Source organism: Ictalurus punctatus, chromosome 12 (genome assembly GCF_001660625.3).
Source record: "Ictalurus punctatus breed USDA103 chromosome 12, Coco_2.0, whole genome shotgun sequence".
In the NCBI taxonomy this organism is placed as follows: Eukaryota; Metazoa; Chordata; class Actinopteri; order Siluriformes; family Ictaluridae; genus Ictalurus; species Ictalurus punctatus.
In genome coordinates, this window is record NC_030427.2 from 28,801,053 (window position 1) to 28,934,119 (window position 133,067).

A 133,067-nucleotide genomic window follows, 5' to 3' on the forward strand; every position below is an offset into this window, starting at 1 on the left:
GCAATCAAACTGGAACCGTGCTCGTAAAGGCTAGTCTCGTGTTCCAGTCAAACAAAACCAACGCTGATGAGATCAAAGGGCTGTTTATGAACGCGACCGCTGCCGATAAGGAAATAAACGGCCTTAAAGTCAACCCTAATTTCACACAAGGTAAGCATTAAGCTTCATTATGTCCTGAGTATTAATATATTTATAAAAAGCATTATTATTTGTGGAGCTTCCAGTAAAGCATTAGTCAGGAATCTATCACTCTGGTCTTAAAATATCACATTATGAAAACATTTCTGATTTTAGACAGTTAAGATGAAGCACCTCAGGAAATCTTGTTTAAAATCTGTTTGATTCTCTTTTGGCTGATTCTCGCCATAGGATAAGTTGCTAGACACTTAAGAAGATAGATACGTGGTACACACTGTCACGTGAAGACCCTTTTATTATACTGTACAGGGAACTGAAGCGCTATATCGGGTAGGCATTCACACCTTCAGTTAGACAGGAAGGGAGACTACACTCCCGTATTTCTCCACCTGAACGCCTTCTGCGAATAAAATTCATCTACTGTGAAGATCCTGTCCTCCAGAAGCATCCTTCCACCCTTTGCATCTGACTGATGTCACACATCATAGCAGAGATACGAAGCAGAGATAAGGCGGATGCAAGTGCAGGATAACAGTTGTTTATTTAAAGAGACAGGCAGGCAGACAAATCCAAAACGTGATCCAAAACGTAATTCATAAACAGGCAAGAGGTCAGGCGATTGGCAAACAGGTATACACGGGGCTAGGCAGGAATCTAGGTCGATAACCAAAACAAGAAACAAACTATGACGATGAACTGGAAGCGGATATCCAGCGCGAACTGACTATGACTATGACTATGACTATGACACGGACTACACTAACGCTAAACATTCACTTCTTATTACTTACTACTTAATCTTCCGCGTTGTGTGCTGGGAAGCGCGCGGTATATATGTGGACATGATTACCCTCACAACTGCTAACAGCTGAGGGTAATCCGGACACACGTGACTTCCCAGCCAATGACGGAACAGGGAGGAGACATGACAAACATAAACAAAATCCACGTGTCCCAATGTCACTAAGGTCGACAGCGGAAAAGCAGGTGCTCGCGCATTTGCGCTTAAAGCAGACTGCTTCAAGGGGGAATTGTGACAGAACCCCCCCCAAGGGCACTCCTCCCGGAGTGCCATGAGTCATCCCACTTCATTGGCGACCCTGGCCCCCTGGGCTCAATGTCCCGAGCAGAGTCATGAAACTGCACGGTGTTCTTAGCAGCGTAGGGAAGCAGAGCGATGACCTCAGCTGGACAGGGGGGCTGAGCGATGAGCTCGGCTGGGCATGAGGGCAGAGCGACGACCTCGGCTGGGCATGAGGGTAGAACGATGTCCTCGGCGGAGCAGGGAAACAGAGCACTGTACTCGGCGGAGCAGGGAAACATAGCACTGTACTTGGTGGAGCAGGGAAGCAGAGCGACGTCCTCGGCGGAGCAGGAAGGCAGAGCGTTGTACTCGGCAGAGCAGGGAAGCAGGGCGACGTCCTCATCGGCGCCTGAAAGCGGAGCGACGTCCCCAGCTGAACTGGAAGGCAGAGCGAAGTCCCCTGTAAGGCCAGGAAGAGGAGCGTGGGTCTCTGTGCGGCCAGGGAGAGGAGCGTGGGTCTCCGTGCGGCCAGGGAGAGGAGCGTGGGTCTCCTCGAAGCAGAAGAGGGGAACGCTATCTGCCATGGAGCAGGAAGGCTGAGCGACGTCCACAGCTGAACAGGGAGGCTGAGCGACGTCCACAGCTGAACAGGAAGGCTGAGCGATGTCCACAGCTGAACAGGGAGACTGAGGCTCTGAGGTCACTAGGTGAACCTTGGGCATGGGCGGAGCTTGGCTGGCCGTGTCAGCAGACTGTGGCGTGGGCGGAGCTTGGCTAGGCGTGTCAGCAGACTGGGGCGCGAGCGGAGCTTGGCTGGGCGTGTCAGCAGACTGGGGCGCGAGCAGAGCTTGGCTGTGCGTGTCCACAGACTGGGGCGCGAGCAGAGCTTGGCTGGGCGTGTCAGCAGACTGTGGCGTGAGCGGAACTTGGCTGTGCGTGTCAGTGGGCTGAACTTGGGTGACCGGGTCGGTAGACTTGGGTGTGAGCAGCATTTGGTCATTAGGCTGAGATATTAGCAGAGCTTGGGAAACTGGATCAGCAGGCTTGAACGTGAGCTCAGGGACGTGAAGCTTGGCTTGTGCGTCAGAGCCTGGAGGCTTGGCTTGGGCATCAGAGCCTGGAGGCTTGGCTTGGGCGTCAGAGCCTGGAGGCTTGGCTTGGACATAAGAGACTGGAGGCTTGGCTTGGAGCTCAGGGACTGGAGGCTTGGCTTGGAGCTCAGGGACTGGAGGCTTGGCTTGGAGCTCAGGGACTGGAGGCTGGACCTGGAGCTCAGGGACTGGAGGCTGGACCTGGAGCTCAGGGACTGGAGGCTGGACCTGGAGCTCAGGGGCTGGCGGCTGGACCTGGAGCTGAGGGGCTGGCGGCTGGACCTGGAGCTCAGAGACGTGAGACTTGACTTGGATCTCAGGGACGTGAGACTTGACTTGGACTTGGACCTTTTGTTGGAGCTCGGCGGGTGACCCCACCTCGTGGGGCTGAGGTTCGAGCTCTGAGGTCACCCTGTCGGTCCCGGGCTGGGTCTCTGCACGGGCTCTCCGGTGGAGTTTCTTATGTTCCCGCCAGCTGTTCTTGAAGCATTCCTGAGAGCAGAAGAAAGCTTCCTGGAGGCCCAGCTTCCTGCAAGTGGGACATTGAAGCTGAGTCTCTCTCCTGCAGCCCTCGGTCATACATCTCGGGGATTTCGCCCCCGTGTTGGCCGGAAACTGAAGTGGATCGCTGGTTGCTGCCCTGTCCATCTCCTCATAATAGAGGTTGAATGGTGGGTCCACCTGGGGCTGTCCATTGACTCTCCACCCCAGTAAATCAAGACCACGAAGTTGTCCAGGCTGTGAAAACTCCATAAACAGCTCTGTAAACTGAGTGACATCATGGAGGGCTGGCGACCCAGCACTCACCAGCTGCTCCGCCCAGTCACGGGCCGGGCCGCAAAACCTGGACACCAGGAACCCGATCCACTCTCTCTTAGTAGGCTTGGGAACCGCCAAGCTGCAGAAATACTCCTGGCAGCTGAAGAGAAACTCCAGCGGGTAGCTCCCCAATCCCGCTGTCTCTGGCGGCAATTCAATGGCGTACCTTCTCTCTAGTCCTCCTGCTGCATCCATGTTAAGGCGGAAGATTCTGTCACACATCGTAGCAGAGATACGAAGCAGAGATAAGGCGGATGCAAGTGCAGGATAACAGTTGTTTATTTAAAGAGACAGGCAGGCAGACAAATCCAAAACGTCATCCAAAACGTAATTCATAAACAGGCAAGAGGTCAGGCGATTGGCAAACAGGTATACACGGGGCTAGGCAGGAATCTAGGTCGATAACCAAAACAAGAAACAAACTATGACGATGAACTGGAAGCGGATATCCAGCGCGAACTGACTATGACTATGACTATGACTATGACACGGACTACACTAATGCTAAACATTCACTTCTTATTACTTACTACTTAATCTTCCGCGTTGTGTGCTGGGAAGCGCGCGGTATATATGCGGACATGATTACAATCGCGACTGCTAACAGCTGAGGTTAATCCGGACAAACGTGACTTCCCAGCCAATGACGGAACAGGGAGGAGACATGACAAACATAAACAAAACCCACGTGTCCCAATGTCACTAAGGTCGACAGCGGAAAAGCAGGTGTTCGCGCATTTGTGCTTAAAGCACACTGCTTCAAGGGGGAATTGTGACAACTGAAGTTTTATTCTGCTGTAAAAGACAACAACATGATACTTTGATCAATCCAAAGATGATAAAATCCTGTCGTAGGTAAAAAAAAAAAAAAAAAAATTAAATCAGACCTGCTGTGCGATTTATCTCATGAAGAATTTGCTAGCGTTGTAACGAGTTGAAATTTACAGTTAGTCGATTTGTATATGAGTCATTTTACTCTGTAAAACCGGATAAGTTCATTTAACTCAAAACATTTGAGGAAACTAATTACCTCAAAATTTTATAGTTGATAAATCAATTCCTTTAAGCCAAACACACTTCAATAGAGTTAACTGAGTTACATTTTTGCTATATTTAAGTGTATTTGGCTTAAAGGAATTGATTTATTAACTATAAAATTTTGAGGTAATTAGTTTCCTCAAGTGCGCACGGTGGCTTAGTGGTCAGCACGTTTGCCTCACACCTCCAGGGTCCGGGGTTCAAGTCCCACCTGTGTGTTTGTATGTTCTCCCCATGCTGCGGGGGTTTCCTCTGGGTACTCCGGTTTCCTCCCCCAGTACAAAGACATGCATGGTAGGCTGGTAGGCATGGTAGGCTGATTGGCGTGTCTAAAGTGTCCGTAGTGTATGAATGGGTGTGTGAGTGTGTGTGTGATTGTGCCTTGTGATGGATCGGCACCCTGTCCAGGGTGTACCCCGCCTTGTGCCCCATGCTCCCTTGGATAGGCTCCAGGTTCCCGTGACCCTGAAAAGGAGTAAGCGGTAGAAGATGGATGGATAGTTTCCTCAAATGTTTTGAGTTAAATGAACTTATTCGGTTTTACAGTGTTTAAGTGTGGTTATAGTTTGGTATGTATTGGAGCCGGAACTTTCTGAACTTTCTTTTTTTTAAAAAAAAACTATTATTATTATATTATTATTATTATTATTATTATTATTATTATTAATAAAAATGTCTTTACATTCCAGTTGGCATTACGTGTAGGCATAATAACTCTAATAATGCTGGATTGTTCTTTCCACCACTGGAACAACGTTAGAAAATGGTGGACCCTCTGACTATGCTCCACAGACTCCACGATGAGAACCACGCCTCTAAAGCAAGAAGATGATTAGACAGTAATTTAAAAAAAAAAGAAATAATTAAGAACGAGAAGATCCTCTGTGTCTCTTTGTATCATCGGAGGTTTCTGATCGTTTTCCTGCTTGTTCTCTGAAAGTTTCAGTGAAATCTGAGGAGGCTCCGAATGCTTTAGTGACTTACGAGCTCACCATGGACATCACCAACCGCATCTACAACAGCTCTCTACTCAAGTCCAACTCTTCTGATTATGCGATCTTGTACAAACAAGTTACTGACATGGTGAGGTTTTAATTTCTCCCATTTCTCTCACAAAATATGATGCTTAATGATGTACACCCATGCCTTGAAGATTATGACCAAATCCAGTTGCTTTCGTCTGCAATTATTCAACATTCCTACAAAACTCTCTAAATTTGACTCTGTCCTTCTTCCAGCTCAACTCCATCTACGGCTGTGCCACGTGTAAAACACACGTGTTTTATGGCAATGTGTCAGCGATGACCTTCAGGTACAATTCTTAACATGGTTTTAGTTCCTCGTGCTGTAATAGTATTTATTTTAAAATTAGCGACTAAACACAAAGCATTAGCTAAGTGATTCTAGTCAACATTCTAACAACCAATGATTATTTCTCTTTCCGTTTCTTTAGCAATCAAACTGGAACCGTGCTCGTAAAGGCTAGTCTCGTGTTCCAGTCAAACAAAACCAACGCTGATGAGATCAAAGGGCTGTTTATGAACGCGACCGCTGCCGATAAGGAAATAAACGGCCTTAAAGTCAACCCTAATTTCACACAAGGTAAGCATTAAGCTTCATTATGTCCTGAGTATTAATATATTTATAAAAAGCATTATTATTTGTGGAGCTTCCAGTAAAGCATTAGTCAGGAATCTATCACTCTGGTCTTAAAATATCACATTATGAAAACATTTCTGATTTTAGACAGTTAAGATGAAGCACCTCAGGAAATCTTGTTTAAAATCTGTTTGATTCTCTTTTGGCTGATTCTCACCATAGGATAAGTTGCTAGACACTTAAGAAGATAGATACGTGGTACACACTGTCACGTGAAGACCCTTTTATTATACTGTACAGGGAACTGAAGCGCTATATCGGGTAGGCATTCACACCTTCAGTTAGACAGGAAGGGAGACTACACTCCCGTATTTCTCCACCTGAACTCCTTCTGCGAATAAAATTCATCTACTGTGAAGATCCTGTCCTCCAGAAGCATCCTTCCACCCTTTGCATCTGACTGATGTCACACATCATAGCAGAGATACGAAGCAGAGATAAGGCGGATGCAAGTGCAGGATAACAGTTGTTTATTTAAAGAGACAGGCAGGCAGACAAATCCAAAACGTGATCCAAAACGTAATTCATAAACAGGCAAGAGGTCAGGCGATTGGCAAACAGGTATACACGGGGCTAGGCAGGAATCTAGGTCGATAACCAAAACAAGAAACAAACTATGACGATGAACTGGAAGCGGATATCCAGCGCGAACTGACTATGACTATGACTATGACTATGACACGGACTACACTAACGCTAAACATTCACTTCTTATTACTTACTACTTAATCTTCCGCGTTGTGTGCTGGGAAGCGCGCGGTATATATGTGGACATGATTACCCTCACAACTGCTAACAATTGAGGGTAATCTGGACACACGTGACTTCCCAGCCAATGACGGAACAGGGAGGAGACATGACAAACATAAACAAAATCCACGTGTCCCAATGTCACTAAGGTCGACAGCGGAAAAGCAGGTGCTCGCGCATTTGCGCTTAAAGCAGACTGCTTCAAGGGGGAATCGTGACAGAACCCCCCCCCCCAAGGGCACTCCTCCCGGAGTGCCATGAGTCATCCCACTTCATTGGCGACCCCGGCCCCCTGGGCTGAATGTCCCGAGCAGAGTCATGAAACTGCACGGTGTTCTTAGCAGCGTAGGGAAGCAGAGCGATGACCTCAGCTGGACAGGGAGGCTGAGCGACGACCTCAGCTGGACAGGGGGGCTGAGCGACGACCTCGGCTGGGCATGAGGGCAGAGCGACGACCTCGGCTGGGCATGAGGGTAGAGCGATGTCCTCGGCGGAGCAGGGAAACAGAGCACTGTACTCGGCGGAGCAGGGAAACAGAGCACTGTACTTGGTAGAGCAAGGAAGCAGGGCGACGTCCTCGTCAGAACATGAAGGCAGAGCGACGTCCTCGGCGGAGCAGGAAGGCAGAGCGTTGTACTCGGCGGAGCAGGGAAGCAGGGCGACGTCCTCATCGGCGCCTGAAAGCGGAGCGACGTCCCCAGCTGAACTGGAAGGCAGAGCGAAGTCCCCTGTAAGGCCAGGAAGAGGAGCGTGGGTCTCTGTGCGGCCAGGGAGAGGAGCGTGGGTCTCCGTGCGGCCAGGGAGAGAAGCGTGGGTCTCCGTGCGGCCAGGGAGAGGAGCGTGGGTCTCCTCGAAGCAGAAGAGGGGAATGCTATCTGCCATGGAGCAGGAAGGCTGAGCGACGTCCACAGCTGAACAGGGAGGCTGAGCGACGTCCACAGCTGAACAGGAAGGCTGAGCGATGTCCACAGCTGAACAGGGAGACTGAGGCTCTGAGGTCACTAGGTGAACCTTGGGCATGGGCGGAGCTTGGCTGGCCGTGTCAGCAGACTGTGGCGTGGGCGGAGCTTGGCTAGGCGTGTCAGCAGACTGGGGCGCGAGCGGAGCTTGGCTGGGCATGTCAGCAGACTGGGGCGCGAGCGGAGCTTGGCTGTGCGTGTCCGCAGACTGGGGCGCGAGCAGAGCTTGGCTGGGCGTGTCAGCAGACTGTGGCGTGAGCGGAACTTGGCTGGGCCTGTCGGCAGAACGGCGCGTGAGCAGAACTTGGCTGTGCGTGTCAGTGGGCTGAACTTGGGTGACCGGGTCGGTAGACTTGGGCGTGAGCAGCATTTGGTCATTAGGCTGAGATATTAGCAGAGCTTGGGAAACTGGATCAGCAGGCTTGAACGTGAGCTCAGGGACGTGAAGCTTGGCTTGTGCGTCAGAGCCTGGAGGCTTGGCTTGGGCATCAGAGCCTGGAGGCTTGGCTTGGGCGTCAGAGCCTGGAGGCTTGGCTTGGACATAAGAGACTGGAGGCTTGGCTTGGACCTCAGGGAGGTGAGACTTGACTTGGACTTGGATCTCAGGGACTTGAGGCTTGACTTGGATCTAAGGGGCTTGAGGCTTGGCTTGGAGCTCAGGGACTGGAGGCTTGGCTTGGAGCTCAGGGACTGGAGGCTTGGCTTGGAGCTCAGGGACTGGAGGCTTGGCTTGGAGCTCAGGGACTGGAGGCTGGACCTGGAGCTCAGGGACTGGAGGCTGGACCTGGAGCTCAGGGACTGGAGGCTGGACCTGTAGCTCAGGGGCTGGCGGCTGGACCTGGAGCTGAGGGGCTGGCGGCTGGACCTGGAGCTCAGGGACGTGAGACTTGACTTGGATCTCAGGGACGTGAGACTTGACTTGGATCTCAGGGACGTGAGACTTGACTTGGATCTCAGGGACATGAGACTTGACTTGGATCTCAGGGACGTGCGACTTGACTTGGACTTGGACCTTTTGTTGGAGCTCGGCGGGTGAGCCCACCTCGTGGGGCTGAGGTTCGAGCTCTGAGGTCACCCTGTCGGTCCCGGGCTGGGTCTCTGCACGGGCTCTCCGGTGGAGTTTCTTATGTTCCTGCCAGCTGCTCTTGAAGCATTCCTGAGAGCAGAAGAAAGCTTCCTGGAGGCCCAGCTTCCTGCAAGTGGGACATTGAAGCTGAGTCTCTCTCCCGCAGCCCTCGGTCATACATCTCGGGGATTTCGCCCCCGTGTTGGCCGGAAACTGAAGCGGATCGCCGGTTGCTGCCCTGTCCATCTCCTCATAATAGAGGTTGAATGGTGGGTCCACCTGGGGCTGTCCATTGACTCTCCACCCCAGTAAATCAAGACCACGAAGTTGTCCAGGCTGTGAAAACTCCTCCATAAACAGCTCTGTAAACTGAGTGACATCATGGAGCGCTGGCGACCCAGCACTCACCAGCTGCTCCGCCCAGTCACGGGCCGGGCCGCAAAACCTGGACACCAGGAACCCGATCCACTCTCTCTTAGTAGGCTTGGGAACCGCCAAGCTGCAGAAATACTCCTGGCAGCTGAAGAGAAACTCCAGCGGGTAGCTCCCCAATCCCGCTGTCTCTGGCGGCAATTCAATGGCGTACCTTCTCTCTAGTCCTCCTGCTGCATCCATGTTAAGGCGGAAGATTCTGTCACACATCGTAGCAGAGATACGAAGCAGAGATAAGGCGGATGCAAGTGCAGGATAACAGTTGCTTATTTAAAGAGACAGGCAGGCAGACAAATCCAAAACGTGATCCAAAACGTAATTCATAAACAGGCAAGAGGTCAGGCGATTGGCAAACAGGTATACACGGGGCTAGGCAGGAATCTAGGTCGATAACCAAAACAAGAAACAAACTATGACGATGAACTGGAAGCGGATATCCAGCGCGAACTGACTATGACTATGACTATGACTGACACGAACTACACTAACGCTAAACATTCACTTCGTATTACTTACTACTTAATCTTCCGCGTTGTGTGCTGGAAAGCGCGTGGTATATATGCGGACATGATTACCCTCGCAACTGCTAACAGCTGAGGTTAATCCGGACACACGTGACTTCCCAGCCAATGACGGAACAGGGAGGAGACATGACAAACATAAACAAAACCCACGTGTCCCAATGTCACTAAGGTCGACAGCGGAAAAGCAGGTGTTCGCGCATTTGCGCTTAAAGCACACTGCTTCAAGGGGGAATTGTGACAACTGAAGTTTTATTCTGCTGTAAAAGACAACAACATGATACTTTGATCAATCCAAAGATGATAAAATCCTGTCGTAGGTAAAAAAAAAAAAAAAAAATTAAATCAGACCTGCTGTGCGATTTATCTCATGAAGAATTTGCTAGCGTTGTAACGAGTTGAAATTTACAGTTAGTCGATTTGTATATGAGTCATTTTACTCTGTTAAACCGGATAAGTTCATTTAACTCAAAACATTTGTGGAAACTAATTACCTCACAATTTTATAGTTGATAAATCAATTCCTTTAAGCCAAACACACTTCAATAGAGTTAACTGAGTTACATTTTTGCTATATTTAAGTGTATTTGGCTTAAAGGAATTGATTGCGCACGGTGGCTTAGTGGTCAGCACGTTTGCCTCACACCTCCAGGGTCCGGGGTTCAAATCCCACCTGTGTGTTTGTATGTTCTCCCCATGCTGTGGGGGTTTCCTCCAGGTACTCCGGTTTCCTCCCCCAGTACAAAGACATGCATGGTAGGCTGATTGGCGTGTCTAAAGTGTCTGTAGTGTATGAATGGGTGTGTGAGTGTGTTTGTGATTGTGCCCTGTGATGGATCGGCACCCTGTCCAGGGTGTATCCCGCCTTGTGCCCTGTGCTCCCTGGGATAGTCTCCAGGTTCCCTGTGACCCTGAAAAGGAATAAGTGGTAGAAGATGGATGGATAGTTTCCTCAAATGTTTTGAGTTAAATGAACTTATCCGGTTTTACAGTGTTTAAGTGTGGTTGTAGTTTGGTATGTATTGGAGCCGGAACTTTCTGAACTTCCTTTTTTTAAAAAAAACTATTACTATTATTATTATTATTATTATTATTATTATTATTATTATTATTATTAAAAATGTCTTTACATTCCAGTTGGCATTACATGTAGGCATAATAACTCTAATAATGCTGGATTGTTCTTTCCACCACTGGAACAACGTTAGAAAATGGTGGACCCTCTGACTATGCTCCACAGACTCCACGATGAGAACCACGCCTCTAAAGCAAGAAGATGATTAGACAGTAATTTAAAAAAAAAAAGAAATAATTAAGAACGAGAAGATCCTCTGTGTCTCTTTGTATCATCGGAGGTTTCTGATCGTTTTCCTGCTTGTTCTCTGAAAGTTTCAGTGAAATCTGAGGAGGCTCCGAATGCTTTAGTGACTTACGAGCTCACCATGGACATCACCAACCGCATCTACAACAGCTCTCTACTCAAGTCCAACTCTTCTGATTATGCGATCTTGTACAAACAAGTTACTGACATGGTGAGGTTTTAATTTCTCCCATTTCTCTCACAAAATATGATGCTTAATGATGTACACCCATGCCTTGAAGATTATGACCAAATCCAGTTGCTTTCGTCTGCAATTATTCAACATTCCTACAAAACTCTCTAAATTTGACTCTGTCCTTCTTCCAGCTCAACTCCATCTACGGCTGTGCCACGTGTAAAACACACGTGTTTTATGTCAATGTGTCAGCGATGACCTTCAGGTACAATTCTTAACATGGTTTTAGTTCCTCGTGCTGTAATAGTATTTATTTTAAAATTAGCGACTAAACACAAAGCATTAGCTAAGTGATTCTAGTCAACATTCTAACAACCAATGATTATTTCTCTTTCCGTTTCTTTAGCAATCAAACTGGAACCGTGCTCGTAAAGGCTAGTCTCGTGTTCCAGTCAAACAAAACCAACGCTGATGAGATCAAAGGGCTGTTTATGAACGCGACCGCTGCCGATAAGGAAATAAACGGCCTTAAAGTCAACCCTAATTTCACACAAGGTAAGCGTGAGTGCTGACTTATGGAAAGTAGAGCAAAATGTAACTTTGTTTAATTGAACATACTGAGAAGTACTAATGCTGATGTTTTCACACAGTCATAGCACCACCGTCCACCCCTGCACCAACTGTCTCCAGCACTTCCCATACAACCAAGTCTCCACTTCTTGCAACTACACACTACAACACCGCCTCGTCCTTTAATCAAAGTCCCATTGCTCTGACGTCAATTCTCCGCTATACTGTTTCGTTCTGCCTGCTTTACTTCCTCAGCTATTCTTTTTAATTGTGTAAACCTGCCACTAGGGGCAGTGCAACATCTTTATATAATGAAATACGTTAATCTACAGGGTGTACCAACAATCTCCTTACATAGTGGACTATGTTCACCAGCATCACGTCGGTTGTGTCTTTATGAGTGGATGTTGGTGAATGTCCACTTCTCGGTCTGCAACACTTATATATATATATATATATATATATATATATATATATATATATATATATATATATATATATATATATATATATGAAATAAATGCTAAGTATGAAAATTTTGGAAGACATTTTGCTAAAAAATGGTTAATTCCTCCTGTGTATGGAGACTTTTGGGACATCCTGTGTAATATAAATAAATCTGAAATAGTTATTATCTTTTCCCTGTGGGGGTTTCTTCTGGGTTCTCCAGAGTTCTTCCTCCCAATTAACAATGACAACAAAAAAAACATGCCGGCAGATTACCCCTACGTTTGAACAAGTGTGTGAAAAAATGTGTGTGTGCAGGGTGCCATGCGATGGACTGGCTCACTTAACCCCCGGTGTTCCTATGATTGGCTCCGGATACTGAAAATAATTGAATGGATGGATGAAATATTTGTACTATTAACATTATGCTATAATGGTCTAAGTAATGGCAAGTAAATGATTGTTTTCTTTTGTGGTGCTTTACTTTACATATTTTACAAGATTTAAAAAAAAAAATTAAAAATCTCAATCTATTCAAATTTATTCTCTTGTAATGAGAATGTGTTAAAACAATAATGTCACATGACTGAACAAATATTCTTGAATGAAATGTGTAGAAATGATCGATTGAAACACATTTGTCGAAACTTTATGAGCATATAACATAATATCACAAAAATATATATGATATGATATAATATAGTTTTGCGTCTTTACTGCCTTTACATATGTTTTTCCTGTATGCTTCTTGACCAACTTGTCATGTTCCAATTATTATAATACATCCTTTCATACCACAGCACTGTCCAGATGATAGATTATGATCGTTAAGGTGTTAATAAACTTTCTATAACAGCATGTTTGACAATAGTTCTGCTAGATTGTGTCCAGGGTGTTTCCTTTCCTTAGACCTAGTGTTCCTCACAACCATGACCAGGATAAAGTGGATCCTGAAGATGAATGAATGAAAAAGTGAATGAATGGATGAATGAAGAACCCTTAATTATTCAGTGAACTCCTAAATATACCTTTAAAGAACCCTTTTTTCTTACTAATCAATGCGATTACTCTGCAAATGCTCTACTAATATACATAATTATATATTGTAACTTACATTTTAAAAATTCATAATTCAAAAAATCATATGTGCCCAATCCAAAACCATGGGCATTAACATTGAGTTGGTCCTCCTTTGCTGTTATTATGAGCTCCACTCTTCTGGGATGGCGTTCCACTAGATTTTGGAGCATGGCTGTGGAACGTTCTGTCCATTCAGCTACAAGAGCATTAGCGAGGTCAGGCGCTGATGTTGGATGAGGAGGTCTGGGGAGGAGTCGGTGTTCCAGTTCATCCCCAAGGTGTTCAGTGGGGTTGAGGTCAGGGCTCTGTGCAGGACACTCGAGTTCTTCCAGTCCAACCTTCTTAAACCATGTCTTCATGGAGCTCACTTTGTGCACATGAGCATTGTCATGCTGGGACAGGTTTGGGCCTCTTAGTTCCGGTGAAGGGAAATTCATTAATGCTACAGCACACAAAGACATTCTATATAATTATGTGCAACAGTTTGGGGAAGAAACACATGTGGTTGTGATGGGCAGGTGTCCACAAACCTTTGGCCGAATAGCGTAAACTGTTTTCAAAATGTTAAACATCAAATGTAGGATATCTGTACACTGGTAAAAACCTTTGTTCGAGCAGTACCACCAATTCAACGCTCCTGTTCACTGTGATGGTGAGACTGAGACACCATGAGCACGGAAGTTACAACAGGAAAAGCCACAAGAATTGTCTGGTACAGTGGTGCAGCAGTTATAAGTGGTACGGATGATGTTCTCTAAAAATAATAGGTCAGCGATAAAAAAAATAATCAATCAATAATCAACTCTTTCCCTCAAGTGTCTCTACAGACTCGCTACATGATTGTCTCATTCATAGCCAGATAGGTACCTTTACTGACTTCATTCCCACTACGCTATCTGCTGTTTCTGAGATAATTAGTAAATCTAATTCTACTTCCTGTCAGATTGATCCTGCCCCCACCTCCTTACTTATGCTTTGCCTGCCTGTTGTCTCAATGTCTATTTCCCACCTCATCAATAGAATATTTAGTACTGGATTTGTCCCTTCAGAACTCAAAATTGCTGCTCTCGCTCCAGTTTTAAAAAAGCCTAGCTTGGACCCCTCAGATCTTATAAAAACTACCGGTCTATTTCTAATCTACCTTTCTTGGCTAAAGTAATGGAGGAAATGGTTGCTTCTCAGCTTCTTTCCTACTTAAGATCTTACAATCTCTTTGAATGCTTTCAGTCTGGCTTCCGTCCACGTCATAGCACTGAGACTGCGCACTGAGTTTCAAATGATATTCGGACGGCTTCCGACTCAGGTGCCATTACTTTTCTGGTCCTCTTAGACATTAGTTCTGCTTTCTGATAATGGAATTTCTGGCATTGCCTTATCTTGGTTTATTTCTTACCTCTCTGGTCGTCAGCACTTCATTTCCATTCGTCAATTTACCACTCTCAAGGTGTTCCTCAGGTTTCTGTACTTGGTCTGCTGATTTTTATCATCTACATGCTTCTCTTAGGTCACATTATTCACCACCATGGCCTTAATTTCCAATACTACGCTGATGACACTCTACTCTATATTAGCTCATAACACTCTGCTCCTTTCCCCACAAACGCCTTATCTGAATGTATCACGGACATTATTTCCTGGATGACCAGTAACCTTCTCAAACTCAATACTGAAAAAACAGATGTGTTAGTAGTAGCATCTCCACATGTTCTATCTCATCTTCCTGATCAGTTAATTGATATTAATGGTGTCCTGGTCAGACCCTCCAATACTGTCTGCAACCTTGGTATTATCTTTGACTCACACTCTCTTTTAACTCGCACATCTTCTCTCTCACAAAAACAGCCTTTTATCGTCTTTGCAATATTGCTAGACTTAGGGTCATTCTTAAACACCAAATATGCCAAAACCCTCGTCCATGCCTTCATCAGTTCTAGGCTTGAATACTGTAATGCTCGCTTTTCTGGCCTTCCCACTAAAACAATCAATAAATTGAAATACATCCAGAATTCAGCAGCCAGGGTTCTCACTCATTTTAATAAATCATCACATCTCTCCTGTCCTACACAGGTTACACTGGTTACCTGATTCATATCAGATCCAATATAAAGTTCTCCTTATCACTTTAAAAGCCTTACATGGTCTAGCCCCCTCTACCTGTAATTATTATTAAAGATGTGACACACGTGCAAGTCCTGGCCTTCTCCACCTGGAACCACTTGCTGAACCTTCTGCAAATCTTCTGAGGCCTTTGGACTTCATAATAAACTACAAATAAACCTGCATATTTTCATGATCTTCAGTGCTTTAATCAAGTGGTTCTCAAAGTTTGGTCCATGAAGCATAGCAGGAAAGCCATTGTTTTTATTGTTATTTTGTTACTGCACTGGACATATTAACTGTAACACATGTTTGGCGGAAGCATGAGGCTTTATTTGAGCAAATCCAAAAATCCCAATGAGTATCCATTGCGGAGGTCAAAACACGGGAAGGAAGCAACGTCACCACAGTCAAAAACAGACGAAGGTCAAACCAGGAAACAATACACGCTGAACAGGAACTAAAAAAAAAGGCTTCGGCTTAACTATACAAGTGCACGATAAGACTTCACAAAGAGAGAAACAAATCAAGGACTAAACACAGTACAGGTGAACACAATAGGTCAGCAACCAATCACAGGGAAGGAAACAGAAACAAAAAAGGACATAATGTCAAAGCAGCCCTTGCCAGGGTGGGAGTGGCAGTGTGCTGGGAATTCTTGACAGGAGCTCACCATTATCAAAGTTATTATATTTATCGAGGTGTATAGTTATTACACATACATATTAGCCTGTTCCACTGTTCACTTGAATTGAATGAGTTTAATCTGAAGTAGGCTATAAATGATCTCAAATTAGACCTAATGTGTTCTGTTTGTGGAAAGTAGAATAAAAATGCTCTATTTCTAATAACTAGCCAAAATATTATCGTACACACTGAAATAATGAGCCTATTAGTGGAACAGATTAGTGGATTACGTTAGAAGATGGAACTTATTTAACAGTCAAAGGTTGCAAAAAATCATTCAAAAAAGTTTGTTAATCCACTAAGATTCCGTAGTATACTTAATCCACACCGGTTAAAGTTGTTAGGGGAAGTTAAACGCAAAGCTTTTCTGTCCCTCACTAGGCCGAATACAATGTGAACATGTAAATAAATGAATCTTGCTACATTAAGTCCCATTAATTTGGAGATTATACCGGATATACTGGAGTATATTGTGGTTGTACAATCTCTGCCATATTTTATTATACATTTGCTGCAAAATATAAATATAAACATATTTCCAGTAGAACAGATGCTGAAAATTTCTACCATAAATAAAGTGTGCAAGCAGCTTACATAAGATAAGATATAAGATTACATAGATAACCGTGTTTCAAAAAAACAACAATTTGGGATTACAATTCATGAATCCATGTTTAGGGTTTCCTGGTAATATTAACTACCCCTGGCTCGGGTTTGAAGCTTATCACTCGGCCCCATGATAAAAAGCAAGGCTCAGATGACAAATCCACGTCACGTTATTTATCTCAGACACTTCTAGTCACCAATAAGTACACTCTCCACACCTCACACTCTCACTCCTGAAACTATTTTGCCTCCGTATCCGAGATCATTCATATTTCTAAATATCTTCCAGATCAAGGTCTCCATGATGCGATGCACCTGGGTGGCTCTCTGCATCGCCATGTTCGTGATGTCAGGTAAGAAATCTCATTTCATGCTGGAAAATGTTACTGCTCGTTGAAGCTAAGCGTTTCATTAGATCTGGCAACAACTCCTCGATGTTAAAATTTCATTTGTGTGCGATATATCGACTGCACATTTGCGATATTTGTTTGTTTTTATTGGTTTTGGTCTAAGCTTGTAAAACTTACCTCATGAAGAGTTTATTAGAATTATAAGGAAAGCAATTTATGTAAAGAACTGAAGAAACTCCATCAGACGTGATTCTGCAATTGTATTATTTACAATCTAAATGAAGATGATCAAAATAATAAATGACTAATAAAGAGTAAGAGTAACAAATGCCAATAAATCCAATAAAGTATTTTTTTTTCTTTCTTCTTATTCTTCTTCTTCTTCTTTTTTTTTTTTTTTTACAATTTTTTTTATATTGATATTTGATATAGATAATAAATAGAGGTAATATTTAAGAACGAGGACAAGGTCAACCAATCAACATGGGTTCCTTAACATTCTGTGTATTGCACATAAATAGATTGATGTGGAATTGGTGTTTATTATCACATAATGTTTAGAGAAGGTAAGTATTTTAACCCTGTTTTTTTTTTTTACCCTGCAGATTCTCTTAAAGGTATGAGTTTGGGGAAATCCGGGGGAAATAACAAAGCTACGAACCCCTCATTCAAGTACGAGTTCACCATGGACATCACCAACCATATCTACACCGATGCCCTGCTCAACCACAATTCTCCTAAATATGAGCTATTGTCCACACAAGTTACCGGCGTTGTGAGTTTTTCACTTTGGTTTTGCTCTTGATTAGAAAGTCTGAGGACAAAATAGTGCTAATTAGAGTTGGGACCATTAAGAATTTTGGAAATGAAAATAAATAAATAAATAAATAAATAAATAAAAGGCACAGAATCTGGCTCTTTAACATCTTTTCATAATAATAATTGTAAACGCATGTTGGCCACGATAAAAAGGATTGTGCAATATTGAATATAAACTTAGTGCAAGTGATCATCCAGGATAAATACGCAACGTAGTCGACTGTGGCCAATCAAGATCTATCTTACTTGGGAGCAAATGAAAATGTTAAAGGTGAAACATCTCGTATCTATCTTGCAAATCTAAAACTATTGATAAAAACTATTAATACGATCATAATGTGATCTACGCAGGCTTAAAATGGGCCTGCTGAATTGACAACTTTTATTAGTTTCTTGAGATTGAGGGATTACTGTAACAACCAGATAAACCTTATAAAGAACCATATAAAGCCCGAGCATATTCTGGTGAGTCCGTTCTTCTTTTGCAGCTCTACTCCATCTACGGCTGCCCCTCTTGTAACACACACACGTTTTATCAAGGAGTATCAGCGATGACCTTCAGGTACCACTCTAGTTCCTCATGCTGCAGTAGTGTTTATTTTAAGTGAATGTTTAATATTTGTTTTAAAAGGACACAGGTTTTTGTATGCACACCTAAACACAAAGCACTTTCCGTATCTTCAGTAATCAAACTGGAACCGTGCTTGTAAAGGCTACACTCGTGTTCCAGTCAAACCAAATCGACGCTGAGGTGATCAAAGCCCTGTTTATGAATGCGCTTGCTGACAACAGTGTAATAAATGGCCTTGTATTCAACCCTAAATTCACACAAGGTAAGCATGCGTGAAAGCGCATATAATATTTTTTTTGGAGTTTTGATTATCATTAACATATTTTAAAAATACTAACAATAATGCCTCCATACAGCCATATCAAGTTCAACTCCTACACCAACAAGTCCTACCACCGCAACCACCACTACAGCCAGTACTCGTCCTACCACTGCCACCACTCATCCTACTATTACAACCACCACTCATCCCCCCACTAAAACTATCACTCGTCCTACCAATGCCACCCCTCGTCCCACTACTACAACCACCATTCGTCCTACCACTACAACCACCACTACCACAACAACCACCACTCGTCCCACTACAACAACCACCACTCGTCCTAAAACTCATCCTCATGCTAAGCCCCCAACACACCACAATGCCGCCTCTTCTTTCTTTCATCAAAGTCCTATAACTCTGACTTCATTTCTCCGCTTCGGTCTTTCATTTGGCCTCTTTTTCCTCATCAGCTATTCTTTTTAATCTTGTAAACCTGATGTGTCATAATAACCAGGTATAATGTGTGACTGAAATATTACACCCAATTCTTGTCCCACCACTACAACCACCGCTCTTCCTACCACTCCAACCACCACTCATCCCAACTCTAAAACCACTACTTATCCTTTCACAACAACCACAACTAGTCCTATAGCTACAATCACCATTTATACTACCAGTGAAACTACCACTCATCCCATCATTACAACCACCACTCGTCCCACCACTTGTCCCACCGCTCACACCACCACTACAACATCATCCCACCACTAACACCACCACTCTTCCTCCACAACCACCACTCATCCCACCACCTATCCTTCTACTACAACATAAAAATGCCACCTCTTCATCCATTTTCTAATGTATCTGGTATGATGTTTCATTCTGCCGGCTTTTCCTCATCAGCTATTCTTTTTAATTTAACTGCTTAACCAAGTAAAATTATAACCAGGTACAGTGTGTGACTAAAATAATTTTATGGTACATGTTTCATATAGCTAAAATGGAAATAATCATATTGCAAGCCTGTGTGAAACCTACCAGATTGAAGAAACGCCCTTACAGCATGTTTATTTGAAAAATCCTGAGTGTTTTTCTTATATATACTTTTTGTTTGTTTCTTTCTGTATAATCTATTAAAAGCTGTTGTGTTAACTAGTCTTGTCGTCCCTTTATTGCCTATGTGTGCCAACTAAACAGTCAATTTTAACAAATTTTCAAATACATATTTTGACACACCATTTTTCATAAAACGGGTTTCCATGTTTAAGGCCACTGTTGATACACAGCCAATAGTCTATGAAACGCCTACAGCAATCACATGCATGAGTAGTCCATAATTGACCCAATGTCGGTAGATTTGTGGACTTCAACCTACACAGGTCCATGCAAGCTAGGACGCCAATACTAATGTGGGTAATAATAGAATCAATAAATTCATACAACCTTATTCTTCTGGTCATTAACATAGGTTGTGAACATAAGGATGGATCAGGACTATAGATGAGGTTTGACTGTGACCGTAGGTGTGGTTAAGGGATATAGATTGACTGGTAAACAGAGAGCTTCATACGAAAACCGGGTTCCTGCTTCACTTCCACAGACCAGTGAGGTAACTGCAACACGGCTGCTACTAACCGGATCAGTTTTTCAATCTGATGCTCTCTTTTTCCATCACTCATGAGTATGATCCCAAGGTACTTAAACTCCTCCACCAGGAGCATGGTCTCTCCACAATCTTTTCTGAGAAACAACCTCAGATTTGCTGCTGCTGATTTTCAACCCAGCTGATTCACAATTAACAGTGAAATACTGGAGTTCATGCTGGAGGTCCATGTTGGATTGTGCCAAGTGAACATAATCTATATAAATAACAGGGATATTACTTCTAGCCCCAATACTCAACCCCTACCCCCATACTCAACACCTCTTCAACCTTGGCTTCACCGTGATATGCTATCCATGAAAACCACAAACAGGAGAGCAGTCAAGACACAGCCTTGATGGAGACTGAAACCTACCTTAAATGGTTTTGATTTAATGTCAAGAAAGTGGACATTAAGGTCTCATTGCACTAATACAGAGATCGGATTGCACAAGTGGCAAAACCAGATACCCCATTCTCCTGCAGTAGATCCTACAACAAATGTCAGGGCATCAAATCAAATCTAATCTCATCTAATCAATCCTCATGGCCCTGTAATAATCTCCATCCCTGAATTGTCTACATCACTCACCTCTCCAACAATAGCGGTTGTCTGGTGGACATTCTATGGCTGCCGTCGCATCATCCATGTGGATGCTACACAGGTGGATGCTGGTTAAGGAGATTTCCCCCTCATATAATGTAAAGCATTTTGAGTGTCACTTAAAGCACTATATAAAACTAAGGAATTATTATATTAGTTTATTATAAACATAACATGGGTCTTCAAACATATAGCAAACATTTACTAAGCAAATTGTTTTCAGGAAATGTGATTCCTTTCACATTTCATTCTCTGTCTTAAATGAATTTTAATAAGATCCTGATGATCGAAAGAGGCTATGGTCCATCATGAGTAAAAAAACAAAACCCTACAGTTTAACTGTTTTCTTTCTTTGACAGGTTTAGTCACCTATTATAAATCTATTCTATTCACCTTGACTGAAACACTGAAAGTATTCCTTGTAGTAGATAAGCGCCTTAATAAGTCCAGTTGGATGTAGCTGAATGTGTATACACGACAAAAAAAAAAAAAAGAAACGTCCTCTCACGTACGTCTGCTTTTATTTCCAGCAAATTTCTTAACATGTGTAAATATTTGTATTAACATAAAAAGATTCAACGACTGAGACATTTGAGGAACAGAAATGGAATAATGAGTCCCTAAACAAAGCCGGGGGTCGATATCAAAAGGAACAGTCAGTATCTGGTGTGTTCTCCAGCTGCTTTAAGTACTACAGTGCATCTCATCCTCATGGACTGCACCAGATTTGTCAGTTCTTGCTGTGAGACGTTCCCTCACTCTTCCACCAAGGCATGTGCAAGTTCTCCATCACGTCTGGGAAGGGACACATGGTTACACATGGTTTTCCACTGCAAGGATGATCAGATGTCCTTCGTGTCTCCCTGTAGCACTGTACATATACATTCAGCTACAATCAGGGTGTAATCCTCTATGACCTTGAGTTTAAGCACAACATGTTGCATTTTGTATAAGGACTAAGCTGATAATGGATAATGTGTGGATAATGCTTAATGTAAAACAAACTAGCCATGATTCCAGTTAATGAATCAGCGATACAGTAGCATGCTTTTTTTTTTTTTTTTGCTGTTGTTTAGCCCCACCTGTTTCCGTATCTCGGCCTCCTCACAAGGTATATCAGCTGCTTCACACCGAGACCATTTTCCTTTGCTCAGACGTACTCGCAGATTTCGTCGTCTCAGAATATTTCACCTCCACATCCAACACTGACATTGCGTTTCTTCCAGATGGCGGTCTCCAGGATGCGGTCCGCCTGGGCGGCTCTCTGCATCGCCGTGCTAGTGATGTCAGGTAATACAAATACAAAAAGAAATAATAAATAAAGGAATGAATGAAGTAAAATATTTGAAATGAAATAAAAGAGACAAGCTCATTCTGAACTGTGTTAATGATTGATTGTGTAGTGCGTGGGTCGAAACCTTCTCAAAGTTCTGTAATTTAAACATTATTTTTATTTATTATTTTTTTTTACATATGTTTGTTGGTACAGTATATTTGTTCAGTAAAAGTGTTAAAGTCTTTTGAATACAAGCATCTGAATCCAGACCAATCTCATTGTAGTGTTAAAATATTATCCTTATCGTTCAATTTTATACAGTCAAACGTGCAGATAAAATTGTTGTAAGTTGTGATTTATTTCATTTTCTGTATTGTCGGAAACTATTACAGTAATGACTCGATGTACCTGCTGTAGTTTCATTCTAAAGCAAAAAATATTATCAGAATAAATAAAACAGTAGTGTTTGAGAAAGGGATGGTTATTCTCTTCAGATCATTATATGAACATACAGTGGGGGAAATAAGTATTGAACGCGTCAACATTTTGTTTCAGTAAATATATTTCCAATGAAGCTATTCACATGAAATTCTCACCAGACTTTGCTATTAACTCAAGAAATCCACATTTATAAAGAAATCCAAACATTAAAGTCCACAAATAAAGTTATGTGTAATAAAGTGGAATGACACGGGAAAAAAGTATTGAACACACTAACTGAAATGTATTTAATACTTAGTGGAGAAGGCTTTATTTGTAATGACAGCTTGAAGACACTTCCTGTATGAAGAATTTAATGGGCTGCAGTATTCAGGTGTGATTTTGGCCCGTTCTTCTGAACATATCGTCTTTAAATCTTGTTCAGTTGGATTCGAGTGAGGTGATTGGCTGGGCCATTCTAACACCTTGATTTATTTCTCTGAAACCAATTGAGAATTTTCTTTGCTGTGTGCTTTGGATCGTTGTCCTGCTGGAAGCTCCACCCACGTCTCATCTTCATCATCCTGGTGGATGGCAGCAGATTCTTCTCAAGAATCTCCCGGTAAAGGGCTCCATTCATCGTTCCTTCAATTATATGAAGTCTGTCAGTACCATGTGATGAAAAACAGCCCCACACCATGATGCTTCCACCTCCACACTTCACTGTTGGTGTAGTGTTTTTAGGGTGACGTGCAGTGCCATTTCTTCTCCAAACATGGCGTGTAGTATGACAGCCAAAAAGTAAAAAAAAAATTTCCTGTGTCATTCCAGTTCATTTATGGACTTTAATGTTGTGAATTCTTTATATATTTCCGGATTCCTTGAGTTAATACCGATGTCTGGTGAAAATTTCATGTGAATAGCTTCAATACTTTTGACGCACTCAATACTTATTTCCCCACACTGTATATATTTAAGACAGACAATAGAGTTAGTTTTTTCCCCCACTGCAGGCTCTGCTGAAGGTGCTAGTTTGGTGACATTAAAAGCGGCGAACACAGAACCGTCATACTCTTATGACTTAACCATGGACGTCACAAACCGCATCTACAGTGATTCTCTCCTCAACCCTTACTCTGACGACTATAATATGATGTATGAGGAAGTTAGCACTGCGGTGAGTGATTTACCTCACAGCAAAAATTGATAACTTAATTTATTATGAGATTTGCAAAGTCTAAATATCAACTATAAGGCATGCACGTCGTACTGCCGGTCTTTATTATATTCTGATGTCTCGTGTGCTAATTACATTCACCAAATCTTTTCTGGCGTTTTTCCATTTGCATGTTCTGAAATTCTAAATTCATGACTGAGTTCAGATCCGTCCATCGGTGAGAGATCGAAATGAAAGAAATCAGTGAAGAAAATCCAAATATGGACCTTTATTTTGAGACAACTTCCAAAGTTTTCCACCAGTGAGATAGTGTGAGAATTCAAAATAAAGAGGCTAGAAATGTCCGCCAGGTCATTGAGATATACCTGGTTGCTGTAAATCAAAATGGAACAATCTGCCTTGCCTTAGTGTTATACTGTAGGAGAAGAAAGCTTGAAGAATCTCTCAATGTGAACTTGTTCTTTCTTCCCAGCTCTACTCTGTCTACGGCTGCCCCACTTGCGACACACGCACATTTTATCAAGGTGTGACAGCCATGACCTTCAGGTATGACCTTAAATATCAGTTTACTTCCTCATCTAGCAACAGGCTCTATTCTATAAGTACACAGACCTGAACGGTTTATTTCACTCTGACCAGATTAAACTGTTACTGAAAGTGAGAAAGAGTGTAAATTTCCCAACAAACATGAACATCTCCAACATTGAAACAGCCCTAGAGTGGTGTCTGAGTTGCACTTAGCTTGTATCGACACATATTGGCCAGCTCATTCATTACTGGAAAGAGACCACCCCTGAGCAGATCAGATTTTCGTGGTGGTTCTTTCTTTCCGTTACGAGTGTATCGGGTGTAGCTGTACTGGTGTGTTTAAAACACCTCAGTGTCATTTCTGGCTTGAGAAACAGTCCAACAACCAAAAATATTCCGCTTATAGTGGAACTGTGGTCAGAACACGACACCGACGAAAGGTAGACGAGGATTTACACACATCGTGCAGTGAAAAAGATGTGCATTAGTAATTGTACACCTAAGGTAGTGTAGTAAAGTGTGCCTCATACATTCACACTGCCATGCCTTAAAATACCTCTGTACCTGCATATGGGTACAGTGTCAATTACATTTTAAAAATATTTCATTGTGTATATCACAGGTATTAAACACCTAACCTCTTGATCCTCCTTGCAGCCGTAAAGTTCATCTGCAACATTAAATATCACTGGAGTTATTTATTATCTCTCTGGCTCCATGTCTAGTGACAAGGCTGGATCTGTGGTTGTTCAGGCCACCATCATGTTCTACTCAGACCAAACCAATGCCATGGTGATCAAGTACCTATTTCTGCAGGCCGTCAATAGCAGAAATGAAATAAATGGCCTGAGAATCAACCCTGGATTCACACAGGGTAAGAATAAATACTGACTTATTTAAAGTGCAAATAATACAGTAAATAAGCATAATGAAAAATACTAACTGTCTAACTAACTATCCTCTTCTCAGTGTCTTCACAATCCACAAGCGTTTCCCATCCAACCACCACTCCAACCACCACTCCAACCACCACTCCAACCACTACCCCAACCACTACTCCAACCACTACTCCAACCACTACTCGTCTAATAACATGTGACCCATATTTAACTAATCATGATATCATTCAGATAATTATGTCATGTTTTATCACTCCAACCCCTACTCCAACCACTACTCCAACCACTACTCCAACCACTACTCCAACCACTACTCCAACTACTCGTACCACCACTCCTACAACAACTACAACCACTACTCTAGTCTATTAAAACAGGGTGAATCCATTCCTTTAACCGATCTCCTGCCATTACTAAAACTACTTAATCAGATTGTTTAAAAAAGAAAAAGAAAAAAAGAAACAGATTGCATGTAGTTAATCATATGACATGATATTAAATTCATATTAAAACAGACGACACATGAAACCCTTGAAAGGCTCGATTAAAGTATAATATTCTATCTGTAAAGAGCAACCTTTTTTTCACACCTCCTGTGTTCAAACACCATCTGAGTCACCGTCCAATGGGCAATCTGTATTTTCTCTCCCATTACCATGGTAGAAATGGGATTTAGAAATGTTCTGTTTTCTGAAGTCTATACTTCATAGCCTACCCATTAACCTCCTACAACTACCTCACCTCTCAATCACAATACATTTACAGAGTGGGAATGAAATAGTCCCTGCCCACAAGATGTCATGTGACCACATGTCAAAAGGACAATGTTCAAATCACTTTTGTTTGTTCAGAAATGACTTAAATATCTGATAATCACCTGACATCTTAAGAGCATGTGTTTGTTACTCCTTAACAAACTTTTAACATCGATCATTGCTCTTGTATTTCTTATATGATTCAAGAACCTATGTTGTAAACCTGCCTTCACAATTTTTACATCATTCTTCCTCTATTCAGTATCTTTCTTCTTTCTTTTTTCTTTTCATTAATGTCATTTTCAGTTAATCATTAGAGGAATAGATGCAGATTTGTCTACAATGTCTCAATGCCTGTTGTAAACAGCACAAAACTAATAAAATGGGATTATGCAAGCTTGAAATTTTTCCTCCCAGGACGTGTGTGTGTGTGTGTGTGTGTGTGTGTGTGTGTGTTTACATAATTGTTCATCTCCAATACGTAGTTCAGTCTAAGACAAACGATGTAGTATATAAAGGGTTTACTTTACAATTCAATTCAATACAAATATGATTTAAACATTTTACACACAACAAATATTCTTACAAACCACGATACCAACATCTTAATCATTTATAAAGATCTCTGAATTAACACTTCATAGCAAACGCTGTTCTTTAAATAGAGCACATGATGTGTTTATAAAGTTGTCATCAAAGTTCAAAGTCCATCAATGATCGATTCAATTAGCATGAATCAAAATCCAATCCAAACACAGAGCACTTAAAGCAAAATCTAATCCAAGCAAATAACTGTTCAAGCAAAATCCAATCCAAACATTCATAAAATTCTTTTTCATAAAAAGAGATTCATAAAATTTGCAAAAAATTATTGTTTCTGGGTGAAATGGGTTTTTAAAACAGGGGTCTTGCTTATTTAAGAAGTTACTCAATTGTTTCAGATCACATGATTAGACACATGATTAATAATTAATTCATAGTGAAGTACATAGAAGTCAGACATTCAAATGTTTGGGGTTAAGCCTTATGAGCTTGAAATGTTCTACTACTACTACTACTACTACTACTAATAATAATAATAATAATAATAATACCACCACCATTAATACTACTACTACTAACAATAATACCACCACTACTACTACTACTACTACAAATAATAATAATAATAATAATAATAATAATAATAATAATAATAATAATAATAATAATAATAATAATAATAAATAATTGGCCCAATCACTATTGTATTATTGTCTCTTTATAATCAAATGCTTCAGATTTATTCTTACATTTGCAAATTCCACATCATAAAGTCATTATCCTGGAGAGATGTCAGAGCAAATTGCTAATATTACATGGTTTGGTCTAATGATTGTTGTCACTTGGTGAAAAAGTGCTCTGGAAAAAATGTTTGTGAGTTAAAGCACACTTTATGTTCACATATATATATATATCTCTCTATATATATTACATATATATGTCCTAACTATGATACTACATGCATGTAGATCGTTTCCACAGTCACTTATCGGAGCCGCTTTTTTTCTATGGCTTTATTTTAAATGGTGCGTTGATGGAGAGACTTTAATTCTGAAAAGTTCCCTGTATTCAGAGTCAAGGTATGCGCATGCTTAAGTAGATTTTCAAAGCAGACCGTTCAGTTTGTTACACTCGCTCGTGTGCCGTTCATGCCTCTGTGGAATAGAGAGAGAGAAAAACCCCGCTCAGCTGTCTGAGTACTGTTTAATCCTGTAGTTATGCCTGAGGTCTGAATAGTGATGTGCAGAATTTGGGTATGAAATCCTCACTGCACGGGAATATCTCAAGTCTGAATACAGCCCGTAGTGCACTATTTAGATTTATTTATTCATTTGCTATAACACTATTGTTATACTTTATGAAGTGGGCAGATATAGTGAATATGTAGGCATTTGGGGTTTGCTCTGTGGATTTAAGAGGAAATGAAATGAAAGAAATCATTCTTGCATAATGAGAAGCTAAAGATAGTGAAATTTCATGCCACTGAATCCAGGTAAATTTCACAGACAACAAAACATTACACTACATGAATAAATATAAATTCGAATTTTAAAGGAATTTGATAGCCTTCTTATCTCTATCTACGTGCTCGATTTGTCGAGAGTGTTTATTGTAAACAGCACAAGACGAATAAAATGGAATTGAACAAGCCTGAAAAAAACTGTGTTTGTATCATTGCACCATCTACCGTGTTCAACAAAGTCACACCTTTCATGCCTCACGTCCTTTCCCCTTCAGTGAATTGGCTTTTCCACCAGGTGAATTTGATTGGTGTTTGCTCTGACTGCTGTTTTAGCTGGGAAAGCAGAAAAGTGGCATTTTCAGCTGTCTCCTGTATCACTGTAGCAAGAGGTCAAAAATGGTAAATGTGATGGTTAAACAGCACATTATAGAAGAGTGAGCCTAGAGGAAACACACTTGGACAATGCCAAGGGAGAAAAAATAACTAAACAAAGTCATTGGGAGGAACCGGCTCTGAATCCTACTGGACAGAGGCTCCGCTTCAGAACCCTGGCAAAGACCTCTCCTAAAAAAACTAAGAGTTGTGATTCCCTATAATTGGAACAAACCCTATAGACCCCTGTTTATTTTTATTTTATTTTATTTTTTTTTAAAATACGGACCACCATCCCAGCTTGCCAGTTCAAATGTATTTCCCCAGATCTCCATGCAACATTCAACCCCAGCTTCGTCCAGTGCCTTCAACATTTCCAGCAGAATCTCACCCACCCTTGCAGACTTGCTACATGAAGGGACCTCATGCCCTGTGATGGATTGGACATCATTACACCACTACATCATTGTAGTGCCGTATCGTTGTCGCCATCTATTCACCTTGACTGTGACACTGGAAGTGTGAAGTGTTCCTTGTGCTCCATAGACGTAGTAGATAAGTAGCTAATAGGTCCAGTTGAGAGTAGAGGAGTGAATTCATATACATGGTATATATATATTTACATTCACGGTGTAATCCTTCATGGCCTTGAGCTGAACCACTACCATGGAATTATTGGTCTATCTCCCAGGCTCAACTTTATATGCTGAGAAATGCTTCTTCTTTCTAATTAAAATGATATTTTGGTATAATATTTTCACTAAAACACTTCATGACATTTGAATTGGAACGCATAAGGTCCCATAAAATATTGACACAAGCTGATAAGTAGTAGTAGATAATGTTATTTTTACGTTAAACAAACTAGCCATGATTCCAGTTAATGAATCAGCGTTACAGTAGACACAGTCATAGAAATAATTTTTCATTGTTGTGTGTTTTTTTGTTGTTTAGCCCCACCTGTTTCCGTATCTCGGCCTCTTCATAAGGGATATCGGCTGCTTCACATTCAGATCATTTCAATTTGTTAAGCTGCGCTCTCACACACAGAATATTTCACCTCCACATCCAACACCGACGTTGCGTTTGTTCCAGATGGAGGTCTCCAGGATGCGGTCCGCCTGGGCGGCTCTCTGCACCGCCGTGCTAGTGATGTCAGGTAAGATATCCTGTTAGGGTGAAGCGCATGCTGTCGCCTGTGGTAATTGTTACTCTATGTTGTTTTTTGTGTGTAGTTTTGAGTAATATGAGATGGTTCAATACGTCCCGAATGCTCAAACAGCTGGGAATCATGTTATCGTACATTCAATACAGAGTCTCTAATAATAGGAACGTAAAACAAATGATGACTTCATGAATTAAGTTTTCCTCAATTGAAACATTAGATATTTTAATGATCAGTTCTTTTGTTTTTATTTTACATACAGTGGGAAAAATTCTTCTACGTTGCATTCTTTTCTAATTTAAAACATTTATTTATTTATTTATTTTTAGAAATAGTACACAATCTTCAATGCCGAATATTCAAACTATTAACCTTTCTGTGGACACAGACTTTTGGAGCCTATTGTATATCTGTAGGTGTGTTTGTTGAGTTTAATAAAATGCGAATGGAGATTGAAATCACTTTTGTGGTACAGTATCATGTTTTTAAACCATTTACACATGCACATTCCAGTGTTTTGTTAAAATGATGCGGTATCGGCACCATTCGCATTTATTTGATAGAGCCATTTATGATGTTGGTCATAGTCACTCAGTATTTGTGACCTACCTATGAAAACCAACCTGATCTCATGATTCCTTGGAATCACAGACGAAGTTCAGTATCAGAAACTAGACGGTAGCAGGTGTAGGTGATCTGGTTTAAACAAAATTATTATCAGAATAAATAGTAAAGTCATATTTAAGTAAAAGAGAAGGTTATTCCTGTCAGATCATTCTATCAGCACATTATATAACAGGCAATAAAATTCTTTTCCCCCACTGCAGGCTCTGCTGAAGGTGCTAGTTTGGTGACGTTAAAAGCGGCGAACACAGAACCATCATACTCTTATGACTTAACCATGGACGTCACCAACCGCATCTACAGTGATTCTCTCCTCAACCCTAACTCTCACGACTATAATATGATGTTTGGGGAAGTTAGCAGTGCGGTGAGTGATTTACCTCACAGCAAAAATTTATAATTTTATCTATTATGAGATTTTCAAAGTCTAAATATCAACTATAAGGCATGCACGTCGTACTGCCGGTCTTTATTATATTCTGATGTCTCGTGTGCTAATTACATTCACCAAATCTTTTCTGGCGTTTTTCCATTTTGCATGTTCTGAAATTCTAAATTCATGACTGAGTTCAGATCTGTCCATCGGTGAGAGATCGAAATGAAAGAAATCAGTGAAGAAAATCCAAATATGGACCTTTATTTTGAGACAACTTCCAAAGTTTTCCACCAGTGAGATAGTGTGAGAATTCAAAATAAAGAGGCTAGAAATGTCCGCCAGGTCATTGAGATATACCTGGTTGCTGTAAATCAAAATGGAACAATCTGCCTTGCCTTAGTGTTATACTGTAGGAGAAGAAAGCTTGAAGAATCTCTCAATGTGACCTTGTTCTTTCTTTCCCAGCTCTACTCTGTCTACGGCTGCCCCACTTGCGACACACGCACATTTTATCAAGGTGTAACAGCCATGACCTTCAGGTATGACCTTAAATAACAGTTTACTTCCTCATCTAGCAACAGGCTCTATTCTATAAGTACACAGACCTGAACAGTTTATTTCACTCTGACCAGATTAAACTGTTACTGAAAGTGAGAAAGAGTGTAAATTTCCCAACAAACATGAACATCTCCAACATTGAAACAGCCCTAGAGTGGTGTCTGAGTTGCACTTAGCTTGTATCGACACATATTGGCCAGCTCATTCATGACTGGAAAGAGACCACCCCTGAGCAGATCAGATTTTCGTGGTGGTTCTTTCTTTCCGTTACGAGTGTATCGGGTGTAGCTGTACTGGTGTGTTTAAAACACCTCAGTGTCATTTCTGGCTTGAGAAACAGTCCAACAACCAAAAATATTCCGCTTATAGTGGAACTGTGGTCAGAACACGACACCGACGAAAGGTAGACGAGGATTTACACACATCGTGCAGTGAAAAAGATGTGCATTAGTAATTGTACACCTAAGGTAGTGTAGTAAAGTGTGCCTCATACATTCACACTGCCATGCCTTAAAAATACCTCTGTACCTGCATATGGGTACAGTGTCAATTACATTTTAAAAATATTTCATTGTGTATATCACAGGTATTAAACACCTAACCTCTTGATCCTCCTTGCAGCCGTAAAGTTCATCTGCAACATTAAATATCACTGGAGTTATTTATTATCTCTCTGGCTCCATGTCTAGTGACAAGGCTGGATCTGTGGTTGTTCAGGCCACCATCATGTTCTACTCAGACCAAACCAATGCCATGGTGATCAAGTACCTATTTCTGCAGGCCGTCAATAGCAGAAATGAAATAAAAGGCCTGAGAATCAACCCTGGATTCACACAGGGTAAGAATAAATACTGACTTATTTAAAGTGCAAATAATACAGTAAATAAGCATAATGAAAAATACTAACTGTCTAACTAACTATCCTCTTCTCAGTGTCTTCACAATCCACAAGCGTTTCCCATCCAACCACCACTCCAACCACCACTCCAACCACCACTCCAACCACCACTCCAACCACCACTCCAACCACTACTCGTCTAATAACATGTGACCCATATTTAAGCAATCATGATATCATTCAGATAATTATGTCATGTTTTATCACTCCAACCCCTACTCCAACCACTACTCCAACCCCTACTCCAACCACTACTCATCTAATAACATGTGACCCATATTTAAGCAATCATGATATCATTCAGATAATTATGTCATGTTTTATCACTCCAACCCCTACTCCAACCACTACTCCAACCACTACTCCAACCACTACTCCAACCACTACTCCAACTACTATTCTAACTACTCGTACCACCACTCCTACAACAACTACAACCACTACTCTAGTCTATTAAAACAGGGTGAACGCATTCCTTTAACCGATCTCCTGCCATTACTAAAACTACTTAATCAGATTGTTTAAAAAAGAAAAAGAAAAAAAGAAACAGATTGCATGTAGTTAATCATATGACATGATATTAAATTCATATTAAAACAGACGACACATGAAACCCTTGAAAGGCTCGATTAAAGTATAATATTCTATCTGTAAAGAGCAACCTTTTTTCACACCTCCTGTGTTCAAACACCATCTGAGTCACCGTCCAATGGGCAATCTGTATTTTCTCTCCCATTACCATGGTAGAAATGGGATTTAGAAATGTTCTGTTTTCTGAAGTCTATTCTTCATAGCCTACCCATTAACCTCCTACAACTACCTCACCTCTCAATCACAATACATTTACAGAGTGGGAATGAAATAGTCCCTGCCCACAAGATGTCATGTGACCACATGTCAAAAGGACAATGTTAAAATCACTTTTGTTTGTTCAGAAATGACTTAAATATCTGATAATCACCTGACATCTTAAGAGCATGTGTTTGTTACTCCTTAACAAACTTTTAACATCGATCATTGCTCTTGTATTTCTTATATGATTCAAGAACCTATGTTGTAAACCTGCCTTCACAATTTTTACACCATTCTTCCTCTATTCAGTATCTTTCTTCTTTCTTTTTTCTTTTCATTAATGTCATTTTCAGTTAATCATTAGAGGAATAGATGCAGATTTGTCTACAATGTCTCAATGCCTGTTGTAAAAAGCACAAAACTAATAAAATGGGATTATGCAAGCTTGAAATTTTCCTCCCAGGACGTGTGTGTGTGTGTGTGTTTACATAATTGTTCATCTCCAATACGTAGTTCAGTCTAAGACAAACGATGTAGTATATAAAGGGTTTACTTTACAATTCAATTCAATACAAATATGATTTAAACATTTTACACACAACAAATATTCTTACAAACCACGATACCAACATCTTAATCATTTATAAAGATCTCTGAATTAACACTTCATAGCAAACGCTGTTCTTTAAATAGAGCACATGATGTGTTTATAAAGTTGTCATCAAAGTTCAAAGTCCATCAATGATCGATTCAATTAGCATGAATCAAAATCCAATCCAAACACAGAGCACTTAAAGCAAAATCTAATCCAAGCAAATAACTGTTCAAGCAAAATCCAATACAAACACAGAGCAAGTTAAAGCAAAATCTAATCCAAGCAAATAACTGTTCAAGCAAAATCCAATCCAAACACAGAGCAAGTTAAAGCAAAATCTAATCCAAGCAAATAACTGTTCAAGCAAAATCCAATCCAAACAGAGAGCAAGTTAAAGCAAAATCTAATCCAAGCAAATAACTGTTCAAGCAAAATCCAATCCAAACATTCATAAAATTCTTTTTCATAAAAAGAGATTCATAAAATTCGCAAAAAATTATTGTTTCTGGGTGAAATGGGTTTTTAAAACAGGGGTCTTGCTTATTTAAGAAGTTACTCAATTGTTTCAGATCACATGATTAGACACATGATTAATAATTAATTCATAGTGAAGTACATAGAAGTCAGACATTCAAATGTTTGGGGTTAAGCCTTATGAGCTTGAAATGTTCTACTACTACTACTACTACTACTACTACTACTACTGCTAATAATAATAATAATAATACCACCACCATTAATACTACTACTACTACTAATAATACCACCACTACTACTACTACTACTAATACCACTACTACTAGTACTAATAATAATAATACCACCACCATTAATACCACTACTACTACTACTACTACTACTACTACTACTACTACTACAAATAATAATAATAATAATAATAATAATAATAATAATAATAATAATAATAATAATAAATAATTGGCCCAATCACTATTGTATTATTGTCTCTTTATAATCAAATGCTTCAGATTTATTCTTACATTTGCAAATTCCACATCATAAAGTCTTTATCCTGGAGAGATGTCAGAGCAAATTACTAATATTACATGGTTTGGTCTAATCACTGTTGTCACTTGGTGAAAAAGTGCTCTGGAAAAAAATGTTTGTGAGTTAAAGCACACTTTATGTTCACATATATATATATATATATATATATATATATATATATATATATATATATATATATATATATATATATATATATATAACATATATATGTCCTAACTATGATACTACATGCATGTACATCGTTTCCACAGTCACTTATCGGAGCCGCTTTTTTTCTATGGCTTTATTTTAAATGGTGCGTTGATGGAGAGACTTTAATTCTGAAAAGTTCCCTGTATTCAGAGTCAAGGTATGCGCATGCTTAAGTAGATTTTCAAAGCAGACCGTTCAGTTTGTTACACTCGCTCGTGTGCCGTTCATGCCTCTGTGGACTAGAGAGAGAGAAAAACCCCGCTCAGCTGTCTGAGTACTGTTTAATCCTGTAGTTATGTCTGAGGTCTGAATAGTGATGTGCAGAATTTGGGTATGAAATCCTCACTGCACGGGAATATCTCAAGTCTGAATACAGCCCGTAGTGCACTATTTAGATTTATTTATTCATTTGCTATAACACTATTGTTATACTTTATGAAGTGGGCAGATATAGTGAATATGTAGGCATTTGGGGTTTGCTCTGTGGATTTAAGAGGAAATGAAATGAAAGAAATCATTCTTGCATAATGAGAAGCTAAAGATAGTGAAATTTCATGCCACTGAATCCAGGTAAATTTCACAGACAACAAAACATTACACTACATGAATAAATATAAATTCGAATTTTAAAGGAATTTGATAGCCTTCTTATCTCTATCTACGTGCTCGATTTGTCGAGAGTGTTTATTGTAAACAGCACAAGACGAATAAAATGGAATTGAACAAGCCTGAAAAAAACTGTGTTTGTATCATTGCACCATCTACAGTGTTCAACAAAGTCACACCTTTCATGCCTCACGTCCTTTCCCCTTCAGTGAATTGGCTTTTCCACCAGGTGAATTTGATTGGTGTTTGCTCTGACTGCTGTTTTAGCTGGGAAAGCAGAAAAGTGGCATTTTCAGCTGTCTCCTGTATCACTGTAGCAAGAGGTCAAAAATAGTAAATGTGATGGTTAAACAGCACATTATAGAAGAGTGAGCCTAGAGGAAACACACTTGGACAATGCCAAGGGAGAAAAAATAACTAAACAAAGTCATTGGGAGGAACCGGCTCTGAATCCTACTGGACAGAGGCTCCGCTTCAGAACCCTGGCAAAGACCTCTCCTAAAAAAACTAAGAGTTGTGATTCCCTATAATTGGAACAAACCCTATAGACCCCTGTTTATTTTTATTTTATTTTATTATTTTTTTAAAATGCGGACCACCATCCCAGCTTGCCAGTTCAAATGTATTTCCCCAGATCTCCATGCAACATTCAACCCCAGCTTCGTCCAGTGCCTTCAGCATTTCCAGCAGAATCTCACCCACCCTTGCAGACTTGCTACATGAAGGGACCTCATGCCCTGTGATGGATTGGACATCATTACGGCACTACATCATTGTAGTGCCGTATCGTTGTCGCCATCTATTCACCTTGACTGTGACACTGGAAGTGTGAAGTGCTCCTTGTGCTCCATAGACGTAGTAGATAAGTAGCTAATAGGTCCAGTTGAGAGTAGAGGAGTGAATTCATATACATGGTATATATATATTTACATTCACGGTGTAATCCTTCATAGCCTTGAGCTGAACCACTACCATGGAATTATTGGTCTATCTCCCAGGCTCAACTTTATATGCTGAGAAATGCTTCTTCTTTCTAATTAAAATGATATTTTGGTATAATATTTTCACTAAAACACTTCATGACATTTGAATTGGAACGCATAAGGTCCCATAAAATATTGACAAAAGCTGATAAGTAGTAGTAGATAATGTTATTTTTACGTTAAACAAACTAGCCATGATTCCAGTTAATGAATCAGCGTTACAGTAGACACAGTCATAGAAATAATTTTTCATTGTTGTGTGTTTTTTTGTTGTTTAGCCCCACCTGTTTCCGTATCTCGGCCTCTTCATAAGGGATATCGGCTGCTTCACATTCAGATCATTTCAATTTGTTAACTGCGCTCTCACACACAGAATATTTCACCTCCACATCCAACACCGACATTGCGTTTGTTCCAGATGGAGGTCTCCAAGATGCGGTCCGCCTGGGCGGCTCTCTGCACCGCCGTGCTAGTGATGTCAGGTAAGATATCCTGTTAGGGTGAAGCGCATGCTGTTGCCTGTGGTAATTGTTACTCTATGTTGTTTTTTGTGTGTAGTTTTGAGTAATATGAGATGGTTCAATACGTCCCGAATGCTCAAACAGCTGGGAATCATGTTATCGTTCGTGCAATACAGAGTCTCTAATAATAGGAACGTAAAACAAATAATGACTTCATGAATTAAGTTTTCCTCAACTGAAACATTAGATATTTTAATGATCAGTTCTTTTGTTTTTATTTTACATACAGTGGGAAAAATTCTTCTACGTTGCATTCTTTTCTAATTTAAAACATTTATTTATTTATTTATTTTTAGAAATAGTACACAATCTTCAATGCCGAATATTCAAACTGTTAACCTTTCTGTGGACACAGACTTTTGGAGCCTATTGTATATCTGTAGGTGTGTTTGTTGAGTTTAATAAAAGCCTGCGAATGGAGATTGAAATCACTTTTGTGGTACAGTATCATGTTTTTAAACCATTTACACATGCACATTCCAGTGTTTTGTTAAAATGATGCGGTATCGGCACCATTCGCATTTATTTGATAGAGCCATTTATGATGTTGGTCATAGTCACTCAGTATTTGTGACCTACCTATGAAAACCAACCTGATCTCATGATTCCTTGGAATCACAGACGAAGTTCAGTATCAGAAACTAGACGGTAGCAGGTGTAGGTGATCTGGTTTAAACAAAATTATTATCAGAATAAATAGTAAAGTCATATTTAAGTAAAAGAGAAGGTTATTCCTGTCAGATCATTCTATCAGCACATTATATAACAGGCAATAAAATTCTTTTCCCCCACTGCAGGCTCTGCTGAAGGTGCTAGTTTGGTGACGTTAAAAGCGGCGAACACAGAACCGTCATACTCTTATGACTTAACCATGGACGTTACCAACCGCATCTACAGTGATTCTCTCCTCAACCCTAACTCTGACGACTATAATATGATGTTTGGGGAAGTTAGCAGTGCGGTGAGTGATTTACCTCACAGCAAAAATTTATAATTTTATCTATTATGAGATTTGCAAAGTCTAAATATCAACTATAAGGCATGCACGTCGTACTGCCGGTCTTTATTATATTCTGATGTCTCGTGTGCTAATTACATTCACCAAATCTTTTCTGGCGTTTTTCCATTTTGCATGTTCTGAAATTCTAAATTCATGACTGAGTTCAGATCTGTCCATCGGTCAGAGATCGAAATGAAAGAAATCAGTGAAGAAAATCCAAATATGGACCTTTATTTTGAGACAACTTCCAAAGTTTTCCACCAGTGAGATAGTGTGAGAATTCAAAATAAAGAGGCTAGAAATGTCCGCCAGGTCATTGAGATATACCTGGTTGCTGTAAATCAAAATGGAACAATCTGCCTTGCCTTAGTGTTATACTGTATGAAAAGAAAGCTTGAAGAATCTCTCAATGTGACCTTGTTCTTTCTTTCCCAGCTCTACTCTGTCTACGGCTGCCCCACTTGCGACACACGCACATTTTATCAAGGTGTAACAGCCATGACCTTCAGGTATGACCTTAAATAACAGTTTACTTCCTCATCTAGCAACAGGCTCTATTCTATAAGTACACAGACCTGAACGGTTTATTTCACTCTGACCAGATTAAACGGTTACTGAAAGTGAGAAAGAGTGTAAATTTCCCAACAAACATGAACATCTCCAACATTGAAACAGCCCTAGAGTGGCGTCTGAGTTGCACTTAGCTTGTATCGACACATATTGGCCAGCTCATTCATGACTGGAAAGAGACCACCCCTGAGCAGATCAGATTTTCGTGGTGGTTCTTTCTTTCCGTTACGAGTGTATCGGGTGTAGCTGTACTGGTGTGTTTAAAACACCTCAGTGTCATTTCTGGCTTGAGAAACAGTCCAACAACCAAAAATATTCCGCTTATAGTGGAACTGTGGTCAGAACACGACACCGACGAAAGGTAGACGAGGATTTACACACATCGTGCAGTGAAAAAGATGTGCATTAGTAATTGTACACCTAAGGTAGTGTAGTAAAGTGTGCCTCATACATTCACACTGCCATGCCTTAAAATACCTCTGTACCTGCATATGGGTACAGTGTCAATTACATTTTAAAAATATTTCATTGTGTATATCACAGGTATTAAACACCTAACCTCTTGATCCTCCTTGCAGCCGTAAAGTTCATCTGCAACATTAAATATCACTTGAGTTATTTATTATCTCTCTGGCTCCATGTCTAGTGACAAGGCTGGATCTGTGGTTGTTCAGGCCACCATCATGTTCTACTCAGACCAAACCAATGCCATGGTGATCAAGTACCTATTTCTGCAGGCCGTCAATAGCAGAAATGAAATAAATGGCCTGAGAATCAACCCTGGATTCACACAGGGTAAGAATAAATACTGACTTATTTAAAGTGCAAATAATACAGTAAATAAGCATAATGAAAAATACTAACTGTCTAACTAACTATCCTCTTCTCAGTGTCTTCACAATCCACAAGCGTTTCCCATCCAACCACCACTCCAACCACCACTCCAACCACCACTCCAACCACTACCCCAACCACTACTCCAACCACTACTCGTCTAATAACATGTGACCCATATTTAACTAATCATGATATCATTCAGATAATTATGTCATGTTTTATCACTCCAACCCCTACTCCAACCACTACTCCAACCCCTACTCCAACCACTACTCCAACCACTACTCCAACCACTACTCCAACTACTCGTACCACCACTCCTACAACAACTACAACCACTACTCTAGTCTATTAAAACAGGGTGAACCCATTCCTTTAACCGATCTCCTGCCATTACTAAAACTACTTAATCAGATTGTTTAAAAAAGAAAAAGAAAAAAAGAAACAGATTGCATGTAGTTAATCATATGACATGATATTAAATTCATATTAAAACAGACGACACATGAAACCCTTGAAAGGCTCGATTAAAGTATAATATTCTATCTGTAAAGAGCAACCTTTTTTCACACCTCCTGTGTTCAAACACCATCTGAGTCACCGTCCAATGGGCAATCTGTATTTTCTCTCCCATTACCATGGTAGAAATGGGATTTAGAAATGTTCTGTTTTCTGAAGTCTATACTTCATAGCCTACCCATTAACCTCCTACAACTACCTCACCTCTCAATCACAATACATTTACAGAGTGGGAATGAAATAGTCCCTGCCCACAAGATGTCATGTGACCACATGTCAAAAGGACAATGTTCAAATCACTTTTGTTTGTTCAGAAATGACTTAAATATCTGATAATCACCTGACATCTTAAGAGCATGTGTTTGTTACTCCTTAACAAACTTTTAACATCGATCATTGCTCTTGTATTTCTTATATGATTCAAGAACCTATGTTGTAAACCTGCCTTCACAATTTTTACATCATTCTTCCTCTATTCAGTATCTTTCTTCTTTCTTTTTTCTTTTCATTAATGTCATTTTCAGTTAATCATTAGAGGAATAGATGCAGATTTGTCTACAATGTCTCAATGCCTGTTGTAAACAGCACAAAACTAATAAAATGGGATTATACAAGCTTGAAATTTTCCTCTCAGGACGTGTGTGTGTGTGTGTGTGTGTGTGTGTGTGTGTGTGTGTGTGTGTTTACATAATTGTTCATCTCCAATACGTTGTTCAGTCTAAGACAAACGATGTAGTATATAAAGGGTTTACTTTACAATTCAATTCAATACAAATATGATTTAAACATTTTACACACAACAAATATTCTTACAAACCACGATACCAACATCTTAATCATTTATAAAGATCTCTGAATTAACACTTCATAGCAAACGCTGTTCTTTAAATAGAGCACATGATGTGTTTATAAAGTTGTCATCAAAGTTCAAAGTCCATCAATGATCGATTCAATTAGCATGAATCAAAATCCAATCCAAACACAGAGCACTTAAAGCAAAATCTAATCCAAGCAAATAACTGTTCAAGCAAAATCCAATCCAAACATTCATAAAATTCTTTTTCATAAAAAGAGATTCATAAAATTTGCAAAAAATTATTGTTTCTGGGTGAAATGGGTTTTTAAAACAGGGGTCTTGCTTATTTAAGAAGTTACTCAATTGTTTCAGATCACATGATTAGACACATGATTAATAATTAATTCATAGTGAAGTACATAGAAGTCAGACTTTTAAATGTTTGGGGTTAAGCCTTATGAGCTTGAAATGTTCTACAGGGCTGTACAGCTATAGTACTACTACTACTACTACTACTACTAATAATAATAATAATAATAATACCACCACCATTAATACTACTACTACTACTAATAATACCACCACTACTACTACTACTACTACTACTACTACTACTACTACTACTACTACTACTACAAATAATAATAATAATAATAATAATAATAATAATAATAATAATAATAATAATACCACCACCATTAATACTACTACTACTAACAATAATACCACCACTACTACTACTACTACTACTACAAATAATAATAATAATAATAATAATAATAATAATAATAATAATAATAATAATACCACCACCATTAATACTACTACTACTAACAATAATACCACCACTACTACTACTACTACTACTACTACAAATAATAATAATAATAATAATAATAATAAATAATTGGCCCAATCACTATTGTATTATTGTCTCTTTATAATCAAATGCTTCAGATTTATTCTTACATTTGCAAATTCCACATCATAAAGTCTTTATCCTGGAGAGATGTCAGAGCAAATTACTAATATTACATGGTTTGGTCTAATGACTGTTGTCACTTGGTGAAAAAGTGCTCTGGAAAAAAATGTTTGTGAGTTAAAGCACACTTTATGTTCACATATATATATATATCTATATATATATTACATATATATGTCCTAACTATGATACTACATGCATGTACATCGTTTCCACAGTCACTTATCGGAGCCGCTTTTTTTCTATGGCTTTATTTTAAATGGTGCGTTGATGGAGAGACTTTAATTCTGAAAAGTTCCCTGTATTCAGAGTCAAGGTATGCGCATGCTTAAGTAGATTTTCAAAGCAGACCGTTCAGTTTGTTACACTCGCTCGTGTGCCGTTCATGCCTCTGTGGACTAGAGAGAGAGAAAAACCCCGCTCAGCTGTCTGAGTACTGTTTAATCCTGTAGTTATGTCTGAGGTCTGAATAGTGATGTGCAGAATTTGGGTATGAAATCCTCACTGCACGGGAATATCTCAAGTCTGAATACAGCCCGTAGTGCACTATTTAGATTTATTTATTCATTTGCTATAACACTATTGTTATACTTTATGAAGTGGGCAGATATAGTGAATATGTAGGCATTTGGGGTTTGCTCTGTGGATTTAAGAGGAAATGAAATGAAAGAAATCATTCTTGCATAATGAGAAGCTAAAGATAGTGAAATTTCATGCCACTGAATCCAGGTAAATTTCACAGACAACAAAACATTACACTACATGAATAAATATAAATTCGAATTTTAAAGGAATTTGATAGCCTTCTTATCTCTATCTAGGTGCTCGATTTGTCGAGAGTGTTTATTGTAAACAGCACAAGACGAATAAAATGGAATTGAACAAGCCTGAAAAAAACTGTGTTTGTATCATTGCACCATCTACAGTGTTCAACAAAGTCACACCTTTCATGCCTCACGTCCTTTCCCCTTCAGTGAATTGGCTTTTCCACCAGGTGAATTTGACTGGTGTTTGCTCTGACTGCTGTTTTAGCTGGGAAGGCAGAAAAGTGGCATTTTCAGCTGTCTCCTGTATCACTGTAGCAAGAGGTCAAAAATGGTAAATGTGATGGTTAAACAGCACATTATAGAAGAGTGAGCCTAGAGGAAACACACTTGGACAATGCCAAGTCAGAAAAAATAACTAAACAAAGTCATTGGGAGGAACCGGCTCTGAATCCTACTGGACAGAGGCTCCGCTTCAAAACCCTGGCAAAGACCTCTCCTAAAAAAACTAAGAGTTGTGATTCCCTATAATTGGAACAAACCCTATAGACCCCTGTTTATTTTTATTTTATTTTATTATTTTTTTAAAATGCGGACCACCATCCCAGCTTGCCAGTTCAAATGTATTTCCCCAGATCTCCATGCAACATTCAACCCCAGCTTCGTCCAGTGCCTTCAACATTTCCAGCAGAATCTCACCCACCCTTGCAGACTTGCTACATGAAGGGACCTCATGCCCTGTGATGGATTGGACATCATTACGGCACTACATCATTGTAGTGCCGTATCGTTGTCGCCATCTATTCACCTTGACTGTGACACTGGAAGTGTGAAGTGCTCCTTGTGCTCCATAGACGTAGTAGATAAATAGCTAATAGGTCCAGTTGAGAGTAGAGGAGTGAATTCATATATATGATATATATATATATATTTACATTCACGGTGTAATCCTTCATGGCCTTGAGCTGAACCACTACCATGGAATTATTGGTCTATCTCCCAGGCTCAACTTTATATGCTGAGAAATGCTTCTTCTTTCTAATTAAAATGATATTTTGGTATAATATTTTCACTAAAACACTTCATGACATTTGAATTGGAACGCATAAGGTCCCATAAAATATTGACACAAGCTGATAAGTAGTAGTAGATAATGTTATTTTTACGTTAAACAAACTAGCCATGATTCCAGTTAATGAATCAGCATTACAGTAGACACAGTCATAGAAATAATTTTTCATTGTTGTGTGTTTTTTTGTTGTTTAGCCCCACCTGTTTCCGTATCTCGGCCTCTTCATAAGGGATATCGGCTGCTTCACATTCAGATCATTTCAATTTGTTAACTGCGCTCTCACACACAGAATATTTCACCTCCACATCCAACACCGACATTGCGTTTGTTCCAGATGGAGGTCTCCAGGATGCGGTCCGCCTGGGCGGCTCTCTGCACCGCCGTGCTAGTGATGTCAGGTAAGATATCCTGTTAGGGTGAAGCGCATGCTGTTGCCTGTGGTAATTGTTACTCTATGTTGTTTTTTGTGTGTAGTTTTGAGTAATATGAGATGGTTCAATACGTCCCGAATGCTCAAACAACTGGGAATCATGTTATCGTACGTTCAATACAGAGTCTCTAATAATAGGAACGTAAAACAAATAATGACTTCATGAATTAAGTTTTCCTCAATTGAAACATTAGATATTTTAATGATCAGTTCTTATGTTTTTATTTTACATACAGTGGGAAAAATTCTTCTACGTTGCATTCTTTTCTAATTTAAAACATTTATTTATTTATTTATTTTTAGAAATAGTACACAATCTTCAATGCCGAATATTCAAACTGTTAACCTTTCTGTGGACACAGACTTTTGGAGCCTATTGTATATCTGTAGGTGTGTTTGTTGAGTTTAATAAAAGCCTGCGAATGGAGATTGAAATCACTTTTGTGGTACAGTATCATGTTTTTAAACCATTTACACATGCACATTCCAGTGTTTTGTTAAAATGATGCGGTATCGGCACCATTCGCATTTATTTGATAGAGCCATTTATGATGTTGGTCATAGTCACTCAGTATTTGTGACCTACCTATGAAAACCAACCTGATCTCATGATTCCTTGGAATCACAGACGAAGTTCAGTATCAGAAACTAGACGGTAGCAGGTGTAGGTGATCTGGTTTAAACAAAATTATTATCAGAATAAATAGTAAAGTCATATTTAAGTAAAAGAGAAGGTTATTCCTGTCAGATCATTCTATCAGCACATTATATAACAGGCAATAAAATTCTTTTCCCCCACTGCAGGCTCTGCTGAAGGTGCTAGTTTGGTGACGTTAAAAGCGGCGAACACAGAACCGTCATACTCTTATGACTTAACCATGGACGTCACCAACCGCATCTACAGTGATTCTCTCCTCAACCCTAACTCTCACGACTATAATATGATGTTTGGGGAAGTTAGCAGTGCGGTGAGTGATTTACCTCACAGCAAAAATTTATAATTTTATCTATTATGAGATTTGCAAAGTCTAAATATCAACTATAAGGCATGCACGTCGTACTGCCGGTCTTTATTATATTCTGATGTCTCGTGTGCTAATTACATTCACCAAATCTTTTCTGGCGTTTTTCCATTTTGCATGTTCTGAAATTCTAAATTCATGACTGAGTTCAGATCTGTCCATCGGTCAGAGATCGAAATGAAAGAAATCAGTGAAGAAAATCCAAATATGGACCTTTATTTTGAGACAACTTCCAAAGTTTTCCACCAGTGAGATAGTGTGAGAATTCAAAATAAAGAGGCTAGAAATGTCCGCCAGGTCATTGAGATATACCTGGTTGCTGTAAATCAAAATGGAACAATCTGCCTTGCCTTAGTGTTATACTGTATGAAAAGAAAGCTTGAAGAATCTCTCAATGTGACCTTGTTCTTTCTTTCCCAGCTCTACTCTGTCTACGGCTGCCCCACTTGCGACACACGCACATTTTATCAAGGTGTAACAGCCATGACCTTCAGGTATGACCTTAAATAACAGTTTACTTCCTCATCTAGCAACAGGCTCTATTCTATAAGTACACAGACCTGAACGGTTTATTTCACTCTGACCAGATTAAACGGTTACTGAAAGTGAGAAAGAGTGTAAATTTCCCAACAAACATGAACATCTCCAACATTGAAACAGCCCTAGAGTGGCGTCTGAGTTGCACTTAGCTTGTATCGACACATATTGGCCAGCTCATTCATGACTGGAAAGAGACCACCCCTGAGCAGATCAGATTTTCGTGGTGGTTCTTTCTTTCCGTTACGAGTGTATCGGGTGTAGCTGTACTGGTGTGTTTAAAACACCTCAGTGTCATTTCTGGCTTGAGAAACAGTCCAACAACCAAAAATATTCCGCTTATAGTGGAACTGTGGTCAGAACACGACACCGACGAAAGGTAGACGAGGATTTACACACATCGTGCAGTGAAAAAGATGTGCATTAGTAATTGTACACCTAAGGTAGTGTAGTAAAGTGTGCCTCATACATTCACACTGCCATGCCTTAAAATACCTCTGTACCTGCATATGGGTACAGTGTCAATTACATTTTAAAAATATTTCATTGTGTATATCACAGGTATTAAACACCTAACCTCTTGATCCTCCTTGCAGCCGTAAAGTTCATCTGCAACATTAAATATCACTGGAGTTATTTATTATCTCTCTGGCTCCATGTCTAGTGACAAGGCTGGATCTGTGGTTGTTCAGGCCACCATCATGTTCTACTCAGACCAAACCAATGCCATGGTGATCAAGTACCTATTTCTGCAGGCCGTCAATAGCAGAAATGAAATAAATGGCCTGAGAATCAACCCTGGATTCACACAGGGTAAGAATAAATACTGACTTATTTAAAGTGCAAATAATACAGTAAATAAGCATAATGAAAAATACTAACTGTCTAACTAACTATCCTCTTCTCAGTGTCTTCACAATCCACAAGCGTTTCCCATCCAACCACCACTCCAACCACTACTCCAACCACCACTCCAACCACCACTCCAACCACTACTCCAACCACTACTCGTCTAATAACATGTGACCCATATTTAACTAATCATGATATCATTCAGATAATTATGTCATGTTTTATCACTCCAACCCCTACTCCAACCACTACTCCAACCACTACTCCAACCACTACTCCAACTACTCGTACCACCACTCCTACAACAACTACAACCACTACTCTAGTCTATTAAAACAGGGTGAACCCATTCCTTTAACCGATCTCCTGCCATTACTAAAACTACTTAATCAGATTGTTTAAAAAAGAAAAAGAAAAAAAGAAACAGATTGCATGTAGTTAATCATATGACATGATATTAAATTCATATTAAAACAGACGACACATGAAACCCTTGAAAGGCTCGATTAAAGTATAATATTCTATCTGTAAAGAGCAACCTTTTTTCACACCTCCTGTGTTCAAACACCATCTGAGTCACCGTCCAATGGGCAATCTGTATTTTCTCTCCCATTACCATGGTAGAAATGGGATTTAGAAATGTTCCGTTTTCTGAAGTCTATACTTCATAGCCTACCCATTAACCTCCTACAACTACCTCACCTCTCAATCACAATACATTTACAGAGTGGGAATGAAATAGTCCCTGCCCACAAGATGTCATGTGACCACATGTCAAAAGGACAATGTTAAAATCACTTTTGTTTGTTCAGAAATGACTTAAATATCTGATAATCACCTGACATCTTAAGAGCATGTGTTTGTTACTCCTTAACAAACTTTTAACATCGATCATTGCTCTTGTATTTCTTATATGATTCAAGAACCTATGTTGTAAACCTGCCTTCACAATTTTTACATCATTCTTCCTCTATTCAGTATCTTTCTTCTTTCTTTTTTCTTTTCATTAATGTCATTTTCAGTTAATCATTAGAGGAATAGATGCAGATTTGTCTACAATGTCTCAATGCCTGTTGTAAACAGCACAAAACTAATAAAATGGGATTATACAAGCTTGAAATTTTTCCTCCCAGGACGTGTGTGTGTGTGTGTGTTTACATAATTGTTCATCTCCAATACGTAGTTCAGTCTAAGACAAACGATGTAGTATATAAAGGGTTTACTTTACAATTCAATTCAATACAAATATGATTTAAACATTTTACACACAACAAATATTCTTACAAACCACGATACCAACATCTTAATCATTTATAAAGATCTCTGAATTAACACTTCATAGCAAACGCTGTTCTTTAAATAGAGCACATGATGTGTTTATAAAGTTGTCATCAAAGTTCAAAGTCCATCAATGATCGATTCAATTAGCATGAATCAAAATCCAATCCAAACACAGAGCACTTAAAGCAAAATCTAATCCAAGCAAATAACTGTTCAAGCAAAATCCAATCCAAACAGAGAGCAAGTTAAAGCAAAATCTAATCCAAGCAAATAACTGTTCAAGCAAAATCTAATCCAAACATTCATAAAATTCTTTTTCATAAAAAGAGATTCATAAAATTTGCAAAAAATTATTGTTTCTGGGTGAAATGGGTTTTTAAAACAGGAGTCTTGCTTATTTAAGAAGTTACTCAATTGTTTCAGATCACATGATTAGACACATGATTAATAATTAATTCATAGTGAAATACATAGAAGTCAGACTTTTAAATGTTTGGGGTTAAGCCTCATGAGCTTGAAATGTTCTACAGGGCTGTACAGCTATAGTACTACTACTACTACTACTACTACTACTACTACTACTAATAATAATAATAATAATACCACCACCATTAATACTACTACTGCTAACAATAATACCACCACTACTACTACTACTACTACTACTACTACAAATAATAATAATAATAATAATAATAATAATAATAATACCACCACCATTAATACTACTACTGCTAACAATAATACCACCACTACTACTACTACTACTACTACTACTACTACAAATAATAATAATAATAATAATAATAATAATAATAATAATAATAATAATAATAATAAATAATTGGCCCAATCACTATTGTATTATTGTCTCTTTATAATCAAATGCTTCAGATTTATTCTTACATTTGCAAATTCCACATCATAAAGTCTTTATCCTGGAGAGATGTCAGAGCAAATTACTAATATTACATGGTTTGGTCTAATGACTGTTGTCACTTGGTGAAAAAGTGCTCTGGAAAAAATGTTTGTGAGTTAAAGCACACTTTATGAGCCGCTTTTTTTCTATGGCTTTATTTTAAATGGTACGTTGTTGGAGAGACTTTAATTCTGAAAAGTTCCCTGTATTCAGAGTCAAGGTATGCGCATGCTTAAGTAGATTTTCAAAGCAGACCGTTCAGTTTGTTACACTCGCTCGTGTGCCGTTCATGCCTCTGTGGACTAGAGAGAGAGAAAAACCCCGCTCAGCTGTCTGAGTACTGTTTAATCCTGTAGTTATGTCTGAGGTCTGAATAGTGATGTGCAGAATTTGGGTATGAAATCCTCACTGCACGGGAATATCTCAAGTCTGAATACAGCCCGTAGTGCACTATTTAGATTTATTTATTCATTTGCTATAACACTATTGTTATACTTTATGAAGTGGGCAGATATAGTGAATATGTAGGCATTTGGGGTTTGCTCTGTGGATTTAAGAGGAAATGAAATGAAAGAAATCATTCTTGCATAATGAGAAGCTAAAGATAGTGAAATTTCATGCCACTGAATCCAGGTAAATTTCACAGAGAGCAAAACATTACACTACATGAATAAATATAAATTCGAATTTTAAAGGAATTTGATAGCCTTCTTATCTCTATCTACGTGCTCGATTTGTCGAGAGTGTTTATTGTAAACAGCACAAGACGAATAAAATGGAATTGAACAAGCCTGAAAAAAACTGTGTTTGTATCATTGCACCATCTACAGTGTTCAACAAAGTCACACCTTTCATGCCTCACGTCCTTTCCCCTTCAGTGAATTGGCTTTTCCACCAGGTGAATTTGATTGGTGTTTGCTCTGACTGCTGTTTTAGCTGGGAAAGCAGAAAAGTGGCATTTTCAGCTGTCTCCTGTATCACTGTAGCAAGAGGTCAAAAATGGTAAATGTGATGGTTAAACAGCACATTATAGAAGAGTGAGCCTAGAGGAAACACACTTGGACAATGCCAAGGGAGAAAAAATAACTAAACAAAGTCATTGGGAGGAACCGGCTCTGAATCCTACTGGACAGAGGCTCCGCTTCAGAACCCTGGCAAAGACCTCTCCTAAAAAAACTAAGAGTTGTGATTCCCTATAATTGGAACAAACCCTATAGACCCCTGTTTATTTTTATTTTATTTTATTATTTTTTTAAAATGCGGACCACCATCCCAGCTTGCCAGTTCAAATGTATTTCCCCAGATCTCCATGCAACATTCAACCCCAGCTTCGTCCAGTGCCTTCAACATTTCCAGCAGAATCTCACCCACCCTTGCAGACTTGCTACATGAAGGGACCTCATGCCCTGTGATGGATTGGACATCATTACAGCACTACATCATTGTAGTGCCGTATCGTTGTCGCCATCTATTCACCTTGACTGTGACACTGGAAGTGTGAAGTGCTCCTTGTGCTCCATAGACGTAGTAGATAAGTAGCTAATAGGTCCAGTTGAGAGTAGAGGAGTGAATTCATATATATGATATATATATATATTTACATTCACGGTGTAATCCTTCATGGCCTTGAGCTGAACCACTACCATGGAATTATTGGTCTATCTCCCAGGCTCAACTTTATATGCTGAGAAATGCTTCTTCTTTCTAATTAAAATGATATTTTGGTATAATATTTTCACTAAAACACTTCATGACATTTGAATTGGAACGCATAAGGTCCCATAAAATATTGACACAAGCTGATAAGTAGTAGTAGATAATGTTATTTTTACGTTAAACAAACTAGCCATGATTCCAGTTAATGAATCAGCGTTACAGTAGACACAGTCATAGAAATAATTTTTCATTGTTGTGTGTTTTTTTGTTGTTTAGCCCCACCTGTTTCCGTATCTCGGCCTCTTCATAAGGGATATCGGCTGCTTCACATTCAGATCATTTCAATTTGTTAAGCTGCGCTCTCACACACAGAATATTTCACCTCCACATCCAACACCGACGTTGCGTTTGTTCCAGATGGAGGTCTCCAGGATGCGGTCCGCCTGGGCGGCTCTCTGCACCGCCGTGCTAGTGATGTCAGGTAAGATATCCTGTTAGGGTGAAGCGCATGCTGTTGCCTGTGGTAATTGTTACTCTATGTTGTTTTTTGTGTGTAGTTTTGAGTAATATGAGATGGTTCAATACGTCCCGAATGCTCAAACAGCTGGGAATCATGTTATCGTTCGTGCAATACAGAGTCTCTAATAATAGGAACGTAAAACAAATAATGACTTCATGAATTAAGTTTTCCTCAATTGAAACATTAGATATTTTAATGATCAGTTCTTTTGTTTTTATTTTACATACAGTGGGAAAAATTCTTCTACGTTGCATTCTTTTCTAATTTAAAACATTTATTTATTTATTTATTTATTTTTTAGAAATAGTACACAATCTTCAATACCGAATATTCAAACTGTTAACCTTTCTGTGGACACAGACTTTTGGAGCCTATTGTATATCTGTAGGTGTGTTTGTTGAGTTTAATAAAAGCCTGCGAATGGAGATTGAAATCACTTTTGTGGTACAGTATCATGTTTTTAAACCATTTACACATGCACATTCCAGTGTTTTGTTAAAATGATGCGGTATCGGCACCATTCGCATTTGTTTGATAGAGCCATTTATGATGTTGGTCATAGTCACTCAGTATTTGTGACCTACCTATGAAAACCAACCTGATCTCATGATTCCTTGGAATCACAGACGAAGTTCAGTATCAGAAACTAGAAGGTAGCAGGTGTAGGTGATCTGGTTTAAACAAAATTATTATCAGAATAAATAGTAAAGTCATATTTAAGTAAAAGAGAAGGTTATTCCTGTCAGATCATTCTATCAGCACATTATATAACAGGCAATAAAATTCTTTTCCCCCACTGCAGGCTCTGCTGAAGGTGCTAGTTTGGTGACGTTAAAAGCGGCGAACACAGAACCGTCATACTCTTATGACTTAACCATGGACGTTACCAACCGCATCTACAGTGATTCTCTCCTCAACCCTAACTCTGACGACTATAATATGATGTTTGGGGAAGTTAGCAGTGCGGTGAGTGATTTACCTCACAGCAAAAATTTATAATTTTATTTATTATGAGATTTGCAAAGTCTAAATATCAGCTATAAGGCATGCACCTCGTACTGCCGGTCTTTATTATATTCTGATGTCTCATGTGCTAATTACATTCACCAAATCTTTTCTGGCGTTTTTCCATTTGCATGTTCTGAAATTCTAAATTCATGACTGAGTTCAGATCCGTCCATCGGTGAGAGATCGAAATGAAAGAAATCAGTGAAGAAAATCCAAATATGGACCTTTATTTTGAGACAACTTCCAAAGTTTTCCACCAGTGAGATAGTGTGAGAATTCAAAATAAAGAGGCTAGAAATGTCCGCCAGGTCATTGAGATATACCTGGTTGCTGTAAATCAAAATGGAACAATCTGCCTTGCCTTAGTGTTATACTGTATGAAAAGAAAGCTTGAAGAATCTCTCAATGTGACCTTGTTCTTTCTTCCCAGCTCTACTCTGTCTACGGCTGCCCCACTTGCGACACACGCACATTTTATCAAGGTGTAACAGCCATGACCTTCAGGTATGACCTTAAATAACAGTTTACTTCCTCATCTAGCAACAGGCTCTATTCTATATGTACACAGACCTGAACGGTTTATTTCACTCTGACCAGATTAAACGGTTACTGAAAGTGAGAAAGAGTGTAAATTTCCCAACAAACATGAACATCTCCAACATTGAAACAGCCCTAGAGTGGTGTCTGAGTTGCACTTAGCTTGTATCGACACATATTGGCCAGCTCATTCATGACTGGAAAGAGACCACCCCTGAGCAGATCAGATTTTCGTGGTGGTTCTTTCTTTCCGTTACGAGTGTATCGGGTGTAGCTGTACTGGTGTGTTTAAAACACCTCAGTGTCATTTCTGGCTTGAGAAACAGTCCAACAACCAAAAATATTCCGCTTATAGTGGAACTGTGGTCAGAACACGACACCGACGAAAGGTAGACGAGGATTTACACACATCGTGCAGTGAAAAAGATGTGCATTAGTAATTGTACACCTAAGGTAGTGTAGTAAAGTGTGCCTCATACATTCACACTGCCATGCCTTAAAATACCTCTGTACCTGCATATGGGTACAGTGTCAATTACATTTTAAAAATATTTCATTGTGTATATCACAGGTATTAAACACCTAACCTCTTGATCCTCCTTGCAGCCGTAAAGTTCATCTGCAACATTAAATATCACTTGAGTTATTTATTATCTCTCTGGCTCCATGTCTAGTGACAAGGCTGGATCTGTGGTTGTTCAGGCCACCATCAGGTTCTACTCAGACCAAACCAATGCCATGGTGATCAAGTACCTATTTCTGCAGGCCGTCAATAGCAGAAATGAAATAAATGGCCTGAGAATCAACCCTGGATTCACACAGGGTAAGAATAAATACTGACTTATTTAAAGTGCAAATAATACAGTAAATAAGCATAATGAAAAATACTAACTGTCTAACTAACTATCCTCTTCTCAGTGTCTTCACAATCCACAAGCGTTTCCCATCCAACCACCACTCCAACCACCACTCCAACCACTACTCCAACCACTACTCCAACCACTACTCGTCTAATAACATGTGACCCATATTTAACTAATCATGATATCATTCAGATAATTATGTCATGTTTTATCACTCCAACCCCTACTCCAACCACTACTCCAACCACTACTCCAACCACTACTCCAACTACTCGTACCACCACTCCTACAACAACTACAACCACTACTCTAGTCTATTAAAACAGGGTGAACCCATTCCTTTAACCGATCTCCTGCCATTACTAAAACTACTTAATCAGATTGTTTAAAAAAGAAAAAGAAAAAAAGAAACAGATTGCATGTAGTTAATCATATGACATGATATTAAATTCATATTAAAACAGACGACACATGAAACCCTTGAAAGGCTCGATTAAAGTATAATATTCTATCTGTAAAGAGCAACCTTTTTTTCACACCTCCTGTGTTCAAACACCATCTGAGTCACCGTCCAATGGGCAATCTGTATTTTCTCTCCCATTACCATGGTAGAAATGGGATTTAGAAATGTTCTGTTTTCTGAAGACTATACTTCATAGCCTACCCATTAACCTCCTACAACTACCTCACCTCTCAATCACAATACATTTACAGAGTGGGAATGAAATAGTCCCTGCCCACAAGATGTCATGTGCCCACATGTCAAAAGGACAATGTTAAAATCACTTTTGTTTGTTCAGAAATGACTTAAATATCTGATAATCACCTGACATCTTAAGAGCATGTGTTTGTTACTCCTTAACAAACTTTTAACATCGATCATTGCTCTTGTATTTCTTATATGATTCAAGAACCTATGTTGTAAACCTGCCTTCACAATTTTTACATCATTCTTCCTCTATTCAGTATCTTTCTTCTTTCTTTTTTCTTTTCATTAATGTCATTTTCAGTTAATCATTAGAGGAATAGATGCAGATTTGTCTACAATGTCTCAATGCCTGTTGTAAACAGCACAAAACTAATAAAATGGGATTATACAAACTTGAAATTTTTCCTCCCAGGACGTGTGTGTGTGTGTTTACATAATTGTTCATCTCCAATACGTTGTTCAGTCTAAAACAAACGATGTAGTATATAAAGGGTTTACTTTACAATTCAATTCAATACAAATATGATTTAAACATTTTACACACAACAAATATTCTTACAAACCACGATACCAACATCTTAATCATTTATAAAGATCTCTGAATTAACACTTCATAGCAAACGCTGTTCTTTAAATAGAGCACATGATGTGTTTATAAAGTTGTCATCAAAGTTCAAAGTCCATCAATGATCGATTCAATTAGCATGAATCAAAATCCAATCCAAACACAGAGCACTTAAAGCAAAATCTAATCCAAGCAAATAACTGTTCAAGCAAAATCCAATACAAACACAGAGCAAGTTAAAGCAAAATCTAATCCAAGCAAATAACTGTTCAAGCAAAATCCAATCCAAACAGAGAGCAAGTTCAAGCAAAATCCAATCCAAACATTCATAAAATTCTTTTTCATAAAAAGAGATTCATAAAATTTGCAAAAAATTATTGTTTCTGGGTGAAATGGGTTTTTAAAACAGGAGTCTTGCTTATTTAAGAAGTTACTCAATTGTTTCAGATCACATGATTAGACACATGATTAATAATTAATTCATAGTGAAATACATAGAAGTCAGACTTTTAAATGTTTGGGGTTAAGCCTCATGAGCTTGAAATGTTCTACAGGGCTGTACAGCTATAGTACTACTACTACTACTACTACTACTACTACTACTACTAATAATAATAATAATAATACCACCACCATTAATACTACTACTGCTAACAATAATACCACCACTACTACTACTACTACTACTACTACAAATAATAATAATAATAATAATAATAATAATAATAATAATAATAATAATAATAATAATACCACCACCATTAATACTACTACTGCTAACAATAATACCACCACTACTACTACTACTACTACTACTACTACAAACAATAATAATAATAATAATAATAATAATAATAATAATAATAATAATAATAATAATAATAAATAATTGGCCCAATCACTATTGTATTATTGTCTCTTTATAATCAAATGCTTCAGATTTATTCTTACATTTGCAAATTCCACATCATAAAGTCTTTATCCTGGAGAGATGTCAGAGCAAATTGCTAATATTACATGGTTTGGTCTAATGACTGTTGTCACTTGGTGAAAAAGTGCTCTGGAAAAAAAATGTTTGTGAGTTAAAGCACACTTTATGTTCACATATATATATATATCTATATATATATTACATATATATGTCCTAACTATGATACTACATGCATGTAGATCGTTTCCACAGTCACTTATCGGAGCCGCTTTTTTTCTATGGCTTTATTTTAAATGGTGCGTTGATGGAGAGACTTTAATTCTGAAAAGTTCCCTGTATTCAGAGTCAAGGTATGCGCATGCTTAAGTAGATTTTCAAAGCAGACCGTTCAGTTTGTTACACTCGCTCGTGTGCCGTTCATGCCTCTGTGGACTAGAGAGAGAGAAAAACCCCGCTCAGCTGTCTGAGTACTGTTTAATCCTGTAGTTATGTCTGAGGTCTGAATAGTGATGTGCAGAATTTGGGTATGAAATCCTCACTGCACGGGAATATCTCAAGTCTGAATACAGCCCGTAGTGCACTATTTCGATTTATTTATTAATTTGCTATAACACTATTGTTATACTTTATGAAGTGGGCAGATATAGTGAATATGTAGGCATTTGGGGTTTGCTCTGTGGATTTAAGAGGAAATGAAATGAAAGAAATCATTCTTGCATAATGAGAAGCTAAAGATAGTGAAATTTCATGCCACTGAATCCAGGTAAATTTCACAGACAACAAAACATTACACTACATGAATAAATATAAATTCGAATTTTAAAGGAATTTGATAGCCTTCTTATCTCTATCTACGTGCTCGATTTGTCGAGAGTGTTTATTGTAAACAGCACAAGACGAATAAAATGGAATTGAACAAGCCTGAAAAAAACTGTGTTTGTATCATTGCACCATCTACAGTGTTCAACAAAGTCACACCTTTCATGCCTCACGTCCTTTCCCCTTCAGTGAATTGGCTTTTCCACCAGGTGAATTTGATTGGTGTTTGCTCTGACTGCTGTTTTAGCTGGGAAAGCAGAAAAGTGGCATTTTCAGCTGTCTCCTGTATCACTGTAGCAAGAGGTCAAAAATGGTAAATGTGATGGTTAAACAGCACATTATAGAAGAGTGAGCCTAGAGGAAACACACTTGGACAATGCCAAGGGAGAAAAAATAACTAAACAAAGTCATTGGGAGGAACCGGCTCTGAATCCTACTGGACAGAGGCTCCGCTTCAGAACCCTGGCAAAGACCTCTCCTAAAAAAACTAAGAGTTGTGATTCCCTATAATTGGAACAAACCCTATAGACCCCTGTTTATTTTTATTTTATTTTATTATTTTTTTAAAATGCGGACCACCATCCCAGCTTGCCAGTTCAAATGTATTTCCCCAGATCTCCATGCAACATTCAACCCCAGCTTCGTCCAGTGCCTTCAACATTTCCAGCAGAATCTCACCCACCCTTGCAGACTTGCTACATGAAGGGACCTCATGCCCTGTGATGGATTGGACATCATTACGGCACTACATCATTGTAGTGCCGTATCGTTGTCGCCATCTATTCACCTTGACTGTGACAGTGGAAGTGTGAAGTGTTCCTTGTGCTCCATAGACGTAGTAGATAAGTAGCTAATAGGTCCAGTTGAGAGTAGAGGAGTGAATTCATATATATGATATATATATATATATTTACATTCACGGTGTAATCCTTCATGGCCTTGAGCTGAACCACTACCATGGAATTATTGGTCTATCTCCCAGGCTCAACTTTATATGCTGAGAAATGCTTCTTCTTTCTAATTAAAATGATATTTTGGTATAATATTTTCACTAAAACACTTCATGACATTTGAATTGGAACGCATAAGGTCCCATAAAATATTGACACAAGCTGATAAGTAGTAGTAGATAATGTTATTTTTACGTTAAACAAACTAGCCATGATTCCAGTTAATGAATCAGCATTACAGTAGACACAGTCATAGAAATAATTTTTCATTGTTGTGTGTTTTTTTGTTGTTTAGCCCCACCTGTTTCCGTATCTCGGCCTCTTCATAAGGGATATCGGCTGCTTCACATTCAGATCATTTCAATTTGTTAACTGCGCTCTCACACACAGAATATTTCACCTCCACATCCAACACCGACGTTGCGTTTGTTCCAGATGGAGGTCTCCAGGATGCGGTCCGCCTGGGCGGCTCTCTGCACCGTCGTGCTAGTGATGTCAGGTAAGATATCCTGTTAGGATGAAGCGCATGCTGTTGCCTGTGGTAATTGTTACTCTATGTTGTTTTTTGTGTGTAGTTTTGAGTAATATGAGATGGTTCAATACGTCCCGAATGCTCAAACAGCTGGGAATCATGTTATCGTTCGTGCAATACAGAGTCTCTAATAATAGGAACGTAAAACAAATAATGACTTCATGAATTAAGTTTTCCTCAACTGAAACATTAGATATTTTAATGATCAGTTCTTATGTTTTTATTTTACATACAGTGGGAAAAATTCTTCTACGTTGCATTCTTTTCTAATTTAAAACATTTATTTATTTATTTATTTTTAGAAATAGTACACAATCTTCAATGCCGAATATTCAAACTGTTAACCTTTCTGTGGACACAGACTTTTGGAGCCTATTGTATATCTGTAGGTGTGTTTGTTGAGTTTAATAAAAGCCTGCGAATGGAGATTGAAATCACTTTTGTGGTACAGTATCATGTTTTTAAACCATTTACACATGCACATTCCAGTGTTTTGTTAAAATGATGCGGTATCGGCACCATTCGCATTTATTTGATAGAGCCATTTATGATGTTGGTCATAGTCACTCAGTATTTGTGACCTACCTATGAAAACCAACCTGATCTCATGATTCCTTGGAATCACAGACGAAGTTCAGTATCAGAAACTAGAAGGTAGCAGGTGTAGGTGATCTGGTTTAAACAAAATTATTATCAGAATAAATAGTAAAGTCATATTTAAGTAAAAGAGAAGGTTATTCCTGTCAGATCATTCTATCAGCACATTATATAACAGGCAATAAAATTCTTTTCCCCCACTGCAGGCTCTGCTGAAGGTGCTAGTTTGGTGACGTTAAAAGCGGCGAACACAGAACCGTCATACTCTTATGACTTAACCATGGACGTCACCAACCGCATCTACAGTGATTCTCTCCTCAACCCTAACTCTCACGACTATAATATGATGTTTGGGCAAGTTAGCAGTGCGGTGAGTGATATACCTTGTCGACGTCTTACAGGAAATACTAGTGGTAGGGGTAGTGGTTCAACTAGTGGTAGGAGTAGTGTAAAATGTATTTTATATTCTCAAAATGATTTCAATATTTCTAGTGTTGGTCTTATCACTGGTTCTTGCTATCAGCCTGTAATAGTAAAGCAAACACCATAAAGGAAACATTCACCTAATTAATTTCTAAAATGCAAAAAAAAAAAAAAAAATTGCATAAAATTCTATATACATAAATTCAGATCCATCACTCAGTGAGAGATAAAAAAAAATTAAAGATATATAAGTGGAGAAAATCCAAATATGGTCCATTTTGAGACATCTTTTTCCACCAGTGAGATAGTGTGAGAATTCAAAATAAAGAGGCTAGAAATGTCCGCCAGGTCATTGAGATATACCTGGTTGCTGTAAATCAAAATGGAACAATCTGCCTTGCCTTAGTGTTATACTGTAGGAGAAGAAAGCTTGAAGAATCTCTAAATGTGAACTTGTTCTTTCTTTCCCAGCTCTACTCTGTCTACGGCTGCCCCACTTGCGGGACACGCACATTTTATCAAGGTGTGACAGCCATGACCTTCAGGTATGACCTTAAATAACAGTTTACTTCCTCATCTAGCAACAGGCTCTATTCTATAAGTACACAGACCTGAACGGTTTATTTCACTCTGACCAGATTAAACTGTTACTGAAAGTGAGAAAGAGTGTAAATTTCCCAACAAACAAGAACATTTCCAACATTGAAACAGCCCTAGAGTCACGTCTGAGTTGCACTTAGCTTGTATCGACACATATTGGCCAGCTCATTCATGACTGGAAAGAGACCACCCCTGAGCAGATCAGATTTTCGTGGTGGTTCTTTCTCAGGGTGTCAGGTGTAGCAGCGTTGGTGTGTTTTTAAACATACCGCATACATGTGCGTAGCCGTTAGCTACTTAGCTTGAGCGCTAGTCGATGGTGTCCAACTTGTGAACATTTTAAACATAAGTCCTTCTGAATCGATCTGTGTGGCGTGTGCACTTTGTCAACTTTATAACTACTATTCTACCCCTACCACCACTACCCCAACTACTATTCCCACCACTCAACCAACCACTATTCCTAATACTACCCCAACTACTATTCCCACCACTCGTCCAACCACTACTCCCACCACTACCCCAACTACTATTCCCACCACTACCCCAACTACTATTCCCACCACTCAACCAACCAATACTAGTACCACTACCCCAACTATTATTCCCACCACTCGATCAACTATTCAAGTATACACTTATCCTTGTGAAACTTTCACTTCAACCCATCATCCTACCGCTAAGCAATTTACATGTGAAGCCTTTCTCTCAACAAGTACTCCTACCACTACTACCCAAACTATTATTCCCACCACTCAACCAACCACTACTCCTACCACTACCCCAACTACTATTCTAACCACTCGTCCAACCACTACTCCCACCACTACCCCAACTACTATTCCCACCACTCGTCCAACCACTATTCCCACCACTACCCCAACTACTATTCCCACCACTCGCCAACCACTACTCCTACCACTACCCCAACTACTATTCCCATCAGTCGTCCAACCACTACTCCCACCACTACCCCAACTACTATTCCCACCACTCGCCAACCACTACTCCTACCACTACCCCAACTACTATTCCCATCAGTCGTCCAACCACTACTCCCACCACTACCCCAACTACTATTCCCACCACTCGCCCAACCACTACTCCTACCACTACTCCAACTACTATTCCCATCACTCGTCCAACCACTACTCCCACCACTACCCCAACTACTATTCCCACCACTACCCCAACTACTATTCCCATCACTCGTCCAAGCACTACTCCTACCACTACCCCAACTACTATTCCCACCACTACCCCAACTACTATTCCCACCACTCGCCCAACCACTACTCCTACCACTACCCCAACTACTATTCCCATCACTCGTCCAACCACTACTCCTACCACTACCCCAACTACTATTCCCACCACTCGCCCAACCACTACTCCTACCACTACCCCAACTACTATTCCCATCACTCGTCCAACCACTACTCCTACCACTACCCCAACTACTATTCCCATCACTCGTCCAACCACTACTCCCACCACTACCCCAACTACTATTCCCACCACTACCACAACTACTATTCCCACCACTCAACCAACCAATACTCCTACCACTTGCCCAACTACTATTCCCACCACTCACCCAACCACTACTCCTACCACTACCCCATCTAATATTCCTACCACTCAACCAACCACTATTCTCACCACTCGCCCAATCACTACTCCAAGCACTCGCCCAAAAGAAGTTATATTTACATGGTAGTGGCATCTTTTGGGGGTGTAGTGTGTTTAAATGCTAGGTACAATAATTGGTCCCTTCATTAGACACACATAATATCTTGATCCTTCTTGTAGCCATAAACTTCATTTACAACCTTAAACAACACTTAAGTTCAACATGCAGCAACAATATCTATTCTAAAATGAGACCAACCCTTGTCCTTTTAGCATGAATACCTTTTAGTGGGAAAAAGAATCGTTCCACTTTGGATCTTTTTTTTGTTTTGTTTTGTTTTAGTCTTTCCCCAAGCCAACTCTTATGACCAAGACTGGTCATATGATAGCATCTTACTGTACACGATACAGACCTGTTAACCTTCTATTGCACATTGTTGCCTCAGAGTAACAAAGTTCTTTTTTTTATTTAAATTTTGTAAAGACATTATACAATACATAGTAATTGTCAGAATAAGTGTTAAATAATAACACTTGTTCTAAGTAAGTAATAATAATAAAGGGGTGGCTTGAAATCAACCAATAACAAGCTTTTACTTGGTCATAATTCTTCCTGGAGGCCATTTTAAAGTCTTTTTGTGGCATGGTGCTCCGTGTGGACGATGCTCACTTGCTCTGGAGATCTGCCCTCAGAATGTTCTTGATTTTCTCACCCATCAAAAATTACATTGACATTTGTTAGTGAGTGAACTTTACTTCTAAACATTTAAAATCAAATTAATTATTTTTGTTATCAGGAATTGCATAAATCTGTTTTCCTCTATTAAAGTATTTGCTTTTTTTGTGTATTTATTCTATATTTTTGTCTCATGTGACAGTGTACAGTATTTTACACTAAATGCACAAGCTCCCAAGACAGGCCGTGCCTGGAGTACCCTCTATCATGTGCATTTTAATGTTTTCCCTGTTCTAACACACCCATGTCCACTGTTAATTAGCTGACTAGTTGAATCAGGTTTGTTAGGTGCAGGAAAACACTCAAATGTTCAGAACAAAGGGTACTCTAAGACCACGATTGGTAACCTGTACACTAATGTCACCCTTGTTTACTCATAAAATAAAAATCTCACAGCACTGCAGAAACAAAAAAATAGTGAATTAACTCATTCACTTGAGCACACTTAGGATGAGATAAGATTTCGCGTTGAGGAAGGAGGAGAACGAAAGGGACAATGTTGCAGTGACAGGATTGGAGAAAAACCACTGAGACAAATAAATTGCTCACTGAAATCATGTATGATTTCTGAGGCAGTAGATGAAAGTCCAAGCAGGGCTACAGATTTGACCTGGAAATGTTTGACATGACGATACATATCTTGTGGGTTGAAAACCATGGATTTTGTTTCATGGACTTCCACATATAGTGAATTCAGGGCATACTACATTGTTTCAACAGTCTGACAATACTTTCTGAAAATTAATAATCAAAATCCAAATTTTATATATATATATATATATATATATATATATATATATATATATATATATATATATATATATATATATATATATATATATATATATATAAGATTAATGAGTTTATTAATTTAAAAAAATCAGATGACACTTTTCATAATGATTATTTTGTACTTACGTTTTTACCATTTTTAGAGAGTAAAAGATTCCGATTATAATCTTAAAAAATTATTATCTCTCTGGTTCCACGTTTAGTAACAAGGCTGGATCTGTGGTTGTTCAGGCCACCATCATGTTCAGCTCAAGGCACACCAATGCTGTGGTTATTAAATTCCTATTTCTGTCAGCCATCAGTGACAAAAATGAAATAAATGGCCTGAAAATCAACCCTGACTTCATACAGGGTAAGAATAAATATTAACTTATGTAAACTGCAAAATATAACATAACAATCATAATGAAAAATACTAACACTGACCTCTTCACACAGTCATACAAGGATCAGCTCCTGCACCGATGAGCACTTCCCATCCAACCACTACTCCTAGCCCTACTCCTACCACTACTACTCCAACTCCTACTACTTCTACCACTACTCCTAGCCCTACTCCTACCACTACTACTCCAACTCCTACTACTTCTACCACTACTCCTAGCCCTACTCCTACCACTACTACTCCAACTCCTACTACTACTATAACTATTTGTGACACGATTCCTCCAAGTACTCCTAACACTACTCCAACCACTACTACTCCAACTCCTACTACTACTATAACTATTTGTGACACGATTCCTCCAAGTACTCCTAACACTACTCCAAACACTACTACTCCAACTCCTCCTACTACTACAACTATTTGTGACACGATTCCTCCAAGTACTCCTAACACTACTCCAAACACTACTACTCCAACTCCTCCTACTACTACAACTATTTGTGACACGATTCCTCCAAGTACTCCTACCACTACTCCAAACACTACTACTCCAACTCCTCCTACTACTACAACTATTTGTGACACGATTCCTCCAAGTACTCCTAACACTACTCCAAACACTACTACTCCAACTCCTCCTACTACTACAACTATTTGTGACACGATTCCTCCAAGTACTCCTAACACTACTCCAACCACTACTACTCCAACTCCTACTACTACTATAACTATTTGTGACACGATTCCTCCAAGTACTCCTAACACTACTCCAACCACTACTACTCCAACTCCTACTACTACTATAACTATTTGTGACACGATTCCTCCAAGTACTCCTAACACTACTCCAACCACTACTACTCCAACTCCTACTACTACTATAACTATTTGTGACACGATTCCTCCAAGTACTCCTACCACTACTCCTAGCCCTACTATAACCACTGCTCCTTCAACTACTCCTACAAGTATTCTAACCACTACTCCTCCAATTACTCCTCCAACTGCTTCTGAAATTGGATTTACACCTATTCCAACCACTACTCCTATAACTTTTCCATCCACTGCACCTTCAGTTACTCCTACCACCAGTCCTCCAATTAGTTCTACCACCAATCCAATCATCCCTATACAATACGATGCAACAAGTTCAGCTACTCCTCCTCCAATTCCACCTACCACTACTCAAACAACTACTACTCCAGTTACTCCCTTCACTTCTCCTACAACTACCCCTACAACCATAATATCTACTACTACTTCATTTACTCCTAACACTACTCTTCCAACTATTTCTACAACTAGTCAAACCACTACTACTATTACACTCACCACTACTCCTGGAACTATTACAACCACTGTTCCAATTTCTTCTATCCCACTCCCCAACCCACAACCCCAAGCAATCCCTGTCCCACAACCCGAACCAGTCCCTGAACCATTGCCGGACCCATTTCCCCTACCAATTGATGAACCACTGCCACTAATCCTTCCAGATGCCGAACAGCAGAAACACTGACATGGCACTGGAATCTTATTGGGTGTTGCGTCAGTGGTGGTGTTAGTGTGTTTAAACAATGGGTACAATTACTGGCCTACACACCTAACCTGTTGATTCTCCTTGAAGCCATACACTTCATCTACAAACTTAAATAAAACTTCATTTCTCCATGCAGCAGCAATATCTATTCTTCCCACAACTTAATGCCAATGGCAGAAATGAAATAAAAGGCCTGAAAATCAACCATGAATTAACACAGATTAAGAATAAACACTGTCCTATCTATAATGAAAGGTATAACATAAATAGTCATACTAAAAATACTAACCCTGAGCTCTTCTCAGAATCATACCAGGAACAGCTCCTGTACTGATGAATATCTCCAGGACTTCCCATCCAACCCCTACTCAATCCAGTACGGTACTCCCATCTCTACTCCGACCCCTTATCCATTAACTTGTGAACCCTTTCTTTCAGCCACTAGTCCTATACTTCAGATAATTAATTATCATGTCTTCGCACTATGACTACTCCAATCACTGCTCCTACCACCACTCCTACGCCTACTTCTACTACTACTCCTAGTACCCCTTAAAAGGTGTTGTTAATGTTGCTAAAGAACAAGTCCTTTTTTATTCACACCCCCTGTGTTCAAATACTATCTGCATCACCAGCCATTGGCATAATCCTTGGGAAGGAGGACGTCCACCAAAAGATGCTCCATGTTATTTGTTTGCCAGTGTTACGTGCAGTGATAGGAGGCAGGACGCACAAGTGTGTAAAACTTACTGTGTGCTTTATTAAGGAGAATCATTGTCAGAGATCCAAGTGGGTGTCAGAGCACAGGCAGCAAACTAGAACGATCCGTTAATCGTTAGATTAAAACTGTGAAATAATGCACACAGACCAGGAACTAGAAAACAAGGCTTGGATTTTTGTTAGAAATGCATGATAAGGCTTTGCAACGAAACAATGAAATAGCAGGCTATACATAGGTAAATGAATGAAGGACTAGACAGAACAGGTGCACACATTGGGTAACAGGCCAATGACAGGACGGGGTGGATACAGGATTGAAACAGAAACAAAAGCACAAAGTAAATATGGTAGAAATGGGATTTGAATTTTTCTCCAGTCTCTTATTAATAGCCTACCAGTAAACCTCCCACAAATACTGTACCTCTCCCCTAAAATACAATACATGTACAAAGGCTGGATTTCAGTTATCGCTCACTAGTGTTGGGTAAACCATCAAGTTTTGTCAGCGGAAGGATGTGTTTTTACAGCATGTGAATGAAACAGCCATCATAGTACGGCACTCATGTCTCCATCTGTAAAATACACTGGTAAGAGAATATCAGAACTTTTGTTTTAGTCAGAAAAGATTAAAATCGCTAATAATACATCTGGAGATCATGTGTTTGTTACATTGTTCATGAGTTGCTCTTTAACAAACTTTTAACCGCATTCATCGCTCTTATTTCCTATATGATATGGGAACATATGTTTTAAACCCGCCTTCACAATATTTTACAGTATCCTACATCCCCTATTCAGTATCCCCTCAGAAAAGCACATCTCTGTCAAGGTTCTTTTCTCGTTTCTGTTTTCTTATCCATTACTGTCATTGTCACTTAATCATTAGAGGAATGGATGCTTTCCATTTCTTTAGAGCTGATTTGTCTACATTGTCTCAGTGCGTGTTGTTGTAAACAGCACAAAACAAATAAAATGGAGTTTTACAGGAGGTGTGTGTGTATAATTGTTTGTCTATAATATGTAGCTCAGTCTAAGTCAATGTGCAGACTCAAATACAGGGTGTTCCATTGTAGACAATCAAAATGTCCAAAACAACAACAACAACAAAAAAAAACGCCAAAAAAACAATACAAAAATAGAGCTGTTATAGCAGAGTCCAATCCAAACATACAGTATCTCACAAAACTGAGTGCACCCCTCACATTGTTGTAAATATTTGATGATATCTTTTCATGTGACAGCACTGAAGAAATGACACTGTGCTACAATGTAAAGTAGTGAGTGTACAGCTTGTGTAACAGTGTAAATTTGCTGTCTCCTCAAAATAACTCAACACACAGCCATTAATGTCTAAACCGCTGCCAACAAAAGTGAGTACACCCCTAAGTGAAAATGTCCAAATTGGGCCCAATTAGCCATTTTCCCTCCCCGGTGTCATGTGACTTGTTAGTGTTACAAGGTCTCAGGTGTGAATGGGGAGCAGGTGTGTTAAATTTGGTGTCCTCGCCCTCACACTCCCTCATACTGGTCACTGGAAGTTCAACATGGCTATTGAGAAATATATTAAGGCATTATTTTTGCTTGAATAAGGGTAAGAGACAATGTCAATCAAATAAGTGGGCGGAGCTAGACACCTAATATGGAATTCTCCATTTTAGTAGACAAGTATACCAAACAAAACATTTTCGGGTTACGTGGGTTTGTTTATGCTACAACTAAATTGAATAGTTTCAAAAATTATAAACGGTGTGTTTGTATGTGTGTGTGTGTGTGTGTGTGTGTGTGTGTGTGTGTGTGTGTGTGTGCTACAAAGCCACTCTACTCCTGCACATATGTTCTTTTCTGATGACCTACTTTTCTCCACCTTATCTTCAGATTGTAACAACGTAATGTGCAGCATTTTCCCCTCAGCAATGGACATGTGTGTGTGTGTGTGTGTGTGTGTGTGTGTGTGTGACACCTGACTACGTGCCCATATGCATGTTCTATAGATAACACAGAACCAGCACATTTCTCACTAATGTGTAATGGGGAAAAGAATGTGACAAAAGTAGAAAGTGTGTGTGTGTGTGTGTGTGTGTGTGTGTGTGTGTGTGTGTGTGTGTTTCAGTACACACAGATTTCAGTATCTCAACCTCCTTATTCACTGACCTTCGATGAAGAGCTCAAACACATGTGAGCTGTAGGGAAACGATGTTGACACTCGGCTCCTGCGAGCAAACACGCCTCGCCTCACATCTCAAGGTTAGATTAACGTCAAAAACGCAAAGCATCATGGGGAAAGACTAAGCTATATGGTGAAGCATACAACTTTTTCAGGGGAAAATTTTTTTAACTTTGTTTCTGATATAAACATAACAGTGAGCAGTGGTGGCTTGGCAGTTAAGACTCTGGGTTATTGATCAGAAGGTCGGGGGTTCAAGCACCAGCGCTGCCAAGCTGCCACTGTTGGGCCCTTGAGCAAGGCCCTTAACCCTCTCTGCTCCAGGGTGCTGTATCATGGCTGACCCTGTTCTCTGACCCCAACTTCCTAACATGCTGAGGTATGCGGAAAAAATACATCTCACTGTGCTGTAATGTATACGGTCATAACGGTCATTTTCTCCTGGTTTTTTACTCATTAAGAAAATGCTAGTGGTATACAGGAGGGCACGGTGGCTTATCAGTTAGCACGTTTGCTCTCCCCATGCTTCAGGGGCTTCCTCGGGGTACACCCATTTCATGTACGTAGTGTGCGAATGAAAGACATGTACGTAGTGTGCGAATGTGTGATTGTACCCACCTTGTGCCCTGGAATAGGTGCCAGGCTTTATTATTATACACACACACACACACACACACACACATATATATATATATATATATATATATATATATATATATATATATATATATATATATATATATATATATATATATATATGTATATATATATACAGTTGCAATCGAAATTATTCACCTCCATTGAAAATCAGGTTTATTGTCAAAATGTTCAGACTTTAGCTGTTTGCGCTTCACAAATCAAACAAAAGTAATTGAAATAGTTTGACACAATGAATACTTCAAGTGGTTTCAACAAATTCAACTGAAAATGCGACTTATAATGACTTCTCCAGTCTCAAAATGATTCAACCCCTTCATGGTGAGCTTCTTTAGTACTTAGTAAAGCACACTTTTTTACTTTTGCTGTTATGAGCTGCTGAAAACGAGATGCAGATTCCTGAGGAATCTTCTCCCGGTCCTCATGTTCAATGGCCTCCAGTTCAGTAATGTTGTTGGGTTTCTGCCTTCTTCAAATCCCACCGGAGATTTCCTGTGCGGTTCAAGTCAGGTGACTGTGATGGCCCTATTTCAGTTGCTTTTGTTTGATTTGTTTGTCGCAAACAGCTGAAAGTCTGTAGACTGACAATACACCTGATTTGCAATTATAATATTATAATAATATGATATTATTATAATAACTGCATTTATCATTTGTTTGTATTGCCTGCAATATTTTCTGAAACAAATTTAGTTGTTTTTGTTTCCCACAATTCATGTTCATGTTAATGAACGTTGTCTGTATGCTGTCACATATCTCTCTCTCTCTCTCTGTCTTTAAATCTGCCTTTTTGTCTTTTACAATCTGTGTAATTAGTTCATATGTGTTGAATGTCTAACTCTGTCAAGTGCATCAGTGTCTTTTGCTTTGCTCTATCTATCCATCTATCTATCTATCTGTCTATCTGTCTATCTGTCTGTCCTCAATAGTGAGTTGTGATCCACCCGTTCATGTCCAGCTCTAACAAGATGGAGAGAACATGTTATATGAGAATGAAAGGAGATAGTCCAAATAATGTCCGCATACTCTTGCTGCATCTCTAAACGGAAGTAAATTGCTCCCCCTGCTGGATGGTTAAATTAAGTCACAGTGTATGATGTGGGTTTCAAACTTCTCCCCAAAACCAAACAGTATTTATGGTTTTATGTTTGTTTGTTTTTCGTTTTGTTTTTGTTTTGTTTAGTTTTTTTAAATCAGATAATTTTTCAAGAAATCATGGTTATAATTACAGTGCCACAGAAAAGTATTTGCCCCTTCCAGATTTCCTTCATTTTTGCGTTTTTGTCACACTGGATTGTTTCATGTCTTTAAACGAAGTGTAACTGTTTAAAGTATTATTTCATAAAATGCTTTATTTCCATTAATACTTTAATACCATTATTTCACTTATATATATATATATATATATATATATATATATATATATATATATATATATATATATATATATATATATATATAATTTTCAAGCTATCCAACACCAACTGACCTTGTGTGAAAAAGTAATCGCCCCCTGCTTCAGAGGAAACACTTCAACAGTAAAACCTTGTTTGAAAATACATGATGAAATGTGATGAAAAACATTAATTTATTTGTTTGTTTGTTTGTTTAGCACCTAAATCCCCTGCATTAGCCAGAGGAAAGCACGTGCGCGTTGTTTACATCTCTCGGAGGCGCGTGACTTCCGGCTCCGCCCCCTTTCCTGCCGGTGCGGAAGTGGACTTCGGTGTGAGACACTCGGTATCGCCCACGTGGCTCATAAGAGACTTCGCCTTAACTGTTTAGTCGACAGAGGACACAGTACTGTCGAGTTATTTCACAATATCTGCTGTGCTTTTTTTTATTCGATCATAGACGGAGAGTTAGCTAAAGTGTCAGCTTAGCAGGCTAATTACCAGGTTTGCACTGAGATTCCTAAACAGAAGGAGTTGAGCTGAGCATCGACCAGAGGTAAGATCATTAAAAATAATCATTTATACGCTATGGTTTTATGTCAAGAGGTCAAAACTCACAGCTTTATAGATGTAACGTTGGCTAAAAGATGATATAGTTGTGTTATTATGTATATCATGCATATATTCATTGTTATAAATGTGTTATTATATACTGTTTATGTTTACATGCTTTTATATTATTATTATTTATTTACATAAAGTCATGTCATGTTGTAATGTAATAAGAACGTCTGTAATAGGTTATAGGCTTACTATAAATATAATGCTTATGATTGCTTGATAATATTTCAGTGCTTGATATGAGTCATGTGGTTTATCATGAGGATGTTTATATTCACCGATTTACTGATAATTATATAATAAGTGAAAAGTGTGCGAGGATGACCAGCTGACATCACTTCCTGAGTTATTTTTAAGCCTGGTATTATAAACGCTACATATTTTAAGAAACCTGGAGAAATAAATTCTCAACCCAGTGTGATAAACAGAAAGAAATACATATTTGAGTTCATCCAAAACCAAATAATATAGTTTAATATAATATACTGGCTTATAAATGGAATAATAATAGTAATACAAGTTATTTTTGGTGTTATTGTATGTTTCTTTGGAACTGCTGTCTGGAGTTCAGGTCCTGGTGAGGAGGAGGGTGGTGTTGGTTAAAATGGCTGTGTTTGTTAATTCTGTAGACGTCATGTCAGGAAGAGGAGGAAGAGGCCGAGGCCGGAGTCTCTTCACCTTTAATGTGGACTCTCTGGGTTTCGGCAGAGGAGAGGCTTTACCCACCGGCGTTCAGGCACCGTCACCACTCTACCCTGTACGCATGGGTTTGACTTCAACGCATTAATCCTCGCACAAATACTCACCGTGAACTTCGTACCCTCGTCCATAATGGGCCGGAGTAGTTTTCTGCATGGGGACGGTATTTATTTAACAACAAAGGAAGGAAGTTGGTGTATTTGCTCATGTCCACGTGTTCATTTTCAGCCCATGCAGTTCAGGCCGGTTCCTCTGCAGACGGGGGAAGAGGTGGAGTACATGCTCGCGCTGAAACAGGAACTCCGAGCCTCCAGCAAGAACCTGCCCTTCCACATCCAACCATCTGCACCCAGGAAAGGTAGAGAGACAGTAACGATACACACACACAGCTAATGGAGGACTGCTAGCGAAACCAGTATTGTTAAAACATCGGTAGCACAGACACATAATTACACGTACACTAAAATGTTAGGTGGTGTTTTTATCGTGGGCCACGGCGCTGTCGAATTCTCAAATTTGATTGGACAGAAGGATTTGTTTTCAGCCTTGACAGTAATGCAGGTTTATATTAATATACTCATTCTCATACTGTATCGTTTCTATAGTAACAACATAAAACGTACACATTTGAAAGCATATGTAATCGTTAATATGGGGAGGTTTTCTGTAAAGAGATATTTACTTAGCGGTTATGGAAGGAGTCTCCAGTGTCACTTGTAAAGATTTAATTTAAGTTTTTTTCTTTTTTTTTTACATGGGACTCTGTCCTGCACTCGTTTCTGTTGTGATGCTAAACACGTGGGTGAAGCTGTAGCTGGGTTTTTTTTAGTCGTTTGCATGTAAATGAAGCGTGTATGGGTATAACTTTCCAATCACAATAGGAAACTGTTTCTCATTTCTCAAGTCATCAGGGATCTCAATGGCTGGGTCGTAAGTCCATTGTTTCTGGTTCTTTGTTTCAACAGACGTGGCTCGTTACTCGGATAAATACCAGAGCGGAGAGGCCAAGTGTGGCGAATGGACTCCAGGTAAGCAAAAGACTCCAGGCATTAGATAATCTGTGTTATAAATCTGCTTTTTAAAAGGTATGGTAGTGAAGCGCAGTAATATTTATGTTTGTGAGTAATTGTGTTTCAGACTGGAGTCGACTCCCTAAAGAGCTTTGCATCAAAGTTCAGAAGTCACGCAAAGCCAGTGAGTGCTAACTACTACGTTATTAAAGGCCGTGTTTAATAAACACTATGATGGTTTAGTAATGTTACGTTTAACACATTACACATGACGCAGCACAGTGTGACTACAGATTCAGCCCCAAATATGTCTTTTTATTGAACACACACTCACACATTGTTGTTTCTGTCCACAGAGACCAAACCGGTAGTGAAGAGCAAAATTAAACCTGCTGCGCCCAAAGAAGTCTTACAAAAACTGGAGGTAAAATATCGGAATAAAAATATATATATATATATATATATATATATATATATATATATATATATATATATATATATATATATATATATAATATATTATATCTCCGAAAGTAGTTCCAGCTGCAGGATAAATCACAGGTTTATAATAATATGTGTATTCTAATACCTTATCGTTTCTATAGTAACAGCTTACACAGGGTCTTGTGCAGCAGACGCGTCACATAGACAAGTTAAAATCGTGTGTAATTGTTGATATAGTGAAGTTTTTTGTATGTTTAATTACATTTATGGACGGAGTCTCCAGTGTCCCCTGTTTAGAGGTAAATTTCTTACAACAGCACAAACCCCTAAGTGATTCCCCAAGTGATTCCCAAATCACCCCAATGATTCCTCAAGTGATTCCCAAAGTGATTTCTCAAGTGATTCCCAAATCAATAAAATGATTCAAGTGATTCCTCAAGTGATTCCCTAAGTGATTCCCGAATCACCCCATTGATTCCTCAGGTGATTCCCCACGAGGTTCCCAAAGTGATTCCTTAAGTGATTCCCCAAGTGATTTGCAAATCAACCTAATGATTTCTCAAGTGATTCCCCAAGTGTTTCCCAAATCACCCCAGTGAGTCCTCAAGTGATTCCCCAAGTGATTCCCCAAGTGGTTCCCAAAGTGATTCCCCAAGTAATTCCCAAATCACCTCAATGATTCCCCAAGTGATTCCCAAATCTCCCCAATGATTCCTCAAGTGGTTCCCAACGTGATTCCCAAGGCACCCCAATGATTCCATATGCAGATGATGTAATAACTATATAATGATATGATGACATTGAAATGATCTTGTCCTGTCTTTTCCCAATCTTATTTTTGTTATTATTATTATCTATAACGATAGAAGACAGATTGATGAACAGATACAGCTCCAGAATGATTGGCACCCTTAGTAAAAATGGCACATTTTTTTTTCTTTTTAAATTTGTTATTTATTTATTTATTTATTATTTATTTTGGGTTAAGTCGTTTGATCTGACATCGAAACTATGTGAGAAATCGAATCATTAACTGGAGTAAATTTCACAGAATAATAAATGAAAGCTAATAAATCCCGAGGCTGGCTGTAGATGGTGACAGATCATTTCATGGATTGATAGTCAGACAGACAGTGTGACAAATAGATGTCTGAATTCAGGCAGGCAAACATATACGACGCTAACCTTTTCAACAGAACCTGGAAAAGAAAGAGGCTGAGAACCAGTCCGAGGAGGAAGAGGACGAGGAGAAGAAGCAGAAGAAGACCGGAGAGGAAGAAGAAGAGCCTGACGACGCGGAGGACTACAATGAAGAAGAGTTTGAAGAGGTGAGAAGTTCGGAGATGAACTCTGAGATGATCGACACTGTAGATTACTATTAGAATCTACGTTTGCATTTGTTATTGTAAAACGAATCAGCACCTTCTGACCAATCAGAATGGAGAACTCGAGTGTGATCTCAGACCCTGTTTCCGCCGTGTGTTTCAGGAGACGGACTACATCATGTCGTACTTTGACAACGGCGAGGATTTTGGAGGAGACAGTGACGACAATGTAGATGAAGCCACCTACTGAAAAACACCATTTTAAACACTGTTTTATTTATTCCTCGTGTGCTGGAGGAAGGACAGTGTGTGTGTGTGTGTGAGAGAGACATGTGAGTCACGGCATATGTAAACTCTCACTGCATCCCTGTATTGTTTCTAACACACCCTCGCCGATTTCCCAGAGAAGAGGAGGCGCGTGTAGCGTGGGAATGCAAGCAGAACCCACATTGTTCCATAACATCCTGCTCTCTAATTAGCATGCTAATTCTTGTTAAATCCATATAAACGAGATGTACCTAATTCCTGTTCCGAGAATCAGAGGCGAGTACAAATGACATACAACCCAACTTGAACTCGAATATATTTTAAATATCAGGTATTTTATTGCTGCTGTTTACATTTATTAGCAGCTTTATCCGGTATTTATGCTGTTTTTAAAAGGATACGCCAGAATGCAATGCATTTTGGGATATTATCATAATGTCACTGAATGTGTTTGAGACAATTAACTGTAAACCGTGCTGGTGAAGAGATGATAAAGTGTTAAATGTGCTAAACTGTTAAACCATGAAGGTAAATATAATGAAGTTGCCCAGCAGGTGGCGGGATTTACTAGAGAAGCAGAGCTGTTCTGTCTAGTGAGAAGTGAAGTGAGTTGAAGCGCTAAACAAACTTTATTTATCTCAATAAAGTGGGCGGGGCGATATCAGGGCATGATGGAATAATGTGATATGACAATCGTAAGCAATGATGTACTTTAAGTGCGTTTATGAATGAAAATGTTTCTTGGTTTGCACGTAGCGAACATAATACCCTGTCTCAGTTCAGCGTCTGGTTATTCTCATTGAGTTCACTTCTCTCAGTTTGTATTTAGCGTTTAAAATGGAAACCTGTACACTTTCTTTTATTTATTTATTTATTTATTTATTTATTTTTAAAGTCCACACAGGAAGTGATGTCGTGTAATGACACCAGAACCTGATTACCGGCTGAAGCAGACCGAGTTTTTGATTGTTTTCGTTTTTGTTTTGTGTTGTTTGATTGTTTTATCATTTCTTCGTCTTCAGTAAGCGCTTTATCCTGATCAGGGTCGCGGTGAACGTGTAGTTTATCCTGGGAGTACTGGGGGAAACACGGGAATACACCGTGGATCATTCCATCACACACTCAAACTCGTTCACACCTCGGGGGGATTTTATTTTAGCCAGTCCACCTAGCTGTGAGGTTTCTCACAGGAAAGCGGAAGAAAGAAAACAAGAGGAATACGGGGAGAACTCCTGCGCAGAAACTCCACACGGACAGTAACCTGAGCTCGGGATCGAATCAGGGAGTGCGATGCGCTTTATAACAGCAAAATGTGTCATGTCCACCATGGACAATTCCTCCCCAGACCACCAAAGGGCACCCTCACACATTTTTTTTCTTTTGTTGTCTGCTCCATTTCCGTCCTTGATTGTGCTCATCTGTTTGGTGTTTCCCCAATTAGTTCTCTGTTTAAGTTCCACGTTTTGCTCCTCGGTTGTGGAACATTGTGTGTGTTTATTTGCACCGTGAGTGCTTTTTTTCCTGTCGAGTTTGCTTTTCTTCGCCTTGCCTTAGTCTAGAGGTTCTAGTTTGTGGGATCTAGAACCACTTGGGTTTTTTTTTTAGTTGTTTTGCTGATAAAGAGTTCTGCACTGGGGCGCACGGTGGTTTAACGGTTCGCACTGTTACCTCGCACCTGCGGGGTCAGGGGTTCAAATCCCACCACTGCCCTGGGTGTGCCGGAATTGGCATGTTCTCCCTGTGCTTCAGGGGTTTCCTCCTCCAGTCCAAAGACATACATGCACTGTAGGCCGATTGCCATTTCCAAATTGTTGATGGATGGATGGGATTCGGCACTCTCATCTGACTCGTTTTATTCCATGACGAAATGCTAGCGACATAACGTACAGTACGTTTAATGATATTAACTAAAATGCATGACTCAAAATGAGCTCGTACAGATAACACAAGGAGGATATGTGTTGTGCGTGCCGGACAACATTGACTGCTTAACGGACATGACACACTGCTACACAACAATAATGTCACAAAGTAAAATAAACAACAACAACAACGCATGAATATGCATCTAAACTGCGGTGGGGTGTGAGTGTGACGTGTGTGTATTTTTCTAGCAAGAAAGAAATAGAACCTAATGAATTAATATGATAAACAGAACATGAAGGAACGTGTATAACCGCTATGTGTAACTGCACAAAGCATCCGGTCGGAAATGACCTTTGACCCCAGAATCTGACCATACATTAAACCTGGTTTATCATTTATTTCCCGTTCACTTCAGGAGGAAAAAAAATGTGTGTGTGTGTGTGTCTGGGCTTGAAGCGTTTACTTGATTCCTGAAATTTATCAGTTTTTCTCCCACGATGTTTAGCGTGACTGAAGCAGCACTGACCTTGAGGTGTGAGGGGAGGTGTACACTGTTTCAACACACTCCCCGTTTCACACAGTGTGTGTGTGTGTGTGTGTGTGTGTGTGTGTGTGTGTGTGTGTGTGAAAACAATGTTTAAAACTTCCCACTTACAGCATTTCACCAGAACGGTACGGTATTTATTGTATAGCTTTAACCCCCGGATCATAAGAATCAGGTTTATGATCTCATTTTATTGATAGTCACAGTCGCACAGGATTAGCTCTAGCTACACATGTATAGCAAGAAGCTGTGCATTATGACCTTTGACCCTGAACCCTGGTACATAAACGTAATATTTGCGAATACACAAACGTGTGTCATCGGCAATACAGCTACGGTGAAGTTTTCCATAAGATGTCAATGGAAGGAGTCTCCAGTGTCAGCACTTTGTAACGGTCAGGATAAACAGCTGGAACTTTAAGTTTTCCGACACGGGAAAGTCTTCAGGATGGAAGAGTTTGAGGGGAGAAAAAGAGATGAAAGCCTGTTCATAGCTGCTATAACATAAGTGAAATAAGAACTAGCTTGTTTCCTGGATGTTTCTCAAGTACTGTAACAATAAACTGATAAAAACAACAGTTGTTTATTAATGAGAGAAAAAAAACGGCATTAATGTTGTATAAGTGGAATAAAACACTTTATGTGCAGTTATTGGAAAATAATCAACCTCGGGTAGTAACGCGACGGTAACACCGCTTCACATCACACCACCACGTCCTTGATTATTTTCCCATAAGTGCATTCCTTCAAGTGGTTCATTCCTTACATAACATTCAGCATTGCTAGGTTATATCAATCCCTGCTGAAACAAACACTCCATTAGAAACCATTAGGGATGTCTAGTGGCTCCTAATGAGGTTTAATGTGTCTCTGGTGATGGTTCCTGATGGCCTTTCTTGTGTTGTTCTGATAAAAGTCATCTACACATGCTGGTATTTAATAGTGAACCCAGAAAATTCCTAATGCGAACGTTCATAAAGCTGAAGCAAACCAATATAACCATATCTGAGGGTTGATGGAAACCGTTAGAGATTTTTTCTTGAAGGATTGTATTTATTGTATATATCAGGGATATCACACTGTGCAAACGTGCATGGTGTAAGCGATACGCATTCCTGGATGCTGGCAAGGGCGTGCTGAAACGTGTAAACAACAGGAACGGATGAATCACTGCACTTTATTGTGAGGCATTGGTAGTTGCAGTGCAGTACTACGAAATGATAAAGACTTTTAAAGTAGTTCTACGGAGCCAGAGAGATTGTGCGTTAGCGTGTAGTAAATTTGATTGACAGCTGTGTCTGCACAATGAATGTCCAAGCATTGAAAGCTTATTTATGAACTGAGTGACGCGCTCATACTCATACATATCAAAACATAGCACCGTGACCTTTGTTCGCAGTGCTGAGCTCTCTCTCTCTCTGTGTGTGTGTGTGTGTGTGTGTGTGTGTGTGTGTGTGTGTGTGTGTGTGTGTGTGTAGCTACGTATGCAGAATGTTTTTGTGGTGAGTTTAAAGAACACAGTGTACCACAAAAACCGAAACATCACCCACTCTCTTGTGTGCTCCATATCACCCTGAGAGAATATATCACTCTCAGATACAAGAGGCTATATATATATATATGACATTCACAGACAAACACAGCACATATACACACTGTTACACTACTGCAGCTAATAGAAGTAAAGTTGTGTACAACATTAGAGCTGGAAACGTTCCAGGTATTGTAACTGTTCTTGTATTAGCAAAATAATAAAGGAAAAAAAAAAGATGAAATGTAAAACCACATCTTGTCATTTTTAATGTAGATGATCAGCCAGGCCATGTACAATGTATATAGGGGTGGCGGGGTGGGGGATGGGGGTGGGGTGTGTGTGTGTGTGTGTTCTGTCTAATTTAGCATGAAAGTTGCCAAACTAACGTTGCTCAGATGTAAGAGGAGATTACCTAAAGATTAGCGAAATGATCACGCAACAATGATCACTTCAACATACATAGTAAGTTATCTCACTAATAATTTAAATCATTTTGTAAAAGTAGCAAAAGTAAATGTGATACCCTTTAATCATCTGAATCATTTGTTTATCAAATTATCGAGTTGCTAATTCTGCGTCCAGCTTTATTCCCTTCACCAGTAATAAATTACTCCATCAGAGTACAGCTCTGGCAGGATTTATTCTGATTATAATGTCTTTTTTGTTAAGTTTTTTTGAAGCACTGCATGTTTGGGTTGTTTGTTTTTTTGGGGGTTTTTTTTGCTCACAGGATAATTATCTGGTTGCGCTGTGCGCCTACTGATTTCAGCCTGAGATGTGGACACAGTGAAGAAAGTAAAGCTGAGAAAACTGGCTTGGAAACGATCCTGGGGGCGGAGCTTCGTGAACATGGGCCGGAACTCACCTAACCATTAGAGACCTAACTTAAACAAAACAAACAAACAAAATCATAATCTTACCTAGTGCACCTTTAACCTCACTGCCTTACAGACGATAGGTGGCACAATAACGCAAGACACACGTGTGCTGTAAGGCGCCTAAACTCAAATCTACAGCTACAGCATTGTTTGCAAGACATATTAATTATCATGAAGCTGCTTTTCAGAAATCAGTCCACACAAGATCTACTGCAGTAACCTACTATAAAGGTACGAGAAATAGAGAACCGCTGAGAGGAACCGAGACCTGTACAGAGATCTCAGTCCACTCATCTGATACTGATTTGCAGAAATTGGTTTAAAACAGATGCAGGAGTTCAGGGAAAGGACATGCCGGTGATATAAGATCAGGGATTGATGTTAAAAGGGTGAAATGGAGGATGTACTGATCAGGGTGGATGTATACAGGCTACTAGAGTGAAATACATTCATGAGATGAGGGACATCTTTTGCTCTTGAAGCTTGGTTTTAAACTGACATGCTGTTTTTGTATACATGAAATAATACGTAGTCTTATTGTTTATCAGTATCAGCATCTTAAACCCCATTAGTGATTAGTGAGCCTTGGTCAGACGCTTATGAAGGACATTTTGAATTGAATTGATTTACCCTTACAGAAAAATGAGACATATTTTCCCTTTTGATTAGACGAGAAGATGCATTTCACCATGTTATGTCCTGAAACCGCGCATGCGAATTCCAGTACACACATCACGACATCATGTGAAGATCATGCGCAGTGATCATATGTCCACATGTCATACATACAATCATGTAATGTAATGTAAATAAGTGAATCATATTGGGTCAGGGGGATCATGTGAAAAATCACAGTTGAAAATAAATGTGAAAAAAAAAAACACGTGCAAAAAAAATCACCTATGAACATAAATGATAAATAAATTGTGGAGAAAAGAAATCACATAATATCCAATCAGTCTAATCATTAAGTTTAAGTCTCTTCTCAACTTGGCATGTGCTCGATAGGCGCAGTCCGTAATCCATCCCTCTTCCTGTTTTAGTCTCGCAGAGGAAGTGGGAACGGGGAGTAGGTGCTGACTCAGTTTCCTTTATTTGAGTACAAAGCTGGGTATTCAAACACAACGTTGACGTGAGTGTGTAATGAGATAAAACAGAAATTAGGCTCTTTAGAGTGTTTCCTACAAGGCTGGTGGAGCAACTAGAAGTATACAGTCCAAGTGCACATTGTCTAAGTAAAATACAGACTACACAAAGTGACAGAACCTTAAGTTTAGGTTACGTTTGTTTCAGTGAAAGGGCCAGTAGAGCATTATGTACTTAAAACACTTTAAAATCACATATTCAGCTGCCTTTAAGTGTGAGTGTAATAGATTGCACCACATGGTTATTATTACGCCATTGATGAGACCTTGGGATATAACGCATTGGTTAAATTTGATAGTTTGATCGTCAAGCTATCATAAGTATTCATAAGTATTCGATTTTAGCCCTCCCATCTAATATGACCAGCAATATTAGTTTGTTTTTGGTCATGTCCAACGAAGTCAGCTCTTGCGTTTTTCCACAATGTGCCTGCTTTACGCTGTAATGCATTTTTAATACTATCAAACACCAGCACGCAGCGTTGGTCACATGTCAGGATAATAACGCAGCTGTAGGTCCTGCTGTACGCTTTCTTTGGTTTGTTTGTCTCAGAGTTATCGCTTCCCTCCTGCACAGCGCTTCTGACGCTCGTTCGGCTCTTCGACACGATGCCTGTATTATTTCAACAAACAGCGCAGTTAATACCACTGTTCACATTTCCCGAGTCAATAAACGGTCCGCTTCGGACTTCCTTCCTCGTCACTCTCAGGGTCGAGACCTGAAGAATCAGGCCTAATCCTCGACCCTAGCTCATAAACACTACACCGTAAACCATATTGCTAATATCAATCCTAAATCCTGATACATAGTGACACCAGACCAGGAATCCTAAACCCTAATAAACCTTAATCATAGCCCTAACACTAAAACTTAAACCGTCATGCCAAGCCTGAACCTAAAACCCAGTTCGAGATACTAACCCTAAACCATCATGCTAACGCTAACGTTAGCATTAAATCCTAGCCCTGATCACTAAACCATATAACCCTGGTTTATCCATGGTTGTACTCTCACATATTAATAAGAAATAGACAAGAACGAAAACAATAACATGCGTTCAGTCATAACACCGAGTCAAGGCCTGTAGGCCCGGTCTGGACCTTATCGCATGTTTTCTTCACTACATGTTTGACTTTCCGACGTGTTTATGATTTGCTGCTGTTTTACAGTAAAAACAGTGAAGATTACTAAAACCAAAACATATGGAATACTGAGGAGGGAAGTAGAGAAGTGACAAGAACTTTGTATGTGAAGACATACGCGATCAATCAGGACTTACTGTATAGCACTAGCTTTAAGCAGGAGGAACCACACCGTGCTTATAAGGCCTTCTCTCTCAGGTCAGCAGTGTGTGACTCTGTTACATACAGCATTGCCCAGGAGTTCTTGGAAAATTTAGCACACCCCACTCTGGACACTGAGGTCCAGGATGGAAATGGGTGGGACAATGATGTCTGTGGCAATGCTCCAGTGGTTACATGCACAACAAACCATCTCTGAACAGAACAGTAGCTCTGCGACCTTTTACCTACTTTCTCATTATATAATTACACGCAGTGCCAACCGGCTGTTTCAGAGCCTGGTACGGTGTTTATCTCACAATGTCACAGGAGCACTGCAACCTTTTACCTACTTAGCCACCACATACTTACCTCCAGTGCCAACTGGCTGTTTCTGAGCCTGGTACAGTGCTTATCTCGTATTGTGGCAGGTGAGATCCATACGCAGGGATTTCCTACCATGCTGTAGATCTGATTCAGTGGCAAGTCCAACTGTTAAGACTTACTACTACAAGATATTAATGCTGCCCTGTCAAACTTTTTTCGGTTAAAAATGAACAAGAAATCGAATATTGAGCAAGTTTGTAAAACAATCAGTGTTCAAAACTGTCTCCTTAACTTACCCAGATTCACAATGGTAAGCTTATAATATTGATTACCGTGGGAAACGTCAGTTTGTCGTCATTCGCGTCACGTCACATCCGTAAACAGAAAGAAGAGCCGGCTACTATATCGTGTATTTGGGTGCTGAGGATGGTGGAGTGTTTGTAGTTTGTCTTTACAACAGTTGCTCAGAATCGATACTTGTCATCTAGACGGCTGCTTTAATCTGGATCGTTCTAAACGCAGTCATGGTGGACATCTGGGGAATCAGCTACTGTCAAAACCGAGGAAGCTCGAACTGCGGAGAGAACGCAGTCAAAAAGGGAACGCGACAGGGCCCGTGATAAAACCAGAATAAATATCAGCATGGCTTTGGAGAGGTGGAGACAACGCAGAGATCTGGAGGGATTGAAGACTGACACGGAGATGGCTTTTTATCTGCTGAACAGGTCAAACTTTTCAGTGGCTCAATAGGTAGCTAGCTAACATTAACGCACTCGTTACACTTGATTCAGCTAGGTATCCAATTTCCTATGGGGTTTTTATTTTTGTGGCAAATTGCGCTTATTTTCTGATAGCTATGAGAGAGAGAGAGAGAGAGAGAGAGAGAGAGAGAGAGAGAGAGAGAGAGAGAGAAAGGGAGAGAGAGAGAGTGAGTAACTCAACTCTACTACAAGATAACCGTATCCGCGTATCGTATTGTATCATATCGAATAAGAATTGGAGCTAATATACAACATGTACGAATACCTCAAACCATCAGATTCATCCGCGCAGAGGAGCAGTGCCAAAGCACAGCCCACGTAAAAAATAAATAAAAAAAATTCCGCAAGTAATTAGCAATTTTATGTTTCAAACACAGATGGCGATAGAGAGACATAAGTTCAGTACTGCAGTTTTAATCATTTTAAAAACTATATATATATATATATATATATATATATATATATATATATATATATATATATATATATATATATATATATATATATAGTAATGAATGAATTTAGCTGGTTCTATTTCCCAAAATATAAACACAAATGTTCAGTTTAAACCACACTGACCCTGACCCAGGGTAAATCACTTTCTGAAGATGGATGAATGAATGTGGTAAAAACATTGTGCAGGGCCTTGCGAGCAACACACCACATCCAATACCCTCCAGTGTTAATGAACATGAATAATGGCCTTTATTTGTCCTGGAAGCTTCATATCTTGGGGGTTGGGGACTCAAATCCTGCCCTGTGTGCGTAGAGCCTGCATGCTCCCCGTGCCTTGAAGGCTCCCCCTGGATACCCTGATTTCCTCCGCCAGTCCAATGCACATATATGTGCTGTAGGCGAATTACTATTTCCAAATTGTGTGAATATGTTTGTTTGATTGTGCCCAGTCCTGGGTGTCCCCGACCATGCGCCTTGCCCGAGTCCCCTGGGATAGGCTCCCCGCGAGTGACCCTGCGCAGGATACGCCGTACAGAAAATGGAAGCTATATTTTCTAATGTAGTGATTTTTTTTTCAACTCAATTTGATTTGTATAGCGCTTTTTACAACAGACATTGTCTCAAAGCAGCTTTACAGAAACATATAAACACGGTATAGAGATTTTAAATGTGCCAATTTACCCCCACTGAGCAAGCCGGTGGCGACAGAGGCAAGAAAAACTCCCTAAGATGTTAAGCAAGCAAGTCTTGCTTAACATCTACAAGCAAGTCTTCAGCGATGTATCTTTCAATAGTTTTAACAATGTACCTATTAGTGTTGAACAATGCACTATATCATAAGATCTCATCGATGTTTTTTTTTAAAAAACGGGGGGGGGGGGGGGGCAGTTCTGTCAGCTGTCCTTATGTGTAATTTACACTTTGATTGGACGTAACGTGTCCTCTTTTAGTTTCGCCTCAGTTTAGCTCAGTGGTTAAGACAATGGATTACTGATCGGAAGATCGTGAGTTAGAATCCCAGCACTGCTGAGATATCACTGCTGGGCCCCTGAGCAAGGCCCTTAACCCTCAACTGCTCAGCTGTATAAATGACATCACTGTAAGTCGCTCTGGATAAGCGCGTCTGCCAAATGCCGTAAATGTACATGTAAGTAAACGGACGAATCCACCTCGTTCACCTTCACGACTGTGTTCCATCAGTGCTGATGACGTGTGTGGAAAAAGCATCAGCCCGAAAGGAGATCAGATCTAGGGGTCACTGTGTGGATCAACAGCTAGAAAGAAATCAGACCTAGCACCACTTCTTATTGGTGGAGCTCATTTCCACAAAAATGCAAAATAATCTGATTTAAGTCTTTTGTTAACAGCAAATATTCTGCAAAAAAGAAAAAAAATGAAAATGCAACCTCATTTTGATCTGGTTTCCACCAGCTGCCCCTGCACCGTCTTTCCTTTCGACCCTGCCTCTCTGTTTTCCTTCCTAGCCCTCTGTTCTTTTCCGGTTTTTTTTTTTCTTTTCTCTTTCGTCCAAACACGACTGAGAACATTCCGATCCCAGCCTTCGAGGGAGGAGCATGTTTGCACACTTATGTTCCTATAATGTTCTCCTCTGACTGCAGCTCTGCACGCACCCACAGTACACACCCCTACACACACACACACACACACACGTGTTCCTGTACCTGATCACGTCTTGCATGCCTTGCATGCCCCGAGGCTGTTTTGCACAGTCACAGAGTCGAAACAGGACACTGTGGTCATGTCACTGAACACCAACAGCGGGCACCATGTCATATTTGACCTTTTTTAAATTCTCTCGACTGTAAGATTTATCTTTCTGTTACGCTCACTGCGGTCATGATGTGAAAGAGGATATAGGTTGCGGATAAAGATTTCCTACGCCTGCTTGCGGTTTACCCGTGCTTCAAACGATGTGGGTTTTGGATATTGAAACTTTAACCTGTAGGAAATCTGTTTTTATATATACACACGTTAGCTTTATTCCAGGTTTGGGTCTATTCTGCATGCATCTTCTGCAGAACTCGCTCGATTGCTTGCGCACGGACCTTCACTGTGTTCCGCATGCTATGTTCTTTGGATCCCCAAGGTGGCGTAGGTTACGCATGTATCCGTGTGCGTCGGTGTTCTCACTTCAACAGGAAGTAGAAAGACGTTGCACAGCAGCATGCTGATATCTAGGTTGCACACGGTGTTATAATTAAATACTCGGAATTGCTCAAAAACAAAAGTGTCACATGACAATGTTGATTGAAGTAAACTTAATTATGTAGCGTGACCAGTAAGCAAATTTTCCCCTTTTTGTATATAATGTTATATAAGGAGTAAAAAAATGTCACGGCAAAACACCAGATTATTCATTTTTAATTATTTATTTACTTTTATTAAAGAACAACTTTCTTGTGTTTACTGTTACAAAGCGCTGACACCGGAGATGTCTTCCATAAACACTAAGCAAATCTGCTCGCAGAAATGTATTTATTTACTTTTATCGGATTTATTTGAAGTGTCTGCCATGCAGTTGTTACTATAGAAACGATACTGTATTAGAACGAGCACGTTAATACCGTATATTAAACCTTCTGCTATACACTACTGCTTCAGCCGCTGAGATTAACATCGAAGGAACGCTTTAAAATAAAACACCTAGTCCTGTTAGGATGGATTCTAGGACTAGGTCTGTTATGGATATATCCATGGTCTATGTGGAATATAGACAGACGTTTCTGTATTCAGCGTTTAAGGATGTGAAAGCCCATGCTCAGCAAAAAAGATCAAATTTCCCACCGGAAGCCACACCCACCCCTGAAACGTGCATTACACACACAGAGCTCTGAACAGCGCGTACCCTAGAGTCGAGTGAGGAGGTTCTATCTGGCCTGCGGTTCTACGTCAGTTACTCAAAGAGGAAGCTGCTCTTTAAAGCAGACTGCTTTGAGTCACACTGGTCTGGAGGGAAGACGAGCATGTGCTCGCTGCATGAGCACGGCATGCCCGAGCCCATCAGCCAATCAGAGCGCGAGTGATCAGGCTGATGCACCAACCAGAGATAACTGTTTCTGTATCTAATGACACAAAAGTTGTTATTGTGCCTGAGAAAGCAGAAACGACTGACAACGACTGCAGAGGGAAAAAAACATTACTGAGAGAGAGAGAGAGAAAGCGAGAGAGAGAGAGAGGGAGAGAGAGAGAGAGAGAGAGAACATTTAGTTTGTCCTTAATTTGTACATGTATGTACACTGTTTGTACAATTACAATTTTTTTTAAATAGTGTTTTATTCAGTTTTATTTGATTTTGTTGTGTCTTTTATTTTTATTTTTTTGTGTTTACACTACCCTTCCCTTGTACTTGCTTTGGCAATAAAAATGTACAATTGTTTGTCATGTCAATACAGCACATGAAAACAGAGAGAGAGAGAGGGGGAGATTTGACATGTATGGTTCCTTTAATGTATCTGTTTTAAATATTTACATCTTTAAATGTTTTAAAACATCCCTCAGACCCCACACCGCACACCCCACACCCAAATAACCAAAAGCCCCTTCGGTCTTTTTCTGATTTCACTTTAAATAACTCCAGTAAGAATGTTCATAACTTGTCATTTCTTGTGGCGTGTTGTGCTGATTTAACAGATTTCACCTTTTCGAGGAAGTAGCTGGAGGGAAAGAGTGAGAGAGAGAGAGAGAGAGAGAGAGAGAGAGAGAGAGAGAGAGAGAGCGTGGGAGGGAGACAGAGAGAGAGAGGGGGGGGATAGAGAGAGAGAGAGAGAGTTGGAGAGAGGGAGGGAGACAGGGAGAGAGAGCGAACGAGAGAGAGAGACAGACAGGGGGAGAGAGAGACAGACAGAAAGAGAGAGATACAGGGGAGAGAGAGAGAGACAGAGAGACAGAGAGAGAGACTAGGAGAGGGAGGGAGAGAGAGACAGACAGACAGACAGACAGAGAGAGAGACAGGGGAGAGAGAGAGACAGAGAGACAGAGAGAGACAGGGGGAGAGAGAGACAGAGAGAGACAGGGGGAGAGAGACAGAGAGAGAGAGACAGGGGGAGAGAGACAGAGAGAGAGAGACTAGGAGAGGGAGGGAGAGAGAGAGACAGACAGACAGAGAGAGAGAGAGAGACAGGGGGAGAGAGACAGAGAGAGAGACTAGGAGAGGGAGGGAGAGAGCGAGACAGACAGACAGAGAGAGAGAGAGAGACAGGGGGAGAGAGACAGAGAGAGAGACTAGGAGAGGGAGGGAGAGAGAGAGACAGACAGACAGAGAGAGAGAGAGACGGGGGAGAGAGAGACAGAGAGAGAGACTGGGAAAGGGAGGGAGAGAGAGAGACAGACATTGAGAGAGACAGAGAGACGGGGGAGAGAGAGACAGAGAGACAGAGACAGAGAGACGGGGGAGAGAGAGACAGAGAGAGAGACTGGGAAAGGGAGGGAGAGAGAGACAGACATTGAGAGAGACAGAGAGAGATTGTGAGATAACTCATCTGGGCTAAAAGTTTAGTCATGACTCGTCTATTCATGACTCGGACATTCATCTTCACATGACAAACGTTTAAAGTATTTCTACATACTACAGCTTGTCTTTCATTACAACTTTATTTCCATCGGCTTTTCTTACACTTCCTGCTTTTACAAAGAGCGCTGACAGCACAAACCTACACACTTTCTCCATACTTCACTTCCTACTCTAATTAACACCAATCCATCCCAAATTAGCATGCTAGTCAGATGTTTAGCTTTCACGTCTTCACATTTCCACTTCTCCAAACCCTTTCAGCCGACTCTGCCGTTTTCATGCATGTGATCTGTATTTCAGGATCATCGTTGGTCAGGTCATTTATCTAACCCGAAGCTACAATGCAACGTCAGACATTTTAACATGTACTAAATGCTAGCGCATGCAGAACCCATTCTGACAAGGCTGTGAGAGTTGTTATTTTACCCTGTGTGTGTGTGTGTGTGTGTGTGTGTGTGCGCGCAACCTTATGTTTACACTAGCGAGTGACAGGCAACCATTCATTTTAATTACGTGTAATTACATTTTAATTAATGTCCGTGACAGGTAGCAAAACAACAAGATTTCCTCAACTCTATGCAAATGACCCGATAAATCCAGACGATTGGCTCAAAAAGATTCCTTGGACCAATCCTATGGAGCGAAGTTTTTTTTTTTTTCCAGTTCCCCATGCACAACATTACCTGTAATTAGCTCCTATTTAGCACAAAAATGAAGGAAGAAGGTATAGGCGTGGTTTATTTTCCTCCTGTCAGAGATCGTTGGTGCTCCTGGTGAGTGTACGTAGCTAGCTTGCTTTGCTAATCTAGTGCTAGCCAAAGCTAGTGCTAATGTTAGCGGTCGCTACGCACCCACAAGAGCAAAATCCCTAGCGGCTTCTCGACTGCGTGTGATAACGGCTCGAACACTGTGACTGGTGAGCCTTCAAGTTCATGATCTTCAGAGTTAAGAACTCGCTAGATTAAAGTGTGTGTGTGTGTGTGTGTGTGTGTGTGATATGAGATTATGACGTTTGCTTCACTAATGAGTTACCGTACACCGCTGAGACACACAGGACACTCTACGTTCAGTAAACTCTAACGCTGGGATAGATATAACGCTGCTTGTGGTGTGTGTTCCAGTGGGTTCCTCTGAGAGATGCAACCAACGGATGGGAAACAGTCACAGGATGAACGGAATACCGTGGAAGTTTAGTTCGCAGTTCACGATACACGTCAAAACGCTGTCATTTTTGCGGTTGTTGACGTTCCTGAGAGTTTTGTCTTGTTTCTTCTTTTACTTTGTCTGTATGAAAGACGGAACTGCTGGGTGCTAGCGAGCTAATCATTAGCCTTAGTCATTACGTTTTACTGTCCTTATCCGTCTGTCTTTAATCTAGACTTTATCTGTCTCTGTCTCTTTATCTGTCTGTCTCTCTCTTCATTAATCTTCTTTGCATTTATCCACCTGTCTGTCTGCCTTTTCCTCTCATCTTTGCATTTCTCATTCCACTTGACTATGTATTTGTCTGTCTGTCTGTCTGTCTGCCTTTTCCTCTTATCTTTGCCTTTTTTCTACCTGTCTTTCTATCTATCTTTACCTCTCAAATTTGCCTTTTTATTTCTGTCTGTCATCATCTCTCATCTCGGCCCCTCACTCTCTGTCTTTCTGTCTGTCTGTCTGTCTGTCTGTCTTTATTTCACATCTTAGCCTTTCTGTCTGCCTGCCTTTCTCTCTCATCTTTGCCTTTTTTGTCTGTCTGTCTGTCTCTTTCTCATCTTTACATCTATCTATCTATCTATCTATCTATCTATCTATCTATCTATCTATCTATCTATCTGTCTGTCTGTCTGTCTGTCCGTCTGTATGTCTGCCTTTTCCTCTCATCTCTGCCTTTTCCTATCTGTCTTTCTATCTATCTTTATTTCTTATATTTGTTTTTCTCTGTCCTTCTGACTATGTGTCTCTCTACCTGTCTGTCTTTCTGGCTAGCTGGCTGGCTGTCTTACTGCTTTGGCTCTTTTTCTATCTATCCATCTGTCTGTCTGTCTGTTGTTATTTCTCATCTTTTCCTTTCTCTATGTCTGTCTTTATTTCTGATATTTTGCCATTTTCTGTCTGTCTGTCTGTCTGTCTCTCTTTATTCAACATCTTTGCCTTTATGTGTCTGTCTGTCTGTCTATCTTTATTCAACTTCTTAGCCCTTCTGTCTGTCTGCCTATTGTCTGTCCTCCTGTCTCTTTTTCATATTTACATCTATCTGTCTGTCTGTCTGTGTGCAAACGTGTCTGTCTCTCATATCCACTAAACACGTTCTTCAGTGTGACTGAACGCTCTCATCAGAAAGAGTCATGCAGAAAGACTTAAGAGAGGGAGAGGTGGAAAGAAAGGGTGGGCATCTGAGCACGCCGCGTGAGCGTGCAAGCCCTCGTGAACATTTCCCTCAGCCAATCGAATTCAGCGTCATCTTCGATTCGAGCCAGTGAGAGAAAAGCACTTACACGCCGGGAAGTCGTCCAACCAGATAGGGAGTCACATGGGCAAGGAAATTCTGACTGACCTGAGACGGGGTAAAAAAAAAAAAAAAAACTATGAAGTTCTTAGAAGTGACTCTGTGTTCCAATAAAACGTCCTGAAGTGAGGAACGGTTCAGGAGGTCATCGTTATCGTACAGAGCACAGCCAGACTGAAGCAAACAGAGTCTGAGGATCACTCGCTCCATTTCTGATTTTCCTGGACGTCTGTCAAACTCCAATACGAGAACGAGAACTATTTCAGGCTTGTCGGGGTGTGTGTGTGTGTGTGTGTGTGTGTGTGTGTGTGTGTGTGGAAAGATATTCAGCATTCCAATGCCATATTTGATCATGGTTTGGCGTAAACACATGTTCACCCGTGTTCAATAAATTAACCAGCGTTGTGCTTCATTTCTAAATAAGGGCCTAACACTAAGAGTGTTCTTAGTGTTCTTGTGATTTAATCAGACTTTATCATCATCATCATTCACTTCAGTCCCTAATCTTCCTGAGATCCTACCGCCATACGAGGACGTCACGTTTGATCCCAACTTATCGCTTCGTCTATAATAGTATACCCTTGTATGGATTCCACCGGAGTATTACTCTTCTCCCGAACTTCTTCCTGTTTGAAAACATGGATGGATTTCCACGGTTCTCAGGCGCTCGTTAACAGAAATATTAAGGAGGAATTACAAGGTGTGGTTTGTGTCTTAAGTGTTAGTGTGCACGCACGATTCGTCTTATAAACACAGTGAGCATAACATCTCTGCAGAGAAGCAAAGCATTCTGGGAAAATACTGGGTCTTTCTTCCGTCCAATCACAAGTGAAGTCGCTGATCCAGTTAAGGAATGCATTTGTGTACGTAATTATGTAGTGATGCAACTAATGATTATTTTTATAGTGATTAATCAGCCGATTGTTTTTTAATGTTTACATATGGTCCACATTAATAGCTGAGTTTATAAAAAAAACTACCCAGTTCAAAAGTTTACACACCCTTGATTATTAATCCCGTGTGTCGTTACCTGGATGATCCCCGACTGTGTTTATGTTTTGAGAGAGTTCTTCACGAGTCCCTTGTTCGTCCTGAGCAGTTAAACTGCCCGCTGTTCTTCAGAAAAATCCTCCAGGTCCTGCACGTTCTTTACTTTTCCAGCATCTTCTACATATTTAACTCCTTTCCAACAGCGGCTATATGATGTTCAGATCCATCTTTTCACACCGAGGACGACTGAGGGACTCGTACACGACTATTACACAAGGTGCGAACGTTCACTGATGCTCACATTAAGAACCAGGGGGGTGTAAACTTTTGAACAGGATGATCGGTGTACACAATGTTGTTTAAAGATCATTTAGTTCTGCCCTTCATACGCTAAATAAGATAGTTACATGTCCCGCAGAAGACAAAATACTAACACTGATCATCCTGTTCAAAAGTTTACACCCCCACCCCACCCCCATGGCTCTTAATGTATCGTGTTGCCTTCTTAACAAACAACATGGGATTTTTATCCTGCATATATATATATATATATATATATATATATATATATATATATATATATATATATATATATATATATATATATATGTCATATTACTCGGAGAGGTGTGTGAGGTCAACAGAACAGTACAACAAGCAGGATTTCCTAGAAAGCAGAGCTGTACCCTGAGGTGCTCTGTGCTACAGAAGCATAACAGCGTGTACACTCTCCAGTGCGTCCCTGATGAGATGAATGACGAGGCGATGAGACGTGTCGGCACTCGGGCAGATTCATCCTCTTGTTACATTGCTCCACCGTGTTTGTTCCGTGTGAGTGTCGTCTTACATGTCTGCACCGTGTGGCACGATGCCTTCAGGAGTAAATAAATAACCAGCCGCAGGGCCGTTTCCCAGGAATCCCTGGGTGTCATTAAGTGTCTGGGAAAACTTTGACGCTGCTAATCTTGGAGGCTGTAACGACTTCATTGGACTGAACTTTTCAGGCCTCTACACCTCACCGCAGTGTCTCGATTCCAGCAGGAGATAAAAAGACGAGCGATGAAGATTTTCCCGGTCACTGGGTAATCGGGTAAAGAATAAAAACACGGCAGTGTGTAACCGCTAGTATAGGAAAAGAATCAGCGCATGGGCGGTGTGACGTGGCCACAGGAATTTGTCAGCAATTACATTTATTATGAATTAAAGAACAAAACAGTATACGTTTTGCCCATTTATTGCTACATTAATTTTTGTTAATGGAACGTCCTGTTCCTGTTAGCGTTTATGTAATAGCGGCGATAAACAGTCGCTCTCGCGCTCTCTCTCTCTCTCTCGCTCTCTCTCTCGATGTTAATGAGAGACAAACATGTCGTTTTTCTATAAAGCCTGAAAAGTTAGAAAGTGCTGACACTGGAGACTCCTTCCGCAAACTTTTTGCATAAAAACTTTGTCACTGTCAATGACTGTCAACGATTATAAGTTATTCTACATGGTATTAGCGTATTAGCGTGAATCTGTGAAGCCTTGCGACATGTTTTACCAGTGTTCATGTTTCTACGTTAGATTTTACATCCTGTGGAGCTTTACGGGGGGGACCGTAAAGAAATCAGACCGTATCGTATGAAGCAGCGTCCTGCTGGGATTCTGTTCCTAAATGAATCTCTTGCTTTAATGCAGACTTTAATGGTGACATTGAACTGAGAGGAATTGGGTGAAAGGGTAGAGGTGTTTTCTGTATAAACTCACGGTCATGTTTCTAACGGAAACAAGTGGAGATGCCCGTATGTGTTTGACAAAGTTGAGTCTCTGTGCTGTATAACTTGAAACGTCTCTGGTTCAGTGTAATTCGACTCGCGTGTGTGGATCACACGCTAAGGATAGTCCATGTTTCCATCCACGCCTGGTTTAATGGCTCTGAGAACAATATATGTAAATAATGAAAAGCACTGGAGACAAGACAAGGGAAAGAGCAGGAGAGAGGTCATGAGAGATGACGCAGTGACTAAAACATGCCAGCACATGTAGCAGGAATCCTCTGAGGTGGAAAACTCAACGCTGCTTTCAACAATAGTGTGATTTTAAAAAGAAAAAAAATGTACTATATACAATATATCGCCAATTCCGAAAAAGTTGGGACGCTGTGTAAAATGTAAATAAAAACAGAACGCAATGATTTGCAAATCTCGTAAACCCCATACATTATTCACAATGAAACATATCAAATGTTTAAACTGAGGAAACGTCCTGTTTTACGGAAAGAAATCATGTCATTTTGAACTCAATAGCCACAACACGTCTCAAGAAAGTCGGGACGGGGGCAACAAAAGGCTGGAAAACGGCTGAAAGACGTTTTTTATACCCAGTCACGTTACTGACCTGTTGCTAATTAATATAATTAGATAAATAATGTTCCTCCAGCTGTTTATTTTCAGTAACACTTACTTTTCCAGCCTTTTGCTGCCCCCGTCCCAACTTTTTTGAGACGTGTTGTGGCCATGAAATTCAAAAAAAATAAAATTTCTTAAAACGGAACAATTCCTCAGTTTAAACATTTGATATGTTTTCCATGTTCTGTCGTGAACAACGTACAGGTTTATGAGATTTGCAAATCATTGCGTTCTGTTTTTATTTACATTTTACACAGCGTCCCAACTCTTTTGGAATTGGGGCCGTGTTATCGTAGGGACATAGGGCCGTGTTATCCGTTGGGACGGGGGTCTGGAGAAGTAAGTGTTACTAAAGAAGAAACCTTTCAAGGAGGAACATTTCGCAACTGATTAGGTTCATTGGCAACAGGTTATAACATGATTGGGTATAAAAAGAGTATCTTAGAGAGGCAGAGTCTCTCTTTTACACAGCATTCCCACAGCATTTTGGGAACTGGGGTTGTAAAACGCGTAAGACACTGTTTATGCCAATAATATGCCAAGTCCAGGGTTTTAATCAGTGACCGGGTCTCTCATGTCTCATGGCCAGATGTAATCTCTATACACGGTGTCCCAGTGACGCTCAGGACTGTATGAGTAGACAGACCGCTGCTTAAAATATGTATGGGGTAGTGCATAACCCTCAACATGGTGGATGTATTATGTAAATCCTACACCTCCACAAAAAGCACCGATCGTCTTGTTGGTAAAGACGTGGCCTAATACCGCCTAGTGTATCCAATTCTTAAACTGCAGGTAGGAGCTAAAGTTTTGACAGGGGGACTGTGGAATTGTCACACCGTGTGCATCATAGGATTGGTCTGGAGAATAATTAGAACCAACCATTTGGATTTGCATTCTAATTTACCTAGGATTAAAACATAGTCGCGCATGTACGCTCATGGAAAACGAGTCATCGTCCGCCTCTTCGTCATCTGATGGTGTGACTGCAGGGTCAGTGATGAAGAAGTTGTCGGAGGAGGATGGTGTCGCTCCTTTGCCAGTCACGGTGACACTAGCCAGTCATATGTGTCTGTGAGATCTTGTGCTTTGGACGAGGTAGGACAGCACTTCCCTCTGATTGTGTTACGCCGCCCTGGAACACAGCATGAGGTTGGAAAAGATCGGCATGAGGTTGGCTGGATTCACAGGTCTCGTTTTGTGCCATCCGAGCCAAATACTGCACTTTATTTATTTACCATTTCAAATCCCTGTTTCAAATGTCATCTTGATGATCCATTTCTGGTAAATGGGTCTCTCCCTATTCAAGTGGTCTCATATGGCTGAAAATGTTTGCCCACAAGTGTTGCCAAGATGGCCGCCGATTGAACAGACTTCAATTATAAGGACTTTGGAGATGTGAGTGAGAAAGTCTGGCTTAAGTCTGAGTGGAAATGTAATGAGCAAAATTAGTTTATTATTATTATTATTATTATTATTATTATTATTATTTCTAAGCCAGTCCATTGCCTTGTGAAGGCGGAGCACAACCTAGTGGAAGCAATTGAAAAAGATGCACTTATACACCAAGCAAACCATGGATGTAAGTCAGAATGGATGAAAGTGGCCAAATAATACACCAGTTACACCAGTGTGTGATCAGATTACATGCAGTAAAAAAAGTTAAACATCCACTGTAAAGAATCACTCACGCAAGACGTTGCTAAAAGAAATGCAAACTGGGTTGGGAAGGAAGATTGGAAAATGGGAAAAAGCATCGTGTACACTCGTTCTTGACTTCCTAAAGATCCCATCTGACCCTGCGGGACCAGAACCAGGTCACTTTGGAGATCTGAAAGGAGAACCATCTCACCATCACTCTTCAGTAAAAAGTACAAAGTGGCTTACTTGGAGTTTTCCTAACGACTATGAAGCAATGAGAAATACAATTCTGGTGGTCTGATGTGATGAAGATTGAACCAGGTGTTACCTTTCACCACTCCTCACCTGGTCTGTTCCTTCCCTAGCATGACACTTGGTGGTGGGAGCATCACGCTGCAGGGATGTTTATCAGCAGCAGTGACCGGGATATTCTTGTTGAGGGGAAAAAAAATAATGAATTAAAATTCAGGGGAAAAAGTAGAAGCTCAAAAGCACTTAGGGTTAAACATCAACCTACTCTATGGGTCTGTAAGTACGGGCTAAGTTGTTTGATATGTTTGATGTTTTCCGTTTATGTCAGCAATAAAAGTGTACAGATTAAGCTCCAGTGGGTATGTGGGAGTGTTTCCAGCCATTACGCAACCAGTTGAATGAGGTGTGTGATTCAGTCGAATCATATGTGTGGAGCAGGGGAAAGGGAAATGATAGGGAAGTTTAACAGGACGAAACCACACTAACACTCCCTGTATACACAGTGCCCTACACCGACACACTCAAACACGCCTGTTTTATTCTCAGCAAGGGTGTGTTCATGAGTTGAGTCAGATTTGATAGAGAAGGAGACAAAAATAAAAATGCAATCTTTCTAACGTAGTGAACCTTGGTGATAACGTTATTGTGCTGAACGGAACAATAAATGTCTAGGGTTCATGTTTATCTAGATTGAATTGATACATATTTTATTCAAATACTATATATATATATATATATATATATATATATATATACACACTGAACACACTAGATCCTGCATCAAGAAGACGGAATACCACTTTTTACTTTTAATTAATTTTATAAAAGCTAATTATTGAGTCAATATTTTTCTTCCCTGATGCCCCTGAGGTTTTTTTTTTTTTTTTTTTTTTTTTTACCTCAAGGTCATTAGTGCACTTGTGACATAACAACTTCACACTGGTTTTGTGTCCAGAACCATATAAAAAAAATTGTAAAAACCTAAAAAAAAAACCATTCTGTTTTACCCCATGTCTAGATTTATTTATTCATTTAGCTATTCGTATGTGATGAGTGTTCAGCTGTAAGGAGACTCGGCTCCGTCTCCAGTCTTTCGTAACCAAAACCTGCACATGTTCTTGCACGTCTGATACGCAGCACCAAGTTATGCTGTGTACAATTTTGGCATGAAACAAAAACGGAATATATAAAAGCTGCCCAGCCTAACCCCGATTTCACCCTCGTAAACAGTGTGCTAATACGCCGGTGTGTTAAATCAGACGTATTTAAAGCAGGACGTCTGAGTGCAGTGTCCGAGTGGGAGGCTCTGATCTACGCCCATCTCCTCCTACAGTCGACAAACAGGCTCTGTGATGGTAAACACCGCCTGGCCGTCTTCCGAGAAGCACTGCACATATGATTCACCGGAACGCTGAACCGTAAACATGTTGCGTATCATCATACAAAGTTAATAGAGGGGTCATAAATTCAAAGGCCCAGCTGTCGAGATAATATTTACCAGGCTAAAGTTGCATGGCGAGCAGCGTGTGAAATACTTTCAGCTCAGTTTCCGGCATCAATGAATAGAGTACGGAGTCCACTGTAAGGGAAAGTAGCGTAACATCAGCCAACTACACGCTAAATAAACTTCATGCACCTGAGCACAGCAGTAGATGAATGTGATACATATTACTTACAGTATTACATCTATGCTATGCATACAATTGACAAAACATTTTATTTTTCAATATTTATTTGACTTTACCTTATTATATCTTTAGTTTATGGTTACTTTATTTCTTATGTATATTTGTGCCTTGTCTTTTATGCATGCTCCTGGTACACTCTAATTTCACTCTAATCAATAAAGTGCTATCTTATCTTAGCAAGGGGTAGCCAGTCGGGTCTTGAAGTCGATGTGTTGGAAGTGGAAAAATGGGCCAAATTGTGATGGCTAGACGACTGGGTCAGAGCATCTCCATAACGGCAGGTCTTCTGGGGGGATGTTCCCAGTATGCAGTGGTTAGTACCTACCAAAAGTGGTCCAAGGAAGGAGAACTGGTGAACAGGGTCGTGACCACCTAAGGCTCATTGATGCACGTGGGGAGTGAAGGCTAGCCCGTCTGGTCCGATCCCACAGAAGAGTACAGAATTGTTGAAAAAGTTTATGCTGGTTATGATAGAAAGGTGTGAGAACACATGGTGCATTGCAGCTGGCTGTGTAACAGTCAGAGTGACCATGCTGAGCCCTGTCCACCGCCGGAAGCGCCTACAATGGGCACGTGAGGACGGAACATGACTGAGAGTTCGAAGTGTTGACCCGGACTCTAAATTCCCCGGCTCTCCATCCGATCGAGCTTCTCTGGGACGTGTTGGGAAAACAAGTCCGGTTCTTTGGTCTGTGGATTTGAGGGAGCCTTCAAAGTTTTATGTCAAACCCAACAACATAGAGTTTCGCTTTTAGCTAGAACAATTAACCATTACAAAAAACAAACAAACAAACAAACAAAAAAACACGGAGTGTACCTTGAATAGAAACCAGAGGAAGTAGAGATCATTTGACTATTTGACAAGACTATTCTCTGCGGATTATTCGAGTATATTCTAGAATTTATTACTATTAGCACACACGGCTAGTTTTTTGAGGTATCAGTAACTGTAACCAATGGACTAGCGATATCATTAGCCTGAGGCTAAATGTGCAGTTTTGCACCACGTAAGTAAACATGGAAGACACTCTGATTGAATAAAACTGCACATAAAACTAGTTTGACTGAATACACGTTTAACCGAATACCCTCCATGAAGCCAAAAACGAAAGTTCAAGCAGGGATTCTCTTCAACACGGCCATGGTGTATGGGACGCATAAACGATAGGAGAGCAGAACGACGAAGCAGCACTTCACAATAACCGAGAAAGAAAGACCGGGAGTATGTCCATAGAGAAACCACGAGATGTCAACAAAAATATTTTAGAAGACCACGCCCGATCCTTGACCAAACAAAATCCTGGGAATATGTGAGATAACGGTGATTATAACCAGCCCGAGGCACAGATAAACACCATAGAACTGCATAGATTCAGGCTTAAGAGAGAAATATTTGCTGATGTAACATCCACAAGACGCGGGTGTGGTAATGATATCAGTAGCCTGAGGCGATATATGGAGCTGTAAGCAACAAGCTGACGTCAGGTCTTTAGCTGCCTGATGATCACTTCTTGTTTCATTGCTTCTAGACACATGTCATAGCAAGGGAGGCCAGTAGGGTGTCTTTGTGATCAAAACAAGAAAACAGACTCGGTCTTGCAGAAAGACAAAGCCGAGTGCTACTTTCTCTCATGCTGCTTTACAGATTAGCGGTCAAACCATTACTGTAAAATGACCGTGCAATATAAATCAAACTTATTAGTATTAAAATGATTATAAGCTCACTTTATTATTAATTATTGCATGTGATGTCATTGTCCCAGAATAGCATGACTGTTTTGGTTAATCTTGCTCAATAATTTTTTATTTTTTTTTACAGTGTAAGTAGTATATAATGCACACAACGAGCGTCTCAGTTCTGTAATATACGATAACTAGCTCCTGGATTCTATTGTTTGTTCATATGAATATGCAAATGAAGTGACATGAGTCCAATCAGTGAAAAAGACTCGACATGACTACAGTTTGTCTCAAAGAATTAACAGAACTTCAATTAAAATGCTGATGATCATTTTTATTTATTTATTGATTTATTTTTTAAAAAGCCAGCTTTCAATAACTAGTAAAAGTAAGCAGTACATCGATGACATCTTACACCGCGCACTACTATAAAATGAAGTGGGTTCGCAGTGAGATTTTTAAGAAATCTCAACGCATACATTGAAAAAAAAGTTCTAAGGTATTGTGATATTTCCTATCTTTTGGAGGCTGAAAAAACAGGTAGAGGTGCACCGATGTGTCGGACAATAATCGGTATCGGACGATGAAGGCAGTTTTTTACGCTATCGGCCGATAGTTTAAGAGATTAAGAGATGATCAGGGCCGATTATATCCTGTCAATCAAAAGAGGGCGGGAAAACACATGGATTTCGTGCTGTGTGTAAAGAAGATGTCTCTTGTGTAGAATTACTTTGAATTGGGTGACAATGCCGCGCCGCTCGAGCTGCTCGCACTGAATTAAAGCGCCGGTACACTGTTGAAAGATGAGTTGACAAAAAAAGTATATATTGCACGGAAAAATATATTTGTAGAGTAGTGTATTTCATATCCAGTGAATGTTAATATATAAAAAACTGATATTATATACGACCAGTTTGATATTCATGATGAAGTAGAAATGCTTGTGTTTGTGGAGAGTGAATGTGAGACTATCAGGAGGTTTTTTACAATTCGGTCAACGTTAATATGAATTAATAACATTCGATAAGTTAATAATCTTACTTTAATCTTCAGAATTGAGTTCATGTGTTCATGTTAATTAGAGTAATGTGTTAATGTTTATGAGACCAGTTACCGTCAGACAACTTGTTCAAATGGAGAGAATAAAGTTTTTATTTGCATTTCTTTATTCTTTATTATTCATTTAAAAGAAGGTATAAAAAGCAGAACTATCGGTATCGGCCGATATCGCTCTGGATAATCGGTTATCGTATCGGCTGAGCGATTTAGCATCGGTGCACCTCTCCAAACAGGTATCTTAGGCTACCTTGTAAACCAAAAAGAATCCACTGAAATGATGTAACTGGAGTCGGGGCAGCGTAGGGACGAATGGAAGCGTAACATAACATAACAAAGATGAAACATTTCCACGCTATTACACATCGTTCTGAACGTGATTAAAGGCCTGCTAGCCGGGGCGGCTGATATAAATGTGCTAGCGAGGCTAAGCCGTCCTGAATTGAGATGAAAAACAGATCAATGTTTCATTTTTGGCATCTACGTCACATTATTTGCTGCTACACCGTTCTCAAGCCAACGTCTTATCAGCACTATATTCTGCCTTAATGTAAAGTTGGTTATCCTGCTCCTAAAGAGACACTGTGCTAACAGCATGAGGAGCTCTGCGTAGGCTTGTTAAGAAGTACTTCTGTATTTAAAGACAGAGGTCAAGGATCGGTGGACGTGACTGAGTGCACGGTACTGCAGGGTTTTATGTTTACGGCCGGACGGCAAATGTTTGTGCTATAAATAAACCAGATGCCTGCAGCCTCACGCAAACAACTAGGAAATGGTGGAAGGTGGGTTGTTTTTTTTTTTCCATGCAGTGTAAACCAAATTCATTTATAAATGCTTCATAACACAATACAATAACTAGATATGCATGAGGTTTAACCAGACAGCACGAACACTGCATCGACTGAATCCTGTTTCTCCACACGGTTACTCATTTGATCAGCAGATCATTCCGCTTCTTTCCAGAAACACGTTTAGAGACCGAGCGAAATGAATCGGCAACTCGATTAAAACGACGCATACACTAATGACGCTATCATTTTTGCCCGTATTTTTATTTGCCAGTATATCGTTTTTCAGCGTTTTCAAAAGGCCAAATGTGAAAACGTGAGATAAACAACGTCAGGCTTATCTCAGTTCTTACCACTGCAGGAAAAGCACATTCTCACACACACACGCACACATATGCGCTCTACCTCGAGTTTACTGACGCACACGGAGGCTCATCTGAAACCACAAATCCTTAACCCCATTTCAGAGCCATCTCACACCGTCTGTAACGTCTCTACACACACAGCGACTATCCATTTTGCTCGATCTTTCTACAGTTCTTGCCTCTTTTATCTGCCGCACCCATCATACGGCCACACGCTGTGTGGGAACGGAAGCTGTTGTGGGGTTTTTTTTTCACATAAGAAAGTAAATAAGTTATGTCATCATAAAACTCATAAAAGAATGGAGGAACACTGCTCCTTCAGTCGTCACGTCCGGCTCGTGTTAACACGACGAGTCGTTATTATAGCGCACTGGATATTCAGGTATTCTGGAAATGACATGGAAGGAGTGGGAATTTTCTGACATTTTCATCAGGAAGATGAGGGCGTGTCGATTGACGCGACAGCTGAGACAAGTTGAACTTTATGCAAATTTGGAGCGACTTGGTGCAGCGACTAGCAAAGGGAGTGAAGAGAGTAGAGCGGACGTGATGCGCGATCCGCCATGCTGCCTGCGAGTCTGGATTGTTTCGTGGACTCCAGACAGTCCAGCCCTGTATACCTCATATGCCTCGTAACACTTCAGTGCTGCCTGATGAAATGTGATTTTGAGTCCTGCATTGAAAAGTAACAGACTCTCCAGTGAAAGATAGACGTCTGGCGTCTAGCTTTCACTGCGTCGAGCTACACTATAAACAGGATGTTAGGTTTGCTGCCACGGCTAATATATCCACTAGCATGCACTTGCAGCAGAATTTAACAAGATCCATGTGGCTAAAGCTACTTCCCTTGAGTTTTAGGCCCTCAGACTTCTTGCGAAATAGGAAGGATGTGATTCTATTCTTTACTGTAATATTTTGAGATACTGGATTTCCGTGAGCCGTAATCACCAAGATTAAAACAAAACAAAACAAAAAAGGCTTAAAATATTTCACTTTATGTGCTAATGAATCTAGAAAGTTCAACTTTTTAAACTTTTCCACCATATTAAAATTTTTTGAGATGCATCTGTATATCCCACCCCTTGACGGGGTAACGAGATAATCAATGTTATTCACTTCACCTGTCGGTGGATTTAAAGTGCACCTATTACGGTTTTTCAAATATTCCCGTTCATGTAGTGTGTTATATACGGAGCGGTTTGTGAATGTAAAAACATCTGCAAAGTTTCAAAAATCAAAGCGCACGACGAACGGAGTTATCGACTCCCAAAAGAAGGAATCGATTCTGAACAGCTGAATCGACTCGTTAGTGATTCCAGACTTTACTTCCTGTACTAACCTACGTAGGTTCGTAACAAAAAGCCCCGCCTCCGGTCTTCATCGGCTGCTCGCTGACAGCGGTAGACCAATCACGACAGACCGGGTCGTCTGACCAATCAGAGCAGAGTATGCTCTCTGAAAGGAGGAGTTTAGAACGAATCATTTAACGAGTCGTTTGTGACACTGGGGGGAAAAAGGTAACGCTGCAGTTTAAATTATGAGCACGTTAAAGTGTTTTTTGACCTCGGATGCACGTAAATCTATCGTATGAGAGCTTTAAAACAAAATTAGGTTTCAAAACCATAAGAGGTGCACTTTAATGTTAGGGCTTATCAGTCTGTCTTTATTTAAACTTGTGTGTGTGTGTGACCAGACTATTAATATGGTTTTTATTTGTCATTATAATCCACCATTTTAAATGAAAAACAAACAAAAGATGTAAGATTTTTAGCCTTTTATTGAAAACTAACCCACAGGGTTCAGATACAAAAAATGTCATTTATAATCCAAAAAAATTATAATAATAATAATAATAATACACAACAAGCAAAAACATCATACAATCTTATCAGATTCAATATGAAAGGCGATCGCTGTGAAAATAAAATAAAAAAATAATAAAGAGACAAGAAATCGATAACATCCAACAACACAGTGCATTTCCTGATCTGGCTAAATAACATATGCACCCGAACTTTGGCACCTTTACGTGTCAGGACGTGGCTTGGCCCTCTACCTAGCGAAGTCCACCTTCAAACACAGTGCATCAGTGGAGCTTTCATGATGTACAAATCACTCAGAAGGAAGAAACACAAACGTGGAAGACAGAATAATAATGATAAACAGTAATATAGAAGTAGTCTCTTCAGGCAGTCAGGAAGCAAAGTGCATCCTCATATAAAAATAAGTGCATGATTACAGAAAAACAGCTTCAATAAACACTGATCCATATTAAATCAAACACTTCCTCAAATAAATGCTCCTCCAACGCAGGATTTCTATAGAACGATTCGTAACAGGTGAAGAACTAAAAGCTTGGAAGTTGCTTTGCGCCCTTTTTTATTTTTTTATTTTAAAGGGAATGTCTTAGAGTAACTAGAAGCCTCGATTCAGATTCAGCAGGCATCTCGAGCTAAAACGAGAAATGGCTCGTTCTGTCCCTGAAAGTTCACCACAATGCGCGCTTGGAAAGCATCGCTCGAGCGTCGTCGTGACAGCACGGATACGGAAAACCCGGGACGCTGGACCCTATTCGTCCGACTCTCGCCTCGCTGTCGGATTTCTTTAACTCGTCCTCCTCTTCAGCGGTTCCTGAATGGTGAGAGGGGAGACTGGCTTGCATGCGACAGGTATCGGTTTTGGTTCGTAAGCGGCTCAACACACTGGAAGCATGTGGGCGTTGCCGTTGTACTCTTCCTCCACCTGTAAACAAGTCAAACTTGGGTTAGAACTCTTTGGTAAACAAATGCAAGTACTTTTAATACACAGAAGCAATGCTAGCTGGTGCGAATCGAGTGCTCTCGAGACCCACCTCGGAGTAGGGTGGAAGTGGAGGGAAGCTGAACTGTGGACTGTTCATGAAGATGGGACTGTCCCCTCCGTCGTAGTCGTCCAGCAGCGGCGTGAGCGGCTGGTCAAGGCGGACGTCGCGCGTCACGTCGCAGTAGCTGGGTGGACACGAGGACGGCATGCGCAGGGACACCCAGCTGGCAGACGACGTGCTCTCCTGACTGCTCATGCTGTTGCTGCGGCTGCTGAGCCCACTGTAGGGCACCGTGCCGATGACCAAGGGCAGCTCCAGGACCAGCTTCTCGCTGCCTGGAATGTGCATGTAGATCTGAAAATATAAGAAACAGTTACTTAGCATGCTAACTCGCAAACGAAGCAGTTTCCACTACAGTGATGGTTTCTCGGCCGTGTCAAATGCCGACACTTACCATGAGAGCGTACTCCACGCGGATGATCCCGCAACCCAGAATGGAGGGTTTGATCTTAGGCACGCGGATGGTCTTCCCAAGCCAGGCGTCACACATCCCCGAGATGATGTGATTCCCCCGAACAGAGGAGAGCTTCTGCCTGAACACTTTGGTGTGCCCGTTGGCCTGGTATATCTGCTTGGCCACGATGGCAGCTTTGGGCACCACGATGCGCGAGCATGTGTTCTCAAACTTGGCATCGATGAAGATTTCTTCGCCTTCGCAGAAGCCGCGTCTGTCGATCTTGGCGTTCAGGGACACCTGGCCGTCGGGGATGAACATGCAGGTGACCTTTTTCTCCTTCATGCCGCCTGCAGGAGACTGAAAACATCCAGACGCCGATCAGCTAGGCATTTCAAGCTAAGTGTGATATCATATAAGATGGCGCTTAATGCTACGATTAAAAAAAAATAAAAATCTCTGTTTCTCACCAGCAAGTCTGGCGTGTTCACATCCAGCGGCTCTTCCACCTCGAAGCTTTTCTTGCACTCGAGTGCGGGCTGAGACGCTCTCTCCATCAACGCTCTGACGTAGTACTGCACGCTCCCGAACTTTCCTGAGTACGAAGACACGAGCTGCCTGCAGACGGAAAACATGAAGTTAGTACAGTGTTCTTCATGTCGCATCTCCAGGAAAAAAATTCACAGCTCTGTCTGTGTGTGTGTGTGTGTGGGTGGGTGTGTGTGTGTGTGTGTACATGGATAGATGGATGCTCACCCTTGCTGTGGAAGCTCAAAGCCAAACGTGTATTCATATTTGTTTCCAGGCCTGAGGATGACCGAGCCATCATTATCTGTGGGGGGGGGGGGGGGGGGGGGGGAACACACTTTTTGTCAATAACAGCAAAAACACACCTGGGGAGATGAAGAACTAGTTAGCTCACATTTCCACACTTATTCTAGCTAGTGTGCCAAGTATGGACCGCCAAAGATAAGGCACTTCCGGGAAATATCATCATTTTGTGTATTATAAATAAACATGTCAAGCACATGCTTAACTTACATTGTGCTTTCAAAGTTTGAACAGTACAACTTAAGAACCTAAAATACCATACCAAATAAACATTACAGGATTATACGTTTCATTTCCCTAGCTAGTAGCTAGCATACAGTTTTTTCCGCCGTTACAATTGACTAGACTTTTGCGTGCTGTTTAGGACGCTAGTGCGCGTTCAGAACACGGCCCGAGCTAACGCATGCGTACTACTTAGTACACTAGTGTGCACTCTGAACTGGTAGCCATGGCGACGCACGAGCGCTGGAACTCTGCTGGATTGCTATTTAGTGCGGAAGGACGCGTTGTTGTTGTTTGTGTTTTTTAGTTGTAGTTTTACCTGCAGGATGGCCGTCCAGCTGGACCACATCTTCATACTTTAGGTAGTCGAGTTCTTGGCGACATCTCTGCTTCCCCTTGGAGTAATCCACTTTAGCGCAGCCGATGCCGAGCACTCTCATGGCCGAGACCCGTGTGATCTCGCTCACCTCGACCACGATCTTCCCGGCCACTTTATCCCCGCTGCAGTAAAACGTTTTCGACGGATCGCTGAACACGATCTGGAAGACCTTCGGTTTTTTGGTCATCGCTACCATCTTCGCGTTGTTTTATCCGCTTGAAACTCGTGAAATCGAAAAATCGCACGCGTGTAATAATAAATGGATAAGTTTTGAGTGAAGGGTAACCGAACAAAACACAACGCACGCGACAAGCGGTACTGTTTGCTTCAAACTCGGTATCCCGACGTGTCTATCGCGCATGCTATGTTTGACCAAGGCTTTGTTTGTCGTGCGCTAGCTTTTTTCCCTTGCCTTATATACTGCTACACCACCAGCCACTGATTCAGTCATACGCCACACCGCGGATTGTTTACCACTACAGGCTCCCACTCTGTTCATGAACGAGTGCAGTGCTCTGCGTGTGGCTAGCACGTGCACACCTCTCCCATTGGCTGAGCCGTGTTGTTTGCGTCGCGTCCAGCCAATCAGCGCTCGGGAGCGGCGCGTGAACACCTCGTGCACCACGGCAGAGGAGCGAGTGTACAGCGGCTGCCGGAATAAAGAGGTGGAGGAGGAAAGAGATAAAAATGCCCCCAACTAAAGGGTGCTTTCCTTTCCTGACATGACTCAAAACACGACGTTATCTTTATTCAAAATGAAAGAGAAACTTTTAAAAAAAAACTGTATGAGTTTGAAATACACTATAGAAGTAATATGGATGATGGGAGGGGGGAGGGGGGGGTGGTTAGTTAATAAAAGTTAGTGCACCCCGTGTAGGAAGTTTCGCGTTCGTTTGTTATGTGCACAAAATGTCAGTGAGAATTGTGAAACGCTTGTTTTTCGAGGCTCAGGTACTCTACAGTTGTGCAATACACACACACACACACACACACACACACACACACACAAGTATACATCAGAGGATTTATAAAAAGTTGAGGAAAGGGGGAATATATTAGTGTGTATGGTATGTGTGACTTAAGGGAGTATAAAAAGCCTAAAGATGAAGAAATTGTCAATACGTACAGTTAAATTGCACAGAGACGGGACTTCGTCCTTCGCAGCAGTAAAGTGGTCATCGTGCCCTTATAAACACTGCAGCGTTAGTAGTAATAGTGTGCTGCTATACGTCCGACTCTTGGACATTTTACTCCACGTAGTAGTTACAGAAGATTGCATTTATCACACACAATTACTGCATCCCACGTAACCCGTCTGGACATTCCCACCAGGATGCCTACACAAGTGCACTACGGCTAAGACATGAAATACTAGGGTGTAGTATGATATGCAATCGGTAAGCACGTTTATCTCGCACCTCCAGGGTTGGGAGTTGGTCGTGCATGGGGTTTGCATGTTCTCCCCATGCTTCGGGGGTTTCCTCCGGGTACTCCGGTTTCCTCCCCCAGTCCACAGACATGCGTTGTACACTCACTGGGATTTCTAAATCGTCCTTAGTGTGTGTGTGTGATTGTGCCCTGCGATAAGTTGGCACCCCGTCCAGGGTGTCCTAAGCACCACCCCCACCCCCCAACCCACAGCCTTGTACCCCGGGTCCCCTGGAATAGGCTCCAAGCTCCACGTGACCCATCTTTAAGTCCAATAAGGAGCCATTTCAGATTCCGGTTCCTACACCCTATATTTCTGCACTATTTAGGGTATGAAATGATGTACTATGCCTTATGGACTAAAAGTCCAACAGCAAATCTTTTTTCCCCTTTCATAAATACTGTACGTGTGTTTTACACCTGCATAATTTACTACATCCAACGCCCTAGATCTTATATAAGTATACTACGCATAGTATAAAATCATTATCTTATGTAAAAAAAAAAATTCTTAGTGAAGCACAAACACAGCAGCATTAATAGCACTAATGCAGGGATGTTTATTGTATGCACATTTTGTCATGCCTTGCTGATTAAACAATCATTTGAATGCATTTGTATCAAATGTAACGTTAAGGTTTTATCAAAGTAATGCTATTCTGTTAATTAGAAGGTAGTGCAAGATTTCATGGAATCATTGAAGCCATAGTTAGGCAAAAAAACAAAACAAACCAAAAACAAAGAATCACTGGTTAAAATATCACAAACGTCAGAAAGAAAACATGCCAAACGAGTGGTTAGGATGCTGAAAGAGTCGACTCTTATTGGAGTCAAATGATCTGACTGACTGAGAAGAGACAGATTTTCCACCACTGTTGGAAATCAGTGCTACCGGTTTATTTGTGGGGACTCTATCGTAGGACTTCGAGCTGTTAAAAAGGAGAAGTTTGTAATTATTAGAAGCCCTCTGCTGCCTGTGAGGTGAAGTGCAATCGACAAGCGTGACACGTTTCGCCAGCAGACTCCGCTCGCTCTGCTGAAGCGACATAAATCTCAGGGTGCTATTTTTAAGAAAATGGGAAGCAGCTCTGTAGAGAATGTGGCCGGGGCTTATTTCTAGGCCCAAAAACTGTAAACACGAGCCTGAAATGAAGAAACCATCCAGATGCATTGCGCTGCAACAGGGAAGGTGTGTGCACAATCTAACCATAACAATGTTGCCACTCAAGTATCTGAACTAACTAGTTTAACGGACTGTCCAGATCTCTGTTCGTGCTTTTCAGAAAAGTTACGCTTTTTTTTTTTTTTTCCTAGAAGGGCTCCACTGATAGAAACCTGAGACAAATATGTAGATCGTTATGTTTAATCACATAAGGGCACGTTATTAGCTACTACCTCTCAATGCATTACTATTATGAAACCATCATGGTTGTAGCTGTGATTGCTGTGTCTGAAACCATGCTCTATCTTTCTCAATAGGAAGTACAATAACATGACGAGTCGTGCTCGACGTTATCTCGCTCTTTCCTTCAAATCACTCAAAACTTATGGTTCTGTTTGTCTCTTTGCGTAATTTGTATGCTGATCGGACACTCTGCGTAATCTGTTTACTTAAGTGAAGAAGGAGGTAGTGGTAGTCCACCTCGTGCATGTGTATATCGTGTACGCCACAACCAGGGCACGTTTTACTCCGTGTAATCACCTAGCTCGACTGTCGCTGTGAATCTACAGTCTTGGCTAGAAAGAAATCAGCCCCGGCTTCACTTCTTCATATCCTGGCATATTTTTATTCATGTGTGCATGTAGTGACGCTGTCCTCGCAGTTAAAAATACACCCGGGCAGTAAATAAGATGACGTGGATGCCAAAAGCGAGCCTTATTATTGTGTATTCTTCTCTCAAAGAGAGGGAGGGCTTAGCCCTGTGAGCCCATTTCTATTCGCTGGAGCTGACGTAATGGGAATGGCAAGTGGGTTCTGGGCCAATGTGGTCCAAAGGGAAGTGTAAAAGCTCAAAGCTGTAAACATGCTGTCTGTTCAAGGCTGGATGTTTTTAATTTTCAAGCAGACAGATTTGGATGAATTCCACACCATCAGTTAGCAATATGTAGGTCAGATACAGTGTTATGTGAGGGCCATCACTCGGCCGTTACTCGTTTTGCTCGACCCGGATCCTACTCATGAACATACCAGGAATACACAAGTTGAAATCTTAACAGATATTTAGCCATATAGAGCAGAACATTTAGATACACTCGCTGTCCACTTTATTAGGAACACCTGTACATTCATGCAGTTATCTAATCAGCCAGTTAAGTGGCAGCAGCACAATGCGTAAAATGATGCAGATACAGGTCAAGATCCAACGTTCTGTTTAAACTCTAGACACTGGTGTGTGTGAAATTCCCAAGAGATCAGCAGTTTCGGAAATACTCAAACCAGCTCATCTGGCACCAAAAATTATGCCACGGTTAAAGTCACAGAAAACACTTTTTTTTTCTTCTTCTTCATTCTGATGTTTGTCGTGAACATTAAGTGAAGCTCTTGACCCGTATTTATATTTACATTTAGCGTGCTGCATTTGGCGGACACCCTTATCCAGAGCGACTTACATTTACCTCATTTATACAGCTGAGCAGTTGAGGGTTAAGGGCCTTGCTCAGTGGCCCAGCAGTGGCAGCTTGGCGGTACTGGGGTTTGAACTTACGGCCTTCCGATCAGTATAGCATCTTAACCACTGAGCTCCATCTGCTGTATCTGCATGATTGTTTGCATTGTGCTGCTGCCACATGATTGGCTGCAGCAGGGTGTGACATGGGTCCTTTTCTGCAGGTGTACAGGTGTTCCTAATAAAGTGGACGGTGAGTGTATATAGCAGAATATTTAGAGACATATAGCAGGACATACTGTATAGCTAAAGCTGAAGTATCTCTTGTTGACACATTTGTGAATGAAGTGCTCCCTCTAGTGGGTTTACAGGTAGAATACGAACACAGACCACTACATGGGATTGAATGTGGGAGATAAATGAAATAAAAAGAAAGGATTATACTACCGAAACATCATAACATGATTATTTGGGTGAAATGTTTCATTTAATGCTTTTAATTAAAAAAAACAAAAAAAAAAACATTACAGTTAACTGTTGATTATAAATGACGTCATGAAAAATTGGACCATATTGTAAATGAAACAGTTTTAGTTACATTGGCGTAAAAATTGGTTTTATTCTCGCCGGAAGTGACGCGCTGTTACGGGGGAAAACGTGTTTAGGATTCGTGGAAACATATGGTGAAGTTATGCCTGAAACACAAATGATTGCATAAAACATAGAACCGGTGATCCAAATTTGCGTTTTTATTTAAAATCTTTCATTAAAAAATTATATTATGTGCTTCATTTTTTTATTTAGTATTTTTGTTTTTGTAGCCTGCCTCCTGGGGTTGGATCGTTTATATTCTTATATTGTTGTCTATATGTATACGGTATATGATATAATAATTGTGTTGATCCTTGTTTTATTTAATTATTTATTTATTATATATAAAATAAATAAATAAAACGAGGAGACAGAAATGTCAGCAATGCATTGATTTTAATCATTTCCTTCTAATTAAACATGATTAATTAAATCATACCAGTATCCATAAAAAGGGCTTCCTCGTTTTATAATTATTCCAAAATCAAGAAAAAACAAATGACAAATTAATAAATAATTTCCCATACTTATATTATAAATAATTAATAACTACCGGAATGTAAACTATTTTCAAGCTTATAACCAAATTCTTTTTATATATATATATATATGCTTTTAATTGTTTCTGAAATGTTTTATTGGTTTGGTCTTAAATCATTATATCGAAAAAATAATGATTAAAAATTAGAATAAATCCATATAGCGGCAAGAAAGTGTTTCCGGGTGAAAGGTTGCGCGTCATTCCAAAATGGCTGCTCCCATGGAGTTGTACTGTTGGAAAGGCGATTATGGCTTACCATCGGTCGATGTGGATTGTTTAACTGTGCTGGTAAGAATAATTCCCAGATTAAAATAAATATCCGTTGCCCGGATTGTGTGATCCATTTCCGGCGTATTGTTTTTTAATAATAATAATAATAATTTTGAAGCGTTTTCCGGTTTGTGAGCTGGAAGTGACCTCAGCTACTCACTCCATCAAGAATTAAAGCTATCTAAATTCTAAATCCTAAATCACTCAGCAATTATTATTTAAATATAGGAAATGAAGCACAGGGCCAAAGCAGTACAGTTTATATCCAATACACAGCCATGTGAGAGTCAGATCCCTGAGTTACTCCCTATAACTGCATTACATATCAGTAATGACCTGTATTTAATACTCTGTATGTCTCAAGAGGACCTAAGTGGGAACACTGCTCGTTATTTCATATGCAGGTTCACTACATTAGGTATAAAACCATAGCTTTGTCGCCCTGTGTAGTGTGTTGTATGTTTAATTGAGCAGATGGTTATTTGAGTTACTATATTCTTTATAAGTCTGAGCTGTTGTCAAGGCTAAGACCAGGACTAGCTCGACTGAGATCGAGTCAGGACAGAATCTTATGGGGGTTGGAGTGAAGTTCGAGTCCAAATGAAATCACGATTAAAAACTGTTAAGTTCTTTTCAAGGCCGAGCCTTCACTTCAGCTCGCTTCATTGGTGCCAGTAACTGGGCTGGTTTGTATAAGAAGGAATGACTTCTTGACAGATTTTTGTGCACGTGAAAAGAAAGACAACATAGGCGTTGTTGTTGTTGTTGTTGTTGTTGTTGTTGTTGTTATTATTATTATTATTTTAGAAAACTTTCAGTTGAAACCAAGACCATATTTAATATGACCAATGCACAAGAGTCAAGTCCAAGTACAAATGCCCAATAAGTCAGAGACAAGTCCAAGTCAATACAAAAAACATCTTAAACACCTGTTTAAGTCCACTACTGATGCTTTCTACAATCTTATAATGATAACGATTGAGTCTTTATCGGTCACATATACAGTGGGGGAAGCAAGTATTGAACGCGTCACCATTTTTTTTCATTTTTTTTTTTCAGTAGATATATTTCCTATGAGGCTATTCACATGAAATTCTCACCAGACATCAGTATTAACTCAAGAAATTAAAATAAATAAAGTTATGTGTAATAAAGTGGAATGACACGGGGGGGGAAAAAAAGTATTGAACACACTAAGAAAAAGCCGTTCTCCAAGGTAAGGTAAGGCAAGGATGTATGACTGTTCGGGTGCTATTTCCTGTACGACTTCACTTCAGGAAGTATGACGTAATGGCTTTGGCACCCTTCATAATGCACAACATGTCCAGATGGGAATTCAGCTGTATATTAGTGCACTTTACTGTATGAGATTTTCGCTTTCACCCTAAGTTCGACAGGAACCCGTTTAACATTCAGCCGCCTGCCCACTATATCACAGGCTCCCATCCCTGGTCCTGGGGAAGTGTTTCCCCTGCTCTAACACACTAGATCCTGTGTCTCAGCGGAAATAACTCTAAAATGTACAGGGCAGGGGGTGCACCAGGACTGCGGATGGGAACCAAAGCCTTATACAATGCGATGCGTACGGTGTGAATATGAGGAATTTGGGAATTATGTTTACTCTGTCGAAAAGTCTTCATGTGTACACACCCGAAGTAGTGGTGGCCTTGTTTATCGTGCTGGATACAAATGAGTTTAGCAGTTCGTAGGAGCGCTTACACAAGAAAGCGGGTGTTGAACTTCAGGTTTGTCTGATAAAATGTTTATAACCTATGATAGCATCTGGGTTTGTGTAAATGTACGTATAAGGGGACTCTCTAATGTGAACCTCGAGTGATCGACTTAAAATGTATCACTGGTGATAAGTTACAGTGATTTTTATATACGGATTACGCCGACACTTATTAAAATGAAATGTATTTAAATCACTTTTTTTATTACTCACACAGATTCAAACCAAGTCCATGAAATAAGAAAAATAAGACTCGTCATTCAATGACATATTTAGCAGTAAGACCATGTAATATTCAACAGTGGCCATAAATTTTCTCTCTCTCAGTGTGTGTGTGTGTGTATGTGTGTGTGTATAAATATATATATATATATATATATATAATGAGTTGCTATCTGAGGCTCTTTCTAGCCTGTAACGTTATGGCTCTGCCTTGTTGAGTGTGTAATCACATGATAACATCAGCAGAAAGAGAAAAATGGAGAGGGTGTGTTATCTATCTGTCCAGAACAGCTGCTTAAACTCAGAGAGAGAGAGAGAGAGAGAGAGAGAGAGAAGGGCAGAGAGAGAGAAAGATAGACAGAGACAGCTCTGGTCTTGTGGAAAAGACGTACAGTAAGGCAGCTTGGTGTGTAATTCCTGCTTAATTGTGTTGTTTCTATTTTCTTAATCGTACACAGATTTGATTTTACTGTACAGCGCTTGGGCTGACATTGCTGTCTTTAAATAAACTAAATGTATAAAGCTGACTTGATGTGACTGAATGATCTGAGTGGGTGGATATGTGAGTAAACGGATGGGTGGGTTGATGAGTGAGTGGGTTGATGGATGGATGGGTGGGTGGATCGATCAGTAACTAGGTTGGTGAATGGGTGGGTGTGTATGAATGGGTGGATGCGTGAGTAAACAGATGGATGGGTTGATGGAAGGATGGTTGAATGGATGGATGGGTAGGTGGATCAATACGTAGGTTGATGGATGAATGAATGGATGGGTTTTAGGTTTGTAAGTAAGTTGGTTGATGAATGGGTTGGTGGGTGTGTGAGTGGGCGGATGCATGAGTAAATGGATGTGTGGGTGGATCTAAGGATGGATGGATGGGTGGGTTGATCTAAGGATGGATGGATGGGTGGGTTGATCTAAGGATGGATGGATGGGTGGGTGGATCAGTAAGTAGGATGATGAATGCGTGGGTGGATGTGTGAGTAAACGGATGGGTGGGTTGATGGATGGATGGGTGGGTGGGTGGGTGGATCAGTAAGTAGGTTGATGGATGGATGAATGAATTAATGGGTTGTAGGTTTGTAAGTAAGTTGGTTGAAGAATGGGTGGGTGGGTGTGTGAGTGGGCGGATGCATGAGTAAATGGATGGGTAGGTTGATCTAAGGATGGATGGATGGGTGGGTGGATCAGTAAGTAGGATGATGAATGGGTGGGTGTGTGAGTGGGCGGATGCATGAGTAAACGGATGGGTAGGTTGATCTAAGGATGGATGGATGGGTGGGTGGATCAGTAAGTAGGATGATGAATGGGTGGGCGGATGCGTGAGTAAACGGATGGGTGGGTTGATGGATGGATGGATGGTTGGGTCTCTGCTTTTAGGACATCACTTTAGGTTTGTTTCCACAAGACATCACAGGTTGTGTGTTTGATGGATTGAGTGTGTGAGTTGTGAAAGTTCTGACCCTCACTGTGGAGTTCTGTTCTTCCGAAGGAACTGTTCTCCAGCTTGTTCATCTCCTAAACATTTCCCAGCTGAACTTGAACGTGTGAGCTTCGCTCTCTGTAATCCTCACTCATTATAGAAGTTTAACTTCCATGTCATGTGGTCGAGCTTCAGTAGAAAATTTCTCTCATCCCGCTTTAATTGGGAAGCTTTTCTTTGTTCCCATGGTTACTGTGAAAACAAGCTTAAGCGTGCAGATGATAATTACATTGTAAAACAAAAGGAGCTTCTTTACCTGCAGCTTCACACCGATTATAACATCAGAGTGAAAGGTTGAGATGTTTATTCATACCTATGTTAATGATGGGGTTTCTCACATCTCTCGCTCCAGTAGAAGATACTCCATCATTCGGGAATGTATAATAACCGTCCAACCCAGTATCGTGGTATCTGCTGTTAACCTCCCGTTTTCTTAAAAACGTCGTAAAATTGGATTTTATGGATTCCTCTGTGGATCTGGTGCTTAGCCAAGAAATTTCTAGCCACTCGTAGAATTTCTTGCTGTTAGCCACTTCCTTTATCTGTCGATGATGCGTCTTACGGAGGGGCTTGGTCTTCCATGATGTTTACTCTGCTTCCGCATCATCCTCCATCTTCTGCCGCCTGAGCTACTCTCTTAGCAGTTCATCCCGTTTGTTCAGGTTTCTCTCTATGTATTTTGTCTGTCTTTTGTTTGTGTTTTTGTTTGTTCCGTCTTGTGTACATACTTGTCTGTGTGTTTTGTCTCTGTGTATCTTGTCTGAATATATATCAAATATATAAATGTGCAATATACTGTGTGTGTATTAAATATGGAATAAAACATGATGGCACATGCCATCTCCTTCTCGTTTTGTCTCTTAAACGCCGCCCCGTTCTCATTTTGTCTCTTAAACGCCGCCCGGTTCTCGTTTTGTCTCTTAAACGCCGCCCGGTTCTCGTTTTGTCTCTTAAACGCCGCCCCGTTCTCGTTTTGTCTCTTAAACTCCGCCCCGTTCTCGTTTTGACTCTTAAACGCCGCCCCGTTCTCGTTTTGTCTCTTAAACGCCGCCCCGTTCTCGTTTTGTCTCTTAAACGCCACCCCGTTCTCGTTTTGACTCTTAAACGCCGCCCCGTTCTCGTTTTGTTTCTTAAACGCCGTCCCGTTCTCGTTTTGTCTCTTAAACGCCGCCCCGTTCTCGTTTTGTCTCTTAAACGCCGCCCCGTTCTCGTTTTGTCTCTTAAACGCCGCCCCGTTCTCGTTTTGTCTCTTAAACGCCCCCCCGTTCTCGTTTTGACTCTTAAACGCCGCCCCGTTCTCGTTTTGTCTCTTAAACGCCGCCCCGTTCTCGTTTTGTCTCTTAAACGCCCCCCCGTTCTCGTTTTGACTCTTAAACGCCGCCCCGTTCTCGTTTTGTCTCTTAAACGCCGCCCCGTTCTCGTTTTGTCTCTTAAACGCCGCCCCGTTCTCGTTTTGTCTCTTAAACGCCGCCCCGTTCTCGTTTTGACTCTTAAACGCCGCCCCGTTCTCGTTTTGACTCTTAAACGCCGCCCGTTCTCGTTTTGTCTCTTAAACGCCGCCCCGTTCTCGTTTTGTCTCTTAAACGCCGCCCCGTTCTCGTTTTGTCTCTTAAACGCCGCCCCGTTCTCGTCTTGACTCTTAAACGCCGCCCCGTTCTCGTTTTGACTCTTAAACGCCGCCCCGTTCTCGCTTTGACTCTTAAACGCCGCCCCGTTCTCGTTTTGACTCTTAAACGCCGCCCCGTTCTCGTCTTGACTCTTAAACGCCGCCCCGTTCTCGCTTTGACTCTTAAACGCCGCCCCGTTCTCGTTTTGTCTCTTAAACGCCGCCCCGTTCTCGTCTTGACTCTTAAACGCCGCCCCGTTCTCGTCTTGACTCTTAAACGCCGCCCCGTTCTCGCTTTGACTCTTAAACGCCGCCCCGTTCTCGTTTTGTCTCTTAAACGCCGCCCCGTTCTCGTTTTGTCTCTTAAACGCCGCCCCGTTCTCGTTTTGTCTCTTAAACGCCGCCCCGTTCTCGTTTTGTCTCTTAAACGCCGCCCCGTTCTCGTTTTGTCTCTTAAACGCCGCCCCGTTCTCGTTTTGTCTCTTAAACGCCGCCCCGTTCTCGTTTTGACTCTTAAACGCCGCCCGTTCTCGTTTTGTCTCTTAAACGCCGCCCCGTTCTCGTTTTGTCTCTTAAACGCCGCCCCGTTCTCGTCTTGACTCTTAAACGCCGCCCCGTTCTCGCTTTGACTCTTAAACGCCGCCCCGTTCTCGTTTTGACTCTTAAACGCCGCCCCGTTCTCGTTTTGACTCTTAAACGCCGCCCCGTTCTCGTTTTGTCTCTTAAACTCCGCCCCGTTCTCGTTTTGTCTCTTAAACGCCGCCCCGTTCTCGTTTTGTCTCTTAAACGCCGCCCCGTTCTCGTTTTGTCTCTTAAACGCCGCCCCGTTCTCGTTTTGACTCTTAAACGCCGCCCCGTTCTCGTTTTGTCTCTTAAACTCCGCCCCGTTCTCGTTTTGACTCTTAAACACTGCTGTTTTCTATCGTTTTCTTCTCCAGGCCTATGCCAAGTTTGCAGGTGCCCCGCTCAAAGTTCACAAGATCACCAACCCATGGAGAAGCCCAACAGGTGGGAATGTCAGATTCTTTCTGCTCAAATTACTCTTACCCCCCCCAGGAAAAGATTTGGAGTAAACCCCTGTGTTTCAGTTCTGTTTGCTCCCTCATGCACTTGCTCTAATGACTACCGTAGAGGAACACTCTCAGCCTCCTTGTAACCAGCTAGCCTTGCTAACACACTCCCTGCCTTGCTAACGCACTAAATATCTCCTGTCCTGTGCTTCACTCTGGTTCATTCATACAGAATTGCGCTCGTCAGCTTTCATTTTTATCCCAAATCATTCAAAGGTTGCATGTCGGATAACACGATACGAGAGAAAACATCCAGCCTCCATGTAGCTGGCGTAGCTTGTCGATTTGCTAACATACTGCTTTGCTAATCAGTTAGCAGGATAAACCAATAATGCTAATCGGCGATCATGTTAGTTGGAGGAGTCGAAAGACATGAAATGTTATATACTTTTTAGAGATTCTTAAGTGCTTTTAGTACTCCTGGGTGCTAAAAGTCTTTTATTTGGGAGAAAATATGCTCTTGAGGTAAATTGTGCTTCATTCGAATCGATCATAGTGATGAAAAGATTCTGGAGGGAAAGGATTTTATATATATATATATATATATATATATATATATATATATATATATATATATATATATATATATATATATATATAAAGCGTATTTATCACCATTTTCTGTCATCCATAGTTTATCATTTAAACCCTTTAAGTACTTTTAACATGTAGTAGTCATGGCTAACGTTTGTGTTAAGAAATATTTATAAATGAAACGAAAGGATGATGTAAAAAGTTGTGAATTAGGTCATTAGAAAGGTTGTGTTTGTTAAACTGACGTAATTTACACTGTATATTACACTATTGTTATTCTATGTTTTCTCCTTCCTCTTCTTCTGCTTCTTATTATTATTATTATTATTCTGCATCTTCTTCTGGCTAGTGTGTATATGGCAGCCCATAGAGCCGTCTGGTAAAAAGTTGTGAAATTTGGAACACTGATTGGGGCGGGTCTAAGGAACATTCCGACCAAATCTGGGCCAAGTGTCCGTCATCAAAATACGCACATCGTGCGTGAGCCTATGACGAATCCCTTTGCCTAAAGTTGCTATGGCAACAATTTAGTGCAGCTTTCATAGCAGCTTTATTTTTCTCGTTCTTGTTTCCTCCATGCCGGGGATCTAAAATGTTATGGAAAATTCTAGTCATGTCACCTCCGTTCAACACCCCACCACCGTATTTTTCCATTTAGACGGTTCACGTTATGGAGAGTTCACCGTGTTGGACGCCGCTGGTCGCCTGACGGTCTTTATGTGAAGTCTTTACACAAAGAATGCGGTGCTGGGGGAGAAATATATACGAGCCGACGTAGGGAACGTGTCCTGCATGCTCAATCGCTTACGGGTCAAAGGGTCGGGCATTTCCTGTCTCTGTTAATCCTTTACGCCGTGTATTTATCTTGCACTCCTGCGGGTGGACGGTTAGCAGGACATTTTTTCCCCCAAAGTCTCTTGACATGTAGCAGTCTCTGAAAAAGAGCTTTGTTTATTACAATGACACTACACGCTGTCTGCATACGGTGTGTGTTTTATTTTCCTTCTTCCAATATTTAATTCTCTAACAGGTACGCTGCCTGCTCTGAAGACCAGAGAAGAAGGCAGTTTATCACAGCCGAGTAAGATCATCATCCAGCTCAGGAAGCAGGTGAGTGACCTTTTACTGACCCCTGACCCTGACATCAAGGTCACAGTAAACCATTCATGAATTCCTCTTACCTTCGAACTTGTGTAAAGTGGTGCGCTACAGTCAGTAATTATGCACTGAACGGATTACAGCGTCTGCTGAAAATACGACGTGTCGTATGTAACAAATACGACATTCGCTGTCGTAGGAAAATAAACAACAACAGACTGGCGTGACGAAGCGGAGGAACTTTTACCGTTCCGAAGTTGGTTATTTTCTGATAACGGCACGTCTTGCAGTGTTCCATTTCTTCGCATAGCGCGAAAATTTTTATTAAAACGTATTAAACAGTCATACTTTTTTTTTCTTATCCGTTTATAGTTACATTTAAGTTAACTCTCTTTACGTTAATAAGTCTTGTCTTGTTACCGAGAAACCAGAAAGCGTAAATCTCCTCTGTCCTGTGTCGGAGAAAATACCGGCACTGGAGACTCCTTCCATCAATGTCCAAGAGATGCCGTGTCGCAGAAAACGTCCCCATGACATCAACAGTTTCCTTGGTTGTAGAACACGTCGTTTCTGTTACCGTGGAAACGATCCGTTATCGGAACGTATTACTGAAGAGAACGGAAAATACTCTCGGGTTTAAATCCTTAATAGGAGCTACGGTGTGTTCACAGGGAAGCGATGCGAGGTGTTTAAAGGGTTAAACGTATGGGCATTTCTATCAGGAAGGCTTTGGGGTCAGTTCTGTGGCATCTGTAACTGGAAAAGCCGCTTTCTAACGTTAATCCGACTCTCTGTTGCGTTTCAGAAATATAACGCCGATTACGATCTCTCGGCTAAAGAGGGCGCGGACACGCTCGCCTTCGTGTCCTTACTGGAGGAGAAGCTGCTGCCCGCTGTGGTGAGTCCCGAGAGATGATCGCTTTTAAAGTTGATTTAAGTCACGCTGTGTGTGTACGTCCCGGATCACAACGTTCAGTGGAGCAACACTGACTCTTAAACCTTTTAAAGTGTCTTATACGGTATACTCGCAACACGACACAGAACAAATCCCGCCTCTATCCACTTTCAGTGCATTTTGTAAGTATTCCTTGATTACTCTGTTTAAGTGATTATTTTTGTTTATATGTAATATATAGATATGATATATCCTATCATGTCATGTGACGGTGAACTGGTTGGAAGGTGAGCGTAAATAAATAAGTGATGTTGGACGTGAGCCGTGTTAAAGTAATGATCTGTAATTTGCACAGCGGGGAGTGTTCGAACCTTCTGGCCTTTTCCCGTACGTTTGTGTCCGTGTGTTCAAGCAGCTTTACTTTGAAAACTATGGAAAGAAAGAAGTATGTATAAATAATAACAGATGCTGGCACTGTCCTGATCACGTCCTGATTGCGATTATAACAGAGTAATAAACACTGTTATTCTGCGTATTCTGAGAAACAGTGAAAGAATGGAGCTGTGTGCGCATGCGCGTGTGTGCGTGTGTGTACACCACATGTCGAGTGTCCGAAGTCCCCCGAGCGATCCGGTCCCCCTGTGTTTAACTCTGGATAATGACAGGAACAGGAGACTTTCCAGCTCATCAACGTGCCATAAACTGAGTTATGAGTGGAAACCACCATCTTCTTTAAAGAAGAACCACCACTTAAACCGTGTGTGTGTGTGTGTGTGTGTGTGTGTTTGATATCTGGCACTTTGCATACATCCTGGAACCTGTACGTGTGTGTGGATTATATCTGTAATCTTGTCCTGTGTTAGCTTTATAACTTAAAAAAATAATAATCAGAGAAATCCGATACACTAATACATTAACACGTTAGCATGCTAGCCTGCTTCGTTCGTACATTAGCCTGTTAGCGTGCTGGCGTAATATTTATTTATTTATTTAGTTATTTATTTATTTATTTATTATTATGCAACATGCATCAGTAAAGTAAATTTCTATAAATCTGAAAATATAAGATTATTATTTGATTATTATGTTAGAATACCTACTGTAGAAGAACATTTAAAGTTGCTTAATAAAAGAAAAATCGGACTAAAGCTAACGTATGTTAAATATATATATATTTTCCATGTTAATGAAGGTAAATATAAAAAGCATAAAGTCATTATTATTTGTTTGTTGTTGTTTTAAATCGATAAATTTTCACAAAAGTGATTTCAGCTGCTAGTTTAGTTGAACGCTTCTGTTTTTCCTCTCTCACATGCACATCCTTTTCTCGCCCTCCCTCTTTTCTCGCCCTCCCTCCCTCCAGATTTACACGCAATGGGTCGACGCTAAAAATTACGTAGACGTGACGCGGCGCTGGTACGCTGAACACACCCCGTTCCCCCTGAACTTCCTGCTGCCAAACCGCATGCACTCGAGGCAGATAGAGAGGCTGAGGCTTATCAGAGGGGACGCCATACTGGAGCCTGAGGAGCAGCTGGAGAAAGAGGTGAGAGGACGAGGAGATCCCTGATGAGATTTTTCTCCCCTTTGCGTAGCCTAGTTTAGTTTGTGTCCCGTTAGAGTTGCTCTCCTGATCTCCCTTCAGGATTTCACGATTTTGAAATGAACGCAAAATCAAGCAAACGCCGCAATATTCCGGAAGACCTCGCAATTTTTCTAAAATTGCCACAAATTTTTCCGCAGATTTGGACAAAGCTCACGTGACGTCATCACGACGCGCGTTCAGCCAACGCGCATTTCGCTTCACGTGCGTCAAACATGAGTACAGCTAAAAGGTCTCGTTTACCAACAAACATCGCCGGGAAAGAGCGTGCGAAACATTGTTGTGCGATTCAAGTAGTTTTCTGAAAGAAACAAAAAAAACCCCCTCCAGATTTTGAAAAACGCCGCAGGAAAACCGAGCAGAAGCTCTGTGAAGTCCTGTACGGACCGTCACCGTGATGAAGGTCGATACACAGACACATCTACTGCTGAAACCTTGTAACTCACTTTATAGCTTTTGTTTGTTCAATCACTACAAGAATGCTAACTTCCACTAGCACGGCTCTGGTATTGTCCAAGCAAACTGTCATCTCCCCCCCCGGCCCGCAGGCTGTCTGCTAGATGTTGTGCACGTTTCTGGCCACAAGCTTCAGAGTCTTGAGTTGCAATCTGATTGGCTCTCTGCTCTTCTGTGTACAGAGCAGTTTCCAATGACTGAAATAAGTTCACCGCGTCCCTTCTTAAAAATGTATTCCGTTGAGATTTGTGTACAGGTAACACGGCTGACGTGTTTCTGCTGACGTCACAGGAAAGGCCTCCGATTGGTCGATTTCAGTGTCGGGCAAATGTCCTTCAGAGAAAGTAGGGAAGGCGGGTCTCGGCTGTTTTTAATGATGAAAGCTAAGCTTGGCCCGAAACTATAGACGTCAGTGGCTGAACGCACGTGAGAGAGGTGTTCTGAACGCCGCCGTTTAGTCTCGTAGTGGTGCTTGCGGCAGCTGGGGAATATTATTAACGGCTCGAATGTTTGCAGCGAATGTTAACAGGGAAGCAGCTACCGGACCTTTTTAACAATCGTTCAGTAACTGCTGGAGTAAGGAATATATTACTTCAGTGGTTCCTGCCGAAATCGAGAACGTCCTGGAGAATGATCTCTGAGAAACCCTGGTGTAATACACACACAGTACATATAGATATAACAGATGTACTGTAGGTTTTAAATCGGATATGTTGTTTTACGGTGCAAGTAGCGGTAGAGTTGGTGCAAAGGTTTGGTATTTGAATGGAACGAAAGGAACGTGTGCTGTATGACATTCACATGCAACGTTTACCAGCAGAAGATTGGGATTTTCCAACAAAACAACAACGGCAAAATCAAACAGAAACTTGAACTGATATATTTAGATTTTTCAACCTGTCACGTAATGGAGACTGAGACCGAAGCAAGTGCAGGTAAGGCAGGTTAATGAGAAGACAAATCCACAGGGTTAGGCAGAAATCAGTAACCATAGACAGGCAAAGCTCCAACCATCATGCAAACAATCCAAACTAGGCAAGGCAGAGAATCAAAGTCGAAGGGAATAGGAAAAAACCCCCCCAAAACCACAGAGACGAGTCAACCGAGCGAAATACTTCACAATGGCTGTGTGTGTGAGAGTCTCTTGGGTAGATTGAGAGCAAGTGTGTGTGTGATTAGTCCTCAGGAGGTGGTGCCGCGTCCGTGTGTTCCGTTGGAAGTTGTAGTTGTCGGCCATGTTTGTAGTTCGTGGTGCGGTCTGGGAAATGGAGTCGCCGGTTTGCCGTGACACGACACAACCATTGATATTTTAATATACGCTATTTAGTATAGCGTTTTGGTACTTCTAATAATGAACGGACATGTACGAAACCCAACCCTGAACATCTTGCTGGTATAGAATAAAGAGTTTTGTCGTAAGGGTATCGTAAAGTGCACCTGTTACGGTTTTTCACATATTCCCGTTCATGTAGTGTGTTATATACGGAGCGGTTTGTGAATGTAAAAACATCTGCAAAGTTTCAAAAATCAAAGCGCACGACGAACGGAGTTATCGACTCCCGAAAGAAGGAACCGATTCTGAACAGCTGAATCGACTCGTTAGTGATTCCAGACTTTACTTCCTGTACTAACCTACGTAGGTTCGTAACAAAAAACCCCGCCTCTGGTCTTCATCGTCTGCTCGCTGACAGCGGTAGACCGATCACGACAGACTGGGACGTCTGACCAATCAGAGCAGAGTATGCTCTCTGAAAGGAGGAGTTTAGAACGAATCCTTTAGAACGGATCATTTGACGAGTCGTTTTGTGACACTGGGGGGGAAACATGTTAACATGTTTTTTTTACTCTGGATGCAGGTAAATCTATCGTACGAGAGCTTTAAAACTAAATTAGACACGTTTCAAAACCGTAATAGGTGCGCTTTAAGTGTGACTTTTGCGTGCCCTTGAGTGTACAGTAATTATTTCTTTACAGTCTTACAATGTTAAATATTGGAACGGTTTTAAAATGACGGGGAAAAAACGGGTAGATTTAAATAAAAAAGAAAAGAAAAAGAAAAACCTCTAACCTAATGTTTTTTCCCCCGTCCTCAGCTTTACCAGGATGCGTTGGAGTGCATGACTCTCCTCTCACAGAGGCTCGGCTCACACAAGTTCTTCTTCGGAGACTCGTAAGTTTGACGTGTAAGTTTAAGCTGAGATGTGTGTGTGTGTGTATTTGTTCTGCTGTGTGTGTGTGTCTGTGATGAGTGTGGTGTTCATCTCCGCAGCCCCTCCTCACTGGACGCGTATGTGTTTGGTCACCTGGCGCCTCTGCTGAAGATTAAACTCCCCAACGCTAAACTCCAGCAGCACCTGAACTCGTTGGAGAACCTTCAGCAGTTCTGCTCCAACATCCTGCTGCTTTATTTCCCCTCAGACAGCCGAGGTTCGCTTTTCCTTCCTCGCCGCGTTGCACCACGGCGCTTCCGAATTCTTCAATCTGATTGGTCAGAAGGTCTTTGACGATGTTTCTATAACAGCAGATCTGAGTAGATCCGGCTGTCAGGCAGATCACAGGTTTATATTCACGCGCTCTTCTAACCGTTTCTATAGTAACAACTTGTGTAGCAGATGCTCCACATAAACGTGGGGTTTTTTTTTTTTGTAATTGTTGTTATGGTTTAGTTTTCTTTTGAGGAGACGTATATTTATAACATTTATGGAAGGAGTCTCCAGTAAGTTAAAGCTGTAACAGTACGTTTTCTGACATCTGACGTTTCTGAGTTTATGCTCTGCGGTCACTCTGGAACACGACGAGCTGATTGTATTTATTTATTTATTTATCTTTTGTCTGATTAATTTCATGAAACAGAAAAAAAAAAAAAAAGGTGGTGAGGGGATGACAGCCGGACTGGTAGTGTAACGTAGATTTAAAGTAACAGCATATATATGATGCATCTATATTTAAAAAGATGGAATGTTATAACGTATAACTTTTGTGGGGACGTTTTACAGCGTTAAACGTAACAATAATGGATTAAAGAAAAAACGTAATGTATTGTTATTTAATAAGAACCGATTGCTTGCAGTGGCAAAATGCCGTGGTTTAAGAGGAATAAAGCTCTTCCAGACATGCTGTTATTGAAAATGAATCAACTCTGGGGTCGTAACAGTAGCTCCGCTTCATCACCCCAGCGGAGTTGATTATTTTCCTCTAAGCGCACCACACACGGCGGATTCGTACTATGTTATAAGATAGCTACAGACGTTGCTATAAGACAGATCAAAGGTCATTATTATTATTATTATTAAGATCTTAAAATGTATCCAATTTGTCTTTCAGTCTTTTTCATCTTTATTTATTTATTTATTTTATTTATTTATTTTTCCACCCAGAAGCTCCGAGCAGAAACACTGCCGTTCACACCGACGCCGGTGACTTTGATAACGAGCCGCACAAGCGGCGCAACCAGATCCTGTCCGTGCTGTTCGCCGTGGCGGCCATGTTGGGTTACGCCGTCCTCAGCGGCATCGTCACCATCCATAGCTCACGATCGCAGCTCGAAGAGCCTCGTCACGACGACGGAGACGAGGATGACGAAGAACAGGAGTGAATTTTTATTTATTTAGTTTTTTTTAAATATATATTAATAAAAAGTGTATATTCTGAATGAATCCCCCTGAGCTCCACTATTAAAGTATTTACGAGCTTGTTGATTAAGCAAGACACACCCTGGTGCTCATGTTTGTGTTTTTTTTTTTTTCTTCTTCTATTGTGTAAAGTGAATTATAAATAAATACATTTTAGAATAATTAATATTAGCATTATTATTTACGGGATTGTTATTCTCTCTGTTTAAGACTGACCTGTAGTGGTGGCATCATCGCAGCAGAGCTTTATGTCTGATATCTAATTGCAAATGCTTCTTTTTTTTGGAGCAGTTATCAGTTATTATATACTTTTCGGGTTTCATTAAAGCTGATGGATTTTTTTCAGCTGATGAGTTGTTTTTTTATTCTATTTTTTTTTAATGGTACGTTATGTCTGATTGAATGTTCTACCCTATATAAAAAGCTATGAAAATGTATATGACTATAAAGAACGTGCGTTAAACCAAATCGATGTTCTCTCAACGTCTTCCTAATTAGAAAAAGAGCTGATTACTAGCTACCATGTTAACTAGCTGGTTTTCTTGCTCACTAGCATCCTTTCGCAACTAGTCTTGCTAACTAGCTATCAGAATAAAGTAATAAAATTCCAACAGTTGTCAACCGTCTTTTGCTACCATGTGCTGGGTTTAAGCCTCCGGTCAATATTATTCTTTTTGTTTTTGTTTTTTTTTCCAGTTAATAGATTTCTGAATTTTCTTTTTGGAGTTTCCATTGTCTTCTGGCTGCTTTGATGTGGGCGGGGCTATATTTGGTGCAGGTGATTCAATTCAATTTCATTTGTATGGTGCTTTTAACAGTGAACATTGTCTCAAAGCAGCTTTACAGAAACCTAAACACAGGACACAGATTTTAAGTGTGTGAGTTTATCTCTATTGAGCAACGGTGGTGAGGAAAAACTCCCTGAGATGATATGAGGAAGAAACCTTGAGAGGAACCGGACTCAGAAGGGAACCCGTCCTCATCTGGGTAACAACGGATAGTGTGAGAGTAAAAGAAAGTTCATGATGGTTTTATATGAAGTCTGTTTGTTGAACTAGTCCACTGTTCACTAAAGGAGACCTGAGTGTAAAACTGTATGTAGTAATTGCAGTCCCAAGGCCATCGCAGCATCCGTAGTCCCAGCAACCACAGCGAGAACGTCCATGTGGAATTGAGGTCCAAAACCATTTCATGGTACTTCAAGCGGTACCGTCCTCAGCAATCTCCAGACTGTAGCCTCCAGTTCTTGAGCGCTCCATCCAGAGGTAGGACATCAGGATGGATCAGGCAGGTCCGGAGAGCAGAAAGGGTCAGGATCACTCGCATCTCCATAAAATAATGTGTGTCTTGACAGAAGGAGAGAGGGAGAGATTGTTCGGTATGCTTACTATGCCGTAATAGATAAGACTGTGTACTTTGCGTAAAAGAAAGTCTATTCATGGTAAGCTTGATGCCAATTCTACCAAAGTACCAACCAAAATGAACCATTACTTACATCAATGACACTTTTACCCCAATCAGAGAATCCAGAGTGACTTCTTTCCCGCTCTTTCAGCCTCTTTGTGCCTGAGTGTGAGCAAAACCACATTTCGTTAGCTGTTTTACTGTGTAAACAGTGTTTTGGTGTAATAGTGGCGACTAGTTCTACTGGTCTGCTAATGCAGATTAGCAGAGTGATTGAGACCTACATGTAGTGCTGTAAACAGGAAGGCAAGCTGGATTTAAATGTTGTAATTGAAACATTTTAAATGTTGTAATTGACTCCATTACTTGCACATGGGGTCGTCGAAAAGCCAAGACTACAGTTGCAAATAGATTTTCTAATGGATTTGTAAGATCAAATCTCACCACCTTGTAAACGGAAAACAGTTCATCTTGATCTTACCGAGCTTCGTGATCCTAAAATGGCGTGAGGTTTCGGTTCAAAGCCAGGTAATGCTCGGTTTAAGTTAACAAAACTGAATGTGTGTGTGTGTGCTGCTTCTGCTCGTTGCAGTTTAATGTTCTGTTGCTCAGTAGCTGGTATGAGGAAGTAGCAATGGTGTAATACGAACTGCAAGTTTGCCTGATTTTAGCGCTAGAACTATATACAAAAAAAAAAGCGCTGTGGAAACATCACACGGTCAATTACTACACTCTGTTCTAGTGTTACGGCGTTATGGGGTTGCACTAGCACTTCAAGAGTTGCTTATGTTGCTGAGGAAAGTCTGCTGTCATTTATATACAATCTGACACACACACACACACACAGATCTGATGAGGCATATATCATGCAGATAGTGACGACCACTGGTAAACGCTTACAGATCAGAGGTCTTTAGTATCACTACGTTTTTATAGCAGCGGCACAGTGGCTTAGTGGTTAACATGTTTACCTTGCACCTCCAGGGTTGGGGGTTCAAATCCTGCCTCTTCCCGGTGTCCACTGGGTTTGCATGTTCTCCCTGTGCTTCAGGGGTTTCCTTTTTGTACTCCGGTTTCCTCCCATGGGCTGAAGACATGCGTTGTAGGCTGATTGGCATGTCTAAATTGTCCAATTGTGTGTGTGATTGTGCCCTATGATGCGTTGGCACCCCGTCCAGGGTGTCCCTCGCCTTGTGCCCCGAGTTCCCTGGAATAGACTCCAGGCTTCCCGTGACCCTGTGTAGGATAAGCCGGATTGAAGATGGATGGATGGATGGAAGTTTTTATAACATTTGAGATCATGCATCGCATCGCAATGCCTTCTGACTAAGTCGTGTTACTACAGTAATTTTGACTCGATTTGTAATCTAACACTCATCTAACCACTTTTTACGTGATCTAAAATCCAATAACGCACGGCATTTCAGATGGCAACGCGGATTCAACCAAGCGAGGGAAGTAACCGAGGGTGTTTTAAACCAGAGCGACTTGTCGTGGACGAGAGCTGTCCCATGATTTTTGCACATGATGTTTAAAACAGCCCTCGTCCTGTCTGAGGAATAAATTTGTTTGCAAATGTAAGGCTTGCAGAGAACAGTTTCTTTTCTGCTCTGTTAAGTTTTTGGTTAAGAGAAATTTTTCCCAGGGTAACATACACATTACTTCACTTGATGAAACGCTCCCACGCTGGACTCTTACAGGACATGCTCCATATTCAGAAACTGGCATGCTTGTTCCAAAATGTTGTCATGATGATGTTGTCATGATACATCTGCCGATTACAGACAGAACCGGCTGAGCTGATGGATAAATATTTAGTCCGCGTGATGATAATAAAGACTCATTTTCTGTGAACACAGCTGTTCCTTAGCAGATGAGCCATGCTAATCCTACAGGCTTATATACAATACTGACACTTTATTTTATTTTGTTTTTTCACAATAGGTGTGGATGTTATTCCAAAGGAATTCATTCCTTTCACACATTATTTTATGACTTCTGCAAGCTACACAGTCTATAATGTTAGGTCGTCGATTATATTCATTGCAGAAGGTCCATCAAGACGTTCGTAACCATTCAGATTCGGGTTAAAGGCTTGCAATGATCCACAAAGACTGCTTTCACACGTTTCTCTTCACCACCAGTGGACGTTTTACACGCACGGCCATGAGAAGTGTTGCTGTCAACGTTATTTTGGTGACAGAGGAGCTTGAAAAGTTGAAAAAGTTCCGTTTTTTTTTTTTAGTTCAGAACAGAGTATGTGATATTAAGTGAGAAAAACAAACATGGAGGATGACGTAATGATGGGAAAAAAATAGGCTTGTTAGCAAATATGAGGAGAAGACTGGTGCTCCATTTCAACTGTGGAATGGAAATCGACTTTTCGGACATTTTCAATCAGTATAAACGAATGAATTCTTTTATCGCGTCAAGTCTGTTATAAGATTAGTCAGGGCACTGTGAGTTTCTGTGTTTAGAGTATCGTGACTCTGTGCTTAGGTGCTGGTGAGCAGGGTGTGATGGGAAAGGTATGGGAGATGGGAGAGGCTCACAGCTCTCCACAATAACATTGGTTACAGAGATAAAATAAAGCTGGCACTGAAGGAAGAATCCATTCAAAGATCTTCATTATTGCTGATGATAAATCGAATCTAGAAAGAAAACTAGGCTCGTTACGATTTTTATTAGCAAGCTACTGTGTGCTAGTTAGTTACTGTAGGACTGGCAAGTGTTGTTATTGTTACACTGTGTGCAGGAAAAACACCCGAATACAGGAGACTCTGTTACCGTGCACATAATTCTTAATAATTACAAAGTGATTCGAGGGGGTTTTTTTCCCCTCAATTCTCAAGAGGAGTGATTTAGATGCTTGTTTTATCACAGTGGAACAAGCTAACTCTTTTGCTAACTAGCCAACAAAACGGTCTGTCCTGCTGCTTGCTGCGTTGTTCATGCTGTAGCTTGTTATAATGGTTAGTTTTTGTCTGCCATCTTGGTTAACAATGTAAAGAAGGACAATTTTGATATATTTCTGATCGGAGAATCATCACAGGGCCAGCCAGTCTCTTCTCGCTGACAGGAAAAACTTGGTATTGTTGGTTCTGTGCTAATAAACACACTGCACATATAATAATGTAATCGCCGCCTTGTGCGGATAATATAGCAGAACACAGTGAAGTTCTGTTTGAGGTTGATGCTAGATGTAAATACATGCACTTGTAGCTACATGCTACATGTCATTTTAATCCTAGAGCCATTTTGTAGTAATTTACCTACACATCTGAACCTCATTTCTTCCTTACATTAGTGTTAGATGGCTAAATTATTAGCCTTAGTCGGTGGCTAGTTAAAGGCATCCATATTTCCCAGCTTCCTAGCAGGTGTGCTCTCACAGCTTGAACCATTTGAACAGCAGCCTTGCCATGTTGAAAATACACATTTCATTTGTGAAGCATTATGACAGCGTCATAAAATGTGTCATGTTTAATAACTTCTCAAATAAAGACGTCTGCTAACCAGAGCATGCTTAGCAAAAACCTAGCATGTGAGATTAAACAGTGTAGCAACTAATGCTAACATAACATAACAGTCACGTGTCAGCATATGACCTCTGCTGGGACATGTTTAAGACACGGTTATGTTTATGTCAGTTTTAAGACACGATATTGAAATCCCTACTGAAAAGCCTCTTTATTGTTGCTGTATAATTCCTGTTAGTTCCTCATATTGTGAAACTGTATAACAGTTCCTGCAAATGCAAAGACTCTGCAGTTAACATCAACTCTTCATCGTCAGGTTTTCTCCTCCTGAGTGCTATGAAAGCGTAACATATTGTCATTTGTCTAAGAAGCGATTAATATAAATATTTATCCAATGCTCACAAAGTACACTTTCAGTCTTATAGTACAGTCGAGTTCATTCTCCAGTTCTTCCCATGACCTCGTTCCGGGTTAACAGGTGGTAAGTAGATGAAAACGGCGCTGTACTTGACACGATGACGTACAGACTAAACACGCCATCATGCCGTAATGCCTAACAGAGCGTATGAACTCACCGGAAAACCATGCTCTAAACAGAACTTTCTAGAACTCTTAGTCACATAACGACCGGCGTGATTAATTAGTGCTATGATAGCTTTCCAGTCCAATATCTGTTTAGTGGTTAGGGTATGAAGCTTTTTCAATTGGTGACATAAATAAGGAAGGCGTGCAGTTATAGGGATGATGATGATAGTAATAATCCACGATGGGGTGGGGTGGCGTGCTACCAACCAGGGAGGTGGAAGGCTATCACGTGCTTCCTCTGTGACACGTGAAGACGCTTTTCAAGCTGCATCACAGGGCAGCACGACACACTCGCTAGGAGAGCGCTATCTACCGTCTTCTGCATACATGAGCTCACAGATGCTGGTGATTGGCTAGTGTTGCTATGATTGACAGGGGAGAGAGAACATGTCCCCCCCTCTAAGAGAGCAGTCAATTTTGCTCTTTTGGTTCTGAAGCCCTGCCCACCACCCTAAAGTTGACGATTTTCCTATAAAAACTACACCCTGAGGTCTTTTACTCCTCAGCATGTTATCTCTGACTGTTACAGGGGCACCTCTGGGGTTGGGTGTTCGAATCCTACCTCCACATGTGTGCACAGAGTTTGGATGTTCTCCCCGTGCTTCAGGGGTTTCCTCCGGGTACTCTGGTTTCTTCCCCCAGTCCAAAGACATGCGTTGTAGGCTGATTGGCATGTCCAGATTGTCTGTGGTGTGTGAAAATGTGTGATGGGTGTGATGGGTACCCTGAGTCCCCTGGCACCAGGCTCCCCCACGACCCTGTGTAGGCTAAGCGGTATGGAAAATGAATGGATGGATGGGATGTTACAGAGCACCAAGACTGGAGATGTCAGCACATCATCTTCTCACGTTTCTGCTTGCTTATTATCGCTGTCTTGGAAAAAGTTGCTAACTGCAGCGCGCTGTATACATGAGCTCACTGACAGATTCTTCGACTCAAGAGCTTCAGGCCAAAGTTTTCTCATGTAAGTGATCATTAATCCTATTGAACAGATTGGATATGCAAAATAAGTTAGAGATACATTGCCAGGTATAATGTGCACTGCTGAAATCTGAGTCTTTTTTTTTTTTACTTTTCTTTCCAAAGGACACTTTCACTCCTGTAGGTCAGACAGCCTGAATGACTTCCTCATCTTTCTCTTCAGTATGAAGACCAATTATCATTCCATCTGGTCTAGACGCTCCCAGGGTGTGTGAGATTTACAGGTTTATGTCTCACACAGGGTGGCACGGTGTGTAGCGTTGCTGCCTCACAGCTCCAGATTCGCCAGTTTGATCCGGAGCTCGGGTTTTCATCCTTGTGGAGTTTGTACCCATGTGGGTTTCCTCCCACTGTCTAAAAACATGCTGGTACTGGTGTCTCATCCTGGGTGTATTCGCACCTCATGCCCGGTGTTCCTGGGGCAGACTCCGAATCGACCCCGGCCCTGACAAGCGCTTACTGAAGAAGCATGAATGTCTCGCACGCTCTCTCGGATACCTTTCTTAGCTGCTGCTCTGGATTAGTTTGCATGACTTACTATTGTACAAAAGTCCTCTAACCAGTGAAAATACTCTAAAAGCACAGCTACTCACCGTTAACGCATGTCGCTTGCTTATGTATCTTTTTCCAGTCACTGATTTATACAGCAAGTAAAGATTAAAACACATTGGTGCGTGCAGTTATAGGAAAATAATCAACAAGCACGTGAAACGGAGTTACTGTCTCTAGCCTAAAGCTGCTTATTTTCCCAGAGCAGCATATCCCAAAGTGTTCTATTCCTTTTATACCACCGCAATTGGCCTTTTATACTGCAACAATCGCTTTTACTTTCTAGTAGTAGTAGTAGTAGTAGTAGTGGTAGTAGTAGTTGTAGTAGTAGTAGTATTGGTAGTATTATTATTATTATTATTATTATTATTATTAGTAGTAGTAGTAGTAGTAGTAGTAGTATTTGTAGTAGTAGTAGTAGTAGTATTATTAGTAGTACTGGTGGTATTATTGTTAGTAGTAGTAGTATTAATGGTGGTGGTATTATTATTATTATTATTATTATTATTATTATTATTAGTAGTAGTAGTAGTAGTAGTAGTAGTAGTAGTATTAGTAGTAGTAGTAGTATTGGTAGTAGTAGTAGTATTAGTAGTATTATTATTAGTAGTGGTAGTAGTAGTAGTAGTAGTAGTAGTAGTAGTATTTGTAGTAGTAGTAGTAGTAGTAGTAATAGTAGTGGTTGTAGTAGTAATAGTAGTAGTATTATTATTAGTAGTATTAGTAGTAGTAGTAGTATTACTAGTATTAGTAGTATTAGTAGTATTAGTAGTAGTAGTAGTAGTAGTGGTTGTAGTAGTATTAGTAGTAGTAGTAGTAGTAGTAGTAATAGTAGTGGTTGTAGTAGTAATAGTATTAGTAGTAGTAGTAGTAGTATTATTATTAGTAGTAGTAGTATTACTAGTAGTAGTAGTATTACTAGTAGTAGTAGTATTATTATTAGTAGTAGTAGTAGTATTACTAGTAGTAGTAGTAGTAGTATTACTAGCAGTAGTAGTATTAGTAGTAGTAGTAGTAGTAGTATTACTAGTAGTAGTAGTAGTAATAGTAGTGGTTGTAGTAGTAATAGTAGTAGTATTATTATTAGTAGTATTAGTAGTAGTAGTAGTATTACTAGTATTAGTAGTATTAGTAGTATTAGTAGTAGTAGTAGTAGTAGTGGTTGTAGTAGTATTAGTAGTAGTAGTAGTAGTAGTAGTAATAGTAGTGGTTGTAGTAGTAATAGTATTAGTAGTAGTAGTAGTATTATTATTATTATTAGTAGTAGTATTACTAGTAGTAGTAGTAGTATTACTAGTAGTAGTAGTAGTAGTATTACTAGTAGTAGTAGTATTAGTAGTAGTAGTAGTAGTAGTATTACTAGTAGTAGTAGTAGTAGTATTACTAGTAGTAGTAATAGTATTAGTAGTAGTAGTAGTAGTATTACTAGTATTATTATTAGTAGTAGTAGTATTACTAGTAGTAGTAGTAGTAGTATTACTAGTAGTAGTAATAGTAGTAGTAGTAGTAGTAGTATTACTAGTAGTAGTAATAGTATTACTAGTAGTAGTAGTATTAGTAGTAGTAGTAGTAGTAGTAGTAGTAGTAGTATTACTAGTAGTAGTAGTAGTAGTAGTAGTAGTAGTGGTTGACACAGAGTTGTTTTTTTAACCCAAATCCTGAGAACTAGCTCAAATGCTAGAACATGTTTACTTGCACTCTGAGAGTAAAAGCAGCAGTGAATGTACTCAGGCTTTGATTGACAGCATTTTCATTGTTGTCTCA

The 133,067-nt window shown here is 40.4% G+C and overlaps 10 protein-coding genes and 2 long non-coding RNA genes across 15 annotated transcripts in view; 9 read left to right on the forward strand and 3 right to left on the reverse strand.

The window, feature by feature from the left end:
• LOC108273325 (uncharacterized) overlaps positions 1–12,027 on the forward strand; it is a 13,827-nt gene extending 1,800 nt beyond the window's left edge. Inside the window, exons 4-11 of the mRNA XM_053684566.1 lie at positions 2–150; positions 5,051–5,193; positions 5,349–5,422; positions 5,564–5,712; positions 10,887–11,029; positions 11,185–11,258; positions 11,400–11,548; positions 11,644–12,027. Of these exons, the coding sequence (XP_053540541.1) occupies positions 2–150; positions 5,051–5,193; positions 5,349–5,422; positions 5,564–5,712; positions 10,887–11,029; positions 11,185–11,258; positions 11,400–11,548; positions 11,644–11,831 (1,069 nt within the window). The 3' untranslated portion in view covers positions 11,832–12,027. The remainder of the gene's footprint in view (position 1; positions 151–5,050; positions 5,194–5,348; positions 5,423–5,563; positions 5,713–10,886; positions 11,030–11,184; positions 11,259–11,399; positions 11,549–11,643) is intronic.
• Positions 12,028–16,660: 4,633 nt separating this feature from the next.
• On the forward strand, positions 16,661–19,643 carry LOC108273327 (transcription initiation factor TFIID subunit 12). Its single transcript, XM_017482493.2, has 5 exons — positions 16,661–16,833; positions 17,436–17,605; positions 18,138–18,211; positions 18,334–18,482; positions 18,577–19,643. Exons 1-5 carry the CDS (start codon positions 16,782–16,784, stop codon positions 18,966–18,968), a joined length of 837 nt encoding a protein of 278 aa, XP_017337982.1. The 5' UTR covers positions 16,661–16,781; the 3' UTR covers positions 18,969–19,643.
• A 2,218-nt stretch (positions 19,644–21,861) lies between these two features.
• Positions 21,862–26,196, forward strand: LOC128628712 (G8 domain-containing protein DDB_G0286311). Its single transcript, XM_053684328.1, has 5 exons — positions 21,862–22,027; positions 23,447–23,610; positions 24,083–24,156; positions 24,864–25,012; positions 25,108–26,196. The coding sequence occupies exons 1-5, from the start codon at positions 21,964–21,966 to the stop codon at positions 25,407–25,409; spliced, it is 753 nt and encodes a 250-aa protein (XP_053540303.1). The 5' UTR covers positions 21,862–21,963; the 3' UTR covers positions 25,410–26,196.
• A 2,868-nt stretch (positions 26,197–29,064) lies between these two features.
• LOC128634110 (G8 domain-containing protein DDB_G0286311-like) lies at positions 29,065–33,033 on the forward strand. Its single transcript, XM_053684327.1, has 5 exons — positions 29,065–29,328; positions 30,162–30,325; positions 30,800–30,873; positions 31,582–31,730; positions 31,826–33,033. Exons 1-5 carry the CDS (start codon positions 29,265–29,267, stop codon positions 32,245–32,247), a joined length of 873 nt encoding a protein of 290 aa, XP_053540302.1. The 5' UTR covers positions 29,065–29,264; the 3' UTR covers positions 32,248–33,033.
• Positions 33,034–36,362: 3,329 nt separating this feature from the next.
• Positions 36,363–40,056, forward strand: LOC128634111 (G8 domain-containing protein DDB_G0286311). The gene is made up of 5 exons (XM_053684329.1): positions 36,363–36,469; positions 37,306–37,469; positions 37,944–38,017; positions 38,725–38,873; positions 38,969–40,056. The coding sequence occupies exons 1-5, from the start codon at positions 36,406–36,408 to the stop codon at positions 39,268–39,270; spliced, it is 753 nt and encodes a 250-aa protein (XP_053540304.1). The 5' UTR covers positions 36,363–36,405; the 3' UTR covers positions 39,271–40,056.
• Positions 40,057–43,289: 3,233 nt separating this feature from the next.
• Positions 43,290–47,009, forward strand: LOC108262283 (G8 domain-containing protein DDB_G0286311). Its single transcript, XM_053684330.1, has 5 exons — positions 43,290–43,446; positions 44,283–44,446; positions 44,921–44,994; positions 45,702–45,850; positions 45,946–47,009. Exons 1-5 carry the CDS (start codon positions 43,383–43,385, stop codon positions 46,221–46,223), a joined length of 729 nt encoding a protein of 242 aa, XP_053540305.1. The 5' UTR covers positions 43,290–43,382; the 3' UTR covers positions 46,224–47,009.
• A 2,941-nt stretch (positions 47,010–49,950) lies between these two features.
• LOC108273328 (mucin-2) lies at positions 49,951–65,595 on the forward strand. 3 transcript variants are annotated; one of them, XM_053684542.1, is made up of 5 exons: positions 49,951–50,226; positions 51,068–51,231; positions 51,704–51,777; positions 62,163–62,311; positions 62,398–65,595. In XM_053684542.1, exons 1-5 carry the CDS (start codon positions 50,163–50,165, stop codon positions 63,864–63,866), a joined length of 1,920 nt encoding a protein of 639 aa, XP_053540517.1. In that variant the 5' UTR covers positions 49,951–50,162; the 3' UTR covers positions 63,867–65,595. The 3 variants fall into 3 exon arrangements, with proteins under 3 accessions (XP_053540517.1, XP_053540519.1, XP_053540518.1); XM_053684544.1 differs by lacking the exons at positions 62,163–62,311; positions 62,398–65,595 and adding exons at positions 52,485–52,633; positions 52,729–53,796 and having other exon boundaries at positions 49,974–50,226; XM_053684543.1 differs by lacking the exons at positions 49,951–50,226; positions 51,068–51,231; positions 51,704–51,777 and adding exons at positions 56,904–57,146; positions 57,983–58,146; positions 58,671–58,744.
• Positions 65,596–69,151: 3,556 nt separating this feature from the next.
• Positions 69,152–73,955, forward strand: polr3gla (RNA polymerase III subunit GL a). Its single transcript, XM_017480657.3, has 8 exons — positions 69,152–69,378; positions 70,073–70,200; positions 70,371–70,500; positions 71,108–71,170; positions 71,280–71,336; positions 71,509–71,576; positions 72,793–72,924; positions 73,085–73,955. Exons 2-8 carry the CDS (start codon positions 70,078–70,080, stop codon positions 73,169–73,171), a joined length of 660 nt encoding a protein of 219 aa, XP_017336146.1. The 5' UTR covers positions 69,152–69,378; positions 70,073–70,077; the 3' UTR covers positions 73,172–73,955.
• An 18,348-nt stretch (positions 73,956–92,303) lies between these two features.
• LOC124628745 (uncharacterized) lies at positions 92,304–95,868 on the reverse strand. Its single transcript, XR_006983378.2, has 4 exons — positions 95,771–95,868; positions 94,366–94,451; positions 94,071–94,210; positions 92,304–93,514 (listed from the first exon to the last, which is right to left on the reverse strand). It is a non-coding gene; the product is annotated as an uncharacterized LOC124628745 (long non-coding RNA).
• A 5,740-nt stretch (positions 95,869–101,608) lies between these two features.
• On the reverse strand, positions 101,609–104,956 carry txnipa (thioredoxin interacting protein a). Its single transcript, XM_017482057.2, has 6 exons — positions 104,479–104,956; positions 103,863–103,938; positions 103,577–103,724; positions 103,107–103,466; positions 102,701–103,006; positions 101,609–102,591 (listed from the first exon to the last, which is right to left on the reverse strand). Exons 1-6 carry the CDS (start codon positions 104,732–104,734, stop codon positions 102,544–102,546), a joined length of 1,194 nt encoding a protein of 397 aa, XP_017337546.1. The 5' UTR covers positions 104,735–104,956; the 3' UTR covers positions 101,609–102,543.
• A 4,923-nt stretch (positions 104,957–109,879) lies between these two features.
• On the forward strand, positions 109,880–124,916 carry mtx1b (metaxin 1b). 2 transcript variants are annotated; one of them, XM_017481761.3, is made up of 8 exons: positions 109,880–109,992; positions 115,956–116,025; positions 117,652–117,731; positions 118,525–118,617; positions 119,978–120,160; positions 122,767–122,843; positions 122,943–123,100; positions 124,051–124,916. In XM_017481761.3, exons 1-8 carry the CDS (start codon positions 109,912–109,914, stop codon positions 124,266–124,268), a joined length of 960 nt encoding a protein of 319 aa, XP_017337250.1. In that variant the 5' UTR covers positions 109,880–109,911; the 3' UTR covers positions 124,269–124,916. The 2 variants fall into 2 exon arrangements, with proteins under 2 accessions (XP_017337250.1, XP_017337251.1); XM_017481762.3 differs by having other exon boundaries at positions 109,898–109,992; positions 124,054–124,916.
• Positions 124,769–126,369, reverse strand: LOC128634088 (uncharacterized). The gene is made up of 2 exons (XR_008397285.1): positions 126,191–126,369; positions 124,769–125,871 (listed from the first exon to the last, which is right to left on the reverse strand). It is a non-coding gene; the product is annotated as an uncharacterized LOC128634088 (long non-coding RNA).
• Between the last annotated feature and the right edge of the window lie 6,698 nt (positions 126,370–133,067).

What these genes read in the sequence shown, in the direction of transcription:
- LOC108273327 (XM_017482493.2), top strand. Translation starts at nt 16,782, where the DNA reads ATGATGCGATGCACCTGGGTGGCTCTCTGCATCGCCATGTTCGTGATG. An exon ending in CCACACAAGTTACCGGCGTT is followed by an intron (nt 17,606 to 18,137) that starts GTGAGTTTTTCA and finishes CTTCTTTTGCAG; the next exon opens with CTCTACTCCATCTACGGCTG. An exon ending in GTATCAGCGATGACCTTCAG is followed by an intron (nt 18,212 to 18,333) that starts GTACCACTCTAG and finishes CCGTATCTTCAG; the next exon opens with TAATCAAACTGGAACCGTGC.
- LOC128634111 (XM_053684329.1), top strand. Translation starts at nt 36,406, where the DNA reads ATGGAGGTCTCCAAGATGCGGTCCGCCTGGGCGGCTCTCTGCACCGCC. An exon ending in CGCCGTGCTAGTGATGTCAG is followed by an intron (nt 36,470 to 37,305) that starts GTAAGATATCCT and finishes CCCCCACTGCAG; the next exon opens with GCTCTGCTGAAGGTGCTAGT. An exon ending in CAACCCTGGATTCACACAGG is followed by an intron (nt 38,874 to 38,968) that starts GTAAGAATAAAT and finishes TCCTCTTCTCAG; the next exon opens with TGTCTTCACAATCCACAAGC.
- LOC108273328 (XM_053684542.1), top strand. Translation starts at nt 50,163, where the DNA reads ATGGAGGTCTCCAGGATGCGGTCCGCCTGGGCGGCTCTCTGCACCGCC. An exon ending in TTGGGGAAGTTAGCAGTGCG is followed by an intron (nt 51,232 to 51,703) that starts GTGAGTGATTTA and finishes CTTTCTTCCCAG; the next exon opens with CTCTACTCTGTCTACGGCTG. An exon ending in GTAACAGCCATGACCTTCAG is followed by an intron (nt 51,778 to 62,162) that starts GTATGACCTTAA and finishes TTCCACGTTTAG; the next exon opens with TAACAAGGCTGGATCTGTGG.
- mtx1b (XM_017481761.3), top strand. Translation starts at nt 109,912, where the DNA reads ATGGCTGCTCCCATGGAGTTGTACTGTTGGAAAGGCGATTATGGCTTA. An exon ending in TGGATTGTTTAACTGTGCTG is followed by an intron (nt 109,993 to 115,955) that starts GTAAGAATAATT and finishes TTTCTTCTCCAG; the next exon opens with GCCTATGCCAAGTTTGCAGG. An exon ending in AGAAGCTGCTGCCCGCTGTG is followed by an intron (nt 118,618 to 119,977) that starts GTGAGTCCCGAG and finishes CCCTCCCTCCAG; the next exon opens with ATTTACACGCAATGGGTCGA.
- LOC108262283 (XM_053684330.1), top strand. Translation starts at nt 43,383, where the DNA reads ATGGAGGTCTCCAGGATGCGGTCCGCCTGGGCGGCTCTCTGCACCGCC. An exon ending in TTGGGGAAGTTAGCAGTGCG is followed by an intron (nt 44,447 to 44,920) that starts GTGAGTGATTTA and finishes TTTCTTTCCCAG; the next exon opens with CTCTACTCTGTCTACGGCTG. An exon ending in CAACCCTGGATTCACACAGG is followed by an intron (nt 45,851 to 45,945) that starts GTAAGAATAAAT and finishes TCCTCTTCTCAG; the next exon opens with TGTCTTCACAATCCACAAGC.
- polr3gla (XM_017480657.3), top strand. Translation starts at nt 70,078, where the DNA reads ATGTCAGGAAGAGGAGGAAGAGGCCGAGGCCGGAGTCTCTTCACCTTT. An exon ending in GTGTGGCGAATGGACTCCAG is followed by an intron (nt 71,171 to 71,279) that starts GTAAGCAAAAGA and finishes ATTGTGTTTCAG; the next exon opens with ACTGGAGTCGACTCCCTAAA. An exon ending in TCAGAAGTCACGCAAAGCCA is followed by an intron (nt 71,337 to 71,508) that starts GTGAGTGCTAAC and finishes TTCTGTCCACAG; the next exon opens with AGACCAAACCGGTAGTGAAG.
- LOC128634110 (XM_053684327.1), top strand. Translation starts at nt 29,265, where the DNA reads ATGGAGGTCTCCAGGATGCGGTCCGCCTGGGCGGCTCTCTGCACCGCC. An exon ending in TTGGGGAAGTTAGCAGTGCG is followed by an intron (nt 30,326 to 30,799) that starts GTGAGTGATTTA and finishes TTTCTTTCCCAG; the next exon opens with CTCTACTCTGTCTACGGCTG. An exon ending in CAACCCTGGATTCACACAGG is followed by an intron (nt 31,731 to 31,825) that starts GTAAGAATAAAT and finishes TCCTCTTCTCAG; the next exon opens with TGTCTTCACAATCCACAAGC.
- txnipa (XM_017482057.2), bottom strand. Translation starts at nt 104,734, where the DNA reads ATGGTAGCGATGACCAAAAAACCGAAGGTCTTCCAGATCGTGTTCAGC. An exon ending in TTTGAGCTTCCACAGCAAGG is followed by an intron (nt 103,725 to 103,862) that starts GTGAGCATCCAT and finishes TTCCGTCTGCAG; the next exon opens with GCAGCTCGTGTCTTCGTACT. An exon ending in TGAACACGCCAGACTTGCTG is followed by an intron (nt 103,467 to 103,576) that starts GTGAGAAACAGA and finishes GGATGTTTTCAG; the next exon opens with TCTCCTGCAGGCGGCATGAA.
- LOC128628712 (XM_053684328.1), top strand. Translation starts at nt 21,964, where the DNA reads ATGGCGGTCTCCAGGATGCGGTCCGCCTGGGCGGCTCTCTGCATCGCC. An exon ending in ATGAGGAAGTTAGCACTGCG is followed by an intron (nt 23,611 to 24,082) that starts GTGAGTGATTTA and finishes CTTTCTTCCCAG; the next exon opens with CTCTACTCTGTCTACGGCTG. An exon ending in GTGACAGCCATGACCTTCAG is followed by an intron (nt 24,157 to 24,863) that starts GTATGACCTTAA and finishes CTCCATGTCTAG; the next exon opens with TGACAAGGCTGGATCTGTGG.